We start from the raw sequence: 121896 nt of genomic DNA, 5'->3' as shown, positions 1-121896 counted from the left end.
ATAATCCCAGAACTCAGGAAGCTCAGGCAGAGAATCACAAGTTTGAGTTCAGCCTGGACTACAAAGCAAGACCCTATCTCAAAAACAAATAATTACCCTGTCTCAAAAAAAAAAAAACCTTAAAAGAATAATACAATGAGCACCTAGACTATATAACTATTAATATTTCCCTAACTTTGCTATATATTTGCATGTATAAAAGTACTTTTTTGTTGAATCATCTGAAAATAAGTCTCAAATACCATAAATATTATGCATAAGTATTTAAAAATGAAAATCCAATACCTAAGATTATATTCTTTTTGTCTCCTTTATATATATATATATATATATATATACACACATATATATATTTTTTGGCAATACTGGGGCTTAAACTTTAGGCTTCTTGCTTGCTAGGCAGCCGCTCTACTGCTTGAGCCACTCCATTAGCCCTTTACCATCATATTTTCACCCTAAAAAAATTGGCAATTATTCCCTAACGTATCTAATATTCAGTCTGTATCTAAACCTCGTTAATTGTCTTTCAAGGTGGTTTTGTTTATTTATTTTTTTCCTGAGACAAGTGTCTTACTATAGCCCAGGCTGGTCTCCAAGTTCTGATCCTTCTTGCCTCAGCCTCCCAAGTGCATGTGCTACCATGTTGGTTCTCAAAGACTTTTATACATTTTGTTTTGTTTTGCTTTGCTTCTGTTTCTACAGACAGGATCATGCCATGTAGCTGAGGCTGACCTGAACTCAATATATAGAACAGGTTGGCCACAAATTCACAGTCTTCCTGTCTCAGCCTCCAGAATGCTGGAGTTATAGGTATGTACCACCATCCACAGCTCCTACACCCTTTTTTAAAAAGTAAACTGTACAAAATAAAAATAAATTAAAAATGAAAATAAAACAACAAAAAAAAGTAAACTATGGCCTGGAGGCAAGACTAAAACAATAGAGGGCATGCCTAGCAAGCATGAAGCCCTGAGTTCAAACCCCAGTACCACCTCCCCAAAACAAAATAAATTAAAATATCTTTATGAACTGAGAATTTTACATTGTTTTTCAAACTAATACCTCACCATAAAAACATAATTAGGAAATCCTAACCTAAGGATTATTTGGTAGGGTGATCAATCGTTGACCAGAACTGAGGGGGGGGTCCCAGGCTGCAGGGCTTGTGGTAACAGTACCAGGAAAGTCCTAGGCCAACAAAGGTGAGTCATCATTCAATTATTTGGTCACCCTTAGAGGGCACTTATCAAGGAAATAATTATTTAGAATGGTTAGTTAAAACCATTCTTCTGGTTCTGACTATTCCCATTATACTAAACAGTTATTTATATAATTACAATTTAAAAAAAATAAGACAGGATCTCACTATGTAGCTTAGGCTGGCCTGAAGCTCATAATCCTCATGAGTGCTCGGTTTACAGGTGTGTACCACCACACCCAGTTTATAATTATACCTTTTTAACAGATTATCTGACAGGTACATTAATTATGCATCTAGATATGGGGTATATGCTTAAGAAAATTTATAACTAAATTTCCATGCCTTACTTCTCAAGCTTAAAAAAAAAATCTAGCAACATCTTGCATCAGTCTTGTATTACTTAATGTTACATTATTGTTAAAATCATATCCTAAACCTATATTTTACCTTCGAGAACATTATCTGTTGCATAGAACACAGTTGTTCCTTAAATATTTACTTTTAGAAGTCATTTATTTCTAATGTTGTTATTTAAACCCTTAGGAATGAGGCTTCTTTAAAAAGTAGATGCAGAATCTTTTGCAATAAGAGGCCATGAGTTGTTCTTTGGTGGACTTTATGACTCTTCTGCAATTGAACAGGGGTGGAGTTTAGGTTTATTGGGATTATTTCTCAGCAGCCAATCAGCTAGCCAAATCTATGGAAAAAAGAAAAAAAAAAAACTTAAGATAATAAACATTTAAATATTTCCTTTCAATATAAACTGTATCAAGTAGAAACTTAAACAGTTCTCAAAACCACTTTAAGAATAAGAAAATGGGCCAGACGCCAGTGGCTCACGCCTGTAATCTTAGCTACTCAGGAGGCAGAGATCAGGAGGATTGTGGTTCGAAGCCAGCCTGAGCAAATAGTTCCTTGAGACCCTATCTCAAAAAACTCTTCACAAAAATAGGGCTGGTGGAGTGGCTCAAGGTGAAGGCCCTGAGTTCAAGCCCCAGTACAAAAAAAAAAAAGAAGAACACAGAAACAGAACCAAGGGATGAAGGTGTGGCTCAAGTAGGGTAGAGCACCTGCAAGCTTGAAGCCTTGAGTTCAAACCCCAGTACCAACAACAAAAAAGTTTGCTACGAAGAAAATGGAACCAGTCTTGATGGCGCACAACTGTAATCCCAGCTACTTGGGAGGCTGAGGCAGGAGAATCATTGAGCCCAGAAGTTTGAGATGAGTCTGGGTAACATAACAAGATCTTGTCTAAATAAATAAATAAAAAATAATTAAGGAGGTTTAGATATAGGCTGAATATTAGATACATTAGGAAATAATTGCTAATAATTTAAAAATAGAAACACCATGATTTATGTTATGTAAAATTGTCAAACAGATCTAAAATGGAAAGGAAGAAGTCAAACTATCTCTGCTCAGAGATGGTATGATCCCATACAGAAAAAATTCCAAAGAATGCCAGGTTTATACCTATAATCCAGGCTATATGGGAAGTGTAAGTAAGAGGATCAAAAGTCCAGGTGGGCCCTGGCAAAAAATGAGAGTCTCTATCTAAAAACTAACTAAAGCAAGAAAGGTTGAGGTCATCACTTAAGTGACAGAATACCTGCCTAGCAAGCATGAGTCCCTGATTTCAAATCCCAGTACTACCACCAAAAAAAAAAAAAAAAGAAAGAAAGAGAAAAATTCCCAAAGAGGGCAGGCATGGTGGTACACACCTGTAATCCCAGCACTAGGCAGGCTGAGGCAGGAGGATCTGGAGTTTGAAGCCAGTATGGACTACATAGCAAAACCCAATCTCCAAAAAAAAACCCCAAAACCCAATAGGGCTAATGAGCAAATTTAACAAAGTTGTAGGTTGCAAGATTAACACATCAATGACAGTCTAAAAGGAAAATTAACAAGTCACTTCCAGCTGGGTATGGTGGTACACTTCTGTAATCCCAGCACTCAGGAAGCTGAAACAGGAAGATTGTTAGTTTGAGGCCAGCCTGAGCTATATAGTAAGACCCTGCCTCAAAAAAAAAAAAAAAATCCAAACAAACAAGAAAAAAGAAAGAAATCATTTCCATTTATAATAACATACACATACACAGATTTGTGTATACATATACACACACACTTAAGAATAAATTTAACCAAGGTAGTGAAAGAGTTATATACTGAAAACTCTAAAACATTTCTGAAAGAAAATTTAAAAGACCTAAATAAATAGAAAGACATCCTGTGTTTAGGATAGGATGACTTAATTCTGTTGTCAGTACTGCCCAAATCAATCTATAGGTTTAATGCAGTCCCTGTCAAATTTCCAACAGCCTTTTCTGCAAAAATGGAAATCCAATCCCAAATTCATATGAAATAGCAAGTGGCTCTTAGTAGCCAATCAATCATGAAAAAGAACAAAATTACCTGGGGACAGTAGCATACACATAAAGTCCAAACTGTTTGGGAGGCTGAGAAGGGAGGGTTTCTTGAGTCCAGGAGTTGGAGGCTAGGCTAGGTAACATCCTGTTCCTCCCAAAAAAGGGGAAAAAATGGGGGACTTGTGCTTCCCAATTTCCAAAATCTTCTACAAAGCATCTTCTGTAAAGCTACAGCAATCAACACAGTGTGGTACTGGTATAGGGATAGACATATAGACCAATAGAATTCAGAGTAAATTTTTTTTAAGTTTGAAAAACAAAACATGGAAGATTAGTTATAAATTTTTCAAAGCACATATTCATATCTGGATGCTTAAGTTTTACACAGTTCAGACAGTCTACTTAAGAAGGTATATTTATATGATTATTTGAATAACAAAAATAATCAGAAGTAGGGGGTAATTTTAATTAAAATTAAAATTTTAACTATTTCCAAAAACAAACCCATATATCTGTGGCCAATATTTTTCTCAGTACTGGGGATTGAATGCAGGGCCTTGAGTTTACTAAGCAAGTGTTCTACCACTTGAGCCAAGTTCAGTCCCAATTTATTTATTTTTACCTTTTTTTCTTTTGAGGTACTGGAGATTGAATTCAGGGCCTCATGCTTTCTGGGCAGGAGCTCTACTACTTGAGCCATGAGCCATGCACCCAATCCAAAACAATATGAGATCAATATATATTTTTTTCTTTTTTTTTTTTTGGCAGTACTGACGATTGAACTAAGATCCTTGTGCTTGTTATGCAGGCACTCTACCACTTGAGCCATGTTTCTCTCTCAATTTATTTTTGTCAAGGGTACCAAATTCAGTCATACAGAAGGAATAGTCTGTTTAACAAATGGCACAACTACACCCGCCTAGCAAGCACATGGCCATAAGTTCAAACCCCAGTACCATTGATCTTCCATATAATCCAGCAATACCATTCTTGGGGATATACCCAAAAGAATATGATACAGGTTACTCCAGAGGCACTTGCACACCCATGTTTATTACAGCACTATTCACAATAGCCAAGTTATGGAAACAGCCAAGATGCCCCACCACTGACGAATGGATTAAGAAAATGTGGTATTTATACACAATGGAATTTTATGCAGCCATGAAGAAGAACGAAATGTTATCATTTGCTGGTAAATGGATGGAATTGGAAAACATCATTCTGAGTGAGGTTAGCCTGACCCAAAAGACCAAAAATCATATGTTCTCCCTCATATGCGGACATTAGATCAAGAGCAAACACAACAAGGGAATTGGACCTCGATCACATGATAAAGCAAGAGCACACAAGGGAGGTATGAGGATAGGTAAGACACCTCAAAAACTAGATAGCATTTGTTGCCCTCAACGCAGAGAAACTAAAGCAGATACTTTAAAGCAAGCAACTGAGGCCAATAGGAGAAGGGGACCAGGAACTAGAGAAAAGGTTAGTTCAAGAAGAATTAACCTAGAAGGTAACACACATGCACAAGAAATCAATGCGAGTCAACTTCCTGTATAGCTATCCTTATCTCAACTAGCAAAAACCCTTGGTCCTTCCTATTATTGCTTATACTCTCTCTTCAACAAAATTAGAGATAAGGACAAAATAGTTTCTGCTGGGTAGTGAGGGGGTAGTGGGGGAGAGGAAGGGGGTGAGGGGGGAGTTAAGGGAGGGGGTGAGGGAAGGAGGGAGAAATGACCCAGACATTGTATGCATATGTGAATAAAATAAAAATAAAAATAAAAAATGGCAAAACTACACCCACCTAGCAAGCACATGGCCGTAAGTTGAAACCCCAGTACTACCAAAAAAAAAAGGCACAACTAGATTTTTTTCATGCAAAAGAGTGACATTAGATCCAGGCACTGGTAGCTTATGCCTATAATTCTAGCTACCTGGAAGGCTGAAATTGGGAGGATCATGGTTTGAAGCCAGCTTGGGCAAATAGTTTGAGAGACCCCCATCTCCAAAATTTAGCAGAGCAAAAAGGACTGGAGATGTCACTCGCACCTGCTTTGGAAGTATGGAGCTCTGAACCCCAGTCCCACCAAAAAAAAAAAAAAAGAACAAAATTGGGCCCCTACCTCATGCCATATAAAAAATTAACTCAAATTAGATCAGTGACCTAATTATAAAAGCTAAAATTAGGCTGGATGTGATGACTTAAGCCTAGCTACTCAGGAGGATTGAAGTTAGATCTATTACCAGCTCAGGCAAAAACTTTGGGAAACCCCATCTCAACCAATGGTTGGGCACAGTGATCCCTGCCTGTCATCTGAACTCTATCAGGAAGTGCAAATAGAAAGACCAGGTCCAGGCCAAACCTGGCATAAAGCAAGACCCTATCTTGAAAATAACCAACACAAAAAGGCTGGCGAAGTGGCTCCAGTGATAGAGTGCCTGTCTAGCAAGTATGAGGCCCTGAGGTCAATCCCTCAGTATGGCAAAAAAAAAAAAAAAAAAAGAATTAAAACTATTAAAATCTTAGAATACAACATAGGAGAAAATGAAATGTTCATGACCTTGGATTTGGCAATGGATTCTTAAATATAATACCAAAAGCACAAGAAACACAAGAAAATACTAGTTAAATTGAATTACATTAAAATTAAAAAAGTTTTGTATATCAAAGGATATTATTAAGAAAGTAAAAAGACAACCTACAGGAGAAAATATTTGTGAACCATGTATTTGATAATTTATGCAAAATATGAGTTATAACAACAAAATGACAAACAACCCAACTAAAAAATAGACAAAAACAGCCTGTTTTAATTTGGTTTGGATTTTTTGGTACTAGGGATTGAACCCAGGCCTTATACATGCTAGGCAAACAGTTAACCACTAAGCTATATCCCCAGACCCAGCCTGGTATCTTGCATGGCTATAATTCCAGTTCCTGAGAAGGCTGAGGAAAATATCAAGTTTGAACAATTTAGTAAGACCTTATCTTCTTTCTTTTTCTTTTTTTTTTAAATCTTTTTGTGACAGGATCTTGCTATATAACCCAGGCTAGCTTTGAAGTGGCAAATCTCCTGCCTTAGCTGCCCATGTGCTGGGATTATAGATGTGTAACAGCATGCCCAGCTTGAGAATGTCTTCAAAACAAACAAAACAGTTCAAACACCTGTTCTATCAAAAAGAAAAAAAGAAAACAACCAAACAAAGAATAAGCAAAGAACTTGAATTTGAAAAGAGATTTCCAGTAGAAACTCTCATACATTGCTGATAGGACTATAAAATGGTGCAGCCACTGTTTAGAAATGTTTTTGGTGGCTCCTTAAAAAGCTAAACGGAATTACCATATGACCCAGTAATTCCACTCTTCATACCCAAAATAATTAAAAACTGGGATTGAAACAAACATTTATACAACATTGTACACAATAGTCAAAAAGCAGAAACAATCCAACTATGTATCAATTTATGAATGGACACACAAAATACACTACATACACATAATTGAATTGAATATTATTGAGCTATAAAAAGGAATGTAATTCTGATGTATGCTACATGGATGAAACCAGAAAACATTATGCTAAAGTGAATTAAGCCAGACACGAAGGAACAAATACTGTATGTTTTCAATTATATGAAATATCTAGAACAGACAAATTTAAAGAGCCAGAAAGCAGCTGAGGTGACCACGAAGTGAAAGAATGAATTGCTTAATGGCTATAGAGTTTCTGTTTGGAACAATGAGAAAATTTTGGAAATAGACAACAGAATGGTTGTATTGTATAACATTGTGAATGTAATTAATGCCACTGAATTGTTCACTTAAAAATTTTTACAATAGCTAGTAAGCATGAGGCCCTGATTCAAATCCTAGTACCACCAAAAAAATATTACAAGCCAGGTGCCATTGGTTCACATCTGTAATCCTAGCTACTCAGGAGGCAGAGATCAGGAGGATCACGGTTCAAAGCCAGCCTGGGCAAATAATTTGCAAGATCCTATTTTGAAAAAACCCATCACATAAAAGGACTGGTGGACTGGCTCAAGGTACAGGTCCTGAGTTCAAACCCCAGTACTGCAAAAAAAAAACAAATTACAATAGCAAATTTTAAGTTATATATAAATTGTTATATATATTTGGCCACAATAAAACACAAACATAAGATTTTTCAGGTATATACAGAAATAGTGAAAACAATGTTAAAAAACATTTATTGCGGTACTGTTGTTAAAACTACAGATCAGGGGGCTGAGGATGTAGCTCAGTGGTAGCTCTTGCCTAGCATGCTCAAAGCCCTGGGTTTGATTCTATCACTGCAAAAATAAAAATAAACAACTCTCAATATGTTCACTGTTTCAAAACATGCAAAAATTTTAATATAAGAACTATAAATAGTATTCTTATATGTGAAAAAAAAAACATTTCTTACAAAAGGATCTGCTGGTTTTTGCTTACAAAGCTCTGTGAGTCCTTCAAGCAGAGTTGGTGTTACATATAAATTTAAATAGTCTTTAGCAGCTTGTCCAATTGGAATGGGCTCAACGATCACTGAAAATGCAAATACAGTCTCATTAAAGAAAACATAAATGATTAAATGATATACAGTCATTTAAAGGCTGCCTTAAAGAGTTTTTAACGCCATAAGAAATAACCATGTTTTCATGTTTTTTAAACTTCTATTAGTAAAAGTAGCAGCAGTAATTTATAGCCAATAAAATTCACACATCTTAAGGTGCTTAATGAATTTTGATAATGTGTACAATTGTGTAGCCACTACCATGCTCAAACTATAGAACACCAGTCACCACCAAGTGCCTCTTTAAGTTGATTCTCCTTACCCTTTCCCCTCGTCATCTAGTAATTAACTTTTTTTTCTTTTTTGGTGGTACTAGGGCTTGAACTCAGGGCCTAAACCTTGAGCCACTCCACAGCCCTTTTTTATGATGGGTTTTTTGAGATAGAGTCTCATGAACTATTTCCCTGGGCTGGCTTTGAACCAAGATCCTCCTGATCTCTGCCTCCTGAATAGCTAAGATTTCAGACATGAGCCACCAGTGCTCGACTGTAATTAGCTTCTGTGACTACAGTTTCCTAGAATTTTATATAAACCTGTCCCATTTTTAAAATTTTTATTTTATTTTTAATTTTTTGGGTGGGATCTCGCTTACAAAGCAGGCACTTGCTCTACTACTTGAGCCACACCTCCAGCCCATTTTGCTCTGGTTATTTCGGGGATGAGTCTTGAGAACTATTTGCCCTGGCTGGTCTCAAACCATGATCCTCCTGATCATAGACTCCCAAGTAGCTATAGGCATAAGCCACTGCCACCTGGCATCCCACTTTTTAAATATCTCCTCAAGTATTTATCATTTCTATGTGTTGGGAACCTTTGGATTCTTCTAATTATTTTTGAAATATATCAAAAATAGTTGCTGGGCATATCAGAAATAGTTGATGGCACATGCCTGTAATTCTAGAACCCCTGAGTCTGAGGCAGGAGGATCAAGAGTTCAAGCCCTATAATCCTAGTTACTCAGGAGGCATAAATCAGGAGGATCTCAGTTCGAAGTCAGCCTGGGAAAATAGTTTGAGAGGGCATACCTCAAAAATACCCAACACCAAAAAGGGCTGGCGGAGTGGCTCAAGTGGTAGAGTGCCTGCCTAGCAAACATGAGGTCCTCAGTGCAAGTCCCAGTACCACCACGACCAACAAAACAAAAGATCACAAACAAATGGCAGGTACAGATACAATATTGAATAATGCAGTTCTTACTCTCTTACAGATTAGTGAATATACATCTAAACTATCTTTCCATCTATATAATTTTATGACTACTCTTATATTTCAGATCTTTGTCTATTATATTGTACTTTTGAGACAGGCTCTTGGCAGGGTGTTGGTGGCCAACACCTGTAATACTTGCTACTTAGGAGGCAGAGATCAGGATCAGAGTTTGAAGCCAGCAGGGCAAATAGTTCAAGAGATCCTATCTCAAAAATACCCAATATAAAAAGGGCTGGCAAAACAACTCAAGTGGTAGAGTGCCTGCTAACAAGTACAAGGCTCTGAGTTCAAGCCACAGTACCGAAAAAAAAAAAAAAAAAAAAAAAAAAGACATGCTCTTGCTATGTAGCCCAGCCTGGTCTCAAATTTGAGATCCCTTTGACTCAGCCTCCTGAGTGCTGATTATAGGTGTGTGCTACCCCACTCAGCAGATTTTTAAATAAAGTATGTCAGACTTTGGAAAATTTTGACTTTTCAGCTCTGTTTAAACTCTAGGGAAGTGAACCAAACTTGCAATAAAATAAAATATGCAAAATAAAAAGAACACATTAATATACACTCATAGTAGGCTTTTTGAAGTTGATTATTTTTCTACTTTTGAAAAAGATGAGAAAGTGAAGTTGCTGGCCTCATGTGTTTACCAAATTTTCTTTCTGCCTTGAAAATATTACTGAAAATATAAGGTTGTGGATATAGCTTAGTGGTAGAGCACTTGCCTCACATTCCTGGACCCCATCCCCAATACTGGTGCCCCCCTAAATCACTAAAAAACAAACTCAAAATATAAGCACTTCAGTATGTCCACTTCCAAAAAATTACAATTTCAATGACAAGGTACAAACCAAAAAAGGGCCTACAATTATTAATTTCAGAATGATATGAAACTTTGTTAGGTACTAATAAATTATTAGAGGACATAGTAAATAAGAGATCCTTTTTTTCCCCTATGTACAACATCTTTAACTGAAGTGGTAAGGGTAACTAGAAAGAGTTACAACACAGAAGGAAAAGAGCAATCCTAAATATGTCTAATCTAAGAAAAAAGAAAAAAAATTTTAACTTTCCAATGATTACCTAGAGAGTGCAATTTAGTTGTAAGGGAACTGTTTGAGTTTTTGGATCATGGTTTCAAGATATTCTTCCTTCCTTTCTTCCTCTTTTTTTTTTTAATTGTGCTGGGTGGGGGTACATTGTGGCATGTACAAAAGATCTTACAATATATCAAACATATCATACTTGAATTCACCCCTTGCACCATTCTCTTTTATCCCTCCTCCCCCTCAAGTTTTTTGTTTTGGAGGTACTGGGGTTTGAACTTAGGGTTTTGTGCTTGGGCAGGTGCTCTACTGCTTAAGCCATGCTCCAGCCCTGACTTCAAGTTCTTGACTAAGTACAACTCAAAAGCATAGTAAAATATATTGGAGAAAATTCTATCTTCCATTCCAGACATACTTCCAAAATTAAAAAAAGATAAATAATTAGTAGATGCGGTTGAGAAATTAGTCATCTGTAACTCACCTTCAGGAAACATGAAACGAATTTCTCTTTCTGCTGCAGCAAAGTCGTTACTCCCATGAAGTGCATTCCTTAGGTCATCGGTGCCATAAAGTGCCCTTAGACTAAAAGCAAATTAGAGACACTGCCCATCCAATCTAATATCATCTTCCTTACTTTATATGAATGTATTATACTTAGGAATTTTATAATAAAATATTGCCACATCTCACATATGGAGGCTTCAATCTATTTTGAATTTAGGCTTATGTCAACCTATATGAGGGTCAAATACATTTAAATCTGCAAGAAGGATACACTGGAAAAATAGGAGTTCTCTAAGTAAAAAAGAGATGTCAGTTTATGAGAAGTGAAAAAGCAACGCGAAGTCAGAAGTGCAATAACTCAATGTCCTCTTGTTTTTAGACACTAGGGATAATGTTGAAAATTTAGGTTTCTGCTCCTGTATTACTATTATTATTATTATTATTATTTTGGAAGGACTGGGATTTGAACTCAGGGCTTTGTATTTGCAAAGTAAATAATATTCTTTTAAAATACCATCCTATCCAGGATTGAGGCCAGTCTTGGTTACACAGTAAGACCTTGTCTCCAAAAACAATGATAAAACACAAAACAAAAACCTCATTTTTCCCATGAAAAAAATCCTATTTCAGTGGCAATTTAATTCAAGAATCAGAAAAAGAACAAGGCCAGTCAACCATAAATCAGATGTTCTCTGAGACTTTTTTTCAGTATTTGATATTAAGGTATATACTGAAATGATTAAAATGTAAAATTGACTACCCTGAAAGACAAGTAGATTTAGGAAAGCTTCCAAATTATAAGGAAACTTTCATTGCAATGAAATCAGATTTTTTTTTTTCATTTTCACATGTAGTTTCAATCTCCCATCCCAAGAAAATTACCTGTCTGGGTGTGTCTCCTTAGCTACTAAACTATTACTTGGTCCCAAAAGTTCTTTCCAGTAAGAGATGGCATTATGTCTAGCTAATATCATAGCAATGAGTGGTCCAGAACTCATGTAAGCTGTTAAATTTGGGAAAAACATTTTCCCATACTGTTCCACATAAAAGTTACTACAGTGCTCAGGACTGAGTTGCAGTTTTCTTCTCTATAAGAAAAACAAAGTCAACAAAAGCATTTAAAGTGACAGTTCAATAAAACCTTATTAAGCCATTAATAACTCAAAATTAGACCAATCTGATTACAAATTTGAGACTTATCTTTGTATGTGAGGAAAATATGTGATAATTAAATGTATATTGAAATAAGATAATTAGAGGAATTATTTAATCTACTTAAGAAAATTATTCCAGTTTGGCACCCTTTCTCGTATATGGTTTGTTAATGACAAATTCACTGCACCTCCTTCTTAAAGTGACACTCCAATTATCAAGACTTTTTTTTTTTTTTGCATTCTTTTTTCTTTTATTCATACGTGCATATACAATGTTTGGGTCATTTCTCCCCCCTTCCCCCTGCCCCCTCCCTTCCCCCTGCTCCCTCCCACCCTCTCACTGCCAGGCAGAAACTATTTTGCCCTTATCTCTAATTTTGTTGAAGAGAGAGTATAAGCAATAATAGGAAAGACCAAGGGTTTTTTGCTAGTTGAGATAAGGATAGCTATACAGGGAGTTGACTTGCATTTCTTTCCTATGCATGTGTGTTACCTTCTAAATTAATTCTTCTTGAACTAACCTTTTCTCTAGTTCCTGGTTCCCTTCTCCTATTGGCCTCTGTCACTTTAAAGTATCTTCATTAGTTTCTCTACATTGAGAGCAACAAATGCTATCTAGTTTTTTGGGTGTCTTACCTATCCTCATACCTCCCTTGTGTGCTCTCGTTTTTATCATGTTCTCAAAGTCCAATCCCCTTGTTGTGTTTGCCCTTGATCTAATGTCCGCATATGAGGGAGAACATACGATTTTTGGTCTTTTGGGTCAGGCTAACCTCACTCAGAATGATGTTCTCCAGTTCCATCCATTTACCTGTGAATGATAACACTTCATTCTTCTTCATGGCTGCATAAAATTCTATTGTGTATAAATACCACATTTTCTTAATCCATTCGTCAGTAGTGAGGCATCTTGGCTGTTTCCATAACTTGGCTATTGTGAATAGTGCTGCAATAAACATGGGTGTGCAAGTGCCTCTGGAGTAACCTGTGTCATATTCTTTTGGGTATATCCCCAAGAGTGGTATTGCAAGATCATATGATAGATCAATGTTTAGATTTTTAAGAAGCCTCCAAATTTTTTTCCAGAGTAGTTGTATTAGTTTGCATTCCCACCAGCAGTGTAAAAGAGTTCCTCCCCCCCTCCCCACCCCCATCCTCACCAACACCTGTTGTTGGTGGTGTTGCTAATGATGGCTATTCTAACAGGGGTGAGGTGGAATCTTAGTGTGTTTTTAATTTGCATTTCCTTTATTGCTAGAGATGGTGAGCATTTTTTCATGGTTTTTTTTTTTTTTTTTTTGCTATTTGAATTTCTTCTTTTAAGAAAGTTCTGTTTAGTTCACTTGCCCATTTCTTTATTGATTCATTAATTTTGGGAGAATTTAGTTTTTTGAGTTCCCTATATATTCTGGTTATCAGTCCTTTGTCTGATGTGTAAGCTGGCAAATATTTTCTCCCACTCTGTGGGTGTTCTCTCCAGTTTAGAGACCATTTCTTTTGTTGAGCAGAAGCTTTTTAGTTTTATGAAGTCCCATTTATCTATACTATCTCTTAGTTGCTGAGCTGCTGGCATTCCATTGAGAAAGTCTTTGCCTATACCTATTAGTTCCAAAGTATTTCCTACTCTTTCCTGTACTGAACTTTAGAGTTTGGGGTCTGATATTTATTAAGACTTTGTTAATGAGCATTTCATATACATTAAAAAAGCAAAACTGGACTTTAGAATATTCCAAATTCATCTTTCCATATCTACTTGCGTTATTTTTCTATTCATTGTGAAATTTTCCTACATTATTTTGGGAGCTGGTGTCATTATAGTACTTAAAAATAACATACAAGGGATTTTGGTGTGGCTCAAGTGGTAGAGTACCTGCCTAGCAAGCAGGAGACCTTGAGTTCAAACCCCAGTAGTACCACCAAAACAAAACAAAATAAAAAACGATTTAAAAAAATGTAGTATAATGAACAGTAAGAAAATTTTCACTTAACATGGATATTCTTTTTTTTTTGTCCAGTACTGGAGTTTGAACTCAGGGTCTACACTTTGTTGAGCCACTCTATCAGCACTTTTTTATGAAGGGTTTTTGAGATAGGGTCTCATGAACTATTTATCCAGGCTGGTTTCAAACTGCGATCCTCCTGATCTCTGCCTATTGGGTAGCTAGGATTACAGGGGTGAGCCACCAGCGCCCAGCTGAACCTGGGTATTCTTTATTCTGGTTCTGCCATAAATGTGTTGATTTGCTACTGTAGTCTTAAGGAAAATTAGTGGCATATGTTTCTCCATTTGAAAGAATATGAAACATTTTGGACAATAAATGTTATTTTTCGCAAATGAGAATCTATAAGAATGAAGTATTAAACAACTCCAATATGAAAGTATCTTGATTTCACTAAAAGTAACCATTCTGAGTGTTTTACAAAAATCATCTAGCTGACAGAGTGGCTCAAGTGGTAGGCTGCCTGCCTAGCAAGTATGAGGCCCTAAATTCAAACCCCAGTACAACCAAAATCATCATCTAGCCAGGTACTGGTGGCTTACGCTATTATCCTAGCTACCCAGGAGGTAGAGAGCAGGAGGATCATGGTTTGAAGCCATCCCTGATCAGTAGTTCACAAGACCCTATCTCAAAAAAACCTATCACAAAAAAGTGGCTCAAGTGGTAAGAGCACCTGCCGAGCAAGCATGAGGCCCTGAGTTCAAACCCCAGTGCTGCCAAAAAATAAATAAACAAATAAATAATCATATAACCAGGTATGATCATGCCTGTAATTCCAGCTCTCAGTAGACTGATGCAGGAGAATCACAAGTTCCAGACCAAAATGCTAAATGTTTTGGCCATAATATCCCAATGACAATAAAAAATGATCCTCACTCTAAAAAATCATTAAAATGGTACTTATTTTTAGGTATAAGAAGTGTCATGACCCAATGACTGTAGTTTATTTTCAAGATGGATAGCCATAGAGCTAGGTACAATTATTTTGAATTGACAAAAGCAAAATATGTAAGTTTTGAAAATTAGTCAAAACAAAAATCTACTTATACTTTACTTTTGTGACTTCTGAAAGTCTCTTCTATTATTCAGAATCACAGGCCAAGTTAGATGCTTGTGGCTCACTTCTGTAATCCTAGTTACTCAGGAGGCAGAGATCAGGATTGCAGTTCAAAGCCAGCCTGGACAGATGGCTCAAGAAGCCTTATTTTGAAAAAAACTAGCACAAAACCGGGGTTGGCTTAGTTGCTCAATTGGTGGATGTCTACATAGCAAGCTTGAAGCCCTGAGTTCAAAACTCAATACTGCCAAAAAAAAAGTGGAACCAAGGGTCAGAGAGCCAATAATTTTATAGTAATGAATCTGAAAAGGGCAATTCTGAAGTCTTTATATACACTTAAATAGTCCATTTTTAAATGCTTGAGTTGCCATATGTGTGTATGTGTGTGTATGTGTATGGCAACTCAAACTTTATATATTCAGCTATGCATATGCAAGATGTAATTTTATAATTATTATAATATATATGTACATATGCATATATAATATGCAACATTCTCCCAAACTATGTGAAAAAAAAAAAAAGTTACAGGCTAGCCTGGACTACATGGTAGGACTCTGTCTTAAAAAAAAGAAAGAAAGAAAGAAAGAAATCTATTACTAATGCTTCTCAATCCCAACAAAAGGTCAATCAGGTCCTGGTGTCAGTGGCTCATGCTTATAATCCTAGCTACTCAGGAGGAAGAGATCAAGAGGATCAAGGTTTAAAATCAGCCCAGGCAAATAACTGGCAAGACCCTATCTTAAAAAAATACATCACAAAAAAAGGGCTGGTGGAGTAGCTCAAGTTGTAGGACCTGAGTTTGCCAGTATTGCAAAAAAAAAAAAAATTAATTAATCAGGAGGGGAAGGACTAAAAATAGACATCAAAGAAAAACTTCTGGCTGGAATAAAGGATGAGACATGAAGATAATTCACTAATCAAAGTGTAAAAATCTCACTGACCTTATTTATTTATTTATTTATTTATTTATTTATTTGAGGTACTGGGGGTTGAATTCAGAGTTTCACCTTTGCTAGGCATATGCTTTACTCTACCACTCCAGCTTCGCTCCCAGCCCTTTTTGCTCTGTTTGGAAACAGGGTATCACTTTTTATTTAGGCTGACCTGGATGGTAAGCCTCCTCTTTTAGGCTTCCTGGCATTGCTGGGATGACATGGATGTACCACCACACCCATATTTTGCCCACTGAGATGGGGGTCTCCCAAACGTTTTTGCCTAGCTGGCCTGGAACCATGACCCTTCCAATCTTAGCCTCCCAAGAAGCTAGGTATGAGCCACTAGCACCCAGCTTTTTGTTTGTTTGCTATGTAGCCCAGGTTGGCCTTGAACTTGTAATCCTCTTGCTCCAGCCTCTTGAGTGCCAAGATCACTCTGTGATTTTTAACTTAAATTTATGTGTGTATGCGTGCGTGTGTGTGTGTGTGTGTGTAGCTGGAGATCAAACCTAAGGTCTTGGACATGCTAGCTAGGCAAGTACTCTATCACTAAGCTATACCCCAGTCCTATCTTTATTTTGTGATCTCATGCTTTTTGGCAGTACTAGTGTTTGAACTCAGGGCCTCACACTTGCTAGGCACTCACTTGAGCCACTCTGTGAGCCACCTATCTTTTTTTACTTACCTGTTTATTATTTTTGGCAGTACTGGGGTTTGAACTAAGGGGCTCATGCCGGCAGGTGTTCTACTACTTGAGCTACTCCACCAGCCCTACTTTTGAGATAGGTCTTGCTTTATGCTTGGGTCGGCTTGGATCACAATCCTCCTATTTGTGCTTCCCTGTGTAGGTGGAATGACAGGCTTATGCACCTAGCCATTGGTTTGAGATAGAGGTCTCATTAACTTTTTTGTCTGGGCTGGCCTCGAACCATGATCCTTCTGATATCTGCCTCTAGAGTAATTAGGATTAAAGGCATGAGCCACCTTGCCAGCATTTTTTTTTGCAACACTGAGGTTTGAACTTGGGGCCTTCATGCTTATTAGGCAGGCACTCTTACTACTTGAGCCACAATGCCAACCCTTTTTTGTGATGTTTTTTTTTTTTGAGACAGGGTCTCTCGAACTATTTACTCAGGGCTGGCTTCCAACATGATCTTCTTGATCTTTGCCTCCTGAGTAGCTAGGGTTACAAGCATGAGCCACCAGTGCCCAGTTACTTTCAACTTCTATGAGATCAACTTTTTTAGATACCACATGAGTGAGATCGTGTGGTACTTTTGCCTGTATTTTTTTTTTTTTTGGCAGTACTGAGGTTTGAACTCAGGACCTTGTGCTTGTTAGGCCGTGCTCTACCACTTGAGTCACACCCCCAGCTCTGGGTACCTGTCTTATTTTGCAAAATGAAACAATCTCTAGTTCCATCAAATGACAGGATTTTATTCTTTTTTGTTAAAAGCTGAACAATATTTCATCTTTATCCATTCATCAGTTGATGGACACTTAGGTTGTTTCCTTTTTTTTTTATTGTTTCCATTTCTTGGCTATTGTGAATAGTGCTGCAAAAAAATATAGGAGTGCAGATGTCTTTTCAAAAAACACTAATTTCATTTCTTTTGGACCTATACCCAGTATGGAGATTGCTGGATCAAATGGTAGTTCTAGTTTTAATTTTTGGAGAGATCTCCATACTGTATTCCATAATGGTTGTACTAATTTACATTCCTACCAATAATGTTCAAGGGTGCCCTTTTTTTCACACCCTTGCCAACACTTGTTATCTTTTGTCTTTTTGTTAATAGTCATTCTTACTGGAGAGAGGGATATCTCATTATGGTTTTGAGCTACATGTCCCTGAATACTAGTGAGGTGGAGCATTTTTTCACATATCTCTTGGCCATTTATATGTCTTTATTTTATTTATATATTTATTTTGAGAAATGTCTATTTAGACCTATTGCCCATTTTAAAATCAGATTATTTGTAGGGGGGTTGTTATAGAGTTTTTGGGTTCCATAAGGAAATCAATATTCTGGATATTCACCAGATGTACAGTTTGCAAATATTTTCTCCCATTCTATAGATTGTTGTTTCACAATTATTCATTAAATAGAGGCTTTTTAGTTTGGTATAATCCCATTTGTCTATTTTTGCTGTTGTTTCCTGTGCTTTTTGGTATTGTCCAAAAAATATTTGCCGATTCCAATGTTGTGAAAAAAATGTCTATGATTGAAGCAGAATTCCATCTTTCTAAAATAGGTTAGATTTAAGTACAGTATGATTCCTTCCTTCCTCCCTCCCTCCCTCCTTTCCTTCCTTTATTTTTGCGGTACTGGGGTTTGAACCCAGGGCCTACACCTAGAGCCCTTCCACCAGTCCTTTTTTTGTGAGGGGGTTTCTGAGATAGGATCTCTCAAGTTATTTGCCCAGGCTGGCTTTGAACCGAGTTCCTCCTGATCTCTGCCTTCTGAGAAGCTAGGATTACAGGCATGAGCCACAGGCACCCAGCTTTGACTTACTTCTTAGAGCTTCCCTTCTGACACTGTCTCCTTAGGTTTCAGAAACTTGGTAAAATTGGTAGACTTAGAGCTAGGAATCTAAACTGTGTAGAGGAAAATATTTAGGAACAGGCTTAACTAGGTAGCTCAGCACTACTATGAGCAGGCCCTGCTGGACAAGCATAGTATTTTCACCAGTAAAGGACCAGTTGCTAGGGGAAAAGTACTGACATTTGTTTTCATATTGAAATTCATATTAGTCAAGAAGTAAAAGATATGTGAGAAGTTATGAGTACTTAATAAAGCATAATTCTTGATTCTATTATTTAAAATTAAGACATGACAGTATTTATGATTCTTATGCATATTGGTGTTTTATGGTTTGTTTTTTTCCAATACTGAGGATTACTGAACCCAGGGCCTTATACCTGCTAGGCAGGTGCTTTATCACTTGAACCCTTTTTGCTTTGGTTATCTTTGAAATAGGATCTTGCTCTATGCCTGAGCTGGCCTGGACCATGATCTTCCAATTTGTGCTTTCCCACACACTGAGATGACAGAAGCATGCCACCAGGCCCAGCCATTGGTTGAGATGGGGATCGTGTGAACTTCTTTGTCCAGAGATCCTCCCGATTTTTGCCTCCAAGTGGCTAGGATTACAGGCTTGAGCCACCATATCCACTTTTTTGGGCATTCTAAGCAAGTACTCTAACACCGTGGTACAGCCTGGTCCTTTTCATATATTTTTAAATATCAAGTTTTCTTAGGCAAATATGTCCAAAACACTAAATTATCATTTTAGAATCTACCTTATATTTATATATTAAAATGCCTTAATTGATGTTCATCAGAATACCTTCCTCAAAGCACTAATGGTTTATATCTTGTGTGTCTTTTAATTAAGTTGTCATTTTCAAGATATTTTAGAGAAAAAATTATTAATTACTCACCTATAAATTCTTTTCCACTTCTGTTATAATGTAGCAATTTATCATCTAGACATAGATGATTGCAACTCACAAGGTTAAGGGTCTGACTATAGGTTTTCCATCTCCTTATTGACAACTGAGACAGTTAATCCTTTGATCTATACCTTTTGACTAGTTTTAGCCTTAGAAAGAAGGTCTTCCTTCTCTTGAACTTATTTCATGAATTTTCCTTTTTCTTCATTTAATCCTTATTTAAGATTATAGTTAACAATATCACTTTGGAGAGCTCTATATGACCCAGTATCAAGTAATTTAGATTTATTGGAGTTTTTGGTTTTTGTTTTGAGACAGGTCTCATTATGGAGCCTAGGCTGGCCTTGAATTCACAATCCTCACAAAGCCTCAACCTCCTGAGTGCTGGGATTATAGACCTGCACTACCATTCCCAGCTTGGTACTTTTCAAATATGTGTTCTCTTCAGATTCAATGTGTTTAAAACATTTTTGAAGTTGCAGTTTTCTTCTCTTTGAGATGCTGGTTTATTTGAAAAGGTTTGATTATTTACTTCATTTTCTACATTAAGATGTCTTACCATAGCCTGGCACTGGGGGCTCATGCCTGTAGTCCTAGCTACTTGGGAGGCTAAGATCAGGAGAACTGTTGTTTGAGACCAGTCTGCACAAATAGTTCTCAAGACCCCATCTATAAAATAACCAGAGTAAAATGGACTGAAGGTATGGCCAACCTGTATAGCACTTGCTTTGTAAACAAGAAGCCTGAGTTTGAACCCCAGTCTTACCAAAAAAAAAAAGATGTCTTACCACACTACAACAGGAATTAAGTGAAGATCTTATTTCCCTTAATCTTTCTCTAGGTGTTGTACTCACAGGTTGTTTTTGTGAACTATTTATAAGGGGTGTTGGTAGATTTTTGGTTTACCTCCCAGGTCTAATGTTTAGAGACAGCTGCACGTAGTGGCACACGCTTACAATCCTAACAGGAGGATCCCAAGTTTGAGGCCAATCTGGGCTACATCGTACCTTCTTCATTCTGCAGATATGCTAGCTGATGCATCAGAATGTTACTTTTTTTTGCTTTTTCTTTCTTTTTTCTTTGGTATACTGGGGTTTGAATTACTTGCTAGGCAGTGTTCTACCACTTGAGCCATGCTGCCAGCATTTTTGATAACTTTTTTACTTTTTCTTTTTAGCATAATTTTTAAAATTAAGGGTTAATATTTAACTAAAGTTGATACTAAATCAGTGATTCCACTGATAACTTTAAAATTAAATCAGATGAAATTTTTGAAATTAGGTTGACAAAAATAAGCAGTGAAATCAAATACTATCAGAAACAAATTCTTAGTGTGAAACAAAGCAAAGACTGCCATCTACTGAAACGATTTATCATTTTTCAGAAGGTTTTCCCTAGATGGGACAAGAAAATTTCAAGTTCAATGGACTCACAACTACAATTTTTATGAATATAAAGTATGAAAGAACAGATATTGTGTGATTTCATTTATATTAAATAACTGTCACAGTCCAATTTCTAGAGACAGAAACAGAATAGTGGTTACAGGGATAAGGGGAAGAGGGAAACAGAATTGTTTTTAATGAGGACATAGCTTCAGTTTGACATGAAAAAGTTCTAGAGATGGATAGGGTGATAGTTGCACAACAGTGTGAATTTATTTAATGTATTTAATGAGACTGAATTATACCTTTAAAAGTATTTAACATTGCAAATTTTGTTATTTATATTTTGCCACAATTAAAGCAAAAAAAAAAAAAATGTAGCTGCAGTAGTAGCAGCAGCATGCAATAAGCCATGGCTACCTTTGGTCTGAAATTCATTGCTGACTAGGGAAACTGTTACATACATTTACACTAATTTTAAGTTTATAATTAACACTTGCTACTTAATTATTAAGTTTGTTATTAATTCTTTTTAAAATATGACCTTATAAAAACTTAAGCCAGGTGCTGGGCACCAGTGACTCATACCTACTCAGGAGGCAGAGATCAGGAAGATCACAGTTAGAAGCCAGCCTGGGCAAATAGTCCATGAGACCCTATCTCAAAAAAACCCATCACAAAAAAAGGCTGGTGGAGTAGCTCAAGGTGTAGGGCCTGAGTTCAAGCTCCAATACCACAAACAAACAAACAAATACAATTAGTTGCTCATTACAGTGTTAGGTTTGACAAGGTTTATTTATAAACAATCTCCCAGTAAACAATAGTTTTTAATCTTTTGCTAACACAAGCATTGTTATCTGTAAAAAATAACCTACATATATGTCATTTGATATTAATACAAAGACTTCTATAAGAGGGATTTCCAGAAGTAGGACTGCTGGATCAAATGATAAATGTATCTATAACATTGGTAGATAATTGCCAGCTTCCCTTCTATAAGGGGTGTGACATGCACTATTTTCAGTTTTTTTAAAAAAATATTCTTAGCCAGGTGCTGGTGGCTAATTCCTTCAATCCTAGCTACTTGGGAGGCTGAGATCAGGAGGCTCAAGGTTTAAGGCCAGCCCAGGCAAATAGTTCATTCGATGCCATCTAGAAAATAACCAGAGCAAAATGGATTGGAGGTGTGGTTTATTACTTACAATTATAAGGAATTTTGACAAATACATAAGTTACTACCACCTCAGTAACATGCAGAACAAATTTTTTGCAGTAATGTGGGTTGAACTCAGGGCCTCACACTTGCTAGGCAGGTACTTTACCAGTTGAACCACACCTCCCAACACTTTCATTTACTTATTTACTTGTTTTGTTTTTGTGATGGGGTTTCAATATATAGCCTAGGCTGGCCTCAATCTCAGGATTCTTTTACCTCAACTTCAATAGTGCTGGGATTATACCTATGTATCAACTCTTTTTCTATGACTTTCCATTTGTTCTGCCTATTTTTCTACTTTCATCTTTCTTTTTCTTTCTTTCTTTCTTTCTTTTTTTTCCCCACTGTACTGGGGCTTGAACTCAAGGCCTCAAGATTGCTAGGCAAAACTGGGCTCTAGTGACTCACACCTGTAATCCTGGCAACTCAAGAAGGATCATGTGATCAGGAGGATCATGGTTGAAAGCCAGCCTGGCCAAACAGTTCAAGAAAAAACCCTTCATAAAAAATGGCTGGTAGAGTGGCTCAAGCTGTAGGCCCTGTGTTCAAGCCCCAGTACTGCAAAAAATATATATATATATAGGAAGGAAGGAGGAAAGGAGGGAGGGAGGAAAGAGAGAGAGAGAGAGAGAGAAAAGAAAAAGATTGCTAGGCAAGCACTCTACCTGAACTAACCTAACTCCTCCATTAATTTTTTTAAAAAAAGTTATCTCAGATTTTTTTTTTTTTTTTCACTGTATGGGGGTTTGAACTTAGGGTCTACACCTTGAGCCATTCTATCAGCCCTTTCTGTGATGGGTTTTTTTTGAAACAGCGTCTCTCAAACTTTTTTTTAGGCTGGCTTCGAACCACAGTCCTCCTGATCTCTGCCTCCTGAATAGCTAAGATTACAGATGCTTGGCTCAGAATTTTTTGTATTTTAGGAGAGATTAGCCCTGCATCTATGAACTACAAATCTTTTTCCCAAGTTTGTCATTTATCCTTTGCTTATGTTATTTATTGATTATGCAGAAACTTTTTATGTTTATTATATAATCTTACCAATCTTTTATGGTTCTTAGACTTTAAGTCATAGTAAAAAAAGGCTTTTTTTTTTTTTTTTTGCAGCACTGGGGTTTGAACTCAGGGCCTACTCCACCAGCCCTGTTTCGTATTGGGTTTTTTCGAGATAGGGTCTCACCTACTATTTATTTGTCTAGACATCTTTGAACCACAATCCTACTGATCTCTGCCTTCTGAGTAGCTAGGACTACAGGTGTGAGCCACCAGTACCTGCGTTATTCTATTCTATGGGTAAAAAGAAATCTATCCATCATTTCTTCTAGAAATTACATGATTTTTTTTTAACTCAGAGCCTCATGGAATCTATATGTACTCTATCACTACATTATACCCCCAGTGCTATCTCCCTATGTGATTTAATTTTTAAATATTTAGATATCAGTTTCTTTTGGAAGAATTAGGTCAAGTGGGAGAGTGCTTGCCTAGCAATTGACAAAGCCCTGAAGGGTTTTTTTGTTTTTGTGTTTTTAGTGGCTACCTAGTTTTCCTAACTGTATTTATTTAAAATTTGTGTTTAGCTGAATCTTTTTATTTGTTTGGCAGTACTAGGGTTTGAACTCAGGACCTCATACTCACTAGGAAGGTGCTCTACCACTTGAGCCACTTTGGCAGCCTAAATCTTTTAATTAGCTGGTGGAGTGACTCAAGCAGTACAGTACCTGCCTAGCAAGTATGAGGCCCTAAGTTCAAACCCCAGTGCCTCCAAAAAACCAACAACATCAAAAAAAACAACAACTAAATCTTTTAATTATATTAAATATTTCCTTGCACTTTCTTGTACCATCCCTTTTGACTCCATCTATCCTTGGATGGTCAACTGAAATCACATATTTTTCCTGATGACTGAAGTTTTTCCTTTTATTTTTAGTCACTGTATAAATATAACAGAATGAAAGGTAGAAATTAAAATAAGGATAGTACAAAAAAAGGAAAATTAAAAATATTCAATTCTATTGATAATCTTAATCCTTTTTATTTTTTTGAGGCAAGTTCTCACTATGTAGCCCAGGCTGGCCTCAAAAGATATCCTGCAGCCTCAGTCACCCAAGTGCTGGGATTACAGGCTTACTCCACCATCTCTGGCTTTTAACCTTTTTTGCTTTATTTTTCAGGTAGGCTGTCATGTTTTTACCCGCTGGCCTAGAACTGTAGTTCTCCCAATCTCTGTCTCTGGAGTAGATGGGATAATAGTCAAGAGCCACCAAGACAGACAGCTTGTACACTTTTTATATTCATTTTCAAGTCTCTAGAATGGCAATGTTAATCAACTGCAGAGCAAATATAAGGCTTAAAATATAAATATTTATAATAACTAAAAGTCTTTAGACAAGTAAATAAATTGTGCATGAAAGTATCACACAGAAGTTAGAAAGGACAAGATATTCGGATGTAATGATTTGCAGTGCTATCTAAGGGAATTTGTAAAGGGATCAAGGGGAGCAAGTACCTCTTTTATGGGAAAATGATTGTGAATGCATAGAAAACTCCTGGAAGAACAGAAATTGGTAAGTGGTTGCCTCTCTCTAGACTGGGACTTGGGGTGGGAGAAGACAGGGGAAGGAAAAGATTTCTCATATTCATTCTATATCCTTTTGAAGTGTGAAAAACTATAACATATGACTTTTATATTTAGAAAAATCTAAATTTAAGGCTAAATGGGTGAGCACATTTCCATAAACATTAAAAAAGAGGGGGTACAGATAAACAGATAAAAAGGCATAATCATGCCCAGAAGTTACCTGAACAATGGCGAATCCAGATCTGAGAATAATATCTTGTATCTCCTCCTCTTTGTCAACAATATCTGGTTTGATAATGGCCAGAGTTTTTTCTACATATATCTGCGGTGGGGGCATTTTCATCTCCATTCTGGCTTTTTCAGGTACAATTTAAGTTTCTTATCAAGCATCAACTGCAATGATATGCACCCCCCCACCCCCATCCCAAATTCAATGTAATTGTGATTAAGAATAGCAGTATTATTAATTTATGAAGGTAAAAACTGTTGGATGTTTTTCTACAAGTAATGCCTTAATAATACAATTTTAGGGCTGAGATAGAGAACCCGCCTAGCAAGCAAGAGACCTTCTGTTTCCCCCAAAGTCCCCCTTGGCCCAAGCAAGAGGCCTTTCTCTTCCCCCAAAGTTCCCCTTGGCCCAAAAAAGTAGCAACTTTTTTTTTTTTTTTAGTACAGGAGTTTAAACTTAGGGTCTCATGCCTGGTAGGCAAGGGCTCTAGCACTTGAGCCACTCTGCCAGCCCTTTTTTGGGTTGGGTATTTTTGAGATAGGGTATCCCTTTTTTACAGGGCTGGCCTTAAACCGTGATCCTCGTGATACCTGCCTCCAGAATAGTTAGGATACAAGAGTGTCACCGGCTCTCAGCAATAATGCGATTTTTTACAGTGCCCAAGCCATACTTGCTTTCACCAAGGCAGGGAGGATCAAGGAATTAAGAAGACTAGGGGAGATTCAAAGGCCCAGGACTTAAGCAGACAGCATGGGGGATGGGGGAAAGTGCACTGTGGGACTTAGGGAATAAGCCTGTTCTGCAACATTGCGCACCACTCCAGTGGCAGGGGAGCGACCTTAGCCAGCTGCCATAGTGAAGAGACCCCACCCTGAAGGGATCACACTTCGTATAGTTAGGCCAGAATGGAAGGCAGGGTCTCTAGGTCCTTTTTGGCACTCTTCAGATCTTCTGAGCACTCACCTGTGTGCCTGCCGCTCAAGTGTGATCACAAGCTGTTGCTAGGAGACCTGAAGTTTGTTTCCCTATGGTGGCTGCACAGGGCCAATCCTAGTAAGGTTTTTTTTCACAACTGCTGACCTATTTGTTTTAACCAGGGAAGGAAGTCAAAGACAGCCGTTTTTACTCTTTGTGAATCTTAGAGCACTAGCCATTTTCCTCAGAATTTATCTTATCTCATTCTCCTGCCCATTTGAAGGATGATTCAACTATCCTTACTTTATAAATGAGACAAATCAGACACTGCCCTCAATCCACCCCATCCCCTTCCAGACAGTATATGAAAAAAGACTCTAGCCAAGTATCGTCCTTGTTTCACCCTTTATTCCCAGGTTCTGCAATCATTAGAAAGCAATCTTTGAGCCAGGGGACGGTGGCTCAGGCCTGTAGAACTAGCTACTGTGGAAGCAGAAAACTGGAGGATCAAATCTAAAGCCAGCCTGTGGAAATAGTTTCCAAGACCCTATCTCTAAAATACCCAACACAAAAAAGGGCTGGTGTAGTGGTTTAAGTGGTAAAACATCTGCCTAGCAAGAGTGAGGCCTTGAATTCAAACCCCAGTACTGCCAAAAAAAAAAAAAAAGCAATCTTTGGGGCTGGGAGCATGGCTCAAGTGCTAGAGAGCCTGCCTTGTAAGTGTGAACCCCAGAGTTCACACCCAGTACCACCACCACCAAAAAAAGGAATTTTCACAGTGCATGACGGCATACTCCTGTGGCCGGTAATCCCATCACTCAGGAGGTAGAGGCAAGAGGATGGCAAGTTTAAGGCCACCTGGCCTACATAGTCAGACCCTGTCTCAAACAAACAAAAAAGCAATCTTCAGTTTATGAAATATTTATTTATAGAGCAGAAGTAAAAGGTTTAATCTAATTATTTCTAAGCCTATGGAACAAAAATGTGAGTAATACTTAGGACATAAATCCAAATCTTTTGAAAAAATATTAGATCCACAAGCACCTTTCATTCATTGGTTGTAAGTAAGACTTTACTCTTATTAGAAAAGACAATAGAGAAGTGATAAACAAGCCCTGGGATGGTCTCTGGTCAGAGTCTCCAGGAGAGGTCTAAACTCCAGAAAGGGTCAGGATAGCAGCTCCAGGCTAACAAAACAGGTTTCCATCATCCACTGGGCTGGCTGGTACTCATTCCAGAGTACTTAAGTCTCTTCTTTTGTCTAACCAAATACTCAGCACCTACAGGGGCAAGGCACAGATAGCAAGCTATGAATCTTAAGCACCCCAGAGGATTGAATACAATTTTATTTCTTTTTTGGCAAATAGATAAGACTACACTTTTTCCTTTGAAGTATGATGCTTTCCAGAAAAGAGATCTTAAAATGTTTGGCGAAAATACTATTTCAAACCCCTAAAGATGGGAAAGTGTGAACATACATTAGTATCAACAGATGCAGCAACCAAAAAAAAACTGGAGTGACTCCATAGCTGATTTGCATTTTTTAATCCTTCAACTTGAAGCTCTGGAAGCAGAAGCTCCCATTACTGTCCTTCCCCAACTCTCTTGCTATCTGTCTTCATTGACTACCTCATTTCACTGTGTATTAAAGCTGGACCTATATTAAGGCTCAGAGTTTTTTAAATCAGAGAGTACAACATCAATTCTTAAGGCTCTTCAATGATGTCTGAAGATAAAACTCTGGAACACAGGTCACCACAACATCACCTTTATTTTCATAGACTTTCTGAAATCAGATTCCAGACTCTGCATTGCATTCCTTTTTCTCCACACTTTCTCTCTATAGTACCTGAATCTGCTCCAAGACTTCTCTCTGCATCTCCACAGCCATATGGTATACATGATGATCAGAGTCATTGTACATCACAGCATTTTGGAACATTAACATCAGGTCCCGCTGGAACTGGGCCATGGTGCGAATCCGTCCCTTAGAGAGATTTCTCTTCAAGCTAGTTAAGTCCATAGGTCTGTGAATGGTAAAGAGAAACCAGAGGAAATCAAACCTCAATGTGTAAGATGTGGTAATGAGTTAATATGGTCTCTTGGAGAAGTTCTTAGTGAAAATAGTAGCAAAGATAACAATCATCAATAGTAAAATAGCACAGCAGTTAACATCTGACTATTTGCAACAGGCCAAGTACTACGCTAGGCACATTCTATAGTAATTTAATCCTCTCAATAAACATAGAGCAGATACTATTATTATTATATCTTTTAAAGACAGAATCTTGCTATTGCCAAGACTGGCCTTGAACTCTCAATATTCCTGCTTCATCCTCACAAGTAAGGATAGATCCCATTATTATTTTCATTCAGCAGATGATGAAATTGAAATATAATATAAAGAGTTTAAATATTTGCCCAAAGTCATACTGCTTGGATTTCAATTTAGAGACAGCCTGACTCCAGAGCCCACAGGCTAAGTCACTATAATTAGTATACTATTGTAGGAGTAGGCTGGCCACAAGTACCAAAGTGGTAAGGAGTTCCAATGATTGGTTTGTCACACAGTAATTATTGGCTATTTATAATGTACAGTCATTTATCAGCTATTTAATCTACTTTTCTTATTGCACAAATCAAAAGCTAACAACTATTTCCTCTCACCATGTATGGGTGACATATTCCTGTGATCTCAGCACTCAGCAGATTGAGATAGGAGGATCATAAGTTCAAAGCCAGGCTGAGCTACATAGTAAGCTCCAGGCCAGCCTGGCTACATAATGAGACCCTGTCTCAAAACAAAAGCAAACAAAAAGGAACTTTTTCTCTTTTCATAGAGATGAAAAGAGTAAGCTTCAAATGAACATTTTTTTCTTTTTCTTTTTTAAGATACAGGGGGTTATATTCAGGGCCTTAAGCTTGCTAGGTAGGTACACTGCCACATGAGCCATGCCCCCAGACTTTTTTTTTTTTTTTGACAGTACTGAAGTTTGAACTCAGGCCTCATGCTTACTAGGTAGGCACTCTACCACTTGAGCCACTCTGCCAGCCCTTTTTTTTGTGTTAGGTATTTTCAATATAGGGTCTCTCAAACTATTTGCCCAGGGTGGCCTTGAACCACAATCCTCCTGATCTCTACCTCCTAAGTAGCTAGGATTACAGACATTAGCCACTGGCACCTAGATTGCTTTGATTATTTTTGAGATAAGTTCTCCATTTATGCCTGAGCTGGCATGGAACCAGATATTGGTTGAGATGAGGTCTCTTGTCCTTGTTTGCTCAGGCTGGCCTTAGCACAATCCTCCTGACCTCTTCCCTCTTCCCTGACCTGCTTGCCTATTACAATAGCTAGGATTACAGGTGTGATCCACCAAGCATGGAGAATAAATAATTATTTAATGAGATGTAAAGAGTAGGTTTATAAGAGAAGGCATAGTAGGATAGAAAGAGGACTGAAATGGAAGTGAGAATCTGGGGGTTTAATTGTAGCTGTTATTACCTTTTGGTGATCATAGGCAAGTCATGATCACCACAAGCTTTACTTTCTTCATTTACAGAGTGAGGGAATTTATCTCTGCTATAGTTTAAATGATGGTGTCTCTTCCAAAACTCATTTTGAAACTTAATCCCCAATGCAACAGTATTGAGAAGTGTGGACTTTGAGAGATGATTTAAATCACAGGGGTTCCATCATGAATGGGGTTAGCATAGTTATAAAAGATTTTTTGAGATTGAAGGAAGTACTCTATTACTCTTCTGTCCCTTCCCTTAGCACAAAGCATTCATCCCTTCTGGAGGGTGCAGCAAGACACACCTTGGAAGCAGAGAACAGCTCGTTACCAGACACTAGTCCTGCTGGTCTTTTGAGCTCAGAATTCCCAGCCTCCAGAACCATGAGAAATAAATTGCTATTGTTTATAAAATATTCAGTCTGTGGTATTTTGTTATACCAGCACAAAAAAAGACAGTCTCCAAAGGTGCTTTCATCATTTATATTTTTATTTACCATGTTGTCTTATGACAGCATTTAAAATTTATCATTATGTTTTTTGTGCAAAATTCAGGGCTTTGTTTACAAAGTAGGTGCTCTACCACTTGAGCCCCACCTCCAGTCCATTTTGCTCTGGTTATTTTGGAGATGGGGGTTTCATGAACTATTTTCCAGGCTTGCCTCAAACCTTGATCCTCCTGATCTCAGCCTCCCAATTAGCTAGGATTACAGATGTGAGCTCCAGCGTCTAGTTCTATGACAGCACTCTAAATGAACTATGCTACTAAAATCCAAAATACTGATTTTCAGTTGTGTTAACATCTTCATGTTAGTATCCTATAAGTAACTGCCTGAATGAATACAGGGTCCCTTTTAAAGTTTTACTCTAAAAGAATAGTGTCAAAAACTAATACGCATTATGCTCCTTTGCATAGTACCTGTCAATGGGGCCTAATAAATCTTTGCTTTCTCCTACTCTGTTTTGATAATTTTTTTTTTAACCAACCCGTGGTTCCCCAAATCCACAACATAGAATAGTGGCATTGACAAAGATTAATGGTGTGGGGGGTCCTATACCATATGGAAATTTGAACTTTTTTTTTTTTTTTTTTTTTTTTTTGGTAGTTCTGGAGTTTGAACTTGTGCTTTCTAGGCAGGCACTCTTCCACTTGAGCCACTCCACCAGTCCTCCTTTCTTTTTCACTCAAGACCTTTGGTAGTACTGCATGAGGGCTTGAAGACAATTTTGCAGGTCTCTGGTCAGGGTGACTCTCTGGTAAGATCCAAAAGGTCTCCTCTTCCTGGGTGTCTAGAACCTGTCATCTTAGAAACGAAGGATCTGAGAGTTATACAGACTCTTCGGTGGAATGACCTACTTCTCCTGCTATTTGTGGGTCTCTGGCCAGAGAAATTCTCTAGTAAAACAAAAAAAAGAAAGAAAGAAAATTTGGGAAAATGGGTCTATCTGCCTACAGTCCACAAGGGTAAAGAGTGTGTCTGTCCTCTCCATTCTCGAGTCCCTACTTCCAATACATGGTATAATTAGCAGTGGAAGCTTGTCATGCAAGCCTTTCAATGCTAGAGGGGACCTATCTCTCTTCTCATGCTTTTACTTTCAAATCCTCTCATCAACTCCTTAGACATCATTTCTGTTCTGCTGAAGGATTATTTCTGTCCTGTGGAAGGAGTTTCAGTGCCAATTACAAATGATGCTACAACATGGGTTCCATTCTCTACCACCTGACCCCACTGGATAGTGCTTCTTAACACTGTGGACCAGGCTTCCGTACAATTTTATTCTGGTATTCAGTTAGTCCCTGCCATGTCCCCATGGACTGCTCCATGATCTTCTGCAAATACACAGGCAGGGACATCTTTACAACCTTACCCAGCTTGAAGTAGTTATAAGAAGATGAGACCTCCATTCCACTTAAACCACAATTGTTTTTGTTGTTCTATCAAGGGGGAATATGGAGGAGGCCAAAGGAATACCAAGGAACAGATGGAATGTAGGGGGATGGATCGGCCTGTTGGGGGGCCAAGATGGAACACAGAAGTAAAAGCCAAGCTCCCCATGCATGAAATTGAAACCATGATCCTAGGAAGAGACAACCAATCAGTAAGGTCCACAAAAAGAGAGAGAGTCATTTTTAACCCAAGGTATAAAACTTATTCTCAACCTTGTGTCTATGCTGTGCTCCTTTACCTAGTAGCCTGCCATTCTATTCCCTATCAATAGCAACCTAATAAATCTTTGCTTCCTCCTAAAAAACAAAAACAAAAAAAGAGAAAAACTATCAAAGGACCAGGCATGGTGGTATATACACCTATAATGCCAGCACTTGATAGAATCTCAGGCAGAAGGATCGCAAGTTGGAGGGCCAGCCAGGGCTACATAGCAAGACTGTCTCAAAAAAAAAAAGATCAAAGGTTAATTTAATAATAATGAAAGACATGACTGTAAAATAGGTACTTGTGGAGGGGGGAGGTGAGTGGAGGAGATAAAGGTGAGGGAATATGGCTGATGAGCACATATATATACGAAACAGAATGATGAAACCTCTTGCAATTGCTTTAAGAGGGGTAGAGAGGGGATTGCAGGGGGGGAGATGGTGGAGGCAATCTACCCAATGTACAATCTAAGGCTATTCAGAATTGTCACAATGAATTCCTTCTGTACAATGAATATATCCTAATAAAAATGGAGAGGAAAAAAAGGTTAATTTAAGAGCATAAGTTAGGCATGGTGGTGCATGCCTATAGTTCCAGGTACTCAGAAACTGAGCTAGGAAGATCACTCTAGCCCAGGAAACATAGTGAAACCCCACTTCAAAAAAAAAAAAAAAAAAACCAGCTGGGTGCTGGTAGTTCACACCTGAAATCCTAGCTACTTAGGAGGCAGAGATGAGGATGATCAAGGTTCAAAGCCAGCCCCCAAACAGTTTGTGAAATACTATCTTGAAAAAACCCATACAAAAAAGGGACTGGTGGAGTGGCTCAAGCGATAAGAGCACCTTCCTAGCAAGTGTGAGGCCCTGAATTCAAACTCCAGTGTCATGAAAAAAAAAAAAAAAAAGAAAGAAAAAAAATGAACGGATATTATTTTAAAGGTCAATACTGCAAACAAAAAAATTTAAAAACCTGTATCATTTTTTTGTTCCCTGTATTACTTCTTAAACAAAGACTTTGAATTTATCATAACTTTACAAACTTGTTAAGCTGTAAAATATATCTTCAGTTTGTAAGTAATGTAAATAAAATAAGGAAATAATCTAACAGGGAAAATAAAGAATGAAAAGATAAGATAAAAAAGCAACCAACTTTTCTTGACCCCTTTTCCACAGACCTTTTCACCACATCTTTGTATCCTGGGGCCTGCCTTTCTGACACGGGCTTCAGAAATGGACTGCTGAACCTGTTAAGGACAAATCCAGAGAGGACAAAGAAAGCCTGGCTGTGAACAAAAATATTTTAAAACTGCAGAGAATGGCTCAGTTCTTATTAGCCTTCCCTTAGGGGAATGCACATTGTGAGCACTATTAGAAAGAAATGTTAGTTTCCTCTTGCCAAACAGAAATAGCATGGGAAAAAAACCGAAGTATTTAACTATTATTATAATCTATTTATTTAGGGCTCACAAATTTGTTCAAAGTTCTTGAGACCCTGTCTCTGTGGAAAAAAGAGAATCCACCATACTGGAAAGAGGTGTAAATATTTTAAGTACAAGATATGTTTCAGGAACCAATTTCTAGAGGCAATTCAAATAGTACAGCAATAATTTCTCCTACAGACTAGTGAAAGTAGCTATGGGTACTTATGGTTAAACAAGTCTTAGATAATAGTATTTTCTTCTCAGGGAAGAAGCATTTTGTTTACTTGCAGTCCTGAGAAGTAAACCCTGGCCCTTGCACATGTCAGGCAAACATTCTACCACTGAGCTACATCTCCAACCCTACAGTATCTTCTCAACTATGGCTCATGTGAGGAATGAGCATACCTCCTTTTATGTTTAAGCTCTAATGTGCTAATGCTTCTATTCTGAACATAATCCTATTACCATTTTGGAGACCTACCTACCTGTGACTGGCAATCATCTTCCAGACTGGCAAAAGAGTCTTCTTAAATAGCAAATGATTCTGAATAGGGTCACCTTGGCTTAGATCAGTCCTAAGGATACAACATGACAGAAAAGAGACAGTAACTTCACAAATGGTATTCTGTCTTCCCAGGTAGGTAATTCTGTCTCCCCAGGTACCCCAAGACATAGTGCTTCTAATTAACATCTGAAAGAGTATAATACCAACAATGTTTAATGCCTCCATTAGCAAATTCTCACTATGTAGCCTAGGCTGGCCTGCAACAGGTTATGTACTCCAGGCTGGTCTCAAACTTGTGATTCTCCTGCCTCAGCCTCCTAGAGTGCAATGATTATAAGCATGTGACACCTCAAGTTATATCTATTGTTTTCTTTGTTTCTTTCTTTTCTTCAGTACTGGTGACTGAACTCTAGGCCTCACACTAATCTTTATAATAAAGATTTCATGTCTGGGCCAGTTATTGTGGTACATGCCTATAATTATGGAACTTAGAAGGCTGTGGCAGAGGATCAAAAATTGAAGGCCAGCCTGGGCTACACAGTGCAACAACAACAAAAAAGATTTTATGTTTAACCTAAATTCTAAGGTGAGCAGATATGGAGCACTGGTGGCTCATGAGTGTAATCCTACTTACTCAGGAAGCAGAGATTAGGAGGATCACAGTTCAAAGCCCAGCATAGGCACGTAGTTCAAAAGACCCTACCTTGAAAATACCCAACACAAAAAAGGGCTGGTGGAGTGGCTCAAGTGGCAGAGCACCTGCCTATCAAGAGTGAGACCCTACTATCACAAGAAAAAATAAAGAGGCTACACTGTAATGACATAAAATATTGCAGATTCCCTGCTTTTTGTATCATTACCACATGCCATTTAGGCACGTTCTTGCTCATTCCTACATAGGGAATTACAGAAAAGTAAATGAAGTAATCCTTCACCAAGTTAAGTTTTTTTTTTCCTTTGTATATCCTCTTTTTTTTTTTTTAATTTCTTTTTTTCTTTCCTTTTTTAACCGATTTTACATTTACTCACATGTTTATACATTGTTTGGGCCACCCTTCCCCCCAAGTTAAGTTTTAAGCTATTCTATTTGTTTAACAAAAATTTGAAGTCTGCTAGGATTTGTTTTTGGTTTTTGGTTTTTTTGGGGTTTTTTTTTGGTAGGACTGGGGTTTAAACTCAGGGTTTCATGCTTACAATGCAGGTTCATTTTGCTCCAGTTATTTTTTTGGAGATGAGGTCTTGAGAACTATTTGCCCTGGGTAGCCTTTAACCTAGATCCTCCTGATCTCAGCCTCCCAAGTAGCTAGGATTACAGGCTTGAGACACTGGTGCCTGGCTGAAATAAATGTATGTATGGTTCAATTGTATACTTTAAACAAGAGAACACTAGAGTATTAGTTTTCCCCTTCTACAGATAATGTGAATAGATATGAGATGTAGGGAAAAAAAATCAGTTCATACTATATTCGCTCAATAAATTTGAGAACAAGCTCAGAACTATTTATTTATTATAGTAACAAAAAAAACCCTTGTTTTTCTGATTTAAAAAGTAATTTATGTCATCAAAAAAATTAGGTTCTAAAATGTGGTCTTGCCAGGTGTGATGGCTCAACACCTATAATTCCTATACTTGAGAAGATGAGTCAGGAGGATTGTGAGTTCAAGGCTACCCTGGGCTTGAACTGACTCAATTATCTGACTCAAAAACAAACAAATAAGTAAGCAAGGTGGTCTTTAGGCCATAACTATCCATAAAAAGATGAGACTGGGCTGGAGGTGTAGCTCAAATGGTAGAATGCCTTCGAAGCCCTGAGCTCAAACCACAGTATCAACCACCCACACCAAAAAAAAAAAAAGATGAGACTATTATAAAAACATTTTCCCAAGATATGTGAAAAAGAAACAAGGGAAAGCATAAATTTAAAAATAATTTAAAATTTTCAAGTTCATAAAGACTGTTTCAGTAGTTTTAAAAGAGTTATATTTGCATGATATTGGACTTAAGGAACAATTTGACTTAGCAATGTTTCCTGGATAAATGAAGCTAGAAGGATTATTTGCATAAGAGACTCTTAATTTGTTTTTCTTGGGTTTATTTGTGTGTGTGTGTGTGTGTGTGTGTGTGTGTGTGTGTGTAATGCTGGGTATTGAATCCAGGCTCTTGTGAATGCTTAGCAGATACTCTACTCAGCATTCTACTTGAACCACTCTATCAGCCCTTTTTTTTGTTGGATATTTTCAAAATAGGGTCTTGTGAACTATTTGCCTGTGCTGGCTTGTGCTGATCTTCCTGATGGTCTGCCTCCTGAGTAGCGAGGATTACAGGCATGAGCCACCAGTGCTGGGCTTTTTTTTTTTTTTTTTTAACTTATAAAAGTAATCCATTTCATGGTAACAAATTCAAATAGCCATAAACATAACTAAAAGTATGAGTTCTGGGCTGGTGGAGTAGCTCAAGTGGTAGAGTGCTTGCTTAGCAAGCATGAGGCCCTGAGTTCAAACCCTAATGCTGCCAAAAAAAAGTATGAATTTTTGCAATCTTGGATAAATATCATTCACAGACTTCTAAAATTTTTAAGTATTTATTTTTGTGGTGTTGGGGTTTGAACCCAGGGCCTTCCAAATGCTAGGCAAGCACATACCACTGAGCTACACCCCCAGCTCTATACTTACAGTTTTGAGGAGTTAGCACGGCTCAAAAGGATATCCACCAGGGGAGTTTCCTGAATGCTGAAACCATCATCATAGTCACCTGAAGGGGGCTGTTCTTCCATTTCTGAAACATACCCTTCACCCTGTTCCTCCTCTTTGGAGTCTTGCTGAGCCTCCCCCTGGAAATTCCAGGAAATATATGAAACTTTAGAAAGAGATATATTATCCCATAGTAATTATACCTGCACAGAGTAAATGAAGGCTGACCTTAAGGTGAGAAGAGGTCAATTATATATAAAGCTACAAAAGAAATTAGAGAAAGTTGACTTAAGTAGATTTAAGTCAAAGAATTCTTAGTAATAATATTTCTGAAGAATTTTTACTTTGCCTTATCCCTACTCCCCTAAATAAATTGTTTACTCAGTTGTAGTCGGATCTGGACTATTTAAAAATTAACAATATCACTTGTGGAGTTAGCTACTGCAGCTGGTCAGATAATATTAATAATCAAATTATAACTAGGGATGTGGCTCAAGTGGTAGAGCACCTACCTAATAAGCTTAAGGTCCTGAATTCAAACCTTAATACTGCCAAAAACAAAACAAAACAAAAATGAGATTCTAAATTTTACTGATTATTTACTATGAGCCAGGCATTGTCTTAACTGCTTGACATGAATTGTCTCATTTATTTCTTTTTTTTGGGAGTGGGGGGTGAACTCGGGGCCTCAAGCTTATTAGGCAGACACTCCACCATGTGAGCCACACTGCCAGCTGGCATTCTTTTTGACTTTAGATTTTTATTTTTTTTGCAGTACTGGGATTTGAATTCAGGGCTTTGCACTTGCTATGCAGGTGCTATCCTGCTGCGGTAGTTATTTTTTAAATAGGGTCTTGCTTTATGCCCAGGTAGGCCTGGACCACAATCCTCCTATTTATACTTTCTGGGATAACAGGCATGTACCATCACACCCAGCTTTTTATTAGTTGAGATGAGGTCTTGCTAGCTATCTGCTTGGGCTGCCCTTGAACCCTGATCCTCCTGATCTTCAACCATCCCAGTAACTAGGATTATTTACTTATTCATTTATTTCAAGACAGGATCTTACTAAATTGTTTCCCATGCTATTGAAGTGATCCTCCCACCTTAACCTCCTGAGTGGCTTGGACTACATATAGGTGTATGCAATTGTCGCACTTAAGCAAGCCTACAAAGTAGAGCACAAATATCTGGTTTACAGCAGAGAAAATTGATGCTTTAAAATATTCAATAACATGCCTAAAATCACACAGCTGAAACTTGTGCTAAAACCAGAATTTGGACAGCTATGTGCTCTGGAGTTAAGCTCTGACCACTGCTCTTCCTCCCTATGAAGATCAATCAGACAGTAATTTATTCACTTACCTCTTCACTCTCTGTAGGTAGTTCCTGAATGGCACAAATATCTGAGGGGTCTGGAATCACCTCTGGCTTTTTATATTCTCCGAGTAACTTCTTTTCAGCTGCCAAGGGGTCTATCTTGGCTAAAAGCTCTTCAGTCTCTCTGGAGGGCTCCCCATCTCCTTCAGTAGCTTCAACTGCACTTCCCTCTTGTTGCTTGGTACCAGATAGAGGGCAGCAGCCTTCACTTGGTTCTTTGCTGCTAATGCACAATGGCTCCATTAAATAAGCTACCTATAATCAAAGTTTATTATTATTATTATTACATGCATAGGAACATCAATGGAAACCATTATCCACCCATGAGTTTTGCCACATGCTTATACTGTCACTGTGACTTAAGTCTGATACAGCATATAGGTTTAGTTAACCCATTCAATCATTTAAAATTTAAAATGGCCCATATACACACAGACTGGGTCAGCTGTTTGTGATATTATAATGAATAAGTTAGAGTTCTTTCCTCTTCCAGGAGCTTAAGTTCTAAATTTTTCATTTGAAATGTCAACTCTGATCAATCGGGAGTGAATACTTAGAAAACTTGAAAATTTTGTCTGTTACAGAGAGAAATGGAAACAACTGAACTGGATACTTGCTGATCCTGACCTAGGTTCTCTTGAATGTATTCACTTGCAGGATAAATATGTCTGCCCAAATCTATCTATTTCTGGCACTCAACCCTTAAATGAATTGCAAGGATACTCATAAGGCAGTCCTGCATATAAAAATTCTACTTTCTAGGACTCAGGCCCTAAAGACTATTAGTGTCTTAGAACACTGAGTCAGAAAAGGTATGTCTTAGGTGTATATTCTATGTCAGCACCAAGTGCTGTCACTTTAGAGCTTATATTTAGTAAAAAATATTAAGAAGAACGAACATGTAAGAATAAGTATTCTCTTTGAAAGTTGAGCCAAGTGCAGTGGCATATGCCTATAAACCTCAGCACTTGACAGGCTGAGGTAGTAGGACCATGAGTTTTGAAATAATACCTCATCATTACCTCAGAGAGAAAGTGGAGGAGGTTCTGGCGGTTGACTTGCTCTGCCTCTTCCTGAGATTCCTCACTGTCTCCATCTCCCACAAAGAGCTCACTAGGCTCTCTTCCTGGGCTGCTTTCCTCTAGTTCCTCAGTCTCTGGATCTTCAGTTTCTCTCCAGCTTCCTACATCAAGATCCAGACTGGAGTCCCATGAGCTGAAGAGGGACCTGCAGTCGTTGCTCAACTCAGAGTCATTGGGATAGTCTTGCTCAGAATCCAACCAAACCCACTCACGCCCCATCTGTTAAATACATAGAAAAAATGTGCTAAATTAATTCAAATCAATATTCTTAAGGCATCTCCATCTTTTAAGTTCAATAGAACAGGACCAGACATTTCTTTCTATTCATTAGGAAGAATAAAAACTAGTTAATGAGAGACATTAGGAGTTGAAGTGATTTTTGGTTTTTGGAATAAGAAAAAGCTTCATGTCAATAAAGATATTATCCAATGTTTTTTACTTGGATTTCCTCATCCTTCAAAAGAAAGGGAAGAACTGGAGCATAGGTAGGTTAACAGACTTCCTCTACCCCAAATTACCCATAAACTCAACTACAAAGCAATAAACTTGAGGGGAAAGGGTTTATTTTCCTCAATGTGTATGTATTTTTAACCTATTAACCACTACATTCTCAAAATACCTTAAAGATTACCTTTGCCATTCTTCTGGTCATATCCAACTGTCACTTCTCAGAGTAAAAACTGAAACATTACGTTTGAAAACATCTTACACTATACTGGGTCTCTTATGTCTTTTGTCTTTTCTCTTTTACAACTTTCAATAAAGTTTTTTCCTTGTATTGTTCTTGCCTGTCCTTTATTTTCTTATTAATTTCTTTAAAAGATGCATACTTTGAAGTTTCAACTTTGTCCTCTGTTCAGATGGCTCCCAAATCTCTGTTTTTATTTTTTGAGATAGTCTCACTTTGCCCTTAAACTTGAGATCTTCCTGCCCCAACTACAGGTATGTATCATGCTTGGTTCTACCTTTAGGTGTTTGGTTTTTTTTTTTTTTGCAGCACTGGGGTTTGAACTCAAAGCCTTGCACTTACTAGACAGGTGATCTTACCACTTGGGCAACTCTTGTCAGCCCTCTTTTGTTGTGGTTTTTTTCAAGAGAGGGTCTTGAGAACCATTTGCCTGGGGCTAACTTTGAACTTCAATCCTCCTCATCTCTGCCTCCTAAGTATCTAGAATTACAGGCGTGAACCACTGGTGCCCAGCCACCTTCACTTCTTACATGCATTCTGATCTCATTTCTCCATACATCTAAAAGTCAATTCCCTTTAGATACCCTGCCATGTGCTTCAACCCAACATTTCTAAAACTAAAGTAATGTTTTTTCCTCTCCAAGATCACATGATCTTCTCAGTTTTCTTATCCCCATCACTAACCTTACTATTTTTTATCTATAAGAACTCAAAATTCCATTTTGACCCCTTTCTCTTATATTCAGTAAGCCAAATCCTCTTCTCAACTTTCTTCCATAATGATTTTTCAGTGTCTGTTCCTGAACAAATGCCACTTTGTCAGTTTCTCTATTTTTAGTACAATCTGCTCTCAACAGTCTCTCTATTGAAGCTTTAGAATAGCTATCTTAAATACAAATTTCTCAGCCTGCCATTCAAAGTCATCCTTAAGTTTAGCTTCTGCTTTGTCTCCTTGACTGGTATCTGTAACTTCATTATTCCTTAGTAGGATTCCTGTTCTAATTTGTGTCTTTATTGCCCCCACTACCGATGCCTATACCATCAACTGGGCTTGCTAAACTCATCCATCACCTTCTCTACCAAACCCAAATCTGTGTCCTTTAAAATATCTCGACTTTTCCAACTTTTAGTGCTTCAGTGTTCCTAACACATCTGTTTGTGGATTGTTTTGAATCCTTTTCCATTACCTCAAAGACTGTTATCTTCTACTTCCTTACCTTCTTAACAAGCTTTATAGTTACATTTAAGGCAAAAAGACCTGACATTTTTTTCAGTACTGGGGTTTGAACACAAGGCCTCACCATTGTTAGGCAGGCACTTTACCACTTGACCCATGCCCCCAGGCCAACTTGTAACTTTTTTTATTTTTTAAAGTTTTAGCAAGGATTTATTTTAGTGTAACAGGATAAAGTATGGGGCGGGGGGAAGTTTTTTCCTGTTCCCCAGTAGAAAATGGTAGCAAAGACTCCCTGACCTGTAACTTCTAAACATCTATTTATAATAGTCTCATAATTAGTTCACTACTTTTTTTTTTTTTTTGGTGGGACTGGGGTTTGAACTCAAGGCTTCTTCATGCTTGCAAAGCAGGTGCTGGTACCACTTGGGCCACTTCAGTCCATTTTGCTCTGAGTATTTTGGAGATGGGGGTCTCACAAACTATTTGCCCCTGCTGGCCTCAAATCAGACCCTCCTGATCTCAGCCTCTCAAGTAGCTAGGATTATAGGTGTAAGCCATGGGCACCCGGTTTGAATGAAAAATTTGGTTTGGTGGTACTGGAGTTTGAACTCAGGGCCTCACACTTGGTAGACAGATGCTTGAGCATCTCCACTTCAACAGTCCTTTCTTATTATTTTTAAGATAGGATCTTGCAAAGTATTTGGGCCAGGCTGGCTTTGAACCACAATCCTCCTGATTGGATCAGGAGACAGAGGCCTCCTAAATAGCTAAGACTATAGGCATGAGCTACTGGTGCCTGGCATTGAATGAAAAAATTTGAAGTTATTTAGTAATAGAACTCAGGTGAAAAATTTGTTTTTTTTTAGTACTGGAGATTGACCCAGGGTCTTCTACATGCTAGGCAAACATTCTACCACTGAACTACACACCCAACTCAAAATCTTGTAACTTACAAACTAAGGTTAGTCTTCAAGCAACAATGTTAAGAACCCCAGGCCAGGCATGATGATGCACACCTGTAATCTCAGCTACTTGGGAGGCTAAGGCTGGAGGACTGTTAGTTCCAGCCCAGCCTGGGCAACATAGGAGATTCCAAAACAAAATAAACAAACAAAAAGAACTCTGTATGAAAGAGCCCAACCCATACTAATAGTACAGAAATGGTAATAACCTATCCTGGAAGTAACATCGACTACAAAGATAGTGTTACATGGTAACATGTTACTGAGATAAAGTTCAATACTACCTATATCCATTAAATTTTCTCATGCAAGAAAAGCTGAATAAGATAGTCCTTATTGCACAATTCATTATTTTAAAACACTAATTATAAATTAAATCCCAGTTACTTACCTCCTCATGGCTTTAGCAGCCAGCTTAGACCACTTTTCAGCTCTAACAATCTCATTCCCATAAACGATTGTTATCATGTAGAAGAAACCACAAGTTTCACATACACAGATACAAAGACACACACACACACACACACACAAAGAACACACCAAAGGCTAGAGGTTTTTTTTTCAGTTTATTGTATATGCACACACTTCACAGGTTTATTATTATTATTATTTTTTATAAAAAGTCTGTACACTTCACAAGACAGTACAACCTTGTTACAATCTGCTAGCTACAAATTAGGGCATTAACACAGGCCCATGATTTTTGCCCTAAAACAGGCAACTGTGTTACTCCAACTCTCTGAGAGAGACTTTCTCAGCTCACGGCATTTGGCCCAGATGTCTCTGCTTCTTTAACTCCTGCTTCCGTAACTGGGCTCACATCACTTCTTGGACTTTTGGCTAAGATCAAGTGTGGAACTGGGCCCATAAGCCCAAGCTCTATCTTGTTTACTTCTATTTCAGGTTCAGCTCAAAGCAGGTACTCTATGAAGCTTCACTTTTTCATCTTCATATCTGCTTCAATGGCACAACGGCGTCCCCTGGTTCCCCCATCCTACATAATAACAGAGAAAGAATGGGAGCATGAGTGAGTTGTTTAGGAGGAAAGAGACAAGATATAACAGGAATGCTGGGGATTTGGTATCTTGGGGGAGAGGAAAGAATCAGCAGAAAACTCCAAAGGGGTGAGAGGGCACTTTCTGTCTTCCCACAGAGTAGCTAAAAGAACACCTGGTAGTTTGTGAGATAAAATTTAGGACAGAGTATCTTGCTCATGCCCATCACAAAGGTCCTTGGAATTCACCTGGGGACCCACAGAATGACTATTTGTCATCCCACCCAGGCCCAAATAATGTGCAAGGGAACAGGAAGAGTAAATGAAAGGTGGGAGAATCAGAAGGGGCAGTGGATAGTGAGGTTCTTGGCTAACATACCTGTCCAGCTGTTGGTCCCTATAAGAAAGGCCTTTCCTGCAGACTGACCCTGGCACTAGTTCCCTAGCACCTCCTGACAGTTGTTTTCCATGAGATCAGGACAATCAGGCTTCTTTCCATCTGCTGCTCTCTCCCTGCAGCCCAGCTCCTTCCTCTTGTGCAACAGTTTGCTGTCTTCAATAGATAAAAGATCCTATTAACCAGCCTTGCAATATAGTCAGCCAATTGCTTGGGGATCCAGAGTCACTGTTGCAGGCCAATAAGAACGGAGATCATAGTGTTCTGTCTGTGGTACAGGCTGAGAGGCCTGTACACAAGGTGAACTAGTGAACACTTTCGCTGGGCCGGACCACTGTTACATTTCTAGTATGCAAGGATTCTAAAATTTTTAAGAGTTCATGAACCGAAGCTGCCTATGAGGCAATAGTAAGAATAAAAATAACACCTTGCATTTTTGTAACACTTTAATTTTCTTTTTTTTTTCTCCAAGCCAGTTCCATATTTATTTTATCCTCACAACATCCCTGTGAGGTAGGCTGGACAGGTACCTCATTGTTTTATTAGTTCTATCACAGAGATGAGAAAAAAAAAGACCCCAAAAGATTATCCAATGACCTTAAGATGATGTAGTTTTTTTTTAGCCTGATGCCTCTTCTATTATGCTTCAATGTTCCATAATGAACAACATAGATCCAGAGAGTCATTTAATTCATGGAGTAAAAGAATAAAAGTCTTTAGGCTAGCTCTATTAAGCTTATCTGTAATTCCATGGGCTACAACTGTATATCTTCATCATTGCTACTAAGATTTTTAGCTAGTTTTACTGAGTGTGTATCAGGCATCAGTCTTGCAACTTAATTTTAGGAGAAAAGAGAAAAACTATGTGTTAAATATCTGCCAGTATAAGGAACACTGTTTAAAAGCCAGGTAGCAGCTGCTGCTTTGTGAATTCTACTTGTAAGAAAATAACTGGTAAAAGGTGGAGTCAAGAAATGGGGAGCAGATGCATCCTAGATTTTTTACCCCAGGAAAATGTATTTCAGCCCAGTGATCTCATAAACAATAATCCTTTCTCAGCCTGCGCGCGAGCACACACACACAAAAAGACAGGAATGAAGAAGAAAGACAGTTCTTATTCAATGACCTGAATAAAAAGAATTTCAAGACACTGCCATAGTCTGCATGTTGGATTTCCCTCTACCACCCACCCCCAGCAGGAGCTGAGAACCTTTCTGGCAACACCACCCCTTGCAGCCATTCAATACTTACAAAGAGAGAGAGAAGGAAGGCAGGAGAGCCCATGGGGACACTGTCCTGTTAGAGGACAAACAAACACTGATCAGGTTCCACAGAAACTCTCAGCCAGCCACAAGCACCCCAAATCTCAAGATAGAGACACAAGCACCATACACACAAAGACAAAATTTAAAAACTCAAGAACAAGAGGAAAGAGATCCAAAAGCAATCTAGCCATTATGACTCTGAAACAGGAACTGATGGTCACCAAGTGCTGTAGCAATCTCACCAAAGGAATTAATTCACTCATTCAACTCAAAATTTCTCCCATAAAACTGGGCCTCTCAGTCATAGCATATTTCTCCAATGTTTGGATGGGATTAAACTATCACCATTCTAAGATTTATGTGTCTTTGCATCATTGGAATGTAGGAGCTTGGCAATATCAAGTAGTAATGTAAGATTCTTTGGATGCTTTAGACTTCTAGCACTGGAACACTGGCAAACAGGCTCTCTCCTATTCTCCTCACCTTCTCTGAAGCATCCTGTTTACGGGTAGAATCTCTCCCTCGAAGACTTTTAGCACTGATTCCAGACTCAGATGTTTGCATAATCAACTGCGTGGCCAAGAATTGCTGTAGGGAGAAGAAACAGGGTTGGCCATAGAGACCTGATCCAGTAGGGAAAAATTAAAACACTTTAGGCTTTGTAAATAGGACTTTGTACAATACCTTCTCCTCAAATACTTTTTGGTTTATTGAAAGTTTAGCATATGAAGTTCTAATTATAGCATAATAGGCATTCCAAAGAATCCAAAAATGCCAAATAGCTCTTACATTTTTTGCTAAATACCCAATCAAAATTTCTATCTTCTAAGAATAAGAGTAAGAATAAGAATAGATGAACTAAAGACCATTCAACAATCAAATTAACTTGGTAGACTTTGCAAAGATACACTATTTCTTTAAGATCAACATCTCAAAGGGTGCTTGGTAACACAAATATACGATGAAAGGAGACTATTTGTAATAAAAAGGAACATGAAACTCTTTTCTTGCGTGTACTTGGTGTAACTAAAAAACATAGATGCAGGTGCTGGATGTAGCTCAGTGGTAGAGCGCTTGCCTAGGGCCCTGAGTTCAAACCCCAGTACCCCAAAAGCGAACAAAAAAAGTTACAAAAAAAAAAAAAAGCCAGGCATAGTAGTGCATGCCTATAATTCCAGTTAGGTAGCAGATAGGAGGACTGTGATTCAAGGTCAGCCCAGGCAAAGTTAGCACCAGACCCTATCTGAAAAATGATCCCTATGATCCCAGCAACAAAACCAACCAACCAACCACATACCAAAAAAAAAAAAAAAAACCAACTTCCTATGTGCAGTCCTGGGTTAGATCCCTAGCATTGGAAATAAAGCGGAATTTAATTGCCCAAGAAAGGCAGAATTTCCTATCATAACTCTTTCATTAAACCAAAGAAAATCAACATGGGTTGAGCAAGAATAAAATATTATATCCTTGTATCCCTGATGCCTATTCTAAGTAAAAACCACAGTACCCTTCCTATCTTCAATATGAATCCTTCCTTTGAGTATATCTTCACTTCACCCTTGATGAAACACAAAGAACCTCAAAGTACCTGGATCTGCTCCAAGACATCTCGCTGCATCTCTACTGCCATGTGATACACGTCATGGTCTGAGCTATTATACATTACAGCATTCTGAAACATCAGCATAATGTCACGCTGAAATTCAGCTGTGCTGCGGATCAGCCCATTTTCAATGTTTTTCTTAATAGTTGACAAATCCATAGGCCTAAAAGTACAAAACAGATGTAAATGGCAGTGGAGGCAAGAAGACTCATCTAGATCTCTGAAGACAGTACCACCATACACGTATTCTCACATATACCTTCAGTCTAGCTGCCAAGACTCAAATGCCAACCCATCATCCCAAAACATCAGTTAGAGGTTGGTGGAGTGGCTCAAGGTAAAGTGCCTGCCCAGCAAACATGAGCCTCTGAGTTCAAACCCCAATATCACACATACACACACCCCCAAAAAAAGTAAAAAAAGTAAAAATTTACTGAAGTGTCTAGTGGAATGGCTCAAGTAGTAAGAGCACCTACCTGGCAAGCATGAGGCCCTGATTTCAAACCCCAATCTGCTCCCCCACCAAAAAAAGTAGCCAGGTGGAGATGGACTGCATCTATAATCCTAGCTACTCAATAGGCAGAGATCACTAGGATCGCAGTTCAAAGCCAGCCAGGGCAAATAGTTCATAAAACCCTATCTTGAAAAAAACCTATCACAAAAAGGGCTGGTGGAGTGGCTTAAGGTGTAGACCATGAGTTCAAGGCTCAGTACCCTGATAAATAAATAAATGAATAAATAAATAAATAATCCACTGACGTCTACACAATTTACAATTCATTCAAGTCAGTATATTGGATGGACAATGGCTTACCTCTGTACAATACTGTGGTAGCCAGGTGCTATGTCATCTGTAACAGGCTGCAGGAAGACATTGGCATACCTGTCCAAAAAGAATAAGGTACAATTACTGACTTACTCTCCTGAAGCACAAGGGAGGGAATTAACTCTATTATAGCTGAAGATATTAAAAGCTAACATCAGCAATCCCATAGGCTTTTTTCTAAACCAAGAATGAGGAGAAAATAAACATACTTATTGTTAAGGTCCACTCACCTATGATTAGCTGCAGCTCTCCATACAAGCATTATGGCTTTCTTCCAGATTTTCTGGGCTTGAATAGCTTCTTGATCTTCACTACAGACAGAGCTGAAATAGAGATATGGGATTCTACTAAGCACAGGTTTACTCTCTTTTTGTTTTTTTTTGGTGGCACTATTGTTTGAACTCAGGGCTTCATGCTTGCAAAGTAGGCACTCTACAGCTTGAGCCATGCCTCAAGTCCCTTTTGCTCTGGTTATTTTGGAGATGTGGTCTCACAAACTATTTGACTGGGCTAGACTCGAACCATGATCCTCCCAATCTCAGCCTTCCAAATATCTAGGATTACAGACATGTGCCACTGGTGCCCAGCTTCTAATTACTTCTTTTTTGTGTGAATCTGGGGTTTGAACTCAGGGTCTACACCTTGAGCTACTCCACCAGCCCTTTTTTGTGAAGTATTTTTTCGAGATAGTGTCTCACGAACTATTTGCCCAGGTTGGCTTCAAACAGCAATCCTCCTGATCTCCGTTTCCTGAGTAGCTAGGATTATAGATGAGAGCCACCAGCGCCCGGCTATGTCAATGGTCTTTCTTGACATTAATCCAGAATACAAATATGGGACTGTTCTCCGCTCATTTCATCTTCCTTTAGATTTTCTTGCCCGGCTCTAATTACTTCATGTCAACTATTCTAGGCCAAGAAAAGTAAGATGAGGCATTAAAGATCCTCTCCTACTTTTCACCTTCATTTCGTTGCCTCAAGGAAAGAATCTGATACTCACAACTGAGAAGAAGCCGGGCTGCTGGGGATGGAGTCTGCCAGTGTATGTGACTGTAGCGTAGCATTGTGTATGCTAAAACCATCATCACTCTCGCTCACAGGGGGTTCATTATCCATTTCTGACAAATAGCCTTCTCCTTGATCTTCTTCCTTAGGTTCCTCTAGGCTGGCCGCTTCACTGACTCCATCTTCTTCCTCATCCTCACCTGGGGCATCCTTAGACATAGTGTGCTACAGTCAACAAATGTCTGAAAAGCTATCCAGCAAAGCATCATTAAACATGATCTGTCTATTGGGTTAAATCAGTTGTAGACGTGGCCTCACACTGTTTCTTGGCTGAGCCCCCTATCACTTATACTACCCTCTACTTACAGACACTAACTAAATAAGGTAAAGTAATTTAGAACCTGGACAAAGAATAAAGCCCAGGACCTTTTTTTTTTTTTTTTCAAAAGGAAGGAGGAAAAAAAAAAAAAAAAAAAAAAAGCTACTTACTTAATACTAAGCTAAGAGGCGTTCCTTCTTTCCCCTTGCTCTTGAGAGGAACTCTGACCCTGGATACAAAGTTACCAAAAATAGTTTTATTTCACATCTCATCTGATGGAGCAAGCTCACACCGCATTACTTTAAGTCTCTGTTACTATTGCTTTAGTAATTCTAAAAAGAAAACTTTGGATGATTCTCTTTGGATAGTCTAATATTTCCTATAAGCTCTCCCTGGCATCTCTATTCACTCCAAATAATCCTAGGTATAAACCTTCTTCATGCATTATATGCATAAGAAGGATGATGTGATCTATACAAACCCTTTCAAATGGATTTGAAATGCTCCCACTATGCCAGACTGTCCACTGCAGCTTTCCCCCATGCAACTCCTTACCAGACTCATTTCAGAGAATAAAAAAAGTGAGTTTACTAAAATCCATTACAAAGGTAGCGCTATGGGGAAATCTAATCACATGGCAAGAGGAATAAAGAAAAGTCTGAAATACCTTTATCTGGCTTCCAAAAATAGTCCCTGATTCTTCTTTCAATGAGTCTGCAGAGGAGAGAAAGACTACCTGAAGATTTTTCCATCTTAGCCTTCCCCTTCTTATGGACCACAATCTCCTGCAGCTTTCCTTTCCATGCTGACCTGTTCTACCTTCTCTACTTGCCCACAACCCACAATCCCTCAGAAGCCAAAGCAAGTAATTTTAAGTTAGTTACAGAATATACATTTAATGTCCATTATTTACCTGACATTTCAAATTTGTGCTGAGTCTCTGCCTCTAAAGGGTCTTCAATAGGATTTGAGCCATGTGATGGAGACAACATACTTTCAGGGGATGTCTGAAGACCAAAAAAGAACTATCCTAAGTATGGGTAAATTGCTATAACACACAGTTTTATTCTTCAGTGACAAAACAGAAGAATGAAAAAAAATAAGACTATAGAAGAAATCCTAAGTCCTACACATGTAATATGATTCTAATGGTCACCCTAACAGGAAAAGAATAGTATATATAATACTGATCACAACCTGTGGTTTTTGGATACTTGAAACATTTAAGGACTCAGGAATGCCAGCAAAATCAAAAGCCTAAGCTGTCACTTCTTACCTAAATTATAACCCTCCATCCTTCCCAGTCCCTGATCTTAATACCTCCGTCTTCACAGCTGTAAGTGGCATCTCATCATGACCTTTCACATTGGAACAGTCTGCTTCAGAAATCTCTCCAGTTGCAGCACTTCTGGGTTCTTCATCTAAGTCTTGACTCCTGAGTTCCGGTGGCTCCATACTTGTGGCTGAACCAATTGCAGCTACTATTTCGGCCCCTGAAATGCCTGGCTCTGGTTCTGCAGGTTCCACCTTGATCTCAACACCCGACTCCCTGATGTCTACCAGTTCATGGATCCCTTTGTTTTCTGTTTCCTCAAAGTCCAGCCTCTCTTGCTTGACTGTCATCTCTGGTGCAGGAATAGGTACTGGCTTGTCTCGTTCCTGCTGAATTGGGTGCTCCCAGGGGCCAGGCAAGGACTGGGGATCATCATTCTCTTCACAGAAAGACAGTGCTGCTTCCACAGCTGCCACATCTAGCACTTCTGGGTGATCATCTACCTGTCACATAATATAAAGACTGTTGAGGTCACAGAAAAAAGTCCACACCCCTCAGTCTTGTTAACACTGAATGAAATGGCATCAACTTATTTCTTCATCTTTATCATGTAGTAGAAGCAACCAATGGATAGGCACCTGTCCTATACAAACCAGAAATAGGGACAGCTAGGGCGGTAACTAGTATGAAAGTTCTAAAGGGTTCTCAGACTACAGATGGAGATGGGTAGAAACAGGGAGTTGTTTAAGTAAGTCTCTTTTTCTTTTTTTCTCTGCTTTTCTTTCTTTCTTTTTTTTTTTTTGCAGTACTGAAGTTTGAAATCAGGGCTTCATGCTTGCTAGGCAGGTACTCTACCACATGAGACATGCCTCTCCTGCCCAGTAATTTTTACTATAAAAAGCAAAGAGAGGAAGAAGAGAGATGCCTATTAGGAATCATGAGACTCTTTGGGCGTTTTGCTGAATAGTTACCTTGTCCTCAATGATGGCAATGATGTCTCCAACCGTCTCAAAATCTAACTCTTCACCTGTGTAAGACACAGCAATATCCATCTTCTCAGCCAGGTCTAAATCTTCCTTTCCATCTATGCTTGGAGCCTTTGATCCACCAGGAGCCTCTGCTACCCCTGATCGGAAACACTCTTCTTTGATAGAATTAATGATCATGGAGATTTCACTGCTATCCATGGAAACAGTCACAGTATGTGGGTCCCCCACAGCCTCCATGGGAGCACAGGTGTCAGGCTGACTCACTGAAAAGGAAAAGAAATATATCTCAGAAGCTTTTTGAATATTAAGTGACCACCCAGAGATCATACCAGAACTATAGACAAATCCAAGTGTCTGCACACTTATGGTCAGAAACTTACATCTATCTATGCTTTCTTCTCTCCTATTTTATGTAGAAGTATGGTGAAACACATTCTCAAGTCTGCTTATATTCTCCCACCCCAGCACACAAATACCCACCCATCTCTTCTCACATCCTTGTTTTTCTAAGGATAAAGATTGTACATGTCTATGGAGAACAAAACAGAAGCATTTGAGTTGGAGCTAATGCTTTTGGGTCATCTTTCACTGAAACTCAAAATGAAATTTTGGTTCTAGTGGCTGCTCAGGGCGCGGGTCAGGGACGCACCTGGAGCTACACTTTCAGGAGTGGAGACAGCCGGAGCAGAGGATGGTGCTGGCAGCGCAGGCATCATGACAATGGTAGCCTGGGACACAGACTCTACAGGGGGTGGCACAAGTTTAACTGGAGGCTCACTGGCAACAGTAGTGAAGGAAGCAAGAGGTGTGGTGAACTGTGTAGGACCAGCTTCTAAAAGCCGGGAAAGAGTGGGTGCACCTAACAGACAAAGAGGTACACAAAACAAGGTAAGAAGAAAGCACATGAATAAGAAGGAATAGCCACTTTACGACTTAACTAAGAAATTTTTTATGGTCTCAAAGGATGAAAGCAATTCCTGACTCCTGTGTTGAATAAGCTCATCATCTATACCCTTACTTTCTCTGACCTCACCTAAGATCTTCCTCCAAGTTAGGAATGAACCAAAGAACCAAAATGTGTATATATAAATTGACAACGGGCACTGGTGGCTCATGCCTATAATCTTAGGTACTTGGGACAGATACTGGAAGGATCGCAGTTCAAGGCCAGCCCAAATAGTCTGCAAGACCCCATCTCCAAAGAGCAAAATGGACTGGAGGTGTGGTTTAAGAGATAGAACACCTGCTTTGCAAGCACAAGGCCCTGAGTTCAAACCCCAGTCCCACCAAAACAAACAAAAAAAATCAATGATAATTTTTTTCTCAGAGGAAAATTAAACAGTCACTAATTACAAAGTTTAAAAAAACCTGGTCTGACACTTTGGAGGATGAGCCAGGAGAACTGCAAGTTTAAGGCCAGCCTGGGCTACATACTGAGTTTTAAGCCAGGCTGAACTATATAGTAAGGCCCTGTCTCAAAAACTGAAAAGCAAAAAACCAAATGACGAAAAAACGAATGTGGGCTGAGTGGATGACTTAGTGGTAGAGTGCCTGCCTAGCAAACTCAAGGCCCTAAATATAAACACCAGTACCACTAAAACAACAACAAAAAACCCACCAGCATCTCTACTGAGATTCAGTATAGTGCAATCATACAAGTTCAACACCATTCAAATACCAGTACCTAATGCTTATATAGTACTTTATAAATCTTTTTTTTTTTTGCTTTACATTTTCTACATCATTTAATTCTCACCACATCCCTATGTGGCATATATATCTGAATTAATACAATAGGAAACTGAATCTCAATAGGCAAGTTACTTATCCAGATCTCAAAAACCTTTGTGTGTTGGAAGGCCTGAGATTTAAGCCCAGTTCTCTGGTTCCAAATCTCTTCCCCCTATTTTATAATCTCAGGTATCTCTAGCATCTTCTACATTTTTGAAGCCACAGAAAAGTAGCTTCATTACTAATTTTACTGTTCTAATCAAAATCTACACTATCAGGGCTATCAATATTTTGAAGACAAAATAAATCAGTAATCTCAAGCACTATGTTGCTTAACAGGCAAAGCAGCTCCAAAACAAAGTCAGAAAAATTGGACTTTAAATCTAAGATTAACATTTCCTTAGTAACAAACACTGAAACCCAGTGCAACATCTCTGACATAGATAAAGGCAGAGTGGTATCTTACCTGAGGCAGCAGGAGAGGCTGCAACAGTATTGGGTGTTTGCTGTATTTCCCCACCATGTATCATGGGAAGGACCCCGCCTACCTCCAGAAGGACACCCGTATTGTTCAGGTGGCTAGAAGCCACAGCCATTTCACTCTCATTGACCTACCGGGGAAGAATAAAGGTGAAGGCTACACTCAAGCTTTTTTTTCACTATCACTTCCCAAAAAAAGCACCAGCAGTCAATCAAACTTCTTCAAACTAAAACTTACTATCCACGGAGAATAATTCAAGACCCAGGGGAAATCTCTGTAACTTTAATGTTCAAAACTTATTTGACAAGAGTTCTCTGGGAAAGAAAACCAAAATAATTGTGGTTCAGATACCTCAGGACCCAAAGATACTATCAACTTACTGTATTATTATTATTTTTTTTTTAAATTAACATTTAACTAGAACATCTCTTCCTCTGTTGAACTTTGTTTCCAAGTCACACTTTAGGTCCCAGGCACTCCCTTCCAAGTACTAAATCACCACAGCTCTCAAACACCCACAGAAGTCTCCATACCAGTCTGGGGCTAGTAGGCAGGAGGCTGCCCTTCTTCAAGAGCTCTGACAGCAGAGGGGAGGGGGGTGGAGTTGCTTTCTGTCCAAGCATCTTTTTCTGGGGTGAATCATCTGTTACTGGGGTCATGGGGGCTTCTAAGGGTGCAGAGCCTGGAGGAAGGGTGTCAGGAATCCCAGGAAACGAGGTGACTGGGGTACTCGGCAAAGTCCCAGGGGTTACCTAAGAGACAACAGAGAACCTTTATCTGACTTCTTAAACTATGGAAGGTTCCCTAATAATCTGGATGGGTTAGTGTGTCTAACTACTATTTTATTAGTCCTGAGTGGAAATGCCCAGATACTCTCTACTGCTCCTACCATGTTTTTCTTCCCCGAAATATTTTCTCTTCCACACACACTATCCTATAGTAACCAAACCATTCCAGACCATCTGCCATTTACAAACTCTTTACCCACTACCACTATTATATTTACAAAGAAACTGTCCCTTACTTCAGCAGGTATTTTGTAAGGCTAGTATATTTAGGTAGTAATTCTTGAACAGTCTTTTTACCTATCTCTCAAAATGTCAAAAGTCTCAATGCTTTTAGGTCCATCCTTGTCTTAAGAGCACAGTACATATAACTTGAGTTCTTAGCATTCACACCAAAAGAAGTTGCCTTTAGGCAAAAAAAAGGTTTCCTCATCACTCAGCTCTCTGCTGGCTTATTGACCCTTTGGAGATCAATTTCAATGGATAGAAATATACTCACCCCAGAGGTTCCCTCTTCCATAGTGGTTGGAGTCAAGTCCCCAAGTGGATAATCACCTCCTGGGGAGGCAGAATCTATAGGAGAGCGGACCATCACAGTGGGTAACCTCCGAGGGGGTGTTTTTACTGCTTGACGAGCTAAAACATAAAAGAGAACACAGTCTAAATCTTCAAGATTAGGTAAGTGAAACCAGACACTACTCTGCTGTTTTACAATAAAAGACAAGAAAAAATGTTGCATTACTAAAGCAGCATTGTAAGTCTGGATTAGAAAGCCTTTTCTCCCCCTTTTGGTGATATGGGGGTTTGAACTCAGGGCCTCACACTTGCTTGGCAGGCGCTCTATTACTTGGGCCACACCTCCAGCCCTAGAAAGCTTTCTTAAACACTTCTGAAGATGGATAATTTCTTAGCCTAATTTTTCTTAAGGGCAATTCTCACAACAAGCAAACTATATATCCATCCTAAAGGTCACTGGAATAGGAAAGCAGCTTACATACTCCTCACTATTTTCTTTAGCAACTTAAGATTCTGATTTTAAAAAGAGAGAAAGACCTTGTTGGTTCACATACTCTTAAGAGTTGCAAAGGCTTAAATTTCTTCCCCATCAAATGAGTGTTCTATTCTCTATCTTTTCATAGACCTTTGGCTTCTAAAACCTTAATTATGCTCAATGTCGTATTATCAACTTTTGTGTCCTAAAAGTAAATTCGAGGTCCAGTGAGATCTCAGCAGAGCTCATTTTCTAAGAGTTTCTTCCTTGACATTAAGGGATGTCTTTATTCTGGTAGGAAAAAAGAGGACAGGAGCAAGAGTTCTTTGTTTCAGTACTGAGGACAGAACCCAGAGCCTCATGCAAACTAGGCAAGTGCTCTACCACTGAGCTACTTCTGCAGGAGTCTTATTTGGAGATGCCTGTGCATATGCACATAATAAATTTGTATGCCTTTTCTCCTACTATTTTATCAGTGTGCTGGAGGGACACAAATTATTGAAACTTCAGAGTAGAAGGAAAGTTTTAACTCCCCTACAGTTAAGCCAGCCAGGAGACCAAAACATTCTGATTGTTCCAGAGTCTACAACTGGGGGAACACGGCACAAACATGAGGTTACTTGGAAAGGGAGAAAACTCTGACCAAGTATAGCTTTCTGGTAACTTTGAAATCATACTAGTAGACTAGAATGCCTCTTAATAAAAGCCTGTTTGCTTACATCACCTACAGGTCTAACTTTGATGGAAGCCTACCTAAAACACCACCTCCTGAAATGATACAAATCTGTTTAACTGAACTGATCTGTTCTCCGGACTAAAAAGACTGATTTGATAAAATATGAGACATAAGCAAGATCCCGTGTTCAATCCTCAGCACCGAATTTTTTTGTTGTTGTTTTTTTAAAAAAAGGAAGTAGGATGTGAAAAAAAAGACATCACAAAAATTTGAACTATTTTACAAAACCATCTTCAACTATCATTAACATGTAGTACTATATAAGTGATTGCTAAAGAGAAGTACTTGGCACTAGGTTTGGCTTGCCTTGATATGCAGCATCTGTAGCCTTCCTCTTTACTTCAGCCTCCTCTTCCTCTAATTTCTTTTTCCTAAAGAGGGAATTAAGGATTAGATGCTAGTCAGCTATACCTTCCCTCCATAGTACACAGCGCCTTGATGCAGAAAATTTTTGCCAGACCAGTCCTTTCAGGAAGAAAGGCCAAAGCAGGAATTACAATCAGCAAACCTGGGAATTGGGGTGAACTAGCTCCCATGTCTTTGCCCAGGCTAAACAGAGGCAGTGTAAAGTTAGAATTAAGTTATGTATTAATATCAAAATGTCTTACCACATTACCTTCTAGGCCTTACTCCCTCCTCCCAGCCACCAGGCCCCTCTGCACTTTTTCCTTCCCAGAATCTATCTCAAGTTTAAAGGGATGGCAGACAGAGGAAATAAGCCAGATTGAGGGGAAAAGAGATAAAAAGAGAGAACAGAGCACAGATGGAACCCACATTGCAATATCATTGCAAAGTTCATCCAGTCTGCTGTCCATGTGTCCAGCTTGAATTAGTTCTGCATCTCTTTTCAGCCGTCTATAGAAAGAAAAAGAGATAGAGAAATGAGAGTTTTCTTTTCTTTTCTTTTTCTTTCTTTCTTTCTTTCTTTCTTTGAGACAAGATCTTGCTATGGTGCCCAGGCTGGCCTGAACTAGGGTTTGATCTCAGGGCCTCATGCTTGCTAGGTAGGTGTCCTACCACTTAAGCCACACCCCTGGTCTTAATACGCTATTTAAAAAATTCTAATGGGTACCAGAATTCATGCTGGTGGAGTAGCTCAAGTGGTAAAGTGCCTGCCTAGCAAGCATGAGGTCCTGAGTTCAAACCCCAGTTCCCCTCCCCCTTCAAAAAAAAATAAAACAGAATTCAGCCACTTTTGTCATTCCCAACCATTTGATGTGCTCTCTGATAAGTACCTATATCTCTCCTGGGTTTCCTTTATCACTCTCTTTAACTCCTCAACTCTTTCAGCAGTCAGTTTCCGAACAATAACATCTTCAACAGTTTCTACCACTTCTCCTTTCTCACCCCGTTTCCGTCTGTAGGGAAAACAAACCAAAACAAACAAACACATTTTAATAAGAGAACATTTGTTCCTGCCCCCATTTGCTTTCTATGAGCCTTCTCTACCACTTAATCAAAGAAAATTATTGCTATAGCTTTACCACTCAGTAACATAAGCAGATGTAAAAACAGATTTCCATTGGTTTGTATTTATTGAAGTACCTGGCTTTATACTCACTTTGGGGTTTCAGTGGTCTCTAGGAGCTCTGAGTATTGAGAAGCACAATGCTATGGGAAAAAAGTGAAAATGTGATGAGCAAGCCTGAAAAGAATTTTAAAAGAGGAAGATTTAGTGAACAGAGCTATGTTCAAGATATGGTTGGTTTATAGGACAGCAAATTACTTTGTAAGCAAATCAGTTCAAAATAATACCAGGACACAAAAAAAGTCTTCTGGACTAAAGTTTGTATATTTGGGGAAAGTCAGCTGAATAACAAATATATTTACAACTAATATCTACTGAGTAGTTACCATGCAAGGCACGAGCTAAATGTTTAACATGTATTAACTAACTACAACAATCCTGAAGCAATTCTTTATTTTTGGTGGTACTAGGGTTTGAACTCAGGACCTCACACTTGCAAGGCAGGCTGGTACGCTATCACTTAGCCATTCCACAAGCCCCCTGAAGCAATTCTTATTTCTATTTATAAATGAGAAAACTGAGGATCATGGTCCAATGTTTTTAGGAAGAGTCATATAGAACCCAGATTTGTGTAATTCCCAAGCCTGGGCCTTTAACTATTATACCACACTGAGAAAAAGAGTTTATAAACTGTAAGTGTGCTGGCCGGTGGCTCATACCTGTAATCCTAGCTACTCAGGAGGCAGAGATCAGGACTGAGGATCAAAGCCAGTCCAGCAAATAGTTCGAGAGATCCTATTTTGACAATACCCAACATGAAACAGGACTATCGAAGTGGTTCAAGTGGTAGAGCACCTGCTTATCTAGCATGAGGCCCTGAGTTCAAACCCCAGTACCACCAAAAAAAAATAAAAATAAATAAATGAATAAACTGGGCCTGGTGGTATATGCCTATAATTTCAGCACTCAGGAGACTAAGGTAGGAGAATTTCAAGTTCAAGGCCAGTCTGAGCTATAATAGTGACACCGTCTTACAAAAAAGGAACAAGGAAAAAGAAAAAAGTTTGCAACACTGAGTATAAATAGATAACAATAGCAAATAGTGATAAAAGGAAAAATGCATTTCCAACTATTCTACCACTTCATAGTATAAAAGTCTTATAATTACAAGGCAGAGCTTGGGAAAGAACTGACTTCATATCACAATGACTATAAAAGAACTTGGTAACTTACTTTTTGAGAGAACCAATCTGGAGGACGGCCAGGTTCTGCAAAGGGCTTGATCGCTCTGCTAACTGATACCCTACAAAATGAGAAAAACCTTATACACCAAACAGAAAAAGAGGGGCAAAGAATGCTGAGAGTCCAAGGTTTGTAGGTTAAACATCAGGATAAAAAAACTTGAGCTGGGTGCCGGTATCAAACCTGTTATCCTAGCTACTCAGGAAGCAGTGATCAGGAGGGTCTTGGTTTGAAGCCAGCCAAGGCAAATAGTTTATAAAACCATATCTCAAAAAAACCCTTCACAGAAAAGGGCTGGTGTAGGCCCTGAGTTCAAGCCTCAGTATGGCAAAAACAAAACAAAACAGAACAAAACACCTGCCATTGGGAAATATTCTGGAATAACTTTCTGTTACTATGGCTTATTTATTTATTTATTTATATATTTGTTTTACAGTGCTGGGGATCAAACCCAAAGGCTCACACATGCTAGGCAAGTGCTCTACCACTGAGTAACACCTCCCCACCCCCAAATATCTGACTATAGAAAATGACACAACTATTCAAAAGCCATTTAGAGAGTCACTGCTAGCTGAACGTGGGGGTACATGCCTGTAATCTCAACAACTCAGAAACAAGGCAGGAGGATTGTGAGTTTGAGAGCCTGAGCAACATAGCAAGTCCCTCCCCACTCACCATCACCAAAAAAAAAAAAAAAAGTTATTGTTAAACAGTTCTCCTGGATGATGAAGTCACTGACTGAAGTGAAACTAGTTCACTTGGAAAAATATTTCTATGTCAATTTTGCTCTGGTTTGGTTCTTTTAAAATTAAAAGACCTGCCTTGGGCTGGGGGTGTAGGTCAGTAGTAGAGTACTTGCCTAGCATGCTCAAGAACCTGGGTTCAATCTTTACCACTGCAAAAAGAAGGGAAAAAAATGTAGATATAAAAACAAAGAGGCAAAAATGAAAATAGAAGTGAGATCGAGGAAAAGGGCCTACAACTGTGTCTGTTTAAGAACAAAGAACAATTGGGTAGGAATTTAGGGTTCAAGTGGTGAAGCACCAATCTAGCAAGTAAGATCCTGAGTTCAACCACAGTACCTCCAAAAAAATAAAGGTTGGAGGCATGGCTTAAGAGATAGAATGCTGCTGGGCACCAGTGGCTCTCACTTGTAATCCTAGCTACTCAGGAGGCAGAGATCACAAGGATCACAGTTGAGGCCAGTCAGGGCAAAATAGTTCTCAAGACCCTATCTTAAAAATACCCAACAAAAATAAGGACTGGTGGAGTGGCTCAAGTGGTAGAGTACCTATCTAACAAGCATGAGGCCTTGAGTTCAAACCTCATTACGGAAAAAAAAAAAATCAAAATTAGTAATTATCAAATTGTTAAATATTAAGATTAAATCCAGGTACTGAGTACATGAGTACTATATATTTATTGTTTTCAACACCTTACTGTGGGGATAAAACACTTCAGAATCTTTTTATTTTGATGGGATTGGGGTTTGAACTCACAACTTTGCACCTGCAAAGCAGGAGCTCTGTCACTTGAGCCATACCTCCAGTCCATTTTTTTTTTTTTTTGGAGATAGGGTCTTGCAAACTATTCGCCTGGTCTGGCTTTGAACTGTGATTCTCCCAGTCTCAGTCTTCCAAGTAGCCAAGATTTATAGGCATAAACCACTGGTGCCCAGCTACTTCATAATCTTAAAAAGAAAAAAGGTTTTATTATTTTTCTTTTTTGGCAGTGTTGGGGTTTGAACTCAGGGCTTCATACTAGGCACTCTACCACCTGAGCCATGCCTCAGCCCCTTTTGCACTGGTTATTTTGGGATAGGTCATGTTTTTTGCCCAGGGCCAACACAGACCATAATCTTCCTGAAGTAGCTGGGATGACAGGTGCATACTAGCACACTCAGCTTTTTCTGTTAAGACAGTCTTGAGAATTTCTGCACAAGCTGGCCTGGACTGCAATCCTCCTTATCCTCTGTCTCTGGATCAGTTAGGATTTACAGGTGTGTGTCACTGGAGCCCAGCTGTATTTATTTATTTTTGTGGAGCTGGGGTACCTCAACAAACAACATGTAGGGAATTATTATCTAAGTGGTTTCCCATCTAAGTGACAAAAGACTTGTAATCTAGCAAGAGGAGGAACAGAACTACACTATTATTTATTTTTCTTTTGCAGTCCCGGGGCCTGAACTCAGGGTCTTCAACTTGAGCCACTCTACCAGCCCCATTTTTGTAAAGGGTTTTTTGAGATAGAGTCTCTCGAACTATTTGCCCAGGCTGACTTCAAACTGCAATCCTCCTGACCTTCTGCCTCCTGAGTAGGTAGGATTACAGGTGTGAGCCACTGGCACCTGGCTATTTATTTATTTTTGTAGTACAAATAATAGCAAAGTTTATCAATAAAGAAATTTAGTATAACAGGATAAAGTGAGAAGAAGTGGAAAAAAAGGGAGAAACATTTCCTGCTCCTCATGCAGGAAGTGGGAATGGAGACTCCACACCATTTCTTTTTATTTTATTTTATTCACATGTGGATTTCTTTTTTAAATGATCAGGTTTTAATTGGAGTAATTTCCATTCTATAAGAAGGAGAAGCCAAGTGACACTCCCTGTGGGTTACACCTGTAATCCTAGCTATTTGGGAGACCCATCAGGAAGATTATGGTTCCAGGTCAGCTGAGCAAAACCAGACCCATCTCCCAAAGAAAAAAAAAGAGCAGAATGGACTGGAGATGTGGCTCAAGTGGTCAAAGGCCTGCTTTGCTTTGCAAATACATAACCTTGAGTTCAAACCCCCAATCCCACCAGAAAAAAAAAGAAAGAAAGAAATGGTGGTCTGGGGATGTAGCTCAGTTGAGAGTATGTGAAGGGCCCTGGGTTCAATCCCCAGCATGACAAAAAAAAATACAGCAACATTTCTTACTCTCCTTCTTCCTTCTGTTTAATGAAATAAGGTTGTGATAGTTGAAGCTCAAGCAGCCATTACTACAAGGTAATCTTCAAAAGACAAACTAAAGGTGCTGAGAAAGGTAGAACAGACTGAGAAAAGCCTGACTATTATCACTACGAAGCTGCTCTACCAGCTATAAACAACTTCTTAGGCTTCCTTAGATGACAGAGAAATAAATTTACTCTTGACATATTTTTTTGTTGTTTTTCTTTTGTATAGTACTCATGCATTACTTAAAAAATTAGATTTAAAAAGTAAAAAAATGACAGAAGGTAGGATTATAATCAGTAGAGTATAAAAATCTGTCAATTTGGTGAGAGTTAAATTCAAAACAGATTATGCAAAAGGGTATAGGGGCCGATATAAAGAAAGGTAAGATGATGATAGCTCTGGACTATGCCCAACACCACAGAGCATGAAACCAGACCTACTCTGCATGGACTTGTCTGGCAAGTAGTACAGGATTCCCTTCTTATATAGTAAGGTAATAAAAAGAACACTCTCTTGGGGAGATGACATTCTGATGGAGCAATTAGATTCCTCCAAGAAATGTATTTCTGGTCTTAAATTTTTTTTTTTTCCCAGAATTAAGAAAGACATACGTGAAAGTCTAACTTAAAAAAAACAAAAACAGGGTGTGGCTCAAGTGATAGCATGCCTATCTAACAAGCTTGAAATCCCCAAGTTCAAACCCCCATACTGCAAAAAGAAAAAAAAAGTAAATGGTGTACAACTATCTACTTTAACTTTAGTCTCTCAACTTACTACAGGGAAAGGAGCAATATATCATAACTCTATTGCATACAATTGGACTTTATCAATGAGAGCTCAAATTGGCTTATGGTTAATATGATATTTTGTTTTAATAATTCACTAGATAATAATTCATTGCTCAGTTTGTGTCATTTGCCAGGAATTTATTTCGAAATGATGTTTAGGAGCTTGGGGGCGGGTGTGGTATAGCTTAGTGACAGAGCACTTATGAGAGGTTCAATCACAAGCACCCAGGAGGGAAAAAGAGAAAAATTAATGTTCAGTTGGATTTTCTGTTCCTTTCCTTTTCCCCTTTCCTTTCTTCCTTTTTTAAATTTTTATTTATTTTTTTGGAGGTACTGGGGCTTGAACTCGGGCCTCATACTTGCTAGGCAGGCTCTCTACCACCTGAATCACTCCACCAGCCCTTTCTTTTTTAACATGCTAGGGAGTAAACCCATGGCCTCCTATATGTTGGCAAGTACTTTACCATTGACTACATCCCAGTCCATATTAATTTTAAAAAGTAGTTATTAGAAGCTCACAACTTAAAATTTAAAAAATATTTTATTCTATTAAACAGGCTCTATAAATATATTAAAACTACTTTCAGACAAAGATGAAACACTGGATTGAATCTATACTCACTAGTCAAAGTAACTCAGCCTAAGCAAAGGCAAAGACTAAAGCAGATCCACTGAATTAAAAGACAGAGATGTCCACTTTGGCTGGAAGTATGGCTCAAGCAGTAGAACGCCCATTTATTAAGTGTGAAGACCTGAATTCAAATCCTGGACTGTCAAAAAAAAAAAGGTCTACCTTTTTTTCTTAGTCTTTCTTGCCAATCTATTTACAACTTTCTGTAATTAAAGTATTACCTAATCAAGGGTGGTGGCACACACCTGTAATCTTAGCACTCAGAAGGCTGAGGTAGAAGGATCAAAAGTTAAAGGCCAGGCCAAGTATGGTGGCTCAAGCCTGTAATCCCAGCATTTTTTAATAATTAATTTTTATTTATTTATTTTTTAATCGCTTCTTGACCTTTTGGCTAAGATCAAGTGTAGTAATTTTATTTTTTGTGGTACTGGGGATTGAACCAAGGGCCTTGTGCATACTAGGCAAACACCAAACTGCTGAGTTTACATCCCCAACAATCCTAGCTTCTGGGTAGATAGAGATCATGAGAATCTTTCAGCCCAGGCAAAAAGTTTATGAGACCCCATCAACCGATGTCTGGGTATAGTAACATGCACTTGTCATCCCAGCTATACAGGGAAGCACAACTAGGAGGATCATGGTGGAGGCTGGTTTGGACATAAACTGAGACACTATTTCAGCAAAAAGAGCTGACAGAGTGGCTCAAGTGGTAGAGTGCCTGCCTAGCAAGTTCAACCCTCAGTACCACCAAAAAAAAAAAAAAGTCTGAACTACATAGTTAGAAGCCAGCAAGGGCTACAGAGATCCTATCCCAAAATGTACATATAGGGTTGGGATGGTAGCTCAAGTGGTAGAACACTTGCCTAACATGCACAAGCTCTGGGTTCAATTCCCAGTACTACGCAAAATTTTTTTTTAATATATGTCTTTATATATACATATACAGATATATATATCTATCTGCACATATATTACCTTTTAATTAACTAAAGACATTTTAATGAGATTTATATCTGATTTCAGATATTGCTCCAAATTTCGAGTGATCTTTTAAAAAAAAAATTGTATTTATGTTTTATTTTCATCTCCCTCTTGGTGAAATTTTGAGTGATCTTGAAATAGCAAATACTTTTAGATATTATAGGTGACAAAGTACTGAAACTACTAAGGGTCTTCTGAGACAGATCTCAATATGTAGCCCAAGCTGACCTCAAACTTGAGAACCTCCTGCCTCAGTCTCCCAAATTTTGGGTTTACAGGAATATACCACTAAAATACTGGAACAATTTAAACTGCAGTGATGCCTTACCTTTGAATTATTAACTATCTTAGTCAGATTTGATTCTTTTAATTCAAAAGTATCTTTGCAAAGTTATTTGAAAAATATGGGGGCTGGTGGAGTGGCTCAAATGGTAGAGCATCTGCCTAGCAAGTATTGAGGCCCTGAGTTCAAACTCCAGCGACACCAAAAACAAAAAAAAAAGAAAAAATAAAAACAGAAGTAAATGATTTCCTAGCTATGATTCCCAAAGCATAAGTAACAAAAGAAAAACTAGTGCATCAAAATTGGGTCCTGAGCAAGGTGCTGATGGCTCTTGCCTGTAATCCTAGGTACTAAGGAGGCTATCTCCAAAAAACCCATCACAGAAAAAAAAAAAAAAAAAAAAAAAGGGCTGGTGGGGTAGCTCAAGGTGTAGACCCTGAGTACAAATCCCAGTACCGAAAACAAAGAAACAAAAAAATTGGGTCCTGAATTCAAATCCCACTACTGCCAAAAAAAACCAAATAAAGTATAAAGACAACACACAGGAGAAATATTTGCAAATCACTTAAATGATAAAATTTACAACCAGGATACATGAATAATTCTTACAATGCAGTAACAAAAAGAAATATACAACCCAAATTAAAGTGGACAATGGATTGCACACATATTTCTTCAAAGAAGATAGAGAAATGCAAATAAAAACCACAGTGAGAGCTGGAGACTGCTCAAGTGATAGAGGCCTGTCTAGAAAGCACAATGTTCAAAGTTCAAAGCACAAAGTTCAAACCTCAGTACTGCCCCCCAAAAAAAGAAAGCAGACATCCTAGATTTCTTACCAGTTTTGATCTCCACTCCTCATGACAGAAGATGCTAAACACAGCTTCTCTCGAATGGACCATGGCTCTGTGGGACCTGTACTTAGCAGCTTGTGTTCTGAAAAGAAAGGTGTAAAGACAGCCAGTGAGGTAGATTTAAGCCCCAAAGGAACAACTAAAAATCTAATTCAAAATATCTCAACTTGCTGGGACAAAGTGAGATACTATCACCATTTTTTTTAAACCATCACCAAATATTGATTTTTGCCACTACAATGAAATATACCACTGGCCATGGCATAAATTCTCTGCACAAGCATTATAGAACATTCTATTTGAATTTGAACAAATTTGAGTCATGGCTTCAAGCTCTGCTTTATTAAAAACTGGGGAATGTCATATTAGAATGAAACAATTTTTTGAAAAGTCACAGTTTTAAGAATACTTCATTCCAATTTCTTCCCTTTTTTTGGTGGTACAAGGCTTCGAGCTTACTAGGCAGGCGCTCTACCACTTGGGCCTCCAGCACTTTTTACTTTACTTTGGTGTGAAGTCTTGCCATTTATGCGCAGGCGGGCCTAGATCCCCCATCCAGCTAGGATTACAGGCATGACCACCACCGCGCCCGCTACTTCATTCCAATTTCACTGGATTCCGACCGGCAGCCCCTCCCAGCGCTCCGCCCTCTTAGCATAAACTTGTTTATTTCCCTCGGTTCCTCCCCCCAGCTGTCGGGCCTAAAAAAACATCTTCTATCCATGAGACAGAGAATAGTAGTTGAAATGCACAAAAAAGGCAATTTCCCTAGCGACAGAAAACGCCTACGGTGAAAAAACCCCAATTCATCTGCCTCACACCAGTAGTTTAGAAAATGAATGAGGCCGAGCTGCCGGCCCCTCCGCTCGGCTTACGACAGCTCTAGAGTGCCTTTATCTTTCACCCCTCAGGACACCCGACTTGCAGAGCCGCGCCGAGCTGCTTCTCTCGAACTCCTTTCTCTCCCGGGGACGTAACAGCCAACACTTGGATTTAAGTCACACACGCCGGCCTTCACGACGCCATCCACAAGCAGGTCTCTAAAGACCCTGAGCTATTAGGCAAGCCACTCTTCCCATTCCCTTCACGTATGACAACAAACGTGGCGCCTAACCTCTGTTCTACAAAGGCCGGAAAGCAACTCTAGAAAAGCCACTAAAATACTCACTGCCCGTCCCTGCCGCCATTTTGGCCCCGAAGTCTTCAACGCCAGTGAGAGACAGTCGGGTAGCGTCGAACCCCGAGAATTCTGGGAAATACAGTAGGGACATTTGTTTCGCAGTGACTCCTGGGAAATGTAGTTTTTCCCAAGACGAACCATGGACCTCAAACTCGTTACCTGTGCACTCCTGGAAAGAAGTGTTGATGAAACCTGAGGCTATCCGTAAGGCATTTAGGAAATAAATATCTAGAGTTCTCAATAAAGAGTTAACTGGGAAGGAACAACTCGGAACCCTTGACAGTTAGTAACCCGGACGCATTTTACAGATGAGAGGTCAAGCTGAAGGCAACGGTCTCCCTTTCTCGCTCCGCCCCATTTCCTTACGCTGATTGGTAACTGCAGGTTTCGCTTTCTGATTGGCCGAACGAACTCAGCGCGTAATTTAAAACATTGTATCAGGAACAAAGCTTCACCTCGTGGGCGGAGTCGGGTCCTACTGTAGTGAAAGTTCGGTTCTGCAGCGGGGTGGAGGCTCGTACCAGAGAAGCTGCGAGTGTCCCGTCTCCCGGTGAGTGTACAGCTAGGCTGGAGCCCAGGTTAACAGCTCTTGCCAGCGTGGAATAGGCTTTCAGACAGCGGAGGCATAGCCATTTCTTTTTTCCCTAAATATCTGTGTTCTCTCGGTGAGCTGTGGAGTGAGGTTGACGGAGAACCCCAGGGATCCTAACACTAGCTCCACAGAACTGAAGGGACAGACACCCTACTTGGAGCGTGGCCTTGTTTTTTGGAGCCAGATATCTCCTAATTCCTATTCGCGTTTTTAAAAAAATGCGGCCTCGGACTGGATTATTCTTCCCCTTCCCTTTAGCCGACAATGAGAGAAAATAGGGAGTTGCAATTCAGGGACCGGGTGTGCTGAGGCAAGGGCATTGTTTCTTACCTATAATTTGCAGCTCCTTCTGTTTATTAATGCTCTTCACCCTCCCTACTCTTATTTCTTTTTAGAAGTAGGCTCCCCCTGCTGTCATGTCTCAAGGGATCCTTTCTCCGCCAGCGGGCTTGCTGTCCGATGAGGATGTCGTGGTCTCCCCCATGTTTGAATCCACAGCTGCAGATCTGGGGTCTGTGATACGCAAGAATCTGTTGTCAGAATGTTCTGTCATCTCTACTTCCCTGGAAGACAAGCAGCAGGTAAAGGGGTTGGAGAGTGGAATATGTATCCACAAGAATAACTATTACTTGTACTGTACTAATGAAATATCACCAAGTGCATGCTCTTAATCATTCAGTGAAGAATTATGGTCTCTCTCCACTATGAAGCTCATTTATGTTAAATAATTTGTACAAGGCTGGAGGGTGTAGCTTAGTAGTAGAATGCATGCTTGAGAACCAGAGTTTGAACCCCAGCACCCCAAATAAATAAGACAATTATTTGCACAAAGCCATGCTGACATTAAGTAGGTGGAATGTGCATTCAGGTTTTTATATCAACCAGGGTTTCTCAATTACAGCATTAATTGACATTTAGGGACAATTCTTTGACTTAGGGGGCTGCCCTGTGCATTGTAAGATGTTTTATAGCATTCCTAACCACTAACCACTAGATGTCAGTAATACTTTCCCACTTGTTCAGAACCCAATGTCCTTTGGGAGAGGGGAAATTGCTGTGGTTGAGAACCACTGTATTAGACCCTATGTTAAACGTTAACATATATTGTCATGTCTTTTTACTCTCTTTCAGATTTCTCTTAGAAACTTATAAAGTTCCATGAGAGCAGAATCCTTCATAGTGTTCCTCTTAGAGATCCCAGGCCACAGCAGTCACTCTTTAAATACCTGTTGAATGAATGAGGGTGCCACTGTTATTAGCATCATTTTTTAGATGAGAAAACTGAGGCAAATTATTATTTTGTGGGTGTGTTTGGCACTGGGGCTTGAACTCACAGCCTCTTTCTTCTTAGGTAGGTGCTCTACCGCCTGAACCGTACTACCAGCCCAACAAAAAAAATTTAAAGAACTCGTTCAAGGTCTTCTAGTTACTAAACAATGGAATTGGGATTCAAAAGTGCTTAACTACTGTGCTTTGCTCTAGTGTCACAAGTTGATTTTCATACCAGTCAACCAATTCTAACTCAGACAAGTGATGTGGCAAGCCAGGTTTGCAGGATACTAATGAAATAGAGAAGGGTAACAAAGTAAGAACGTTTGTATGGGTAGGAATGATTGTGGAGCCAAGGAATAGCTGCACAGAGATGTGAAATAGGGTAGTGTTAGCATGATTCCTAGGAACTTCCATTTGCTCAGTGGCAACTTCTGAGATTAATCTGTAGTTCTGGGCTGAAATTTTAATACAGGTTCCATGTGAGGACAATACTGAGAAGGTGAAAGTATACCTGCGAATCAGGCCCTTATTACCTTCAGAACTAGAACGACAGGAGGATCAGGTGAGTGCTTAAGGAGGGAAGGCTTAAGGTGGACTGATATAGTACAGAAGACGTTCCCTGGGAGTTTTCTTTTGTAGTAATGTATTTTCCCCTTCTCAGGGCTGTGTCCAGATTGAGAATAAGGAGACCCTTGTTCTACAAGCACCCAAGGACTCCTTTGCCCTAAAGAGCAATGAGAGGGGAATTGGCCAAGCTACCCACAAATTCACCTTTTCTCAGGTATGGAGGTACTGGTATATGAACAAGGATCAACATTGAGGAACTGCTTTTTCCTTCTTTTTTTTTGAGACACTTGCTAAGCAGCACTCTTACTGCTTTAGCCACTCTGCCAGTCCTTTTTTGTGATGTTTTATTTTTTGAGATAGGTCTTGTGAACTATTTGTCCGGGGTGGCTTAGAACTGCAATCCTCCTGATCTCTGCCTCCTGAGTAGCTAGGATTATAGGTATGAGCCACCAGTGCCTGGCCAACTTTATTTCTTTACAGAGACTTTCTACTTGACTTAGTCAACGTGTCAAGTACTCATGTGCATTTAGTCCCAATAATTCTTATCCCTATTTTCCTGATAAGGATACTATGACTCAATGAAAGTAATACTGCTTAAGCCATAGAGCTAGTCAGTAATAGACAGAGGGCTGGGATCTCGATCCATCCATCTCCAAAGCCCACACTTACAACCATTATATTTTTTAGTGTGTGTAGCATCAGGCTTAGTGCATAGCATTCCCTAAGTATTTGTTGATTTGAATGAAAGATGGACAAGGAGAGAGTGGTTGAGTTCTCAGTTTTTAGGAACAGCAGGCAGCAGGACAGAAAGAAGCTGCTTGAGTGGTCTCCAGAGCTAACCACCCAGGAAGGGATACATCTGCTGACTGCACAGGAGGCAACTGGAAGGTGAAGGATGGCCTCTGAGAAACTGTGTCTGTCTCTAGATATTTGGGCCAGAAGTAGGACAAGCATCCTTCTTCAACCTGACCGTGAAGGAGGTGGTAAAGGATGTACTCAAAGGGCAGAACTGGCTCATCTATACGTATGGAGTCACCAACTCAGGGAAAACCCACACAATTCAAGGTGAGTAAGTCTTTACAGGATTGCTGATTGGCATGTAATGGTAGTCCTTACTTTTTTTGGGGGGTAGGATGGGGGAAGGGACTGGGGTTTGAATACATTGAACTCAGAGCCCACACTTGGCAGCAGGTACTCTACCACTTGTGCCACACTCGCAGCCCTTTTTGCTTTGGTTGTTTTTGGCATAGGGTCTCATGTTTATTCCTGGCCAGGCTGGACCAAGACCGTCCTATCGGTACTTCCTTTGTAGCTGGGATAACAGGTGAATGTCACCACACCCAGCTATTGGTTGTAAACTTTTTGCCTGGGTTGGCCTTGAACTGTGATCTTCCCAATCTCTTCCTCTCAAGTAGCTAGGTCTTTTACCTATTTATTGTTATCGTTTGGCAATACTAGGGTTTGAACTCGGCCTCATGCTCGCTAGGAAGGAACTCTACCACTTGAGCCACTCCACCAGCCCTTTTAGTGTTAGGCATTTTCAAGATAGGGTCTCACAAAATGTTTCCCTGGGGCTGACTTTGAACTGCAGTCCTCCTGATCTGTCTTCTGAGTAGCTAGGATTATAAGCATGAGCAACTGGTGCCCCACTGGTCTTTACCTTTTGATGCCCTGAGTTAGGGAGAGAAAGACACTTGCCTCAGCTGTCCATCTTTTATTTGCCTCCAGGTACCATCAAGGATGGAGGGATCCTGCCCCGGTCCCTGGCTCTTATCTTCAATAGCCTCCAAGGCCAACTTCATCCAACACCTGACCTGAAGCCTTTACTCTCCAATGAGATAATCTGGCTAGATAACAAGCAGATTCGACAGGAGGAAATGAAGAAGCTGTCCCTGCTAAATGGAGGCCTCCAAGAGGTGAAGTGTTGGTATGCATGAAGTTGGGGGTAAGGGGTACAAATCTCAGGAAAGTTTTTGTACTTACCTTCTCTCTGTGCTTCTCCAGGAGGAGCTGTCCACCTCCTTGAAGAGGAATGTCTACATTGAAAGTCGGATGGGTACCAGCACCAGCTTTGACAGTGGCATTGCTGGGCTGTCTTCCACCAGTCAGTTTACCAGCAATAGTCAGCTGGATGGTATGTTCCATGACTGGGTTCTGGGCCCAGTAACAATAGCAACTCCACTCTGCTCCCAACAGCTATAAGGGGTATAAACCAAAAGTTGCAACCTAAGCTTCACCTTCCAAGGCCCTTGCAGACCAAAGGTAAGATGGATTGCTGTAGGGTTGATGGAGTGTACCTTGGCTTCTTCCTCAGAAACAAATCACCGATGGGCACAGCCAGACACTGCCTCAGTAAGTGTCCCAGCAGACATTCGCTTCTCCATCTGGATCTCCTTCTTTGAGATCTACAATGAACTGCTTTACGACCTGTTAGAACCACCTAGTCAGCAGCGCAAGAGGCAGACTCTGCGTCTATGTGAGGATCAAAATGGCAATCCCTATGTGAAAGGTATGTGAATGTGGGGGAATGTTGCAAGAACTTTGGGGGGACTAGTGGAGAAACTTGGAAAGGAATAATGTTCTGTCTCATGCCTTTCTTTCTTTTGGCCTCAGATCTCAACTGGATTCATGTTCAAGATGCTGAGGAAGCCTGGAAACTTCTGAAAGTGGGCCGTAAGAACCAGAGTTTTGCCAGCACCCACCTGAATCAGAGCTCTAGCCGCAGGTAAGTGAATTGTAAAAATAAACCCTTTACATTCTAGGAAAGTTTAGTCCCCGACATGGTCATAGATGGTATACAATGACTTTTCTTTTTTGACTTCCAGTCACAGCATCTTCTCAATTCGAATCCTGCACCTTCAAGGGGAAGGAGATATGGTCCCCAAGATCAGCGAGTAAGTTTTTCTACTTAGAAACTTGATCCTCTTGGCCACTTAGTAGTTCTAGGCATATAGAAGTCCTCAGAGAAATCACTTGTCCTCTTTTCTCAGGTACAGAGATTCTCAATAGGCCCTCTCTTCCCCAGAATTGTATAATTGGTTAGCTCACAACTCATGAGGTCCTCATGTCAGATCCTGTGCATAATTCTAGGCTATCACTCTGTGATCTGGCTGGCTCAGAGCGCTGCAAAGATCAAAAGAGTGGTGAGCGGCTGAAGGAAGCAGGAAACATTAATACTTCTCTGCACACCCTGGGCCGTTGTATTACTGCTTTGCGCCAAAACCAGCAGAACCGGTAAGCTTTTGACTGTAAGCTGTGGGCTGAAATGGCCTGGGGCTCATCAATTTGCTAAGACTTCCTGATCACCACTGAGTATGGTACTGGGATATCCCAAAGGCTGGAGTTCCACTCACAGGCTCTGTTTCTGATTCTCTGCCAGGTCAAAGCAGAACCTAGTTCCCTTTCGTGACAGCAAGCTGACTCGAGTGTTTCAAGGCTTTTTCACAGGTCGAGGCCGTTCCTGCATGATCGTCAACGTCAATCCCTGTGCATCTACCTATGATGAGACTCTTCATGTAGCCAAGTTCTCAGCCATTGCCAGCCAGGTGAGAAGCTGTAGATATGCCTACTTTAGGCTGATAACTAAGAAAACTATTAAGAGACTACTTAAGATTTTTTTCCTCTGCTAGCTTGTGCATGCACCACCTGTGCAACTGGGACTCCCATCCCTAAATTCATTCATCAAGGAACATAGTCTTCAGGCATCCCCTGGCTTAGAAAAAGGGAGTAAGGCAGACACAGGTCTTGATGACCATGTTGAAAACGAAGCTGATATCTCTATGTACAGCAAGGAGGTAAGAGTACAAGAAAGCTTTGGGGTAGCAGCTTAATGGCTACATATTTCCTATGCTGCCTACCAGGTGGGGTTGGCCCTTTTTGGGGGCATGAACATCTATGGCCTCCATCACATGTGTTCTTCCTAGGAGCTCCTACAAGTAGTGGAAGCCATGAAAACGTTGCTTTTGAAAGAACGACAGGAAAAGTTGCAGCTGGAGATACAGCTCCGTGATGAAATTTGCAATGAGATGGTGGAACAGATGCAACAACGGGAACAATGGTGCAGGTAATGGCTGAGTAACCCCTCTTGCTCTGTCACTTGAGACAGACAATGAGAAGTTGGGTCTGGGATGGAGTTGTGCCTTGAGATCTGTCCCCCAAGTACATTCCTCAGAACCTTCACTCGCTTCTCTCTGACAGTGAGCATTTGGACACCCAAAAGGAACTATTAGAGGAAATGTATGAAGAGAAACTACAGATCCTTAAGGATTCACTGACAAGTTTTTACCAAGAAGAGATTCAGGTGAGTTGCCTTGAAACAGCCCCAACAAACTGCTCAGATTTTTATTAATAGGTTGCCTCATATAGATTTTATAAACTGTTAAAAGCAGGTACTTATAACTCACTTAGCTCTATTCCTCTTAGTGATTTGTAAGTATTCAATCTATGTTTGGTGAATTAAAGGTTTAGTTGATCAGGAAAAGGTGTAAGCACTAACAAACAAGATTTTGAGACTCAGGTATAAAGAAGGGTTTGGTTCATTTGTTCAGTATCTGGTCCTGCACTATTTGCCTAGCACCAGACAAAACTGTGCTCTCTGCTTCCCTTTTAGGAGCGGGATGAAAAGATTGAAGAGTTAGAAGCACTCCTGCAGGAAGTCAGGCAGAGGCCTGTGGCTCATCAACAGTCAGGGTCTGAATTGTCCCTACGGCGGTCACAGAGGTTGGCAGCTTCTGCCTCCACTCAGCAGCTCCAGGAGGTTAAAACTAAACTAGAACAATGTAGAGCAGAGCTCAACTCCACCACTGAAGGTAAGGAGAGAAGGCAAGAAGCATGACATGGTTCTAGGAAGAGTTGGTGTTTGACCCAGGGCCTTCTGACGCCAACTCCAACATAATTTCAACTCAGAGCTATATTCCTCTGACCTTTCACTCTAGGATGCATGTAGCTTCACTTTTTATTTTCTATAACTACTATTAACTTAGTTAAAGAGGTAAGTCCACAGCTAAAAATCCCAACATATGTATGTTTTCTGTTTCCTTCCCTCAGAGCTACAGAAGTATCAGCAAATGTTAGAACCACCACCCTCAGCCAAACCCTTCACCACTGATGTAGACAAGAAATTAGAGGAGGGCCAGAAGGTAATTACCTTTCTCAGTTACCAAAGCTCAGATAGCTAAGATAATTTCTAACATCCAAAACTGTTTATCAGGGGTTCATGTGAGGACAAGGTACTTTTTTGTGCAGAGTCCTAGGAAACGGCTATTTCATTTAGCCTTCCTAATTTTACTTCTCTTCAAATGGCTATCCAACCAGGATCATTATTCTGGTTGATCTTGGTCACAATCTGATTCCTCCTTTTTCAGAATATAAGGTTGCTGCGGTCAGAACTTCAGAAACTCAGCCAGTCGCTCCAGTCAGCAGAAAGGGCCTGTTGCCACAGCACTGGGGCAGAAAAACTTCGCCAGGCTTTTACCACTTGTGATGACATCTTAATTAAACAGGTGAGGGCAGCCACTCCATGCTCCAATGTATGTGTGAGAAAGGGAGTGAAAAAAGAAAAATAAAGATTTTTAGGCTGAAGTTGCAAATAAAAAATTATTTTTTGTTAAGCATTTACTAAGTACCAGGCACTGTGCTGAGTAATATATAAGCATTTGATCTGTTATAACAACCCTAAGAAGGCAAGACATTATCATACTTCATTGCCACTGGTACTATTTTATATGCTAGTAAGAAAAAAGCACTAAAATGTGGTTCTAGGGATTGAAACATGCATGGTAGGCAGGCACTCTACTACAAGCTATGACATATCTCACCAGTAAGATGCATCCTGACTCTAAAGGTCTTAAAATGTTAAAAAAAAAAATGACTACACACATCTGATACATACAGAACTAAAGTTCTTGAAAGTTAAATAAATTTATTGGAGCTGATACTACTAGAAAATATCCTTTTCTTTAGTACTGCTTATGTTTGGGTCTGAAAGAAAATACAACCTCTATTCAGTTATGCCCTCTGACCCAAAAGTTAATCTTTGAAGAAACAGTAACTAGTAGAAGATGGCATGTATTACCTTGCTCTTGTTACTCTAATATACCAGACAGAAATGTTTTCTCTAACTTACTGATGTTCCTTAGGACCAGACCCTGGCTGAGCTGCAAAATAACATGGTGCTAGTGAAACTGGACCTTCGGAAGAAGGCAGCATGCATCGCTGAGCAGTACCATACTGTGCTCAAGCTTCAAGGCCAGGCTTCTTCCAAAAAGCGCCTTGGTGCCAACCAGGAAAACCAGCAACCAAACCAGCAACCTCCAGGGAAGAAACCATTCCTTCGAAACTTACTTCCCCGAACACCCACCTGCCAAAGCTCAACAAACTGCAGCCCTTATGCTCGGATTTTACGCTCACGGCACTCTCCATTACTCAAATCTGGGCCTTTTGGCAAAAAATACTAAGGCTTTAGGGAAGAGTACAGTTGTTGCCCTAAAGCAGGTCAACTGCTTAGCTTAATTAAAAGGTTTCTTTTAAGTTTTATCATATACCTGGAATTCTATCCAGAATGTAATACTCAAGATATTAGTCGTTTTTCCCCTTTTTGTATTATAATCACTTATGTATGTAATCTCGTGTTTCCACTCATGGTTTTTATGCACACAAAAGTAATATTAAATAAAGCTTACTTACTGTTCACATTTTTTTATTTGAATTCCAAATTTAGCAGTCATGAAGACAAATTATAAAAAGGGCAGAAAAATAAGACTCAAACATTCTGGTCCATGTGAACTCTGCACAGGAATAGCAAAAGAAACCAGAACTAGTGTTCATCTAGCCTAAAAAGACTTAGGAAGAAATGAATTCAAGTGGCTTTAGATATTCTAAACCTTTTTTTAATATAAAATGAAGCATCATACATTAGGAGATGAGTAAAAATGTCCTAGAAACAAGAGAAGGCTGGATCCTAAGTTAAGAATGATCCATAGCATATACTGTACAAATTCATCACAGCAAACGTAATCAAAGCATATTATCTGCTACTGAACACATATGCACCAGCCTGAAACCCTCTGTGAGCACCATAAGAATACCATGTCTATACAGATGAGGTTGAAAAAAATGTATTCTTTTGGCGATAGAGGGAAAAACAGACCAGCACAAAGTAAGTTTATTCTTATCTGTAGTCAAAAGTTATTTTCAAATGTCCATGAAATCTGTAATTGTCTCTTTGCTTTGATAGGGCTATAGCTAATGCTATAGACATCTTTGTCCTCAGGAAAGGGCATCAATAATTCATGCTCACAGAAATTCTTTTTCTCTTCTATTTAACCCTAAGTTGCTTCCAATTTGAAAGCTTTTAGAAGACTCCTTTTCAAAACTGTTTTGAAGAATGTCTCCAAAGAACACATGTAGCTCTACTCCATTTAAACCTAATCTCTGACATCAGAATGGGGGTTTTACTCAACAACTTCATGACTTCATTTCTAGTAGGGCATGGTAGTACATGCCTGTAATTCCAGCACTAGGGAGGCTGAGGCCAGAGAACTGAGAGTTTGAGGCTGGTTTAGGCTGTACAGTGAAACTGCAACTCAAAAAAAAACCCAAAATAAAAGGCTCTTTCTGTCCAGTGTCCTGATGCTGCCTATTGCCAGAATAGGGGATAGTGGCAGATTTTTCTCCCCTTGTCTATCCCACTCCCAAAGCATTAAAACCTTGTTCCTGTAACACTGCCTGTGCTAAAGTGCTGTATAAGGGATGTGTTTGCTTGGGGGTGGGGAAGGGGGATTCTGGGAAGAAGGTCAAGAACTACAGCCATTCTTTGAAGAAAAGGGAGATAGAAGTGCTTCTAACTAGCAAAAGACAAGTATCTGTTCCTGCCAGTACTTGTGTCTGCCTCTGTCCTCAAGGCTGTTTTCATCTGTAGAAATGAGAAGAGCTGAAGTCCTTGGGAGACCTGGCCATTCTTTATGTAGAGGTAAGGCTTACTATGGGGTCTAGCAATGTGCTGACTTAAAAGTCGCAACTACGGTGTGACTGATGACAAGTTGAGTGGAGAAACTCTTCGTGTGGGAGTGTTGTTAGCAGACAGTGATGCAGGGAGGAAGAAGGGAGCAGGCATCTCAGTTGTGGGAGTCTCGCCTTGGTTCCGCAGCTGTAGGATTTGTCGGAGCAAGGCTTTACCTTCTTCTCGGGTCTGAAATAAAGTCAAGCAGTTGTTTCAAAATATGTTCAAGGCTATTCTCAAAAACAGGCTATTGAAAGATACTACTGTTCCACAGACCAGAGTAGGTTTATAAATTGGTGGTAGTACATACTTGTAATCCCAGCACTCAAGAGACTGAGGCGGGAGGATCACAAGTTCAAGGCCAGCTTGGGCTACATAAACAAGAACCCTGTCTCAAAAAAAAAAAAAAAAAAAAAGGTAGGCTTTCTATTGACATACTTATCCACCTTCCAAGTAACACATCATGGTAAAAACCATATATTCTAGCCCCAAATTGCATCCCTTTATTAAAGAACTGATACCTACGTCATTGAATGCACAACACTTCTGGGCACAAGTTGAAGCTTCATCCCACAGCTTGCACTTAAAATAGTACTGAGCCAGATAGCGAAACGCAGTGCTTTCCTCCAAGTGCTCCACTATTTCCTAGATAAGGAAATCAGGAATGACTGAGGTGATAAAAATAATATCAGCAACACAATTCTCATGCTATCACACATACCCCACAGGAATAGATATCTTGGATATATTTGATGTAACACTGGGCAGCCTGTTCTGACTCAGTCAACTGTTCATGAAGCCTACAAAAGAAATTAGGCTTTAAATACAAATCAGACCTCAAAGCAAGTTAGTTTAAAAGTAAAGTTTAAAAGTAAAAACATGATTATGACAAAAAGAAAAAAGACAATATACAGACAAATACAAATTTTGACATGACACACTGGGATCCAGAAGAGGTTTTTTTTTGGGGGGGGGGGTATTTTTTGTTTTTGTGGGACTGGGATTTGAACTTAGGGCTTCATACTTGCAAAGCAGGTGTTCTACCACTTGAGCCACACCTCCAGTCCATTTTGTGCTGGTTATTTTGGAGACGGGGTCTCACAAACTATTTGCCTGGGCTGGCCTCAATCCTTTCAATCTCAGCCTCCCAAGTAGCAAGGCCTGGCTCCAGAAGAGTTTAGTGCCCATCAGATGAATACCTCTAGAAAGCTTAGAATCAGGGCTGAGGGCATGGTTCAAGTGATAGAGTACCTGCCTAACAAGCAGCTCAAGGCCCTGGGTTCAATCCTTGGCACTACAAAAAAAAAAAAAAACACAAAAATTTAGGAGTATAATTTAGTGGTAAAGTGCTTGCCTTAGCATGGGTGAGGCTCTGGGTTCAATCCCTAGTACCACATGGTAGGCTCTGTGGGGGAGGTGGGGCTAGGGGAGTTTACAGTTGTCATTCTTCCGACTAATGATGGAAGGAAAGTTAAGAGTAAATACTTGGGGCTAGGAATGTAGCTCAGTGCTTAAGTGTTTGTTTGCCTAGCACACACAAGGCCCTCGGTTTGATCCCTAGTACTGCAGAAAATAAATAAAAAAGAGTAATATTTATGTTGGATAATACAACCCTCAAAAACTCTCCAGTAATACCTGGAATGATATTGAAAAATACATTAAGGAACTCAGACTTATGAGTCCAAATAAGAACTGGCAGGAATGAAATTGCATTTCAGGTCTTTACCAACTATTTTTGAGCAATTTGTTAAATTTCTTGGTCTTATCAGGAAATTAGAACTTAAAGTCATTTTCCTAAAAAACTTGGCGATACTAGACTTTGAATTCAAGGCCTTGCTCCTGCTAGGAAAGCTCTGTACCACTTGAGCCATATCCCCAGCATTTTCTTAGAATACATTAACATAAAAATTTCATTTCAGCCGGGCACCAATGGCTCACACCTGTAATCCTGTAATCCAGGAGGCAGAGATCAGGAGGATCATGGTTTGAAGCCAGCCCAGGCAACCAGTTCCGCAAGACCCTATCTTGAAAAACCCTTCACAAAAAAGGCTGGAGGAGTGGCTCAAGGTGAAGGCCCTGAGTTCAAGCCTCAGTACTGCCAAAATAAATAAATAAATAAATAAATAAATCATTTCTTCTTTTTTTTTTTTCTTTTTTTCCGTGCTGGGGATCAAACTCAGGGCCTCCTGCTTTCCAGACAAGTACTCTACCACTGAGCTACACCCCTGGCCCATTCCTTTTTTCAATTCATTCTTGATCCCTTGTGTAGTAGGAAAGCTATTCCCCCTTAAAAGAGAAATGGCACTTTCCAGAGTTAAGATGGCTAGGGTTAGGGTATAGCTCAGTGGTAGAGTGCATGCTTAGCATGTGCAAGGTTCTAGGTTTAACCCCAGCACCCCTCCCCTTCCCCCCAACCCACGCACAAAAGATGACTCAATTCCAAGACTAGCATTTGTATACCCTACTGAACTCAAATTCATGTGACAATGGAAGGATGGAAGGGTCCAGAACATGCAATATCAATAGCATTCCACTCACTTTGCCAGTTTTACAAGAGCCATTTTCTCCACATCTCCTACAGCATAAGCTCTCCAATAACACTGTTAAAAAACAAATAAACAAAAAACAGTCACTTTGACATTGCCCATGTATAACAACTAATCACATAAAGGTTAAGGCCTCCAAGCCTTCTACAAGTTCAGATATGCAGAATACAAAACATTTTTACTGGTTCTGACATGTCTAGGCTACATACTGGCATTGCCATTGATGCTCTCAGCCTACTTTTGTTTTTAGCTTAAGTGGTGACCCTTAAAATATTCAGACTTCACTATACACATAGATCACAATAATGAAAAAATTAGAGTACAAATAGTCCAACCTTCATCTAAACAGATTTGCACTCAAAATCTCAAGGCCAAATATCAGGTACCTTTTTGGCTTCCACTAGTTGATTGAGTTTCTCGTAACATTCTCCTAAGGCAACCAACATACGAGAATCATTTGGCCTGAGAAAGAAGAGGAATAGGTGAGCTGAGCAAAGATTGTCATTAACTGAAGTTTTCTGTTGAAAAGTACCCCTGATACTTATTTTATTGCTATTTCAAATCTATGCAAGGACCAGTCTTCAATAGAATGCTTCATATAATTACATTACTTTGTGCTCATAATTATACTATCAACCCATTAGTGGAAGACACTAAATAAAAATGATCAAACAGTGTTTAGCAAGTATAAACTTAGGTCTCCAGTAGTTAAAATCATTCACAGTGATTCATCAATGGCAATCAAAAGAGAAAGAAGCAGTATTAGCCCCTCCCACAGCGAACACATTGTCAAGTGACCAGACTTACCGAAGCTGGTGAGCCCGTCTATAATAATAAAGGCAATAAAATGGCATCTTAAGGATTTCGTAGGTCTGCCCAAGGCCATACCAAGCTCTGTAGTCTCTCTTATTGACTTCAATGGCATGTCTAAGAAATGGAAAAGGTAGACTGGTGAGAAGGTACAATCAAGGTTGCAGGCTCAACAGAGGCTCCCGACATCACATCAACCTGCTCCATCCACTCACCCACAACCATATGCTCACCGATAAGCCTGGATAGCAGCAGAGGTATTTTTCATTTCCATGTATTCATGCCCCATCAGTGTCCAGGCCCCAAGATACCGAGGATTCAACTTCAGGGCTCTCTGGAAATATAAGGCTGCTTTCTCATGCTGAGAACGTAAACTATAATAATTGCCTGATTAAAAAAACAACAACAAAATATAAGGGTTTGGTGTATGGCTCAAGTGATAGAGTGCCTGCCTAGCAAGCATGAAACCTCAGTATTGCCAAGAAAGAAAAACAAAAATTAGCCAGATGCAATGGCTTTGGTCTATAATCTCAGCTGCTCAGAAGGTGGAGATCTGGACAATCATGGGCAAAAAGTTCTCAAGACCCCACTTCAACCAATTAGCTGGGTGTAGTGGCAAGTGCTTGTCATCCCAGCTATATAAAAGGTATAAATAGAGGGTAAAGGACCAAGCTGACCAAGGCAAAAAAAATATGAGACTCTATTCAAAAAATAACTAAAGCAGGTCTGGAAATGTGGCTCAAGTGGTAGAGCAAGCTTGAGGCCTGAGTTAAAATTCCAGTATCACCAAGAAAAAAAAAAGTATATATATATATATGTACACACATATTTATATGAATATCTAGAAAGGTTAAAAAAAAAAGTCTGCTGAAATAGATTGCATTGGGCTGTTCACCAAGTGAGCATGAAGCTATAACCTATTCCCCCTAAAGTCCTGGCAGAAGAACCAAACTGTACACAAGGGAAACATTCGTTTCTTTAGAAAATATATCTTTTGAAGTTTTTTAAAATTTTTCATTTTATGTAAAAATATGGTCTTTAATTGGGTGGATGTTCTGGATAATCCATTCAAGGAAGATCTCTTAGTCCAACTTCACAAAGCTGATGTCCAGCCTGGTGCTTGTAGCTTGCACCTATAATTCTAGCTACTCAGGAGACAGAGATCAGGATGCCAACCCAGGCAAGTAGTTCAGGAGACCCATCTCCAAAAAACCCATCACAAAAAAGGGCTGGTGGAGTGGCTCAAGGTGTAGGCCCTTAATTCAAATTCCAGTATGCAAAATAAATAAATAAATAAAGCTGATGCCCTTCAAGTACTAATGGAAACACTGCTGATGTGTGTTGAGCCAATATTTCCAGATCAGACCATGCCAGTATGAGGTGACATGGGGAAATATATTTAATCTATCACACATTCAGGTTAAAAAAGTGTTCCCAAACACTGCAAGTTTTTCTTCATTTTATTTCATCTGGATATAGCATTTATATACATATATTCCTAACACACAGAGTTTTCTACAGTATGCTTTATACTGGTAGTTTTCAAACTATACTTTTTTCAAACATAGGTTTCTAAGAAGGTACCTCATGGATTAAAAAGAGCTCTAGGAGAATGATGGAGGGGGTGAATTTAACTATGATAAATTGTAAAAACTTTTGTAAATGTCACAGTGTACCCCCAGTACAACAATATAATAAAATAAATTAAAATAAAAAAAGTTCTTAGCTTCCCTCCTTTCCAAAAAATTAAGACAGTTGTGTTACCACTAGTCCTGAAAAGGGCAAGTGAAAGATTTCAGGGTTTTGTAAAAGATTTTATAGAAGGGTTTAAAAGCCATCTATGTAGCTTACCTCAAGTAGTGAATGGATATGCAAAATGCAGTATGTTCAAACAATGGGGAATGAAAAGAACTACTGATAAGTGTCATAACATGGATGAGCCTTAAATGCATGCCAATTGAAAGATACCACACAATACGACTAAATATTACAAAATTTCATTCATATGGAAATCCAAGAATAGGCAGAACTATATAGCTAGAAAGCAGAGCAGTGGTTGCTGGAGGCAGGCATGAAGATAAGTACAAAGGAATTGTTTGGGGTTATGAAGTAATCTCAATTGGATTGTGATGATGGTTATAAATGTTTGTATACAAAAACTCATTGAAATTTTTACAAACTTAAAATGGGTGAATTTTATGGTATATAAATTATACCTTAAAAAAGTCTCAACAGTGGCTCACGTCTGTAACCCTGACTACTCAGGAGGCAGAAATCAGGAGAACTACGGTTCAAAGACAGCCAGGGCAAAAAGTTCTCAAGACCCTATCTTGAAAATACCCAACACAAAAAAAGGGCTAGTGGAATGGCTCAAGTGGTAGATGCCTGCCTAGCAATCATGAAGCCCTGAGTTCACACACCAGTATCATCAAAAAAAAAAAAAAAAAAAATTTTTTTCTTTGAGCTAGGGTAGCTCAAGCTGGTCTTGAAATTTGTAATCCTATTGCCTCTGCCTCCCACGTGGGATTACAGGTTTACAATAATACTCCCAGCAAGTTTTGTTTTGTTTTTTTTTAAAGAATGGCTTAGAGCTATAACAACATTGGAGGGATTTTCCTGAGGTATAGTTGAGTGAGAAAAGTAAAATATAACAATAACTATGTAATTTTATCCTATTTTTATAAAGCAAATAGCTCAGTAAACTCTGTGTTTGTGTGACTATTTTTATGTGGTCTGAGAACATGTTAACACAATTTTTTTTTCTTTTTTTTTTTGGTGGTACTTAGGCTTAAGCTTTAGGCCTACACCTTGAGCCACTCTACCAGCCCTATTTTGTGATGGGTTTTTTCAAGATAGGGTCTCTCGAACTATTTGTCCAGACCTAGCAACACAAGTAATTTAAAGGAGGAAAGGTACAACAACAACAAAACAAAAAAAACCTGCATTAAAAAAAAAAATCTCTGGCTGGTAGAGTAGCTCAAGTGGTAGAGGCCCTGAGTTCAAATCCCAGTACTGCCAAATAAAAGGAAATTATTTTGGTAAGACAACCAAGAAAGAAAACCTCCATTTTTTTTTAATCTATGTAGACTCAGCTTCTTAGTTTGATTTAGGAGAAATCAATTACATCAACTATCTGTACTCTTTTACCTGATTATTTAGACCCAAACTCAATTTCTTGTTCTTCTAGAAAAAAGGAGGGTTTTATGTGCTACACCAGGATATCTTTGTTTCTGTTCCTGACTCAGACTAAGAGATAGAAGAGTAAGCAGATTCTAGGTACAATACCCAAAGGTGAACTTTTGTTATGGAGGAAAAGAGATAGGGTAGTGATAGCAAGGATATAAGCTTCAGCAGCTAAAGGAGTTAGAATGACAAAGGGGATGTTAAAGGTTTAACAGTTAAGTTCTGGGCAAAGATTACGTAACTGAGATATATGTGTGTAATATATATATATATATTTTTTTTAAGCCAGGTGGAAGAGACTGAATGGTTGTAATGTGCCATGCAACTTATACTGCTGTAAATGTTTATACATATTAATTTGTTTAATCTTTACAGCTCTGTGGGGGGCAGGTTCTATTACTATTCTCTCGTATGAATAAAGAACATAAAGCACGGCTGGGCACTGGTGGCTTATGCTTGTAATCCTAGATATAATCGGAGGATCTCAGTTCAAGGCCAGTTCCAGGTAAAGTTTGTGAGCCCTGTCTTGAAAATACTCAACACAAAAAAGGTCTGACAGAGTGGCTCTAGTAGTAAAGTGCCTGTGTAGCAAGCATGAGGTCCAGAGTACAAATCCCAGTACTTTAAGAACTTAAAGCACAGAGTGATTAGCCGAGTTGTCCAAGTTCACATAGCTAGTTTGTATCAGAACCTAGATTTAAACTTGTACAGTCTGGCAACAGACAGACCAGTTCTCTCTCTCCCTTCTCTCAGAGATTGGGAGTCCTGAACAGGTGCAAAAGGAAGCAATTCACATCAAGACATAAAAGCAGAATCAAGGACCAAACAAGTAGGACGTTCTTGCCATCACTCTATTCTTAGATTGTTTCATTCTCTTAGATCCTCAGCTTCCTTTTCTTCTTTCCATCCTTCTTTCTCCTTTTCACGTCCTCTGAACTGGCTATAATATGAAAGATGAAGTTTTTGTCAAAATCTACTGTTCCCTTTTTTTTTTTGTGTAGTACTGGGGTTTGAACTCAGCTTTGTGCCTGCTAGGCAGGTGCTCTACCACTTGAGCCACTCCACCAGCCCCACACTGTTCCCTTTCTTGATTTTTAAGTTATGTAGGCTAAATTCAACATTTATTGACTATATGTTGGAAAATTTGCTGGCTATTATGGATATGGGGGGGGTGGAACCATGCAGGAGTTTGCCTCTGAAGATTAAAAAACCATGAAACAACAAAAAAAGAAAAAGAAAAAAACAAAAAACAAAAAAACTGCCCGTGGCACCAGCTGGGGCATTACCACAGGCCTCAACCCTGAAATGGCACTGCTTGCCAAGCACCTTCTGAAGCCCATGGATAAACAGATTAAGACCAGGCCTTTCCTGGAGGCGGTGTCCCACCTGCCACCCTTCTTTGATTGCCTTGGCTCCCCAGTGTTTACACCCATCAAGGCAGACATAAGTGGCAACATCATGAAAATCAAAGCCGTGTATGACACCAACCCAGCCAAGTTCCAGACACTGCAGAACTTTCTGGAGATGGAGAAGGAAAGGTACAGAGCAGAATGGCCCAAAGTGGGAGGTACGCTGGTGCTGATGTGGCTAAAAAGAGGCCTGCACTTCATCCACGTCTTCCTCCAGAGCATCTGTGACGGAGAGCAGAACCACCCCAACCTCAACCTCGTCAACACCACCAAGGCCTACAAGATGGCCCTTATGAAGTACCACGGCTGGATAGTGCAAAAGATCTTCCAGGCAGCACTGTATGCGGTGCACTCTCCAAGGGGCAGAACATAACAGAGAAGGAGTGCCTGGAGAAGATCCGCCTCTCCCTAGTCAACTACACTGCCACCATTGATGTCATCTGTGAGATGTACAAGATGAACGCTGAGCTCAACTACAAGGTGTAGGCTCTGTAACATCTGGCCACTTGCAGGAACAAGCAACTCCAAATCACTGTGAACCAAGCCAGCTGGTCCCCAGGAAGGGCCCACAGACCAGCAAGACCTACAGGGGGAGGCCCCAGGTTCTTTTTTTTTTTTTTTTCTTTTTTCTTTTATTATTCCTATGTGCATACAAGGCTTGGTTCATTTCTCCCCCCTGCCCCCACCCCCTCCCTTACCACCCACTCCCCCCAGCCCCAGGTTCTTAAAAGTCATTTTTTTAACCTATCCTAATGGGCCATAAATACTGATCTTCCTTCCAAATCTCCTTCGAATTTCACAACAGCACAGATCAACTGTACCCCTGCATTTCAGTATGATAAAAACCAATTAATACTGCTAATAAATTAAGTCCTAGTGTTTTTTTCTTTTGTTTTCTCCCCACACCAACAGCCTCACTGGGGGACCAGTGTGTGCCCCAGCAGTGAAGCACATATCCTTATGATGACCTCGCCAAATGATGTGTTGCATATTTTAAGGACCATGAACAGTTTATGATTGGAAGTTATGCAGGGTTTCTACTGCAGTGTTCTTAAAAAGGCAGACTAGTGTGTGTTCTCCAGTGGTTTGATCAGCCCCACCTCACAGCAGGATCATTAGAAACCCTGCTCTCTTTGTCTTGCCAGATTGGGTTTTATAGCTGAAACCCACCAGCAAGCCTTTTCAAGCTATTGACCAGGCACAGACAATGGCCCTTCATGACTGTGTTTGCATTCTTCTGCATAATTATTTTCTTCAGGGACAACCTTTCCAATCTAAGAAACTATCTAAGAAACAGGAATTCTCTGGAGGGGGAATTTCTCCAGCTGCAGAGTCCAAGAAAATGCTTCACTGCCTTAACTGCTCTTTCTGGTGCTAAAAAAAGCTATTTTTTAAAGTACTGGGCAGGGTTAGGGAGGGGGTAGGGGAGGGGGGGGAGAAATGACCCAAACATTGTATGCACATATGAATAAAAAAAAAGAAAGAAAGAAATGTATTGATACTCAGCATAAAGAGGTATTGGGCCTTACAGGATTCTTCTTAAGATCATAGCAGAACAAACCATAATGTAGCACAGCATAATTACAATAAAACTTCTTGGATGTCAGTGGGCAAAAAAATAAAAATAAAAAATAAAGTACTGGGCAAACAAAGCAACCCCAAAAGAACTGATGTGTTTAAAAAAAAAAAAAGAAAAGGAAAAAAAAAACCCAATGAGGAACAAATGGTGATTTTTATGTAGAAGTGAAATAATTCTTAATAAATAAATACGTATTTTGGAATTAAAAAAAAAGAAACTCTTAAATCATTATTCTTCATATGTACATCACCTCTGAATTTAATTGGCTTTCAGTTAATAAGTTAAAAAAAAGAACTATTCATTATCTCCTCTACTCTTATCATGTAAAGGGTACATCACCAATTCCTGTTTATTCCTAAATAACAGGAATAACTTCCTAAATATGTGCCTAATTATTTTTGGTGTTGTTGTTTTTGTGGCGGTATAAAGATGGAACCTAGAGCCTTGCATATACTTCTGAAACCATTCTCAGTTCCCAACCCCTTTTTTGTGGCACTGGAGAAGAATGCCAAGCAAGCATTCTAACACAGTCTCCCAGTCCATTCTCTCTAATTCAATACCTTAGGCTTTTATCATCCCTACACTGGGTTATGGCAAAAGCTCCTAACTGGTCTCTCTTGCCTTTTTTCTAATGTTCTTTTTCTAATCAACTCAGTAGTGTCTCTTTTCATTTTTTTGAAAATGAAAAATTGACCATTTTCATCATTCTGGTTAAAACCCTCTAGAGAACACCAATTGCCCTAAGAATGAAACCCAAATTTTTAGCAAGGCAAAAAGGCTCTTTAAGATCTATCCTGTTTGTATATTCCTATCTCCACACCATGCTTCAGGCAAAATGAACTATTTCAAAAACAACGTATATGCCCCTGTACTGTGATGCTCTTCCCAAACTGACCCTTCTTCTTCTTGAAATTTTTGCTGCTATCCATCCTTCAAGAATCTTCTTCTCCAAAAAGCCTTCCCTAATCTCAGACTGTGTTAGAGACTGTGATAGTTAATCACGTCAACTTGATTAGATTGAGAAATATCTGTGAGATTAGTAAAGAGCACCTCTGGGTATGTCTATGATGGCATTTACACAGATTAGATGGTGAGGGCTGTGACCTAAGGAATGGATTGATTCCTTGATGGATTCACAAGATGATGAGATTATTGGGAAGTGGTGAAAACTAGGGTACCTCCTCTCCAATACAAAGTGAACAGCTTTCCTCTGCCACACACTCACTGCCATGGCGATTTTTTTAACAAGGGCCAAGAAACACAGAATCAAGTAACTATGGACTAAACCCTCTAAAACCTTTCTTCCCTTTAGGTTGATCTTCAGGTATTTTGGTCACAGTGATGCAAGGTAACCAATACAAATATCTTTCCTATGTACTGCCTTAGCTTATTTACCTCAGTCAAAACACTCAATCTGCTATATTATAATTTACTTTCCTCCTTTTTTTTTTGAGATAGTCCAGACTAGCCTTGAGCCTGATATGTAGTACAGGCTGGCCTCGATAGTTGCTTTCTTACTAGTTTTGCTCAATAAGCAATTAGGGTAGACGTAGACACTGCAATACAAAGCACAGTGCATGCCACTCAGAAGACACTCGAGATGCTTTCTTTTCTATCCTTTTCTTTTTCTTTTTCTTTTTTTTTTTTTTGTGGTGCTAGGAATTGAACTGAGAGCCCTGAATGTGCTACGTAAGTACTTTACCACTAAGCCTCATCCTCAGCCCTCAAAAGATGTTTGGATTGTTTTCTAAATAAACTGGAGTTCCACCCTAACTTCTGTGGACTTTATAGTTTACTCACAGTACTTTTTTTTTAAGAGAAGAAAAAGATTTATTAGGATACCATTAAAAGGAGAGAAAATGGTGGGCAGCAAACAAGCATAGCACCAGTGCTCTGATCTTAAAAAGATCACTTGTTTCAATGCTAATCTATGTTCCATAGGACTTAATCTACTTCTTGTAAATGTTTACTTCCCTTTCTACATCATGACTTCCTCCAAGGTTAGAAATACTTATCGAATGACTGATAAGCTGAAATTCCATTGGTTATTGATGATTAATTGATTATTAATAACATCTTAACCTAGAAAGGTAAAAATCTAAGACTTTAATGTAATGTGACCAAAGACCCAGAAACGGGTATCCCTTTCACCTCCAGGGAACCTGTTTTCAATTAGAACTAACACACTTGCTTTTCTCCAGGAGCAGCTATTTACATTACCTGATTATCAGACCACACAGTATGGCCAAATATATATGACCATGTTCTTACCAAAGGTGATTCTGACCTCAAAGGAAACGTGGAAATGTCTGGAAACACTTTTAATTGTTACAAATGAGGGAAGGAGGTTACTGGCATCTAGTGAGTAGAGATACTGTATACTGCTAACACTTATAATGCAGAGGACAGCACGAGATTAAAAAAAAAAGTCATCCAGCTCAAATGTCAATAGTGTCAACACTGACAATAGTCAGGGAAACAGATACTTCCATTTATTTTCATAGGACTGGAAATTCTTACAAACCTTTTAATTATATTAAAGTTTAAAGCGAACACACATTGATCTACTTACACAGAAATAGGTGCACAAGCATACACAAGTAAATGTGTATACACAAAGATGGTTCCTGAAGGTAGGTGCTGTACTACTTGAGCCATGCCCCCAACCCTGGCTGTAACTTCTATAATGGAAAATTATTAAATAAAAGTGATACGGAGTCTTTGTTCCCATTTCCTGAATCTGGAACAGGAAATGTTTCTCTTTTCCTCTCCCCCAATTCCCCAATCTATACTTTATTCTGCTATACTAATTCCTTGCTAAAACTTTCAAAAAAAAAAAAAAAAAGTGATAGTACGTGTATATAATAAAATACTGAGGGCTGAGCCAGGCACCAGTGGCTCATGCCTGTAATCCTAGCTAGTCAGGAGGCAGAGTTCAGGAGGATTGTGGTTCAAAGACAGCCCAAGGGAAACAGTTCTCAAGACCCTATCTCAAAAAAAATCCAATAACAAAAAAGGGCTGGCAGAGTTGCTCAAGTGGCAGAGCATCTGCCTAGCAAGTGTAAGGCCCTCAGTTCAAATCCCAGTCTACAAAAAAAACACTGGGGGCTGGAGATATAACTAAATTGCAGAGTGCAAAGTTAGTATATTTTAGGTCCTAGGTTTAATCCCCAGCAGCACCACCTCCAAATGCTAGACAGTTATCAAAAGTAATATAAACCAAGGCCAGAGATGGTGGTACACACTCAGAATTCTAGCACTTGAGAGGCTGAGGCAAGACAATTGTAAGCTCAAGGCCAGCCAAGACAACCCCTGTCTCAAAAAAGAAGAAAAGGGATGGAGCATGGCTCAAGTGGTAGAGCACTAGTAAGCACAAGGCTGTGAGTTCAAACCCCATTATCGCCAAAAATAAAAACAAAACAAAAACTCAGAAGTTCAATCATCTCAAGGATCCCTAGTACTACCCTTTGCTGGAGGAGTGGCTCAAGTGGTACAGGCACACTTGCCTAACAAGTGTGAGGCCCTGAATTCAAATCTCAGTACTGAGGAAAAAAACTGATACAGAAAGAGGCTAAAGATAAATCAAAGATATGTTAAAAAAAATTAACACAGCAGTATGAATGGCATAGTTTTTGCAAACAAACTACACATACATATACAAATACACACAGTTTCAGTATGTGCACAGAAAACATTCTAGTCATGTTCACCAATCGTAGGGGTGGGATTATGGTAAGCTTTCATATTCTAGTACCTTTGACACTTTACACTGTTTTTATTTTTGTATTTGTTACTTAAAACATAGATAAATCTTAAAAGGAAAAAATGTAGTTAACTTACCAATTACACAGCATGTTTCCACACGGTATTTGTCAATTTCACAGAGGTTATGAGCCAGGTAACTCAATTCAGATTTCATGCTCTGGGAGAAAAAAAGAAAGATGATCTAAGCATGAAAAAGTACTCTCTAAATTATTGTTCATGTAGCTAATGTACATGGTGAATGTCCTCCAATTGAGGACATTAAAGCATAAGACCTTAATCACACCCAAGCAAGAGAAGCAACTTACCCTAACATAAAGAAGGTTGGAGAATGTGTCCATATTTTCAATCCTGTAAGGGTCTTGTTTCCTTAGCTCATTAAAAATGGAGAGAGCTTTATCAATATCTGAAAACAGAAGATAAAGAGTTCCAGAAAACTACACAATGTACCTCTCAGGGTTTAATCATATTTCATTGTCCTATTCACTCACCTCTGATATTGTGATAGGCAACTGCAATTTGAGAAACAATATAAGAGCTTTTAGAGAAGCCAACATCAATGAGATTCTGATACTTCTGCAGGGCCTCCTCTATCAACTGCAACTCTGTGTATATATGAGCCAGAAAAAACTCTTTCATCCAGGTGTCTGGCAAAGACAGGAACTTCAGCTGGCAACAGGAGAGAAGGACACACTTAATATAATTTGACCTCTCTCCATACGAACATCAAGGAATAATCTTTATTGTCTGAAGTCATTTATCACTAAAATTTTATTAGAGCACCTAAAAGTGAATACAAGGTAATCTGATTAAATATGTGTAACTTATAAGTACAATTAGGGAAGAATGGACTATGGCCTAGTGGGATAAGCTTCCAAAAAAAAAAAAAAAGAAAAGAAAGAGAATGAGTAAGATTCTTATTTTAAATTAAAAAAAGAGGGGGCTGGTGGTGTGGCTCAAGTGATACACTTGCAAGCACAAAGCCCTGAGTTTAAACTCCAGCACTACAAAAAAAACAAGAGCTAGGGATGTAGCTCAGTGGTAGAGTGCTTGTCTAACATATGACAGACCCTCAGTTCAATCCCTAACACCACAGAAACAAAAAATTTTAAAAATAATAGTAATAAAGTGAGAGAAAGGAAGAGACAGAAAAAGAAGACAACATTCTAGGCAAGGACAATGTAAGTAGAGGCAAAGCAGACGAGTAAGATAAGGAAAATACCCTGGTTTGAGGAAGCTATGTACCGGGAAAGAGTGAAAAAATAAGATTGGACTGATAGGGCAGATCCTATCATGCAACAGAAAATGGGGTACAACAGGATACTGCCAATTTTTGCCAAGAGAATGATGTGATTTGTGTTTTAAGTATAAATTAGGTGGGTATAGGTGGCTCACGCCTGTAATCCCAGCTACTTGGGAGGCTTAGATTGGTAAGATGCTGGTTCTAGGCCAGCATGGGCAAACAGTTTCATCAGAGATCCCATCTCCAAATTAACCAGTGCAAAAATGGAGTGGAGGTATGGTTTAAGTGGTAGAGTGCCTGCTTTATAATCCTACCAAAAAAAAAAAATGTTTGGAAAGAGTATGTAAGATAGCTTAGAAATGGAAATATAAAAATGGGAAAACTAGAAACTATCTATTACTTAATAAGTAAGCTGAATTTAAAATGATAACTGAGGTGGCAAAGGGAACAAAAAGAAAGAGATATATACCAGAAAGTAACCATGGCATTGTCTCATGACTGACTAGATTGAGAGAGATAAAAGAAAAGGGAGAGACAAATAGGACTCTGAGGTAACAAGGCCCTGGATTTAACACACACACACACACACACACACACACACACACACACACACACACACACACACACCACCACCACCACCACCACCACCACCACCACCACCACCACCCCACCCCCTCAAGCAGACTGGATATCTAGAGAAACAGAGAAAGTAGTGATAGTCTACCAAGGTGGAAGGAAGAAAGAGAATTTGGCATGCAATATGAGAAATTTGGTTTTGAGTATTTTGAGATCAGACATAAGCTTTCAATGAAAGTCTACTAGATAGTTAAGAGATGGGTGAAAATAAAAATAAAGTGAAAAGAAGAGATGGGGCCTGGGGATGTAGCTCAGTGGTTAAGTGATTGCCTAGCATGCACAAGGCCCTGCATTTGATCACCAGTACCACACACATAAAAAGAGATGGGCAAATACAAGTAAACTAAGATAAGATTTCAGACATAGATTCAGAAGTAGCACAAATCATTACTGGGAGAAATCAACTTGCCTTTGGCTCTTTAGAGCCAACAAAAGGAAATATGTTGTTTCCATTAACCATTGACAAATAGCAAAACAAACATTACAGACAAAGTTCTATAATAATAAGTACTAAAAATAATTGCAGTTTATAAATCAATTTCATACATCATGATTAAAAGGCCTCCAAATCTTTAGAGAATCCATGACTTCTTAGAACAGGCCCACATAGTGTTTTAAGGCAATTCTTGGTATCAGAGAAAACTTTCCTATGGTATCTTTGGAATAAGTAGAGAAACTGTAATATATAGTCTATAAAAGAAGCTACGGTAAAACTTGAATATGAAAATATTCTAATATAAATGCATGCGAATCCAATGACAATTACTAAACAAGAGCTAATCATTATCAAATAAAGATTGAAATTTTAAGATAGGCACTGGTGGCTTTCACTTGTAATCTTAGCTTCTCAGGAGGCAGAGATCAGGAGGATGGCAGTTTAAGGACAGCCCAGGAAAAATAGTTCTTAAGAACAATCTCGAAAATACCCAACACAAAAAAGGGCTGGTGGAGTAACTCAAGTGGTAGAGAGCCTGCCTAGCAAGCGTGAGGCCCTGAGTTCAAACTCCAGTAGCAAAAAAAAAAATCTAAATTTAAAAACAGTGAAAGGGACTGGGACTGGAAACACAGGAAAGAGCTAGTTATAAACAAAGGTCATGCTGACAACACCATTCCCCATTACATTATTACAGATTACATAAGACCTGTAGCAAAGGTTTTTCTACTTTTCCATAGCTCATCTCAATTTACCATCTCTTTGTCTGTAATCAGGTTACAGAGTTCTAACCAGGCTCCCCAATGCAAAGGCAAAACATGAGTAGCCTCCACAAAAACATCAATGGCCTCTTTCACCAAGTCCAGTTTTCGAAGCACCACACCATACCTGGGAAAAAAGGAGAGGTTAATACTTTATATTTTCCTTCTACTAAAGAGAGTATGTTATAGAAAGTCCCAAGTTACTATAAAACTTACAGATAAAGGCCAAACCCATCAAGTTCCCGAGCTTGATGTTTTTTGCTGAGCTCCACTCTCAATTCTCTAAGAGCTTCATTTTTTACTTGTCCTTTCTCCAGGGGACCTAGGAAGGAAACAGTTTCTGATCTAAGGAAAGGATGCTGGTTTTCATTCTCAAAGATGTACATATTCCCATTAGCAACAACCCAAATACCCCTGAAATCTCAAGAAAACACTCACAAATGGCCAATGACATCTTACACAATCCACTTATTTTACTCCAGAAATTGCAAGTGATAATGGATCTGCAGTTCTATTTTGTTAGGTTCACACATTTGTTTTATTTGAATTTGTATCAACATTTAAAAATCTAAAGTGTCAATTAAAATTCCAACTTCAGGTTGTAGGAAACAGAGGGGTCAAGGAAAGAAAGCCCTACAACAGCAGGCCCAGACTCTCACAAGGCAGTCCTCAGCTGGAGCTGGCTGACAACCAGGCAGCTAAGATAAGCCATGTGCTCAACAATGTACAACAGTGCTCCTCAGTCCATTCATATTACCAGCCCAAATCCGGTAGGCATTTAAGTTTGAAACTCTACTTTTTAAGGCAAAATATTTAGAGAAAAAAAATCATACCTAGGCTATCAACTGTTTCATCATCCTTCTTTTTCTCTCCAGACTGTAAGAGAAAATCAACAAATAGGTCTTTTTTTTTTTTAAGTTTATCCTAGAACTTGAGGATAGCACCTGATTCTACCTCAACGGCCCAAATCCAACTAAATTTCCTCTATTTTTGGTCATTAATTTTAAACAACCATTCAGGGGTTCCCACTAGCTAAATCTGGGATAACTGGAACACAAAATTGTTAAGTACAGTTATGAAATTAAACAATTAAAAACACAGGAATCCATGAGTCCACCTGCTGCTACATAGATAAATGGGGAAGGGCCAGGCACTGGTGGCTGACACCTGTAATCCTTGCTACTTGGGAAGCTGAAACCAGGAGTGAGATTTGAGGACAGTCAGGGAAAAAAGAGCAAAATGGACTGAAAGTGTGGCTCAAGTGGTAAGAGTGTCGCTTTTTTTAAGCCTGCTTTGCAAGCACGAAGCCCTAACTTCAAACACCAGTACCACTTTAAAAAAAAAAAAAAAAAAAGGGAAGGGAAGGGAGGCTATTGTATAAGAGCAGAATGTCAAATGTGAACAATAAATATAGACAGTACTGGAATGGGAAACACTTTGCAATATCATGGTAAAGAGCTTGCAGCAAGAATTAACAATAGATATTAAATTTAGAGGAAACTTTTTATGAAGTGCAAGATATTTGCATGGCCTTAAAGTATATCTCCACAGATTGATCATTAGTTGTAAGTGAAATAATAGTAACTATGCAGTGGAAAAAAATGGGCAACAACTTGAGGAAAGGAGGGAAGGAGAGAACGAAAGAAGAAAGGAAGAGAAGGACAAAAGAGAAAATAAAAGGAAACAAAAGACCTAGGTCTGGGGGTGTCAGTAGTACAGCATGGTGCTTATCATATCCAAGGTTCTGGGTTTGATCCCCACCACCACCACAAAAAAAAGAAAAGAAAAATACTCTTTCTTGGGGGTCTGGGGGACACTGGGATTTGAATTCAGGGTTTTCCACTTATAAAGCAGGTGCTCTAACACTTCAGCCACACCTCCAGTCCATTTTGTTCTGGTTATTTTTGGAGATGTAGCTAAGGTTACAGGTATGAGCCTCCCAGGCCTAGCTTGTCACTTAATTCTTAAACAATAAAACTAATTCACAGACATGAAAAGCCTTATATAACCTAAAGCAAATAATTATCCTATTAGTCATTCCTAAGAATATTTCCTTCCATGTCATTATTTTTTAAACTTTACTTATCATAAACTTATCATAATTTCTTACTACTGTTAAGTATTAATAAAGTACATTCATTTGGTGGCCCACTGCCAAACTATTTAAAAGATTAATTTTTTTCCACTTGGTTCTAAATACACATGCTTCATTGAAGAAAAAGTAACATCTTAAAATGGCCCTCACCAGATATCTGGAATACATAAACAGAAAATAGGCCTTTTTGCTATTGCAGCCATGCAAGAAATGTGCTGCCCGATCATATTCTTTAACATCAAAGTAGGCCTTGGCCAGAGTGTAAGCATCCATATCCCGGGCATCCTCCTACAAGAGACAAATTTATGCAAGTGGTTATGAATAGAACAACCGAAGTTCAAGTATAAGAAGCATATTAATTTCAAGATAAAGGAAAAAATGTTATTTCTCTCCTCCCAAAAGCATAACATATATGTATATAGATGCATATACACAGCATTTTTATAAATTACCAGAGAAGGCCAGAGAACTTATTTTCCCCTGAAGTACCTTTTCAAAATAAAAGGCTAGTGAAAAAGTCAAAATTTTGGCTGGGTGCCAGTGGCTCATGCCTGTAATCCTGAGATGAGGAGGATCATGGTTTAAGACCAAGGCCAGTCTAGGCAAAAAGTTTATGAGAACCCCCCCACATCTCCAAAATAACCAGAGCAAAATGGACTGGAGAAGTGGCTCATGTGGTAGAGCACCAGCTTTGCAAGTGTGAAGCAATGAATTAAAAATCCAGTCTCACAAAAAAAAAAAAAAAAAAAAAGCCAAAGTTTTAAGGTTTATTCTAGTTCAAACTGTAGAACAAGAAAATTAGATTTAAATGTTTCTCTGAGTCTTTTCAGGTATACTCCTTAGAGAAGACCTGAAAATGCTAAATAGCCAACAAATTAGCAAAGAGGCTGCTAAATAAAAAAATCAGCACACTTCATAAGAAGTTGAAAGCTATATAACACTTTCTAATAATTCAATAATGGTTAGGTTTTTGAAATGTCTACAAAATCCCTGCATATCATCTAAACTCCTGTTAGAGGGAGGTATTTACTGAGGTTCCATTTGTCACCTGGCACTCTGCTTTATATACTCATTCAACAATGTTTTATCTTATTCAGGACCATCAATGCTCCTAGGCTCTGTGAAAGTAGACACAGGGAAGTAAAAGTTAATATGACAGATATAAATCACATTTACTCAAAGATTGGTATTAGAATAATGTATGCTTCACTCTCATTGTCTTATTTAATGTTCTTGAAAACCCAACAACTATTAATATTATAGATAGAAGAGAAGGCTGTCACTTATAATTTACTTGCCCACATTGATGCTACTAGTACAGGACATGACTGGTACTGGGCATGGTGGGGCATACGGAGAATCCCAGCACTCGTTGAGTCAATTCCCAGGATTGCCAATAATAATAATAATAACAGCAATTTAAAATAAATATACAAAATAAAAGACCTCGCACTCAGGAGGCAGAGACAGGAGATCACACGTTCGAGGCTAGCCTGGACTACATAGCGAGACCTTGTCTCAAAGAAGGAAAAAAAAAAAAAAAGACAACTATAGATGCAAATCTACTTGAAAATCGTAAGAGTATTAAATGAGGTGCGTTTGCTTCATTTAATTCCAACAATAATCTCACAAAGTAGATATAATCCTCATTTCACAGATAAAGAAACTATGTTTCAGAAGGCTAAATTGTCCAAACTCACTAGTTTTACGAGATTTGAACCCAAGGCCCACACACTTAACCATTTTGCAACGCCAATCAGAAGGCAGTGTAAAAATAGTTTTGCGCTGCTGTAAAAACTTTGATTCATCTCATCCTTACGAGTATCGCTGAGCCACAAAACCTAAAAGGCTGACATCTTAAGCAATGATTGTTTCTATTTCTCCCCAGTTGTAGTAAGAGCATCACCAAGCGTTTCAAAGCTCAACAGACCCATCCGGATAAAGCTGCTGACAAGGCGCAACTCCCTAAATGTTTTGCATTCCCTCTGCAAACACGCCTGCTGAGCAGCTGGTTGCCTTCCAGTAGCGCGGCGCTCAGTCCTCTCGCTGCACATCCCTTCGGGAGATGTGAAGATGCCCTTACCTCGGTAATAGGAGGCGGGGGCTGCAGCTCTGCCAGCGGCAACGCCGGAAGGGAGAAGGCCAACTCCGCAGACCTGCAACACCCACACAACCTCCATCAGCTGGACCGGCCCGCAAGGCCGAGCATCCAAGCCCGGTCCCTTCCAACCCCGACACCTCACCATTTACTACTGTGCAGCAGTCCTCGCTCCCGAGTAAGGCCCGCAATAAGAAGCAGCTGCTTCTTAATTTCCCGCAAATCCGAGAAATCTGCGTTGGTGGACAGGTCGGGCACTGCGGCCGCCGTCACCGACACCACGGCCACAGAGGTACTCGCAGCCATTTTTCTCACTGGGGCCACTCCAGCCAATCAGCGTTGAGAATACTAGCTGCCCCTCGGCACCAAAACAAGCCGACCTGTCATTGGCCAGTACTTGCTCCAGCACAACTAAGAGACAATTATATACCCGATTGGTCAACGGCGACAAAGGCGGAAAAATTAGAACAAGAAATGAAGAAGGGAGGAAGGGCCCTGAGCCAGGGAGAAATAAGGGACTTGGAAAGGTGTGCTGGAAACCGGGCTATGGCGGCTCACGCCTGTAATCCTAGCTACTCAGGAGGCAGAGATCAGGAGGATGGTGGTTCGGAACCAGCCCGGCCAAATAGTTAGCGAGACCCTATCTCGAAAAACCGTTCACACTCGGATGGTGGAGTGGCTCAAGCGGTAGAGCGCCTGCCTAACAAGTGTAAGGCCCTGGGTTCAAACTCCAGTACTACAAAAAAAAAAAAAAAGCCAAGAAAAAACCCATCACAGAAAAGGACTGGTGGAATGGCTCAAGATGTAAGCCCCGAGTTCAAACCCCAGTAGCACAAAAAAAATAAAAAGAGTGTTCAGGAGAGCTGAGCGTGGGAGTAACAGAAAGAAGAGATGAAGAGGGATGATGTGATTGGATAAAAAATAGAAAAGTGTCCTTTCAAGGAAGATCCTGTGCAGGGGATGCCCTTGATATACGTGGCCTAAAAAGGATGCCTGGTTTCCTCTCGATTTTTCCTTGAGGTACAATCAGAATGTAACATCCCAATGTAGAGAATCCTTAGTCTTTATCTCCCCTCCATTTTACTCCAGGAGGGAAAAAAGACAGTTAATATTTATTAAGTGGTTACCTGGTGACAGTTTCTGTACTTTGACAAGTATAATCTGGTATAACTCTAAAACCAGTACTATTGTTAGGAGCTAGCTTGACCTTAGACAGTCAGGGCTGGAGGCTAGAAAGAGCCAGCTGGCCTGGTGGAGTGATTCAGGTGGTAGAGCGCCTGACCTACGCAACCGTGAAACCCCAGGACCGTCAAAAAAAAAAAAAAGAGGCAGCTGAATGAAGTCAACCAGAGAACAAAAGTAGGGCAAGAAAGCACAGCAGGATGTTGACCCAGACAGTACTCCCCATAAGTGTGTCGCCCAGGTGTGAAAGGGGAACAAGAGCAGTTAAAGTTTGACAGACAACCTCAGGAGAAAAGAAAAAAAATGAGATCACCTTCTCTTGGGACCCCTTTCCCTTCAGCTCCAGGGCTCTACTCTCCCACTTTGTTGTTTTCTACCTCAATAAACTCTCCCACTTTACATTTTAAAAAAAAGAAAAGAAAAAATGAATCAAGAAACCAACCTTTGGTTTATAAGAAACCAAAACTAGAACCAACCAATCAGAAAGCTGGTTCCAAGAACTTGCAAACCCTACCCTAAGAACCAAGTAAAACCCCCTAGATGTTGCAGTTGGTATGACTCAGTCTTTCTGACCCCACCTGTTCAGGTGCTCTGTCTTCCTGTACTTCAATAAACTTTCTCTTGCTTGCTACTAACCTGTTGTCTGGGGTTGGTATTCTTTGACTAACCCTGGACAAGAACCAAACAAACTTAACCTGCAGGGCATCACAACCAGTCATATTAGTATCACTATGATATTCCTGTCATTCCAGTTTTATAGATAAGAAAACTAATTCAGAAAGGCTAAAGAGAGAGTCCAGATTATAACCCAGATCTGATTCCAAAATTCATTTTTCTTACATAGTGCATCAAGATGGCTGGGGGTATAGTTCAGTGATGGAGCTCTTGTGTAGCAGTGAAGCCCTAGGTTTAATTCCCAGTACATACACAAAATTTTACCTAAAGGTTTATATAGCTGAGTGTGATGGCTAGTGCCTGAGGTCCCAAGGTACTCAGGAGGCTGAAGCAGGAGGATCACTTGAGCTGAGGAGTTTGAGACTAACCTGGGAAAACATAGTGTGACCCTGATTCCAAAAAAAGGAAAAGAGTTCATATTAGGGCTGGTGGAGTTGCTCAAGCAGTAACAGCATGTACCTAGCAAGCATGAAGCCCTGAGTTCAAATCCCAGTGTCACCAAAAAAAAAAAAACACACACATATTATTAGCCAGGCATCAGTGGTTCACGCCTGTGATCCTAGCTACTCAAGGGACAGAGATCAGGAGGATTGAAGTTCAAAGCCAACCCAGGGCAAATAGTTTGAAAGACCCTATCTCAAAATAAAAAAACACAAAATAGGGCTGGTGGAGTGGCTCAAGGTATAGGCCTGAGTTCAAACCCCAGTAGCACCAAAAAAAAAAGTGTATATGTTAATATATAGTATTATCTTCCCAACTCTCTTGGGAATTTTTTGAACCATTTTTTCATTCTTTGGATGTTACTCAAAAGTGATTTCAAGTAAGGCATGTTGCTTTATATTAATATATTATTAAAGATTGTATTATAAAGTCAGCTTTATTGTCCTTAAATAATACATAGCCTATGAATGCAAAATTCTACTTTGTCTGGGCACAGCAGCTCAAGCCTAAAATTTTAGCTGCTCAGGAGAGCAGGAGGATCATGGTCCAAGGCCTGCTATGGCAAAAAGTTTGCAAGACCACATCTCAACCAGTGGTTGGCACAGTGGCATGTTCCTGTCATCCCCAGCTACACAAGGAAGCACAAATAGTAGGACTGTGGGCCAGGCCAGCTCAGGCATAAATCAAGACTCCATCTCAAAAATAACTAACTCTAAGGATAGAGGTACCGTTCAAGAGGTAGAATGCCTGCCTAGTAAGTGCAAAGTCCTAAGTTCAAACCCCTAGTACTACCAAAAAAAAAAATGGACTTTATATTGATGATGATGATGATTAGGAAGGAGAGAAGGGTAGAACTCAAGAATGTGAGCTCTATCTGGGTTCAGGTCATTCATTGATAAAATGAGGCTCATTATAATAATTCATGTCATTGCACTGGGTGAGAATTGAATGAGATTTAAGATGATTTTTAAGTACTGAATAGAGATAAGCTCTTATTAAGCACTTACTCCCACTAGAATCTTGGTATGTACAATCACTAATCTTCTTGACTACCCTATAAGAAAGGAATCATTATCCCTATTTTATATAGTAGAAAACAGACTCAGATAACAACTTATCTAAGGTGACCACAGGTCCTGACTAAAGCCCATATTCTTCCACTAATGTTAAAATTTCAATATTTATTTCTTATTTGTGTGTTTTGCCATTTACTTATCATTTTCAAATGTCATTGAATCCTATGTCCTTTTCCCGATGACAATAAACCTATTTTATAGAGTTGTTATGACAATTAGAGATAAGTACATTAGTAGGTATTTGTATGAGGAAAGAGATGACATGATTTGGGGGTTACCCAGATATTGAGAGGTAAGGAAACCAGGACTCCATGTACCTAGTTCAACCCTCTTCCCCCATTCTTAGATGCCACTTCTAGAAGTAGCCCAGGATTGGAATCCAGAAGAGCTAAAATCTGCCATGATCTAACTATAACTGCAAAAATCTCCCCTCTTCCACTCCCCTTCCTCCCTGAGCCTTAGTTTTCCCCTTATAAAATGACAGACCTAAGCAAGGTGACTTCTAAAATTCTTGCCAAGTCTTGCTAAGTTCCAGTTGGAGACTGGAGCTCAGATTGCCCCTGTGAAAATTAGAGAGGAGGGAGTGCTTCTTTGGTTTTGGACTATTAACAAATAAATCAAACGCTAGTGATGTAATAAAGACTTAAAAAGTCACTGTTTTTTGTTTGTTTCAGTGCTGGGGTTTGAACTCAGGGCCTACACTTTGAGCTACTCCACCACACCTTTTTAGTGATGGTTTTTATCAAGATAGAGTCTTATGAACTATTTGCCAGGGCTGGCTTTGAACCATGATCCTCCTGATCTTTGCTTCCTGAAGTAGCTAGGATTAGAGGTGTGAGCCACCTGCACCCAGCAAGAAGTCATTATTGTCAAACATGGTTCCCAGGCTAAGGTGGGAAGATCACTTGAGCCTGCAAGTGCAAAATGAACCTGGGCAACACAGCAAGACCCTGTCTCAAACAAACAAAGAAGACATTGTTATGTTTGAGATAGGCAACTCCTCTCTCAGTGGAATTTTGTGACTCCCCCCAGAAGCAAGGTGCAATATGAAATCCGAGCGCTCAGACCTCAATCTCCCTCCTGTACTCTACAACCAGAAACCCCCTCCCCTCTCTCTACAATATTAGAACCCTTGAAGGGGAGAAGAGTTTAAAGGTGACTAGAGTCCTAGTGCTCTGATCCTATGCAGGTCTCTGCACTACAATCCCAGGTTGTATTTTCCCTTGTGACTGAGTCTCCATTGTGTCTACTTGTTAATCCTTCTTAACCCTGCGATAGAACATATAACTAAACTAGCTAGCCAACATGTCACCCAAGAGCTTAGAGAGTTGCACCCACACCCTGATGTGCTGGGGCCCACATCCAAGAAGGGAAATGATCCAAAAACTTCATTTCCTCCAAAGGGGCTTAGTGCTCTGGGCTTAAGGGCACACTAGCCAGGAGGATCTTTGTAGCCAATTACAAACATCTACAAGTGGGTTCTTGAGAAATACATGATGAATCAGTTCGGGAGAAATACCACAAGCACATAGATGCTTTTTTTTTTTTTTTCAAAGACAGGGTCTCACTATGTAGCCAAGGCTGTCCTCCAACTCACAGTCCTTCTGTCTCTGCTGGGATTACAAGCATGTACCACTATGTCTGGCTACACAATTGATTTTTTTTTCAGTACTGGAGTTTGAACTCAGGAACTCATGTTTGCTAGGCAGGTGCTCTACCACTTTAACTGCACCCCTAGTCCTTTTTTCTTTAGTTATTTTTCAGGTAGAATCTTGTGTTTTTTACCCAGGGCTGGCCTCAGACCACCATCCTCGTACCCACAGCCTCCCACATAACTGGAATGATAGGCACATACCACCACATCCAGCTTGTTGGTTGAGATGGGGTCTCCTTAGCTTTTTGCCTAGGCTGACCTTGAACTGTCATCCTGCCCATCTGTGCCTCCTGAATTGCTGGGATTACAGGTGTGAGCCACAGCATTCAGTTTGCATTTTCTTTTACTGTTTCTATCAAGAAGAAAATGTATCAGAAAAAGAAGAGAAAGAAAGGACAGAGGGATGGAAAGAAATGAACATTTATTTAACTGATTACTAGGTACTCTGTGTGCCATTTCTTCTGGTCCTCACAACAGCCATGTGTAATCAATCCTAACCATCACTCTTACCCCCATATTCCAGGTGGAAAGGTTTACTGACTTGCATAAAGCCACCCTGCTGGAATATAATGGAGCCACACCAAGTGTCTCTGATTCCAAAGTTCATGCTTATTTCCATCATACCAGAGTTCTTCTACCAGAGAAGATTTAAAAAATAATAGCAATAACTATATAAGCAGCTCCCATTTATCAACTATCAATTACAAGCCAGTCTGTGCTAAGGTTTTTGTTTTTGTTTTTTTGTTTCTTTTTTTTGGTGGAACTGGGGTTTGAAGTCAGGACTTCCCACTTGCAAAGCAGGCACTCTACTACTTGAACCACACCTCCAGCCCTGTCCTAAAGTTTTACATAAACTATCTCATTTAACCCTTACACAAACATTATATGCCATTAACCCTCACAAGCCAAAAAAATAGATGTTTTTATTAGTCCCATTTTACAGATAAGGACACTGAGATCCATAAGATCCACAGTTATAAAATGGTGGCGTGAGCCACCTGTGCCTGGCTCACACCTGTAATTCTAACTACTGAGAAGGCAGAGATCAGGAGGATCATGCTTTGAAGCCAGCCTGGGCAAATAAGTTCATGAGAACCTACCTCAAAAACATCCATTACAAAAAATGGCTGGTGGAATGGCTCAAGGTGTAGGCCCTGAGTTCAAGCCCTGGTACCCCCCCCAAAAAAAAACAGTGGTGTGCAGAACCAGATAAGTCCAGAATCCTTTAAAGGAACAGAATGAAAAAAAGAAATAACAATTGGAGAAAAGGAAAAGAAAAAAAAGCAAATGGAAAGGAAGGGGAAAGGAAGGACATAAATCTTATTTACAGGGTAGGTGAATCACAGGGAACCGGTTAAAAAAAAACAGTAATGTTCTATATCTTCATGTGACTAGTGGGTCATGAGTCTTTCTTTTACTATTCTTTAAACTGTACTTACATATATGATATATATAAATAAATTACTATAATATAACACATATGACATACAAGTATCATGTTTCACAATTTTTTTTTGGTGGTACTAGGGTTTGAACTCAGAGTCTCACACTTGCAAGGCAGGCATTCAAAACCACCTGACTACTTAAAAAGCTAAACACTGATCTACCATTTGATCCAGCAATACCACTCTTGGGGATATACCCAAAAGACTGTGACACAGGTTACTCCAGAGGCACCTGCACACCCATGTTTATTGCAGCACTATTCACAATAGCCAAGTTATGGAAACAGCCAAGATGCCCCACTACTGACGAATGGATTAAGAAAATGTGGTATCTATACACAATGGAATTTTATGCAGCCATGAAGAAGAATGAAATGTTATCATTAGCTGGTAAATGGATGGAATTGGAGAACATCATTCTGAGTGAGGTTAGCCTGGCCCAAAAGACCAAAAATCGTATGTTCTCCCTCATATGTGGACATTAGATCAAGGGCAAACACAACAATGGGATTGGATTTTGAGCACATGATAAAATCGAGAGCACACAGGGAGGGGTGAGGATAGGTAAGACACCTAAAAAATTAGCTAGCGTTTGTTGCCCTTAACACAGAGAAACTAAAGCAGATACCTTAAAAGCAACTGAGGCCAATAGGAAAAGGGGACCAGGAACTAGAGAAAAGGTTAGATCAAAAAGAATTAACCTAGACGGTAACACATATGCACAGGAAATTAATGTGAGTCAACTCCCTGTATAGCTAGCCTTATCTCAACCAGCAAAAACCCTTGTTCCTTCCTATTATTGCTTATAATCTCTCTTCAACAAAATTAGAGATAAGGGCAAAATAGTTTCTGCTGGGTATTGAGGGGGTGTGGGGGAGAGGGAGGGGGGTGGAGTGGGTGGTAAGGGAGGGGGTGGGGGCAGGGGGGAGAAATGACCCAAGCATTGTATGCACATATGAATAATAAAATAATAAAATAAAAAAAAAACCACCTGAGCCATTGCACCAGTCTATAATTATTTTAAATAACTAAGAAAGAAAGAAGGGAAGGAGGGAGGAAGGGAAGAAAGAAGGAAGGAAGGAAGGAAGGATGGAAGGAAGTGGAAGTCATCTTAACACACTAAATACTACTCCAGGCCCTAACCCCCAAGCTGTCACATGTGACAGCTTCAGTATCAATTTTTTCTGGTCACGTGCTGCCCCTCCTGCCCCAGCGTTCTCCAACTGTCATTGCCAGTGTACTGTAGTTAAGGTTGACCCACCTGAGGCCTTTCCTGGAAAAAAAAACTCCAGTTTCTGTGATTCTGGCTTTGTCCAACAGATGGAGCGCTTTTCTCCCTCCTTCACTCCCTGTTTTTCAGAATGCTTGATTAGAAAAGCTTTTGCTCCAAAGCTGTGTGGGACAGGACACCAGAGACCAAAGTAGGGCGAGGGCTGGCCACTACCGGGAAGAACCTACTAAATGTAAACCCCATGAGGATGGAAAGAACAGTCAGTTCCCAGCAAGATTTCTTGACTTGGGCATTAATGACATTTTGGGTTGGTTAATTCTTCGTTGAGGGGTGGGAGGTTATCCATCTATCAATTTAACAACTACTGAAAAAAAAAAAAAATTTAACAACTACTTATGTGGCCCCTACTAGTATGTACCAAGCTCTGGGAATAGACTTATGAACAAGACAAACCCTACACTGATGGATGTTTTTGCCTAATGGGGGAGAAAGACAATAAACAAGCAATCATACAAAGAACTCTTTAGTAACAATTATGATAAATGCAACAAAGAAAACTCTTAAGGAGCTGTATATATAGAAGGCTTGTGCTAGGTTGAGGGCAAAGATGGCCACAAGATTTCCCATCCCTAGATATGTAGCCCTTTTCAGTGTGACTTTGTATCAAGAGGCAAGTTTGTATCCCCACCCTTGAATCTGCATTGGCTCTGTGACTTGCTTTAACCAACAGAATGCAGTGGAATGTGACTTGTGAGCCTCCACCACAAAAGACATTGCAGTTTTAACTCTCACCTTATTGCTGCTTTGAAGCCTCCATGCAAGGAAGCCCTAGGTTAGCTTCTTAGCCTTGCCAGACATTCTGACTGTCCCTACTGTTCCCACTATTCTAGCTGAGGCTCCAAATACATGAGTGATGCAACCCCAGTCCCACCAAAACAAAACCAAATATATGAGTGAAGGGCTGGGGGTGTGGCTGAAGTGGTAGTAGAGTGTCTGTCTGGCAAGCACAGGAGTGCAACCCCAATGAGTGACACTATTCACCAATGTGCAGCCAGCACCAAGTCAGCAGGAAATTGACTACAGCTGTAGAGATGACCCCTGGCAAGGCTGAGCCCATCAATAATTGCAGAATCATAAGGAAATACCTAGTTGGAGGGGTTTATCATGCAACAATATGCAATAACATAGGGCTTTAATTTGGCCTATGAGGGAGGGTTCAGAGGAAGCCTCCTTGAAGAAATCAGGTCTAAATTGAGACCTGACAGACAAGTAGGAGTCAATCTGGGAGAGTATAGGGGAAGAGCATCCAGGCAGCAGAGCCAATAGTTTAAGCACCTTGAGCTAAAAAAGAACTGTGTATGTCTGAGGAGTTGAGTGGGAACAGACATACAAGATGGCAGGAGGAGAGAGATGAACCCAGTATTGTAGGCAATGACCAATGAGCAGAAGGCTTTACTTATTATACAACCTACCTTCCTCTTCAACCTGTCTTTTAGGTTTTTATCACATTCTGTATGCATCCATGAGCTGTGTCGAGCATGTAAATTTCATCCACTACATATGTTAAAGAATTAAAAAGTTGAAAATACAGTTGAACTAAAAAGTTGCCAGTGGTGCACACATGTAATCCTAGCTACTCAGGAGGAAGAGATCAGGAGGACTGAGGTTAGAAGCCAGACCCCAACAAATTGTTCTTGAGACCCTCTCTCAAAAACACCCAGTACAAAAAAGGGACTGATGGAGTGGCTCAAGGGATAGAGAACTTGCCCAGCAAACACCAGGCCCTGAGTTTAAACTCTAGTTCCACCAAAAAAAAAAAAAAAAAAAAAAAGAATTTAAAAACATTGAAAATACAAGTGGACTGCCTCTCAGATGCTTGGAAAGGCTTGAGTCACAGTCTTCAGGGAGGAACTATATGAAGATGACAAGGCAGCCTGAACACAGAAAAAAATGTATTTTTAATAGCTGTGATGACCATCAAAGCTATTATGGCTCCATTTTCACTAGTCTAAGCTCATGCTTAAATGGAAATTTACTTGAAAAGCCCTTTCTTTGCATAATGGAAAGGCAGACTTGCTTAGTTCTATCTCCCCAAGGTAATGGCCCTAGGGTCTAATGGGATGCCTCAGTCAGCTCCCTGCCTGTGTACCTTCCCCCGCCCACTTCCCAGTGTCTTTCACCCCATTACTCAATCACGTTCCCCCAAGCGTGCCTCACCTCCAAAGTCACTGCTGAGAACTATTAGAAAGAGGGAAATTGATTGGACTGATGTCATTATATTGCTTGGCCTCTTTTTCTGTCTAGAGAAGATGATCCAGCGGGAACTCCCTGCAGGGACTGAGCCTGATCACAGGAGGACTCCCATCAGGCAGGCCAGAACAGCTACAAAGTCCTACACCAAGCATCCATTGGTTCCACAGGACTGGGGAAGGAGGACAGGCTGGACCCCTGCTGAGCAGACTGTTTTGGTTCAATCTTTATTTATTTTTTTGGTACTAGGGTTAGAACTCAAGGCTTTGCACTCCTAGGTATAAGTGCTCTACCACTTGAGCTATTCCTCACCCACTGGTTTCTTCATCTTTATTCTGTCAGGAAGAGGGTCCCACTGCTAGTCTGTACTGCAGAGGGGACATTTGCAGTTTTTAAGTACAAAAATGAACATTTTCTAACTAAGATATATTGTAAGCACTTTTGTAAATGTCACAATGTACCTCCAGTACAACAATAATATGCCAATAAAAATAAAATTTAAAAATGTTTAAAAAGTGAACATTTACTTAGTATAATAAAAATAAGTCACGCTGGGCACCAGAGGCTCATGCCTGTAATCCTAGCTACTCAGGAGGCAAAGATCAGGAGGATCAAGGTTTGAACCCAGCCCAGGTAAATAGTTCTCCAGACCCTATCTCAAAAAACCCTTCACAAAACTAGGGCTGGTAGAGTGGCTCAAGGTGAAAACCCTGAGTTTAAGCCCCAGTACTGCAAAAAAAAAAAAGTCATAAAAATTATAATTTGTCAGAAAACAGACAAATACCACAAGCATTACAAAATTAGGAGAGGAATATAATGTATAATACATTTTTCCTCTGTTTTATATTACAATTATTTTAATCCTTTCTTTCCATTGGCTTATCCTGGCTTACAAGAGCTCCTTTTCATTTTTCTTGTTCTTGCTGCCCAGACTAGCCTGGAACTTGTCATCCTCCTGTGTCAGCTTCTCTAATGCTGAGATTATAGGAATGCACCACCATTCTCTTTCAGTACTGGGGTTTGAACTCAGGTGCTCTACCACTTAAGCCACACCCCCAGTCTTTTTGCTTTGGTTATTTTTTAGATAGGGTCTTTCACTTATGCCTGGGCAGCCTGGACCACAATCCTACTTACCCTTTCCTCATAGCTGTGATAACAGATGCACGCTGTCATGTCCTACCTAACTTTTTTGCCCAAGCTGGCCTAGAACCTCAGTCCTCACAGTCTCTGCCTGCTGAGTAGCTGGTATTATAGACATGAGGCACAATGCTTTACATTGTTCTTGTTTTATGTTGGTATCCATTAAAAAAATGTAAAAAAAGTATACTGATCTTAAGTGAGTAGTTAAAATCAAGATACAGAACGTTTCTGCTGAGCTGGGCAATGGTGGCTCCTACCTGTAATCCTAACAATTTGGGAGGCTGAAATCATGAGGATCTCAGTTCAAGGTCAGCCTGGGAAAATAGTCTGTGAGACCTCATCTCCAAAATAACCAGAGCATTTGCCTCGCATGCATGAGGATCTGAGTTCAATCCCCAACATCACCAAAAAAAAAAAAAAAAAGACAAAATAACCAGAGCAAAATGGATTGGTGTGGCTCCAGTGGTAGAGCACCTGTTTTGCAAGTGTGAAATCCTAAATTCAAATGCTAATCCAACAACAACAACAAAAAGAACATTTCTGCCAGGTGTGGTGGCTCATGTTTGTAATTCTAACTACTCAGGAGGCAGAGGTTGTAAGGATCTCAGTTTGAGGCCAGCCAGGACAAAATGTTCAAGGGACTTGGTGTCAACCAATAAAAGCTGGACTTGGTAGTACAATCTGTAATTCCAGCTACTCAGGAATTATAAATAGGAGGATCCCAGTCCAGGCCACCCAGACAAAAGCAAGAGACGCTATCTCAAAAATAACAAAGCAAAAGGACTAGAGGTGTGGTTCAAATGGTAGAGTTCCTGTCAGGCACAAGGCCATGAATTCAAACCCCTAGTACTGCCAAAAAAAAAAAAAAGATACACAACATTTCAGACAAGTATGAACTTTTTTGAGGGGAGGTTGGTACTGGGATTTGAACTCAGGGCTTTGTGCTTATAAAGCAGGTACATTTTGCTCTGGTTATTTTGGAGCTGCTGTCTCACAAATTATTTTGCCTGGGCAGGCCTTGAACCACAATTCTCCCAATCTCAACCTCCCAAGTAGTTAGGATTACAGGCATGAGCCACTGGCACCCAGCAAGTGTTTACTATTAACTCAGTTTTATTATTTGCTTATTTGTTTTCGGTTGTTTGTTTTGAGGGAGGGTCTCACTATGTAACTAAGGCTGGCTTTGAATTTGCAATCCACCTGTGTCAGCCTCCCAAGTACTGTAAGGACATGCTTGTGCCACCACACCCAGATTCAGCCCAGTTTTATTATTAACAGTACTATTTTAACATTGAGTTCCTGGCATTAGGCTAGGTGCTTTATGTGCAGGGTACCATTTGATCTTTACAACATAATACTATTATCATGTTCATTTTGCAGATGAAGAAACTGAGGCTTTGAGAATTTAAGTGTCTTTGCAAAAAGGTCACCTAAAGAAACAGGTGCCAGAGTGGCACTTGCATTCACATGTGCCACATCTCAAGGCTCTCATGCTTAACCATTGCCCTTGCATCAGGAAACTACTGGGACTACAAAGTGACCTGTTAACTCCCCTATTGGCTTTATTTTGTTTATGTTCTCAGTAATCTCTAAACTTCCCTTTAAAACTTGAATGGAATAATCTCTTTTCTCACCATAACCTCCCCAGAGCTCAGTGCATAATTCCTTCCTCCTCCCCACCCTCCCCCCCACCCCAGGACAACAGAGGACTCTCCAACAGCCCACTATTGAAGTCATAGTGGCCATTTGATAGGCTTGGGGGCCCTCCCTGAGAAAACAGCAAAGCTTTCACACTTCCCCAGGGTCCTCAATTGTAGACAGGGCAGCTCAATCTCCCCTTTCTCCCTACCGCCCCCCAAAAAAGAAAGAAAAATAAAACCCACCATCTGAAAAGAAAAAGCCATGAGCTGTAGAGTCAGACTGTCTCCAGTTCAAGTCTACTTCAGCCCTTCCTAGGCCAATGACCATCAGCAAGGTAAGGTATTTTATCCCTTAGGACAATTTCCCCACCAAGAATAGGAAGATACTAACAAAAGTTTGCAAGTCAGGAATGCTGGTAATCCCAACACTTGGGAGGCAGAGGCAGAAGGATCATGAGTTCAAGATCAGCCATGTAAATTCAAGGTGAGCCTGGGCTATAGTGAAACCCTATCTCAACCCCACCCCGCCCCCCCAAAAAAAGAGAAGTTTGCTCATAGTTTGAAGATGAAAGGAGATCATACCATATTCACCGCAGGTACAAGAAGATTGCTAATTTTCCAACAAGGATGGGGCCCAGGATCCTTTCACAATTGGCCAGATTCTCAGCTGAGTCCAGGTCAGGAAATAATCAACCACAATAAATTTAAGAGTAGTGGAAGTGGGCTAGTGGAGTGACTCAAGTGGTAGAGGGACTGCCTAGCAAGCTCTGAGTTCAAACTCCAGTACCACAAAAAAAAAAAAAAGGAAAATAGGCCAAGTATGGTAGCACACACCTATAACCTATCTACTCTGGAGGTGGAGATTGGGAGGATAATGGTTCAAGACCAGCCCAGGAAAAAATGTTTTGGGGAGGGTTCCTTTGGCTCTCACCTGTAATCCTATCTGCATAGAAGGTTGAAATCAGGAGGATCTTGATTCAAAGCCAGCCTGGGCAAATGGTTAGTGAGACCCTCATCTGCAAAATAACCACAGCAAAATGGACTGGAGGTGTGGCTCAAGCAGTAGAGTGTCTACTTCAAATGTTCAAAGTCCTGAGTTCAAACTCTAGTTCCACCAAAAAAAAAAGAAAAAAGAAAAGTCAGTGGATAGCCACACGAAGATCCAAACCCACATTTTAAAACCTTATTGTTTTAATCAGTACATTTCCATTTAAATTAACCTTTTTTTTTGGGTGGTACTGGAGTTTGAACTCAGGACTTTTGTGCTTGCAAAGCAGGTGCTCTACTGCTTGAGTCAGATCTCCATTCCATTTTGTTCTGATTATTTTGGAGATGGGGTCTTGACAGCATTTGTCTGGACTAGCTTCAAACCTTGATCCTCCTGATCTCAACCTCCCAAGTAGGTAGGATTACAGTGAATCACTGGTGCTGGGCTAAATTAACCTTTTGTAGTAAATGTTAATGTTCTAGACTCAGATGAACTGAAGCTCAGAGAAATTTAGCAACAACTTAGCAGTTGATCCCACAATTAATTTTTCCTTTGCACCGGGTGCCAGTGGCTCATGCCTGTAATCCTAGCTACTGAGGAGGCAGAGATCAAGAGCATTAAGTTTCAAAGCCAGCCTGGGCAAATAGTTTGCTAGACTCTATTTCAAAAAAAAAAAAAAAAAATCCATCCAAAAAGGGTTGGCAGAGTGGCTCAAGGTAGGCCCTGAGTTCAAACCCCAGTTTGAAAAAAAAATTATTTTTGTCTTTTGCCCCATTAGCTCTCTGCTGATCTCCCCTAACTGTCCTCCCACAACCTGTCATTTGTTCCCTAAGATTGGAGTTGGGTAGGTGATTGTCCCCTTCCCATTTGCTCCTTCATGGTTCCTGGTGTGTGCCTAGCTGCAGGCACCCACATTTTAGAAGGGCTTGAAATTGAAATTAATTCCCAATGATTGCTAAAGCCTCTCCTCAGCCCCTACCTGAGAAGTTCCCTTGGGCACAAAGAAGTGTGATGACCTCAGATTAGTCCAAAGGCAATAACCAGGATCTGCCTGCATCCAGCATGGGGTAGCAGTTAGAAGGCCCCAGAGCAAGTCTGATTTAATCCCATAATGGAATGTGACTCAGATAAGGCTTTTATCAGCTCTTCCTGGGCTGTGGAACAAAAAAGGACATCCTAGAGTCATGGAAGGACATTTTTCATTGTCCTGGGGCTGTCCAGATGCACCAGAAGGCCTAACTCACTGGAAGGCTCAGTGAAAAGTAGAGATATTGAGGGGCATTTGACCTAGAATATTGGGACTGGGAAAACAGAAGAGAGAGAGAGGCTAAAGAATCCACATATTCAGGGTAGATCACCTGCCTAGTAAGCATGAAGCCCTGAGTTCAATTCCCAGTACCACCACCAAAAAAAAAAAAAAAAGAAAAAGAAAAAAAAATCCACATATTCAGGTAGAGAGGACATCAAACTCAGTATTAATAATAAAAATAATAACAGGCTGGGTATCAGTGGCTCACACCTCTAATCCTAGCTACTCAGGAGGCAGAGATCAGGAAGTTTGAGATTCAAAACCAGCCTGAGCAAATAGTTAGTGAAACCCTATCTGGAAAAAAACCCATCAGATAAAATAAAAATGAAAGAAAGAAAGAAAAAGCCATCATAAAAAAAAAAAAAAAAAGGGCTGGTGGAATGGCTTGGGCATAGGCCCTGAGTTCAAAACAATTACCACAATAATAACAATAATAATATTTATTAGCCACTATGCTAAGCATTTAAATCCATTATCTCACAAGGTCCTCACTAAGTGCCTGAACTATAGATGCTATTTTATCATCCTAATTACAGAAGAAGAATTCAGACTCTAAGTTACCTGCCCAAGGTCACACAGTAAAGTGAGAGAGCTGAGATTTACACATAAATCTGGCTGATTCCATGCACTATGGTCTTACTGTGGCGCTGATTGCAGGTCCACACTTACATACTGCTTCACTGCTTGAATCTTTTGTTTGTTCAGACCTCCCAGGCTTCCTCTCTTCCTGGAAGAATTCCAGAAAGCTTTATGTAACCACAAGCTTCAGCCTCCCCATCACCCTAAAAGGGAAGAAATTAAAGATAAAGCAAGGTGACTTGACCAATCAGGAGTACAGGGGCTATACATCCCCCACACCTCCTAACCCCCCAGGGGCAGACACACCAAAGGCAAAGTGGGATCTGGCATTTGGCCAACTGCTTTCTCTGTCCCACTCCCCCCCACTTCCCCAGCCAGAGTCTTAGCCTCTCTACTCTCACTTCTCATTTTTTTCCTAGATCAACTCTACTTTCCAGGCTCCTACCCCACTGGTCTTGTTCATTCAGGAATACTTGGAAGTACTCACTGTTAGCAACGGACGGGGGATTCACTTCCCTTGGGAAGCCAGAGAGAACTTGTACAATACAATATTAATAATTGCTAAAACTTACTGAGCACTTACTATGTGCCAGTCACTTTTCTTTCATCTTAACCTACAAAATGGAGGCAGATTGAGCAACAGCTTTTATGTCTTTCACAATAGGAGACTAAATCAGACAAGGGGAAGGATCTAATATTCCATGAGCTTTCTCTGTTAGACCCCAAACCTTCTCAGGAGGCAGAAGAGCATGGTAACAAAAGAACACAGACTCTGGGCTCAGGCAGAGGGGTCTGAGGTCGGCTCCATTACTGACTAGCTGTGCATTTATAAACAAGCTAATTATCTGAGTCTCAGTTCCTTCATCTATAAAATTTAAATAATATTAGTTCTTATCTCCTAGGGTTGATTAAAGTGATGATTTGTGCAAAGTACTTGATCCATAATAATTGATGTATAGCAATTTTTTATTTCTTATTAAAATAATGCTAAATTAAAATAGTTAAGTACTTCCAAACTTTTTTAAAGATCTTCAGACCTGAGCAGGAAAAAAATTCTTTTAATTGTATGGTTATAGTTAATTGGACTTAAAACTGCTATGCTCACCCCCTTTTCACTTTGCCAGTTGGACTTATATCTTTATTGATCATTCAAGTGGAGCAAAGGCAAAAAGCTCAGGGGAACTGAGTATTTGTTTTATAAATCAGAGGAAACAAACTATTGTGCTTGTTGGAACTATTAGGTCAAAGTTTTCTCCACATTGTTTTACCTGCTCATGGAAATATGCTCAGGTAAGCTCCTATAGATATAAATACTTCAGTTTGGGCACAAATTACCACTGGGGAAGTGAGAATGGCAGCATTTTGAGAGTTGTATGCTTCATGGATTAGCTTACTAGGTTTGCTTTTGCAAAATACCACAAACCAGGAGGCTTAAAGAACAGAAATTTATCATCTCACAATTCTGGAAGCTAGAAGTCCCAGGTCAAGGTGTCAGTTGGGTTGGTTCCTTCTGAGGGCTGTGAGACACAGAATATTTTCCACGCCTTTCCCCTAGCTTTTCATGGTTTTCTGGCAATCATTGGTGTACGTTGGCTTGTAGAAGCATCACCTTGACATTGCCTTCATCTTCACATAACATTCTCTGTGTGTATGCTCTGTGTGTATATTCTCTGTGTGTATGAGCTGTATCCAGTTCCCCCTTTTTGTAAGGATAACAGTTGTATTGAATTAGGGGCCCACCCTATTCTGGTATGACTTCATCTTAACTAATTATATCTGAATGATCTTTTTTCCAAATGAGATCACATTCTGAGGCACTGGGAGTTTGCAGTTCCACATGTCAGTTTGGGAGAGGGGAGCACAATATAACCCATAATACTTTACGACTTCTTGACTAGGGTCATGACCTTAACCTTTTAATAATTTAAGAATTTGTTAGCTGTTAAGGGGGAGAAATGTGGATTATGGTAACAAGAAGGAACCTTAGCCTTGTTTTCCTTAAACTTGCTTAGTGTTTTATCTGACATCTGTTGTAGTTGGAAAAGCTTGTGAGGAATGTTTTTGCACAATCTATAAAGCATTCTTGGAAGTGGCCAGTAAAAGGTTTTTACTATTTAACAAAGAAGAAAGAAGAAGGGGAGCAGGAAGAAGAGGAGGAAAAGAAGCCAGGTACCAGTGGCTCATGTCTGTAATTCTAGCTACTCAGGAGGCAGAGATAAGAAGGATCTCAGTTCGAAGCCAACCTGAGCAAAAATAATTCACCAGATCTATCTCGAAAATACCCAGCAAAAAACAGGACTGGTAAAGTGGTTCAAGTGGTACAGTACCTGCCTAGCAAGCATGAGGCCCTGAATTCAAACTTTAGTACTGCCAAACAAAAGAGAATTGTGTTTCTCCCTGTGGCCATGTTGAGTTTCTCTCTGTGGCCATGTTGAGTTTCTATGTTCATGAACTCTTGTTCTCTATCTGTATCAAAATTACTTTACTTCCCAAAGTTTCAAACTGTTTTTGAGTCCTGTGATGATTATTCAAAGATTACTTGTTGTTCATTTATAATGGGTAGGAATAAACTTGAGAAAAATCATACTGTCCAAGATTCAGTCCTTATCTTCAGTAAAACTACTAATTCAAATAGATGATGAAATTTCCCTTTTTTTTTTTCCGAGGGACTTGAACTCAGAGGTCTGTGCTTGCAAAGCAGATGCCCTACTACTTGAGCCACACCTCCAGTGCATTTTGCTCTAATCATATTGGAGGTAGGCCTGGTAAATTATTTGCCTGGGCTAGCCTGGAACCTCAGTCCTCCCAACCTCAGCCTTCCAAGTACCTAGGATTACAGGTGTGAGCCATCAGTACCCAGCTGAGCGTTTCCTTTAAAATTCAGTTCTAGCAGCAAAGCCTTGACATATTTTCATGAGCATCATAACTATTAAAATATGTATAGAAGCCAGACACAGTGGTAAGCACCTGTAGTCCCAGCTACTTGGGAGGCTGACACAGAAGAATTTCTTTTTTTTTTATCTTTCTGGTGGTACTGGGGCTTGATCTCAGGGCCTCACACTTGCTAGGTTTGCTAGGCTTGTTAGGCAGGTGCTCTACCACTTGAGCCACCTTGCCAGCCCTGTTTTGTATTGGGTTTTCCAAAATAGTGTCTCAGGAACTATTTCCCTTAGCCTAGCTTCAAACCATGATCCTCCTGATTTCTGCTTCCTTAGTAGCTAGGATTATAGGCAGGCGAGAGCCACCAGCAACTGGCTAGAAGGATTTCTCGAGCCTAGGAGTTCGAGGCCAGCCCAGCCTACACAACACAGAAAGACCTGCTTTAGTTTAAATCAATCCAACCCTATTCATCCCTAGATCTTCAACATTCTTTCAGAAAGTATAAGATCATGTAATAACAATTTTTTTGAGAACTTCTAGATGCTATTGTAAATCAAACATTTGGGACTTTCATTATGATTACAAAATATCCAGGAAAACATGAAATAAAAAAGGGTTCTCAACTTGCTTATGTCAGACACTCTGCTAATAACTAGTCCAAGGGGTTGGGATGTACCTCACTGGTAGTGATTGCCTAGCATATGCAAGGCCATGGGTTGGATCCTCACCACTGCAAAACCAACAACAAAAAACCTAGTGTGACCATTTTCTTTGCCAGTTTACAGATTTGAGGGTATATTTTAAGTATATAAGCTCAAGAAGACCAGGAGTAGTGGCTCAAGCCTGTAATCCTAGTTACTTGGGAAGCAGAGATTGGGAGAATCAAGGTTTGAAGCCAGCCAGGCAAAAAGTTTGGGAGATTCCATTTCAGCCAATGGCCGGGTGCGGTAGCGTGTACCAATCATTCCAGCTACATGGTGAAGCACAACTAGGACCGTGCCCCAAATTGGCCAGGACATAAAGTGATACCCTATCTCAAAAGTAACCAAAGCAAAATGTGCTGGGGTTGTCACTCAACTGGTAGAGTGACTGCCTACCATGCTCAAGACCCTCATGTCTTCTTAGGAATAAGATCATAGACTGGGGGCATGACTCAAGTGGTAGAGTACTTGCCTAGCAGGATCTAGGCCCTGAATTCAATTCCCAGTACTGCCAAAAGACAAATAAATAAGATAATATACCTTTTTTTTGAGGGGGAGGGGAGTACTGGGGTTTGAACTTAGGGCCTTGCACTTACTAGGCAAGCTCTCTATCCACCTGAGGGGTTTTTTTGTGTGTGTCATGGTACTGAGATTTGAACTCAGGGCCTCAGGTGTTCTACCACTTGACTCACCCTCCCAGCCCTTTTATTGTGTTGGGAATTTTCCAGATAGGTTCTCAGGAACTATTCATCTGGGCTGGTCTCAAACCATAATCATCCTGATCTCTGCCTCCCAAGTAGCTAGGATTACAGGTGTGGGCAACCAACACCCAGCCTAAAGAAGCATTTTTATATCTCATAAATGGACAAACCATTGCCCCTATTCTAATCTTGTCCCTTTTGGCTATAAGAAAAAGGGAGTCACTCATGCTAGCATATGAAAAGGTGAACACTAGTGGGTGGATGCAGTTTACACAGACTCCAAGGACAGAAAGTAAGTAGAGCTTGGTCTCTTGGAATTGAAAAGTCATCAGGAACTGGACCTTTTCCTTAATTTCACAGAGGTCAAAGCTAAATGGGCTCTTGTATTTCTCTCTGCATCTCTCCTCTTCATACCAGCTTAACCAGCAACTATACTCACCAAAAATGGTGGAATTAGTACTAGAGTTTATATGCCTTACCACAATTGACTCTTTCAGTTCACAGGGGTCCAGCTTAGGTTAAGTATTTAGCCCTGGTCCAGGAAATAGTGAGCAAGGGAACAGAGCCATATAGTATAAACATGGCTACCCAGGTCTAGCTTTTTGGCAGGAACTTTGAATGGGAACAGTTCCTGGAGAGGTGGAACATGGGTGACAAATTAGACTGTGTATTAGAAGGTTCTGAAGATTATAATGATCTAGTAATTAGACTCTCTATTTTGTTCCAAAATATTAACTGATAGAAAAGTTTGTGAACAATTTTAACAATAGCTACCATTTGTTAAGCTTTCACTCTATGATCTAACTTAATCTTCACAAATCCTTTCAGGTAGTCATTACATTATTACTACCATCTTACATATGAGGAATTTCATGCTCAGAAAGGCTATGTGAGAATTAAAACAAGCAGTGAGCTGGGATTGGAACTTGGGTCTGTTTGCTTCAAATCCCATGCTCTTAACCTCTACAATTTATTTATCTTTCTTTCTTTCTTTTCTTTTCTTTTTTTTTTTTTTGATGGTACTAGGGCTTGAATTCAGGGCCATGTGCTTGCTAGGCAAGTGCTACCACTTGAGCCACAGCCACAGTCCCTGTGCTCTTAACCTCTAAAGGTGGATTGCTTATGCCGTTATGGCAAAGAGCAGTTTTCAGCTGCTAAATTAGATTTAAACCATAACCTCTGGGTGGAGGCATGGCTCAACTGGTAGAACACCAGCCTTGCAAGCACAAAGCCCTGAGTTCAAACCTCAGAACTGCCAAAATAAATAACCTCAAATACATTTGTAAGATCTGCAAACTTCCTCAAAGTACATTTACATCAACGACTCATATGAGCCCACAAACACTTGTGAGGTAGTTAGGACAGCCTGAAATGAAATGCCTGGTCCAAGGACATAGGTGGGACCACCAGCTCCAGGCTGTAGGCTGTAGGGACTGAATACTTGCTCAGTGATCTGCAGTTGTTCAGTTATCACAGGCAGTTTCTGGACTGCCACAGACTGCCCTGTCTCCCAGTTCTCTGAAAGCATTGGGAATTGTGGTAAGAAGCTACTCTCCCATATTCCCACCAAACCCGTGCACCCTCCCTCCAGCAAACTATGGCCTCTGAAGCCCCTTTTCAGGTAATAGGAGTTGGTACTCCCCAAGTTCAGAAAGAAAAGCGCAAGGCTTTCTGGTTCAGGGAGAAAACTACCTCTTACACTTGGCTTCTTTTCCATTAAGATCGAAAGTTGCAATTCAATCAGGAGAAAATTGCCCTGGGGACTGTTGAACAGACATCTTCTCTCCAATCAGGCCCTGAATGCATGTGTCAAACGCACCTCACACTCTTGTTCATTGCCAGCCAATTCTCTAGGGGTGGCCCAATTGATTTGGGAGCCTTCAGTCAGATCTAACGTTCATTGCACACATCTTTTGCTTATTGTAACTGCCAAGCCAGCAATCTGATTATGACTTCACATTCACTGGTCCAATGGGCAAGATGAATCTACAGTTTGATATGGAGAATACTAGGTGTAAGGAAATACAGGCTCCAAAATGACCACGTGGAGAGGAGTGATCTGGCGAAGAGATTCTTTATTGCTGGGTGGGAGAGGGAGTGAGCAGAGAGAGCCAAGAGAGGGAGAGAGGGGCAGGGGCTTAAATACCCCTCAGTGAGACTCGCATGATCTGATTGGTTAGGATCTTATGGTTCATGCTGATTGGAGGTTGGGGCAGAAGGATTCAAGCTAGACTTGAGGCAGGACCGTGACCCTGGGAAACGGAAGCGTAAGGGTGCAGTAAGAACTGAAACCTATCGGCGCCATTATTGCCAACATTCCTCCCTTTTTTGTTTGTTAAGGAAGGGGGGTGTTGTGTTTGCTCTGGCTTCTCCGAGCTGGCAAGGGGCGGCGTAGGGGAAGGGAGGGTCAGTTGGCAAACAATGTTGGGGTGCTGAGCCTCATGATGGCGTGCACCCAGTCTCCAAAAATGAAGATTTCTTCTTCCCTGAAGTTAATGAAGCTCCCTTGTAGCCATAGGTCATAAAGAGTCTCGAGCCAATCCTCCGACCTCCGCATGGTGGGTATCAGCCAACTATCCTCGCATTTTGGAGAGGTTGGTGTCCCTGGATGTACAACTGGTTAAATTTTTGATTAGCAATAGCAGACATGTAGTATGATACAAGGGAGGGAGCTCAAGAATAGGAGAGCAAGAACATAGGCATTAGGGTGGGCATTGGCCAGGAGAACCACTGTGAAATGTTCCCTAGACAATTTCAAGAGTCCTCCAACTACAGAGAGAGAAATGGGTGGCCATACATTATCTAAGACCCAAATAGGAATATTAGGAGGAGCATAAAAAGGTGTCTGTTTAGGGACTGTATACCTAGGGATCTAAATTCTGCAAAATCCTATAACTGCCAGGAAAGCTGTAAGCTGTCTTATGGTATGGGGGTTGGGAAACAGAAGATTGGGTTGATGCATTTATGACTCAGGGAGTGAGTCTGTCCCTTTAAGGCCACACCTAGGTAGGTGACCTGTGGGAGGCAGGGACTGTCAGGATTTAAATGTAACACTCTTGGATAAAAGAGAGCTTTAGCTCATTATTTTATATAAATTGACACTTTTAACCTTTTAAATGTTTGTACCATATTTAGATAAAGTATAACATAACACTGTTACAAAGTGGTCATTTAAGACACATAAGCAAATATGTAAATGAGCTCTTATTTAGTAGTACTTAAAGGTTGACAAGATCATCAGAAAACACAAATAATTTCTTTGATAAAATCTTTCTTTGTAATGGTTTTTTGTAGATGTTACTCAGAACAATATTAAGATAACCTTGTTATTTTATAGACATAGAGGATTTGATTTTAGTTTGACATGACCCTAAAAATCTTTTAGGCAACTCTTAGATTATGTTCAACTTTAACTTTATCACACACTGAAGCTTTTATTATACACTTTTCAAACTTACTCAGACCTTCATACAACATACTAAACCCTTTGATGGTTTGTCCTTATCCTTCCTATTTGAAACAATCTTTATGACAAACCCTTCTTTCCAAAATCCCTTCTCATCCAAAAAACCATTCCTTTTTCCTTTAACTACTCAAAAATACATTTATTACCTATCTATATCCTTTCCAGTTGTTTACTTTGTAACTTGTATTTTAAAATTAACTTTTATAAGAATTTTAAATTTATTATAGGGGCTGGAGCAACTAATTAGTAGCCCTTATTGTTTTAAGGAATTTATGATAGGCATAAGGCCTCAGGCTTGAGGGGATATTGTTTTAGGTGTGGAAACTGTGAGGGATTTTTGAGTTTTATTTGAATAGGGAGGGCTGTCCTGGCTCACCCTACACTCATCTCATCAGTCCACACTGTGGAACCTTCTTTGTTCCTGAAGGAGGGGGCAGCAGAGATAGCTGCCTGGGGGGAGAAGAATTTGAGCCTTTAATTGAGATAGTAAATCCTGTCCCATTAGGGACACTGGAGTTTCAGGTACTATGGGGAAAGAGTGACAGAAGAGGAGGTCTCCCCAAGAGCAGTCCAGAGGCCAGGTAAACTAGTGCTCTAGGGGCTGGCCAGATTTGCCCTGAACAATAGCTTTTGTCATTGGACCGGGGACCAGGAGAAAAAGGTAAAACAGAGAAATGGGCTCCACTGTCTAGGAGGAAAATGGCCTTTTGTTTTTCTGCCATTATGGCTCCTCAACATTGATGCCAAGAAGTGGAGTGTGGCCAGGAGGCTTGGACCCATCAATCCATAGGAGGAGGCACCTTGTCTTCCATTTGGTGACGGGGGGGGGGGGGGGGGGGGGGCACTTAGACCTCCAGTGGTTACCCTTGCAGAGGGCAGGGTCCCGGTTGGGGGCGGGGCTGTCTCCCAGGCTGTCCCCTTTAAGCATTCTCTGCAGAAGTGCCCCTCCTGTCCACCATGGTAGCAAGTTCAGGATACAGGCCCCAGTCGGGTGGGGCCCTCTCTGAGAGCAGCAATGGGGCCATGGTGTCTCTTATCTTTTTCTCTCCTGTTAGTAAGGTCCCGGACATACAGACGTAGCCGTAAATACAGACGTGGCTAGCTGTGTTACTTGGTTCAGTGACTTTTCCCTTCAGCCACAGTCTGAGTTTTTACGAATATCTGGGGCTGACTGTTAGAAATTTATCTTTGAGGAGAACCTCTCTCACCTGTGACTCTGAGTCCACCCTGGTATGCTTTCTGATAGGTTGTTGCTGTAAAGTAAAGTTGTTATTTTACATTGACACCTGACACTCTGGAGAGCAAATCTCTGAACTGTTCTGGGCCTCAGTTTCCTCGCTTGAAGAATGAGGGATCTGGTCTAGGTTAAACTACGTTTTTCTACTATGAGATGGCTGAAGTGACATTAATGCCACTTATCTTCTGGTATATTGCCAACACTAGGGAATGAAAGACACCGCTGCCATCCTGCATGTTCTAGGATTACCTAGTGAGAAGACTGAAGGGCTGAAAATTCCCCAGGGTTTAAAGGAGCTGGGGAAGGAACTAGCACTGAACAGCTACCATATGCGGGTATTTGGCATACAATAGCTCATTTACCTTTAAAACAGGTAGATGCTATTACTACCCAGGTTTACAGGTGTAAACAATATTTTAGATATGGAAAGTAGAATTAAAAAATAAACATAATAATTATGAATATGTCTTATGAGTGGGTCATTATCTTCTCTTTCATTTGTTTTTTCTGGTTTTTTTTCTTTTTTTTTTTTTTTTAACTTTCCATGAGTCATTTTATCTTTAAAATGAATTTCTCTCACAGAAGATACCTGGGAAGAGCTCTCTGGATAGGGTTATCATTCTCTTATTGCTTTGATCACTGTCATCTTTTATGAAAAAACTTGAAGCAAGTGAATTTTGTGTCAGATAGATCTGGATTCAAATCATAACTCTTATACAAATCAGGAAAATTGCTTTATTCTAAGTATTTCAAACAGAATTCATTTTTTAAAATGTTAAGGCAGTGATTTTTTTTAATTTGCTTTTTTATTATCATATTATGTTGTACTAGGGGTACATTGTAACATTTACAAAAGTTCTTACAATATATCATAGTTGAATTCATCCCGTCTGTCATTCTCCTTTATTCCCACCCCCCACATAGAGAATTTAATACAAAGAATTTAACACTGCAACTACTTGGGTGATGGAGAAGCCAGTACTTGGGTAATGGGAAAAGTGAGGTAAACCAGACATTAGCAGGGATAGGAAACCACTACCATTGTACTCTGGAGGCCAAAGGAAGGAGATGGAGCCAGAAGCTGCTAAAGCTGGGGGTATCCTACTTTCTCCTGTACTCTTGCCCTCCAACTCATGTACAGTGGCTCCCATTGGCC

At 39.8% G+C, this 121896-nt stretch overlaps 5 protein-coding genes and 2 pseudogenes across 21 annotated transcripts; 3 read left to right on the top strand and 4 right to left on the bottom strand.

Moving 5' to 3' along the window:
* Positions 1-1314: 1314 nt before the first annotated feature.
* Positions 1315-25933, bottom strand: Nme5 (NME/NM23 family member 5). Of its 3 annotated transcripts, none has more exons than XM_074075338.1 (6): positions 25881-25933; positions 24909-25081; positions 11783-11988; positions 10878-10978; positions 8030-8122; positions 1315-1898 (listed from the first exon to the last, which is right to left on the bottom strand). In XM_074075338.1, exons 2-6 carry the CDS (start codon positions 25035-25037, stop codon positions 1885-1887), a joined length of 543 nt encoding a protein of 180 aa, XP_073931439.1. In that variant the 5' UTR covers positions 25038-25081; positions 25881-25933; the 3' UTR covers positions 1315-1884. The 3 variants fall into 3 exon arrangements, with proteins under 3 accessions (XP_073931439.1, XP_020040825.2, XP_073931438.1); XM_020185236.2 differs by having other exon boundaries at positions 1323-1898; positions 8004-8122; XM_074075337.1 differs by lacking the exon at positions 1315-1898 and adding an exon at positions 6322-7887 and having other exon boundaries at positions 8004-8122.
* Positions 25934-26795: 862 nt separating this feature from the next.
* LOC109700182 (bromodomain-containing protein 8-like) lies at positions 26796-41870 on the bottom strand. The gene is given in 8 exon segments (XM_074077869.1): positions 26796-26801; positions 27682-27859; positions 32672-32740; positions 33403-33492; positions 36096-36253; positions 37479-37748; positions 38516-38819; positions 41794-41870. Coding segments are annotated over 8 exon segments (1152 nt in total).
* A 73-nt stretch (positions 41871-41943) lies between these two features.
* Positions 41944-65290, bottom strand: Brd8 (bromodomain containing 8). Of its 14 annotated transcripts, none has more exons than XR_012449052.1 (23): positions 65149-65289; positions 63966-64062; positions 57498-57567; positions 56358-56407; positions 56032-56154; positions 55571-55651; positions 55103-55167; positions 53569-53705; positions 52818-53036; positions 52270-52414; positions 50722-50931; positions 50055-50335; positions 49131-49586; positions 48724-48817; positions 48478-48524; positions 47487-47701; positions 46718-46810; positions 46476-46544; positions 45647-45824; positions 44542-44646; positions 44045-44089; positions 42776-42949; positions 41945-42396 (listed from the first exon to the last, which is right to left on the bottom strand). XR_012449052.1 is itself a non-coding variant. In XM_074076931.1 (22 exons), exons 1-22 carry the CDS (start codon positions 65249-65251, stop codon positions 42337-42339), a joined length of 2943 nt encoding a protein of 980 aa, XP_073933032.1. In that variant the 5' UTR covers positions 65252-65288; the 3' UTR covers positions 41946-42336. The 14 variants fall into 14 exon arrangements, 6 of the variants coding, with proteins under 6 accessions (XP_073933035.1, XP_073933036.1, XP_073933037.1 ...); XR_012449054.1 differs by lacking the exon at positions 65149-65289 and adding an exon at positions 65095-65113; XR_012449053.1 differs by lacking the exon at positions 65149-65289 and adding an exon at positions 64856-65065.
* Positions 65291-65604: 314 nt separating this feature from the next.
* Positions 65605-74281, top strand: Kif20a (kinesin family member 20A). 2 transcript variants are annotated; one of them, XM_074076939.1, is made up of 19 exons: positions 65605-65710; positions 66151-66333; positions 67497-67586; positions 67686-67805; positions 68518-68656; positions 69320-69507; positions 69596-69725; positions 69906-70100; positions 70205-70316; positions 70417-70485; positions 70682-70825; positions 70971-71136; positions 71221-71385; positions 71515-71654; positions 71789-71891; positions 72201-72399; positions 72638-72729; positions 72955-73092; positions 73729-74281. In XM_074076939.1, the coding sequence occupies exons 2-19, from the start codon at positions 66169-66171 to the stop codon at positions 74044-74046; spliced, it is 2673 nt and encodes an 890-aa protein (XP_073933040.1). In that variant the 5' UTR covers positions 65605-65710; positions 66151-66168; the 3' UTR covers positions 74047-74281. The 2 variants fall into 2 exon arrangements, with proteins under 2 accessions (XP_073933040.1, XP_073933039.1); XM_074076938.1 differs by having other exon boundaries at positions 65611-65710; positions 66148-66333.
* A 175-nt stretch (positions 74282-74456) lies between these two features.
* On the bottom strand, positions 74457-96468 carry Cdc23 (cell division cycle 23). The gene is made up of 16 exons (XM_020185234.2): positions 96291-96468; positions 96131-96203; positions 94198-94335; positions 92786-92828; positions 92169-92274; positions 91947-92079; positions 89371-89548; positions 89188-89285; positions 88958-89039; positions 79180-79333; positions 78944-79063; positions 78523-78598; positions 78129-78190; positions 76312-76390; positions 76116-76235; positions 74457-75779 (listed from the first exon to the last, which is right to left on the bottom strand). The coding sequence occupies exons 1-16, from the start codon at positions 96449-96451 to the stop codon at positions 75609-75611; spliced, it is 1794 nt and encodes a 597-aa protein (XP_020040823.1). The 5' UTR covers positions 96452-96468; the 3' UTR covers positions 74457-75608.
* LOC109700178 (glycolipid transfer protein-like) lies at positions 83282-84024 on the top strand (annotated as a pseudogene).
* Positions 96469-112857: 16389 nt separating the features above from the next.
* Positions 112858-112972, top strand: LOC141424543 (small nucleolar RNA SNORA27; annotated as a pseudogene).
* Positions 112973-121896: the final 8924 nt, after the last annotated feature.

The sequence above is a fragment of the Castor canadensis genome, chromosome 6, assembly GCF_047511655.1.
Source record: "Castor canadensis chromosome 6, mCasCan1.hap1v2, whole genome shotgun sequence".
In the NCBI taxonomy this organism is placed as follows: Eukaryota; Metazoa; Chordata; class Mammalia; order Rodentia; family Castoridae; genus Castor; species Castor canadensis.
This window is presented reverse-complemented; position numbering and strand designations above follow the sequence as displayed.

Bases quoted from the DNA above. Each gene is read 5' to 3' on its own strand.
- Cdc23 (XM_020185234.2), bottom strand. From the start codon at position 96,451: ATGGCTGCGAGTACCTCTGTGGCCGTGGTGTCGGTGACGGCGGCCGCA. The intron at 92,829-94,197 runs GTGAGGGCCATT...TTTCTCTTACAG, and splicing joins TTATGTATTCCAGATATCTG to TCTGGAGAGAAAAAGAAGGA. The intron at 89,286-89,370 runs GTGAGTGAATAG...TTCTGTTTTCAG, and splicing joins TGCCTATCACAATATCAGAG to ATATTGATAAAGCTCTCTCC.
- Nme5 (XM_020185236.2), bottom strand. From the start codon at position 25,037: ATGGAGATGAAAATGCCCCCACCGCAGATATATGTAGAAAAAACTCTG. The intron at 11,989-24,908 runs GTAACTTCTGGG...TTTTTCTTATAG, and splicing joins CTGGATTCGCCATTGTTCAG to AGAAGAAAACTGCAACTCAG. The intron at 8,123-10,877 runs GTGAGTTACAGA...TTGCATTTTCAG, and splicing joins TCGTTTCATGTTTCCTGAAG to TGATCGTTGAGCCCATTCCA.
- Kif20a (XM_074076939.1), top strand. From the start codon at position 66,169: ATGTCTCAAGGGATCCTTTCTCCGCCAGCGGGCTTGCTGTCCGATGAG. The intron at 69,726-69,905 runs GTATGTTCCATG...CTTCTTCCTCAG, and splicing joins CAGCAATAGTCAGCTGGATG to AAACAAATCACCGATGGGCA. The intron at 70,101-70,204 runs GTATGTGAATGT...TTTTGGCCTCAG, and splicing joins TGGCAATCCCTATGTGAAAG to ATCTCAACTGGATTCATGTT.
- Brd8 (XM_074076931.1), bottom strand. From the start codon at position 65,251: ATGTCCCTACTGTATTTCCCAGAATTCTCGGGGTTCGACGCTACCCGA. The intron at 52,415-52,817 runs GTATGGAGACTT...CTTCCCCGGTAG, and splicing joins TGCCTACTAGCCCCAGACTG to GTCAATGAGAGTGAAATGGC. The intron at 49,587-50,054 runs GTAACTATTCAG...ATTATGTGACAG, and splicing joins TTGCCATCATTGAGGACAAG to GTAGATGATCACCCAGAAGT.